The 144,179-nt window shown below is 36.7% G+C and overlaps 2 protein-coding genes across 2 annotated transcripts; both read left to right on the forward strand.

Annotated features, from left to right (window-relative positions):
• Positions 1 to 11,310: 11,310 nt before the first annotated feature.
• LOC131855865 (AT-rich interactive domain-containing protein 1-like) lies at positions 11,311 to 110,826 on the forward strand. The gene is made up of 2 exons (XM_059220009.1): positions 11,311 to 12,018; positions 110,595 to 110,826. Exons 1-2 carry the CDS (start codon positions 11,464 to 11,466, stop codon positions 110,748 to 110,750), a joined length of 711 nt encoding a protein of 236 aa, XP_059075992.1. The 5' UTR covers positions 11,311 to 11,463; the 3' UTR covers positions 110,751 to 110,826.
• A 2,014-nt stretch (positions 110,827 to 112,840) lies between these two features.
• Positions 112,841 to 114,962, forward strand: LOC131079048 (uncharacterized). The gene is made up of 2 exons (XM_059220008.1): positions 112,841 to 114,445; positions 114,683 to 114,962. The coding sequence occupies exon 1, from the start codon at positions 112,856 to 112,858 to the stop codon at positions 114,047 to 114,049; it is 1,194 nt and encodes a 397-aa protein (XP_059075991.1). The 5' UTR covers positions 112,841 to 112,855; the 3' UTR covers positions 114,050 to 114,445; positions 114,683 to 114,962.
• Positions 114,963 to 144,179: the final 29,217 nt, after the last annotated feature.

Below are 144,179 nucleotides of genomic sequence, written 5' to 3' on the forward strand. Positions count from 1 at the left end.
TTGATCCACAGTGATCTTATGTCATTTTTGATTCCCTCCTTTTCAGGGTCCAAGTATGTGCTCACTTTCATTGATGAATTCTCAGATGCACATGGGTGTGCTTTCTTAAGTACAAGTCTGATGTCTTTGATTCATTTCGAATCTTTAAGACATTTGTAGGGAAGCAGTCTAGTCTTTTTATAAAGAGGACACACACAGATAATGGGAGAGAATATGTGAATTAGGCTTTTACAGATTTCTGCACAAAGCATGGTTTGTAGCATCAGTTATCAGTTCCTCACAGCCCTCAGCAGAATGGTGTTGCTGAGAGAAAGAACATAACACTAAGGGAGATGGCCAATTGTATGCTTCAGTCACGTTCTATGCAGCCCGCTTTTGGGGATGAGGCAGTTAATTGTGCCACCTATATTCAGAATTAGATGTCTCATAAGGCATTGCACCAGTTGACTCCTGAGGAGGTTTGGTCCCATGTCAAGCCTGATGTTTCTTCATTCCGAGTTTTTGGTAGTGAGGCTTGGGCGTTTATTCCAGATGCTCAAAGGAAAGCCATGGAGATGAAGAGTTGACCACTCATTTTTGTTGGCTGTTGTGAGGATGTTAAGGCATACAGGTTGTTTGATCCTGATTCTAGAGAGGTCTTGTTTAAGCAGGATGTCTAGTTTGATGAGCGCCTTCCTCAGATGCATCCTCCATTAGCATCTTATCCCTCACTGCCTCCTCCTCCTCCCTCTCCATCTTTTGAGGATTCCTTCTTCCTTGAGGATGATGCAGATGATGGTCCACCTTCACCACCATCATCACCACCACCACCACCACCACCCGCTGCTCAGCCTTTGCCCAAGTGGGCCCAATTTATAGTTGATGCTATTGGTTGTATGGCAGGTGATCCTACTGACACTCATCATACTCATGCATAGACGTCTGGTTCTAGTCTTTTGAGTCATGCCATTTCGGATGATCCTCATAAATTTTTAGAGGCGATAGGTCACCTAGAGTGGGATAGGGCCATGGATGAGGAGTATTCTTCTTTGCTGAATAATCATACTTGGGATCTTTGTTCTCTTCCGAAAGGAAGAAAGTTGGTTCAGTGCAAGTGGGTGTATCGTACCAAGTATGCTGCAAATGGTTCTATTAATAAGTATAAGGCTCGTCTTGTTGCAAAGAGGTTTTCTCAGGTGGAGGGTATTGATTATTTTGAGACCTTTTCTCTTGTCGCTAAGATGAATCCTATTCGCTTTGTACTTTCTCTGCCAGCTTCACAGGGATGGACAGTTTTTCAGATGGATGTGAAGAGTGCTTTCTTGCATAGAGACCTTCGTGAGGAGATCTATATGGAGCAACCTTAAGGATTTGTGCAGGATTCCTCTTTGGTTTGCAGACTTCAACGTTCATTATATGGTCTCAAATAGGCTCCTCGGGCCTAGTATGAGAAGATGGACTCTTTCTTGCTTTCCACACTCTTTACACGTTGTCATTCTGATCCTACAATTTACATTCAACGTCAGGGGTTGATATAGTTATTCTTGTGCTCTATGTTCATGATCTTATCATTATTTGTAGCTCATCGTCCTAGATTCAAGATATCCAGGGAGCCTTGATGGAGCAGTTTGAGATGACAAATTTTGGCCTTCTGCACTATTTTTTGGGTCTCCTAGTTGTTCAGTCTTCCGATGGAATTTCCCTACTTTAGTAGAAGTATGCTCTTGATATGCTTCACAGATTTGATATGCTTACTTGCAAGCCTGCACCCACACCATTTTAGTCAGGTGTTGTTTTGTGTACCACTTGTTCTACACCTTATGTGGATTCTATCTTATATAGGCAGTTGGTTGGCAGTTTGTTGTACCTGACCCTTACCCGCCCGATTCTTTCTTTTGCGGTTGGTCTTGTCTCTCGATTTTCTCATGATCTTCATGAGAGCCATTGGCAAGCAACCAAACATATTTTGAGGTACATTCGGGGTACTACACAGTTTGGCATTCACTATACTTCAGGATCCCCTCACATTGTTGGCTTCACTAACTCAAATTGGGCTGGTGATGCTCAAGATCAGAAGTCTACTTATGGATTTGTTTTTTGCCTTGGTTCTGGTCCTATCACATGGTCTTGCAAGAAGCAGTATGCTATTGCATTATCATCTATAGAGGCTGAGTACCGAGCAACGGTGTTAGCTAGTCAGGAGGTTTTATGGCTTCGACAGTTGATGATTGAGTTTGGGTTCCCTTCCGATAGTCCCACTATTATTTGGTGTGACAATCAGAGTGCCATTCACCTTTCCTGCAATCCAGTGGAGCACCAGAGGTCTAAACACATTGAGCTTCTCTTGCACTTCATCAGACAGTTGATTCAGGATGGCTTTCTCATCTTGGAGTACATTCCTACAGAGGAGCAGGTTGCTGACATCTTCACTAAACCTTGTGCATCTCCGCGCTATCTTCAGTTGCGCTCTATGCTTGGGGTGAAGGAAGTTGTCCTTGGGGGATCTCATTGAGCCTTTCTTCCTTCATGTTCTTTTTTGCATGCTTTTCCTATCTCTTTTTGGAGTAGATTTTTTTCCCATGTGGTTTTCTCTATTTCTCCATTTCATAGATATTTGGTTGTGATTGGGTACCTCATCAAGCCTTGTTGCCCGGACCCAAATTTGCCTTCTTCTTGTAGTTGCATTTTGCTTTCCTGCATTTAGTGTTTTTAGCTACTCCCTAAGTTCATCTTAAGGTGGGGTGTTAGACTTATCTTGTATTAGCTAATAATTATTTATTTAATTACTAGTCTATTAGACTCTACTCTTAAGCTAAACTTAGGCATTTAATAATATTGTAGGTATTTAATAATTATTAAATACTCTTTATCCCTTTAGGGTTTCTTTAGGGTTGCACATCTTTAGGGTTTCTATTCTCCTGTCATAAGGATTGTATTGTAATTTTTCTTTTTCAATTCCCTCTCTAAAATGATAATCTTTTCTTCAGATCCTTTTTTGTGTTATGTCTCCACTCTTCTCCCGTGACAGGTATTTTGCTTGCAGATGCTCTTGGGATCTCTGAAGTTGTACTTTCTCAACTTCTTCAGAAACAAGAGAGAAAAATTGAACTCAGTAAGCCTGATATGTTGATATATGCAAAGGAAATTCTGGAAACCAAAAAGGAAGCAAAAAATAAATCTGGTGGATGTGATGGACTTGAAAAGCACTGAGAGGGGGGGTGAATCGGTGACACCAAAAATAAAACTACTTCAAATACTAACCGATAGATGAACTTAACAAAACTTTTAAACACAATGCATGAAATCCAAAAATGATCTAACAACACCCACAATAAGTAAACACATCCACCATAACACAAGTATTTATACGTGGAAAACCCAAATAGGTAAAAACCATGGTGAGATGGAACTCACAAGTTAACTATCTGTCGTAATAGATAACTGACCGGTTAAGGTCTACAAAGTTCTCTGCTAAGAGCGAATCTTGTTAGATATCCCAAAGCTTGGTTAAAAGCTTATACCCTGTGAAAGGTAGTACCCTGTTAGGAGTAACCTCGGTGGAGGATTTCTGAATCTAAACTAATGGATCACCCTGTTAGAGGATTTCAACAATGAAGCTTGTTAGAGCTTACCCAATTAGGGGATTTTAATTCTATTGTAATTGGTAGAAGACAACATGATTGGTTTGATCTGTCTGAGTAGCACAATACTTGCTTGATCAGATCCTTTTAAGCATAATCAACACTGCTCTTCAACATACTCTACATCTTAACACTTTTGCCTTTCACACACAACATATCACTTTCACTCATATGAAATAATTTATTGTGATGTCAATATATAGACATTTCGATTTCATGTTGGCCTCTAGAAATCATAGCACAATTACCTAGGTGCAGTGTATATGGTCAAGTGATCATAACTCATCACAAAAATACTGCCAAAAATTGTCGGTGGGATAACTCATCACACAATCAACGAAAACCAGTTGGAACAACCAATACCGGTTGGAGTTAAATATATGAACCATTATCCTTGAATCTCCTGATATAATCTCCGCTTGATATTCATGTTGATGTCGATTAAAGTGTATCCACTAGTTCTCTTCTATGCATATACCGGTTGTCACAAAGTATCGGTTAGAGATAAACCTCTTAGTATACCGGTTGGAGTATAAACAACTCGAAGTCATACCGGTAGACAATATAAACATATGTGTGTGTATGTGTTTCATCAATGACAACATATGATGAATATATTACAATCATCATCAAGCCAACAGGATGTTCACAACCCAACGCTAACCACAAAGAACATTCACCTCTAGTAAAAGAAGCAACCACCAAGGAAGAAAAAGGTAAGTCTTTGGTCGAGCAACAGGTAAGTATGAAAAACACCTCTTTTAATGGTTCTTGTTATAAATGCAATAGAGTAGGACATAAGGTGGTAGAGTGTAGAAGTAGCATGAATCAAACCTCTAACTCGTTCTTCGATAGATGTTACACATGCAATAAATATGACCATAAAACTAATCAATGTAGAAATCTGGTTATAGATCATAATATAAATAATTACTTTAGAGGAATATGTTATACATGCAATATTTTTGGACACAAAGCTAACCAGTGTAGGTTAAGACAAAATCCGACGAACATTAGGTGCTACAACTGCAACAAATCCGGACATATGGAAAGACAATGTAGATAAAATACGATTCAAAATCCAATCAAACTAGCAAAAAGGATCAATGTGAAAGATGTAAAAGCTGATATGAAAAGGATTTGGAGAGAGAAAGATATTGTAGATGCATCAACACCTAGTTCCGGTGTAGTCACCTCATCTGGAAATTAGTATGTGGCTTTGGCTCAGGGGGAATAATCTGGAAGCATATCCTTATTCATTGCCAAAGTAGTATGAGACCGTAATACCGACAGAGTAGAGTATGAAGAAGTTCGGTCATCAAACTCATAACTCATCACACGATCTGACTAGTTATTGAGAAAATCAAAAAGTGGAAGTTAACTCATGCGCATTTAATGCAAAGCATTACATGAAGGAATATAAGGAAAATAATTTGATAAATTTCACTTCACCTTGAATTAAAGAAGTGATTAAGAGCATTTAAGGAAGTTGAGGCGATCAGAGTGCTTAGGATTTCTCTAGCAAGTTTGATTAGGGCTAACAGTTTGCTAAGTTAGAGATCATGGATACTCCTATGGTAGTTGATGTAACATCTGAGCCCTAACCTGTATTTGTAAAGACACCATACAAAGCAATATAGATTGATCCAGCTGGAGCTTCTTCGAACATACCCATTGGGGTTGTTTTGGCTGAGAAGGTTCGATCCTATGTTCATGTCAAGCTGGAAGAATTCATCCATCATGGAAAGATGCTGGACTTGTGGACCAAGAAAATGATTAACGAGCACTGCCAGGTACACCTTGAATTTGCTAACCTAGCTGAGAAGAAATTGGACACATGGAACAATTTTTCCAATTTCTATTATGACGAAAAATGGGTTAAGTTATCCATGAGCAGGTTTCATGATGAATTCCTTTGGTTGGATCAAACTCACCTCATAACCAAGGATGTAATGAAAGCCATTGTAGGTCTGAGTGACTTTGATGAGATTCCTAGTCCGAAATCTGCCAAGAACAAGGTTGTTATGGACTTAATTGTTGTGACATTTGATAAGCGCTCTTTGACAATTGATAATTTCAAGAAGTCGATGGTCAAGTATCTGTCAATGATGGTCGAAAATAAGATTTATTTCACAAACATTGAAAACTCTATTTTAGCCACGACAATTCACATGGCAGAGCTAAACAAGGATTTCAACCTCTGTGAAATCACGCCTCAACAATTTTTAGAAAATTTTGCCCAATGTCAGAAGAAGAAACATTCCTTCAAATTTGGAACCCTAGCCCTATGCAATTTATTCTATTTCTTGCAAGAATTACTTGGTCGAGGTAGGGTTTTCTGGTCTCTGAATACCTTGGTAGTCCATCAGATTGCATATAAGCTACAAGGGTTCTTCAATGAAAAGACAAGAGATGAAGCATTTGCAACCTTCTTCGCCATCTTTTAGATGAATATGCAAAGCAGAGATAGAATCATGAAGAAGATTATGGTCAAGTACAAAAATGACGTTAAATTTGTAATCACAACTGGAAAATGCTATATGGAGGCCATTGTGCCAAGAAAAGTTTGGGTCCCTTCGTTCGGCTATGAAGCATCCCCTAAAATGCTTGAAGGTGCAACCAAAGTTCTATCGAAGAGTCCAGTTGATGAGTCTTGATAACGTTTTGGGACTGCAAGTGAAAAGTCTTTGCAAGTCCGCATGGAGCACTCCAAGAAGGATTGTGAAAAGAATGTGAAAAAAGTGATTTGGGAACCAATGGATAAGGCCAAACTGACCGAGGAGGATATCTCTAAAATTAGACGTTCTGGAAGGCTTGTAGGTGCATCTGAAGCATCTCAAGTTGCTCAGAAGGATCTTCCCTCGTCAAGTTTCCCGAAGAAGAAAGTAGAAGTAAAAAGGAAGACCATAGTCCTTGAATCTGAGGAAGAGAAGGATACAAAACAATACCAAATTCATGTCCAGAAATCCAAAGGAAAGAACATCAAGAAGCCTCTTGATGCAAAAAGTCTATGCGAATCCCCTGCACAAGGTACAAGCCCGAAAGAGGTAGGTGATCTTTACTTTGAGGTTAGCGTTGAAGATCAAAACAATATTATCAAAGCTTTTCTGCTTTATTGTGTTAAGTATGATGTTGCGGGTGATCAGTTTAGAAATATTATTCCAAAATAACTGTACGATGAGTTAATTAGGATCAAGCAAATTGCTAGAGAAGAGGAACAATCCATTAAGGATCATGTCTTTGAGATAGTGGGTTCCACACTCTCTCATGATAAGAAGGCTACTTTTATTGAAGCATGCAAAACTGAATTGAGAACCAAAAGGACTCTAGGTAGTCTCATTCTAGGAGAAGCCAATGCTAAAGAAAAACTTAAGAAGAGATCATGGAAATTGTTATGATAGTTGCTAAGAACCTTAGTGTATTCCCTCCTGTTGATTCCAATACTTCTACCGATATGCTTGAGAATGTGTCAGTCAATCCTGTTGATAACATAGTTGATGATTTATCTGCCATGGACAATGCTATGGATAATGTTGTGGATATTCTCAGAACCTCTGAGGTTCCTCCGATCAATTCAGAGTTCGATGAGGGTTCTATTGATATAGGTGAAAATGATCAAGTCTCCGATGAACCTAAAAAGGATGAATATGAATCCAAATTTCCTTTGGAAGACAAAGTAGATGATCCGACAAAGGAATCTAATTTGCAGCTAGATAAGTAACAGTGGTCGGTACCAGTTCCGAAATCTGAAGATGTTTGGAAGAATTTATTTTCTGCTCTTTTAATTATTCCACCTATCACCTCATCTATGCAATCAGTTGATTTCTCTAATGTTGATCCAGTTCAAAAGCTTGAGATTGGAGAAGCATTTATTTCGTCTGCAAGACAAGATTTTCAAAAAAAGGACAAGATTGTTGAAGATTTGCTGACAACACTCCATGCTGCAATCCTTGAGTGTCAAGTAGATCCAGACACTCCCAATGCAGAGAAATGCAAAATGCTAATTAGTTCCTTGAGTAGTCACTTAGAGAAAATAAAAGAAAAGTATGAGAAGGATATGGTAGCTGATCAAGAAAATCTTTTGCATGAATTCAAAGCTAAGTGCGAATCTACCCATCACCAACTTGCACAACTTATTTCTCAAGGTCAGTCTTATCTGGAAAACGATGACATACTATTTGCCTTTAGTCTTTAGCGGTCAGATGCCACCAAAAGCATCAAAGATGAAATGAATATCATTGAGGATAAGGTCCGACAAGGAAATGCAAATTATAAACTGTCTAAGAATTTATTTGGCTCTGGAAGATCCAAGATTGAGGAACTCCATGAGAAGTATTATGAACTACAACAACAAAGCGATAACATTATTCTTCCCTTAGGTACATTGAGATATTTGAGCAATGTAAGAATTTCCATCATGAACAAAGCCCTCTCCCGAGCCACTCAATTCACATTCTCTATTCTCGACTCCATTCAAGAGGCAGAGCAGTTGCATGCATCCCTAATGGTACAAATTAAGTTCCTATCCAAGGCTATTTCTCACTGGGACAAGCACAAGGACGCTTGGACCGCACATGCTCATAATCTTAAGTAGTGCTCTGGATGATAGTGGTTGTCCCCTCTTGGTGGAGTTTCATTTTTATTTATACACTATTTCTAACCTTTCTTTTTGGCCCGTTGTCATTATTGTCAAAGGGGGAGTAGTGTTAGGTGTTGTTATCTTTATGTTATTTCATGCAAACTCTCAAATAGTTGGTATTTCAGTATTATTTCAGCAAAATTATTATGTATAACTTTATATTGCCATCAATGACAGAGGGGGAGATTGTTGGCCCATTGTCATAGTTTTCATTGATGTCATTAATGTGTATTTTGGTTCAGCATGTATGAATGTGATTCAGTCCGGAAGTTTGCTTCAAATATGCGATGTTTTCTTATTATGCTATGAATGTATTTCTGCTTTGTAATATCTTTGTGTTCCGAAATTTACTCTTACCAGAAGATGTTTTAGGTCTGGTCCCATCTAGAAGTAATGAGAACAATTTTTTCAAGATGTTTTTAGGTCCTGTCCTATCTGGATATGCTAGAAGCGTGTTCTACAAGATGTTTAATGATTTAAAGTTGGAAGCTGACATCACATGGAGATATTTTGGTCGCTATAACGTATGGATAGTTCGGTCTCACCCTTCCGATTGAGCCGACTTGTCAGTCAAATCAATGAGGATGTATATTGCCATATGTGTTGCTTATTAGAGGTAATGGTTGTTGAAGAACAACTATTTTGTGTACTATGTGTATATGTGAAAAATCCTGTGAATGTAAACATTGTTGTACATATTAACTACAGTGAATGTATGAGACAGATTGTGCGCTTCAAAGGAACTGTAACCTATGCATATGCCAGATGCAACTCTAATAGTTCAAATCTTGTATATTACATTATCTAGTAGTGAGCCTTTTTGTATCCGGATAATGAGCCCAAATCAACAGTGAGCCACACCTTGTATTGTGTAACCGGTTACATATTGCATCATTCTTGAGAGAACACTCTCTTCGTGGTTTTTCCCATTTTGGATTTTCCACGTACAAATCCGATGTTATGTGTTAATTCAATTTGCTGCATTTAAATTATGTTATGTGATTGGTTAGTTAGAAGTTTTAATAAGTTCAAGGGAATACTGATTTACCCCTCCCCTCTTAGTATTCCAGATATTCAACGAAAGGAACCCTAACAACTCGACTGATTATCTAGGGTTAACCAAATCAGGTACCCAGTTAACAACTCCTCATTTGTAGGCTCTATCATCAAAACATGACATGACCAGTGCTTATAGGTTTTAGAGACTCATATGACAACTTGACCCTTCACCTGCTTACCTCCCATACCCGTTGATACTTTCCCTCCCTTCTTAGAGGACGATGCATTTCCTATAACCACTAAGTCATAACAATGCAGTTAGTTCAAAATCTCATTGTTAGTTCTAACATATATAAACATGATGAAATAGCTCATTCAAACTTACTAATTTTCCAAATGAAACCATTCACATATGTATTTCGAACCACTGTTCAAAGATATTAAATAACATCACATATAGTGTATTAAAAACATAACAAAGTATCCGTGGACAAGAGGGATGTAACATCCCAAATTTGGCATGCTTTCAGGATGGAAATCCTCTTTACAATATATAAAGATAGAAATGTTGTTTTGTTTTCTCATAACTCAATTGATGTTCATGTTTTGCTTTTCACTAAAGCGTGTATATGTAATAATGTGATGCTTCAAATTCAAGTGCAAGCTAACAAGGTTGTGTTAGTGGTGGCCTATCTTTAGACCCTTTTAGAGCATTGGGGAAATGATCCTTGTATGGTTGCCATAGTGCCTCCATATCTTTTAGCTGACACCTCTGTCGGTCCTTTTGCCTCTCATGATCGGTCTCTACCTTGTGGTCGTCGACGTGGACACAACTCTTTCGCTGACCACTCGCAAACCTTGCGATGTAAGGCTCCCTACCACTAATTTGGGGTGGTAATGATTTCAATAGGTGGTGCTTTGCCTCCCTGCCACATAGGGATTTCACCTTTGGGTGGTGCTCGAGGGGTGTGGACCCGACTGTTGGTGGTGCTAGTGGGTTGCTGACTTTTGGTGGTGATAGCGGTTAGTTGCCTTTTGGTGGTGATAGTGGATGGCCTGGTTCCTCAAAAGGTTTCCTGTATCTAGCTCTAGCAATCTTACCCTCTTGCACTGCTTAGGACAAGGAGAAAGAAGAGGCTGCTACTAAAGAAGGATGGTCCTTCCTGAACGACAACCCTGACCCTGCTCATGTATGGGGTCCTAAAGATGACAAAGATCCACCTCCCTCAACCACTACGTGTTTAATGTGTTTTTTTGTTATACGAGCTTTGCTCGTTTGACTCTTGAGGGGTTATTTCATACCCCCCTACTCTTTTTTTGTGAATAGTGTACTCTATCTTTGTTAATGGAAATGGCTACTATTCATAAAAAAAAGAATCCTATTGCGATGGAAATTTTGACAATATGTTTTAGTCTCCCCTTTCAAAACATATTAGAATAAAAATATCTAAATATAAACTATCAAATGATTTTTTTTATTTTGAATTAAACTCGACATTATTTAGATGCTTACAAAGATGACATTTGCCGTTAGACATAACACCAAACTTCTTTTAATGAAGATCTAAAATAAGATATTTACATCCAAACAAAATAATTTTTTTCCAAAACTAATCTAACAAATATATTGAAATAATACATTCTTACAACTCTTGATCCCATAGGCCTAGATATCTTATGACAACCTTTTACCCATTTTAGCCTTTTTTTAACCCATGATAAACTTTTAAAGAAAATCTAGGCTGTGTTTAGAAAATCTTGAATTACACGGCACAAAATGAAACCCGCAAAAATAGCGGAATCCATCCCCCCTCACATGCGACTTCTACGCTAACCAACCAAAACATGCAAAGGTACAACTTCTCCGATTGAACACATGGCACATCAATTACTCTAAATTTAAAAAATAAATAACTGTAATCCAACTAAATCAATTTGTATAAACGAAAAATAAAACCCTCCCGCAAAAAGCACCACCATAATAACTAAACGTGGAATATATGTACGTAGTACAATTCAATCTGCGCAATTTTTTCTGTCGTAAGCGACGGCGCTGCGATTTAAAACCAAATTATTAAAAAAATGGGGTAAAATGAGAAATTTTTTCAGAAAAAGTGCCTGACAGAGACAGGCGTAGCAGGAAATACTAAAATAATATAGTTAAAATAAAATAAAATTCTGAAAATCCTCTGGTTCAGGGCGGCCATGGAAAATTACGAGAATGACGAGGCAATCGAAAAGCAAAAAGAGATATTTTACCAGATTGTATGGTCGTGCTTGCGAGATTACCCTCAGACACGCCTGAGGCCTTTACCGGTGATGATCGCGCAAGGGAAGCACGTCGACCTTTTCGAGGTATCGACGCGGGTTCGAGATCTGGGAGGCTTCGACGCCGTTACTCAGAAGAAGTTATGGCCGTCAATTGCGTCTGAAAGTCTGGGGCTAGACCCTTCCTGTGGCGCGGCTTTGAAGCTGGTGTTTCTCAAGTATTTAAAGCAGCCGCAGAAGTGGCTGCAGAGGGGCTGCACCAGCAGGGCCCGCGGTTCCATCGTGGACGGGCCTGTACAGGATTCTAGGGCGGAGAGGAAGAAGGCGTCGAAGAGGCGGAGGGATTCTCTTGCGGAAATGTTGGAGTCTTTAAGATTTGTTGCGAAGAATGCTGGGAGCGAGCTTAAGGGCGCGTGGCTTGAGGAATGCGTGCCTAGGGCTTTGAAGGCCAGGGCGCTTTTGTTTGGCTCTAGTGGCAATTTTGCTCTAAAGGTGTGTAACGGTTTTGCCTCGATTTTATTCTATTCGTCGTGCGCAAGAATGGATTGTGCTTTTGTTTTTCCCTTTTTGCAATGTGTTATGTAATTGTTGAGAGCTTTTCTTTCGTTGATTTTCGTCACTTTAGGTGGTGGATTTGTTTTGCGTGCTCCAGATGTCCGGTTAAATTTTGGATGAGACGTTTGAATATTTTTATAATTTATAGAAATCAACTTTTTATTTGGATTCGTGTGTCTACTGTACCTGCAAATCTTTTTATCTAGTTGAATACTTCAAGTTCCCATAATTACGGTCCTAGCCCCATCCTTTAATTCTTGCATTCAACGCCACGGTACCATCTTTTTACTTGTAGAAGATTTCAATTTCCATATTTCTTGCATTCAATGCCATGGCACCGTGAAGATTTTCTATTTGCACCATCTTTTAACTTGCACCATCTTTTGACTTGTAAAAGATTTTCAATTTCCATATTTCTTGCATTCAATGCCCCATGGCACCATCTTTTAACTTGTAGAAGATTTTCAATTTCCAAATTTAAAATTAAGGTCTCATCTCTTAATTCATGCACCTTGGCTTCATCCCTTAATTCGTGCACCCTATTTCTTGCCTCATTCCTTAATTCATAAACTTGAATTTTCCATATTTATGATTCTGACCTTATCCCTTAATTCATGCACCCTATTTCATGGTCTCATCTTAATTCATAAACTTTCAGTTTTAATATTTATGATCCTGACCTCATCCCTTAACTCATAAAACACTTTCAACTTTCATATTTATGAATGGGACCTCAGCCTTTCATACATGCAATGCCATGGTTGTGAAGTTGTCATTGCAAGATGTTTCAATCCTTCAATTTCCATACTTGTAGAATCTGCCTAAGATGCTCTAGTGTCTTTGATGTTCTAGTTTTCTTTCTCCTTTGCCTATGTGTTGACGCTGCAAGTTTTTTTCCCTATGTAAGTTATATAGCTTTCGATTAGCTGAATGTGTACGTTTTTCCATATTGATGACCATTGGTGTAATGAATTTGGGTTATAAATTCGAAATTTATTGAAATATTTATTTTTCCTCTGCTTGGTCATAATATCCTGCAAATTTCAGGCCCCCAAGACAAGGATTTCTACCGGTGAAATGTCAATACTTTTGAATCGTTGCCTTTTGATGATTCGGGGTTAGAGGGTTTGGTCTATAGATTATTGGTTATTCATTGAAACTAACGAATGTTCAATTAATTTGCTTTGCGTGTGGAACGCTAGAGCTTTTTATTTTCCTTTTTTCTTAATACGAAGGGAAAATTATCTAGGTGGGTCGAACCTTTTGTTTTTTTGTTTATTAATTTCTTTTTTTAACGTGTGGGGGTACCTCAAATGATGTAGCGGGTTTACGTTAATACAAGAAGGGAATCGTGTGTTTATTCGTTTTTTAGTCAGGAATGTAGGGATTTTTTTGTTTTGTTTGGTAATTTAAAATTTGTGAACTTGGTTCTGGATTTGAAGGGCTAGTGGATTTGTATTGTAAATTGGTTGTTATAGAAATCAAGGCAAACGTTATGTGAATTCGCATGTATGGAGGGTCTTTCAAGTTAATTTCCATAACACATTCCCTTTAATTAGGAGTTGTCCATTAGGTTAAGGCTTTTTCTTTTCTTTTTTTCGTTTTATTTGTTTGCAGTCCTTGTACTATAATGAAGGTGGAGAACTTGTCCAATATAGTGAGTACACTTCATGAAGTAGTATTTAATGGCAATCAACGGCATATCATCTGGTTTTACTTATGTAGAAGCTATAAATCTGTTTTCCTTCGTACAGTTCCTTCAATATTTTTAAATAGATACAATCGGTTTACAAGATATTGGCATCTCTACCGAGTAAGAAGTGACAAAACTTAGTAAATTTTAACAAATTGAAAAACTATGAAAACTAAAAAAATGTTTTTAAATAACATGTAAATTCTGTTACAAAGCCTAAGAAGTGACTTTATTGAATGCATGGCTACTAAATTGTTGACAACTTATTTAAATCCATAGCAAGAATAAAATTTGAAACAAGATATTTGTGTTTTTTCTAATGTTTGGAGAGTTTTTTGGTACAGACTTGCTATTGCTCACTAGAAATTCCGTAAATAGCTTGGAAAACTAGGTGAATATTTGCTAGTCACTTCTGGCTCATGAGTTGTGCGAATTTTAAAACTGAAATCTCTTATTGCAGATGTATTTGGCTTGGCCCTTTTTGTTTGCCTTAATTTTCTCTTTTGTTGTTTATGTGACACTGATGGTGTAGAGCATGTAGGTATTTGATTTGTATTAAAAAGTTATTAAGAACTTTGGCATTTTTGTAATCAAGTGCTCAAGGTACCTGAATCAAGTAACAAAGGGAGAAATTTGAAAGCAAGTTGTTGTTTATGGTAAGGTGCAGATCTATTCTTTGGATAACATCTTGTCTTTTGCAAAAACAATCTTCATCATTTGATACAAATTGTATAAGAGATACTAATCCTTAAAAGTCAGCTTGAAACTAGAATTTAGATTTTAATGGGAACATAATTCAGACAGATGCTTTGATAATTTGGTCAACTATGGAATGATCTTTAACCTCCCATTATACATCTCCAAATCCTTAACCCAGTAACTCAAATGTTAAGTAGAGCATGATAATTACCAATGCTAGTACACACAAGCAATATACAATATTAAAAACGTTGAACTCCTAGGGATATATAGACGCCATACAGGATATATAGACCCCATCAGTGATGGCAGAAAAATAGAGTAAATGGTCATGCCTAAGTATGATCCTCATTTGCTACTTAATCAATGGGGAGTGATGTGTATGATTGCTTTTGGTTTTGACTGTATATATTTTTTAGATTAAAAAACATTCACAGTCAAAACCAGAAGCAATCATACATGCTACCTCATAGACTGTGGAAAACTCTTGCCAACCAATGGTGAGTAAGTTAACCCCGTTGAAAGTAGCAGGAAGAAAGAAGTCAAGCCTCCATTAGCTTACCCCTATAGTATGAGATAGTAGTCAAATCCACCAAGATAAAGAATATGGAGAATCATCAGGATTTAGTGGAAAGAAAATTACGAATTTATGTTGGTGTACGAGTGCATAATGATTAGTGTAATTGGTGCAGAGAAGTTGATGGAATGTCCTCAAGCTTAGATCAATCCTTGAGTAAATAGAAAGGTTCAATGCGTTATTTTTCTCTTTCAAACAAATTGTTGGTTCAAAGATCAAGCATTCATCTTTTACCATCACCAAGGACTACTAGTAATAATTGTATACAATCTGTGTGCAACTCCATGTGGAAAGCAACAACAACCATGCCACACTTATTGCATACTAAGATATTAAGCATCTCTTACGCATAGATAAGGGCAGATGGTGATATCCTCATGTTTCGTTACTATGCATTCTGGCAACAATTGTGCTAGATGTAAAGCCCATACCTGATTTGCATACCAGAGGTTAGCGTCCAAGGAAACATATGGCTAAGTAGATCAGGTTGTCATATTCAAATACAGCCAAAGAGAACTAGATTAGGACTATCCTTCTTTCAAAATTTCTACCAATGGGAAATTGATACACACTTTGTTGAGCCGTCTCCCATTTAGGAGTTTCATCATAATCATAGCAGAAAAAGAAGCTAGCAAAGGGGTAAAGCCAGGAGATAGAGAGCTGTGAACATGTTGTAGGAAAATGACAAGAAAATTGGCCAGATGGACAAGGAAAAATCCAGAGACAAGCAAGGCAATGCGAAAGTGGGAGCATGAAAGGAAAGAGACCACATAGTAAGGGATCCCTAAGAGAAGGATAGAGGTTAAAATACCTCTTTTTAAAATCGTAAGGCGAAATGTTGGCAGAAAAGACCACAAAGGGAAAGCAGAGTTAAGTGGGAATAGAATGAGATTTGTGTAAATTAAAATTAATGATAAGGGAAAAAAATTTGTTTATTTTTTAGAATCCTTTACTAACATGAGAAGAAGAATGGAAATTCTTCTTCAGACTAAGATTTGCCAACCAATCGACAGTTCTATTTTGTTCTCATCTAGCATGCAAAAATTTGAAATTATCAAATGTGTATTAAAAACTTATCTTTCCTTTATTTGTTAGTTGAACATGTTCTCGCTTTGCATCCCATTGATGATGATGATGCTAGAATCTTCTTCAACAATTAGATTACAAACCTGAAATTAGGCTCCTAATTTGAGGCCTAATGGTGCAGGAGCACCTTGTGCATTTTATGCCTCCAGTAGGCAATATTGTAAAATTTGAATTTTCATCATGAAATGCATGAAAAAAGGTCATGATTAGACCATTTCAAATGTAATTGAGTCACTTTTAGGTTTCTAGGAGGTCAATTAAGTCAATTTGCAAAAAATGTCATTTTGTTACACAAAGGCAAAAGTTGCAAAATTACAACAAGAAGTTGAAGAGTCATTTGTAAAAGGAGGAAGCCTAACGGTCATGGGAATTTGAAATTTAGTTGTAACTGTCATAGAGGGTTGTAAGAAGCTTATAAAGCAATGTAAGGTCGAATCTAAATATGGGGAGTCAGTTTTGTATGGTTTTGTGAAGAAAGATTTAATACATTTCTGACTGTTCCATGTTTTGAGCATTCCTGTGACTGTAGTAGCGAATTATAGGACTTTGTATGATGCTATTTCGACCTGCACTTGATTGTGGATGATAGAGCATTGTATTATCTTTCATTTGCATTTTGTTTCATTTATTTTTATTAAGTATTATGAAAGTTATGGCCATTTTAATGATTGCAATTTCCAGATTTTCTGGTAACAGTTGTGTTGCAGCAAATTGTACGTGCATGTACGGCCCCAAAATGAACTAAATCTTATATGGTTAGATAGAGGAGAGAGTTACCTTTCATTTGGCATTGGTTTGAGGGAATTTCACCAAGTATTGAGCATTTTATGAGGTTTTTACTAAAAACTGTCAAAATCCCGTATAAGGGTAAACAGAAAGCATAAAAATTGTTTAACTTTCATTTCCCGTGGTGGGCAAGGCCTAAATGGAGTGAAATGTTTGTTTTGAGGTATACTCTCAGATTCTAAAGCCTTAGTTTTCAATCTTAAAGTTTGGATGGGTTTTTGTGATGCCCTAGGTCGGAATTTAGTGTCTCTGACTGGTAAAATCAGTCAAAAGTCTGACTTTTTGAAATATTAATTGATGCATTCATGGATGGAATGGTGTGGGGACTGTTTGGTGAGGTTGTGCAGACATATTGTAATGTATTTGAAGTGTTGTTAAGGTGAAGTTAAGGTCGGGAGCATTGTGCTTCAATAAACCCTCCTTGAGCATGCCTAAAATGACTTAAAACAAGGGTTTTGTAAAATATTGAAAGAGTTGTCTTGTGGAACCATGGAATTGGTTGATTTAATTCATTTAAGACCTACCACAAACTTTGGATTGCATCACCTAAAATCACATGTTTAGCTTCAAATATATTGTTTGAATTATTACCCATAAAGCATGTCCCAAAAATTAGAACATTTCCATGTTGTGATTCCTGAGAAGAGCTCCTATATTGGAGGATTCAAGCTTTTTCATGATTGTGCCATTAAAATTCAGTTCAGTCCATCCAATGGAGGGGGGAATTAGTGCCCAAGTTCCTTAGTAACCCATTTTTTAGGAAGAATACTATTGTAGTATTTCTTATTTTTTTGCTAGTTTCTTCAATACAAGAACTTCTTTGAGACTTGCTAAATTGGGTTTTGCCATTTTGAAGGTTATAGGTACTTTGAGAGCTAGCAATGGAAATTTCTCCCACATAATTGATCTTAGCTTTTATCATTGTCATTAAAAATTCTACTATTCTTCCCTAGCCATATCTTGTAGGCTATCATACTTGGGGCAGAGTTCCATAGTTCTTGTAAGGTATTAAGAGTAACAAGTAACAACAAAGATTCAAAGAGATCTTACACATCTTCTGATCACCCATTTAAAATTGAAATTCTTAGAAAAAACAATCTCATATACTTTTGGTATAGTCATAAATTCATAATAGATTAAATAGTTGTGATTCTCTTCTTGGATATGCCACAAAGGACACCTATTAGGTCCCAAGAATCCCCTCTTATTAAGTTGATACCAATTGAGGATCTTAGCTTTGACAAACCAGCCAAAGGAAGAACTTTGCCTCAAGTTAGGTCTTTAAGCTCCAAATTTTACATCATGAGAATGGGGGTAGGATACCTTTTGTAGTCACTAATTGTCTATGTCATGCACTTAGTGATAAGATCCACATATAATAATGGCAACAAGATAATGTAGAAGATATATCTCACACAACACAAAATTTCTGGTGGGTTAAGATGACCTAATATATTTAGAAATAGAATAAGCCCTTGAGGGTAGGGTAATGCCATACAATCAACAATACTTACTATGGAAGAAGCCACTCCATGCTATATCTCCAAGTGACCCCAAACACAATATCATACTTGTTAATTATAGTCTCAGTCGTAACACTCAAGAAAATAAATTTGTCTCCTTATTTTATCAACACACAGAAACTAAGTCTGTTATTTGCGATTTAATTGTGATTAAATTTAGTTAGTATTAACTAACAAATTTGCTATGCTATGTTTCGTTGAGTTTATGTAAGGAAGTAATCGCTGGTGTAGAAGGATCGTGGCTCCACACAGGATCGTGGAGCCACGTGGATCGTGGAGCCACGTGGTTCGTGGAGCCACGTGGTTCCACATAGGATCGTGACCCCCTGTGGAGGCACGATCCAATGGAAACAAAAGATATATATGCGCTACCCTCTTTGTTTATAAGACATTCGATAGAAGAAAATAATACAGTGATCAGTAGTAAATATAATCGTTTGTTTTCATCTGCAGAGGCAAATCGATAAGACTAATAAAATCAGTTTTACATTCCTTATATCCAACGCTAAAACTTCTAAACTAGTTGTCTCAGAATTCTGATTGCTCAGAAAGTAATAACAGTCTATCTAACTACTTAAAGATCCGAATAGACTGAAAGTGAAGTTTACAAAATTGAAGAGTTCTAAAATGGCGAACACAATCAAATTCGAGGATAGACTCGAAGGAGCAGCAAATTTTTTGGCTTGGAAAGTCAGAATTATGATAGTGTTAAAAGAGAACAAAGTAATCAAATTCATAAAAGAAGACAAGCCCAAACCTGTAGACGAACTTGAGAAAACTGTATGGAATGAAGGAAATGATAAAGCTGTAAAAATCGTGATAGATGCAGTAAGGGATCACATAATACCACTTATATTAAAATATGACAACTCATATGAAATGTTCAAAACCCTTGAAAGGACGTATGAAATAAACAATCCGAGCAAAACCCTAGCTCTAAAAAGACAGTTGAACCACATAAGTATAAATAAAGGTGAAACAATAAACTCATACTTCATGAGGATAGGTTCACTCAGAGATCAACTGCAAAAACTTGATTATCATGTCGAGAAGCAAGAACTATCAATGATTACCCTAGACGGATTACCTGAATCCTGGGAATCATTCAAACAAGGCATAAATGCAAGGGATAAATTCACAGAATTTGATCGACTAAGGGATGACTGTCTCCTTGAAGAATCAAGGCAAATGAAAGGGGGAAATCACAAAACTAAAGATGAAGACCTCCACATTCTGAATACCTACTCCCGTAAGAAAGGCAAGAAGAGAAACTTCAAGAAGAGAAAATCCCATCATGGGAAAAGCTTTCATAAGAAAGACATGTCAAAAATCCAATGTCATAGATGTGATCAGTACGGACATATGTCCTTTAACTGTCCTGACAAAGTAAAACAGCAGGCATCATTCGCCAAAGTAGAGAGGAACACAAAACTTGAATCTGAGAAGTTTGTATTATATTCAGCACTATCAAGTCAAGCTTCAAACAAGTCTAACACTTGGGTGATAGACAGTGGATCGTCAAGACATGTCATTGGATTCAGAGAATTACCAGACTCAATGGAAAAGGGATCAAATGAAGAGGTAACAATAGGGGATGACTCTGCACATCCTGTAAAGGGTGTCGGGACATGTACAATCAAACTGAAGTCTGGAATCTCAATCCAACTCACCGGGGTACTATTTGTACCAGGCATCAAAAGGAACGTAGTCTCTATCTCTGCACTTGAGGACGACAGATATAGAGTCTCATTCATAGAAGGAAAGGTAATGGCATGGCCAAAAACAGCCACCTTCAAAAGAGCACAAGTGATTGGTTACAGACAAGGGCACCTATATGAATTGTGTAATGAGCCAAATCAAACCTTACTTCATGAAGTCATAGATCAAGCAGAAATTTGGCATAGAAGACTAGGGCACTTACATTTTCGTGCTCTATCCTCTATGGAGAAATTAGTCACAGGACTACCTAAACTAAAGCCAATTCATTCAGATGTTTGTAAAGGATGTGCACTAGGGAAAAACACTAAAAGCTCTTTTCGTTGCAGTTCTAGAAAAACTAAAGGGGTACTATAACTAGTTCACTCTGACTTATGTGGGCCTATGTCTGAACCATCACTAGGGAACGCATTATACTATGTAATCTTTGTAGACGATTTTTCTAGGAAAACTTGGATTTATTTCCTTAAAAGTAAAGAATCTGAAGATATTCTTAGGAAATTTAAAGAGTTCAAATCTATTACAGAAAATCACTCTGGTAGGAAAATCAAAACTCTTAGGTCTGACAATGGTAGGGAATACACATCAGAAGTGTTTAAAGAGTTTTGTAAAGATGCTGGGATTAAGAGGGAGTTCATTGTACCTTACAATCCTCAACAAAACGGGGTTGCTAAAAGAAAAAATAGAACAATAGTAGAAGCGGCAAGAGCTATGTTGTTAGATCAAAACCTAGAAACTGCACTTTGGGAAGAAGCCACTAATACCGCTGTATACATTCAAAACAGATGTCCTCACTCTCATATTGGTGACAAAACTCCTGAATTTACTGAATTAAACCTGATATTAGCCATCTCAAAATATTTGGATGTCTTGTTTATATTCATGTACCTAAGGAGAAAAGAACTAAATTAGAACCTATTGGACAGAAAGGGATTTTTGTAGGATATAGTGAAACATCTAAAGCCTACCGAATATTCATCCCTGGTCAAAGACAAATAGAATTAAGCAGAGATGTCATATTTGAGGAAGATATAGCTATTAACAAAACAAGGAGTTCCATCACACCTGAAATCCCAACTAATTCCATTAATTTGGAAGAAGATTCTCTTTTTGAAACTCAGAGGGAGCATCCTGAGGATAACACCTTGGAACTTGAGAACACTACAACAGAGAATCCTAGGAAGAGACCACTATGGGCCACTAAAACAGTACAGGAAGCAGAATCCTTTGCAGCACCTAGAGGAATAGTTAGAGAAAGCAAAAGACCTTCAAAGTTTTCTAGCTATGTTACTCTAATGACAAACTTCATAAATGCTGAACCTTCAAGTGCCGGAGAGGCTCTTAAACAACAAGTATGGAAGGATGCCATGATAGAGGAATATCAATCTATCTTAAAGAATGATGTGTGGAAAATTGTGCCTAGACCTAAAGGAAAATCAATTGTATCTTCTAAATGGCTCTTTAAAATTAAGCATGCTGTTGATGGCAGTATAGAAAAACATAAGGCAAGATTTGTTGCTCGAGGTTTCTCACAGAAGGAAGGAATTGACTATGAAGAAACATTTGCACCTGTTGCACGATACACTTCTGTCAGAACAATCCTGGCTATAGCGGCATCTAAAGGATGGAAAGTTCATCAAATGGATGTAAAAACTGCATTTTTGAATGGAACAATTGAAGAAGAAGTATATCTAGAGCAACCTGAGAGATTTGAGGTAAATAATGCTAAAACACATGTATGCAAGTTAGAGAAAGCACTATATGGATTAAAACAAGCTCCCAGAGCATGGTACGAAAGAATTGACAGTTACTTATTAGAGATAGGTTTCTCTAAGAACATTGCTGATCCAAATCTGTATTTCAAAATAATCAAAGGTGAAATGTTGATACTCATATTATATGTAGATGACTTATTAATTACAGGCGAAGATCATCTCATTGCAAAATGCAAACAAGAACTAGCTTCAGAGTTTGAGATGAAGGATTTAAGTCTACTCCATTATTTCCTTGGCTTAGAAGTATGGCAAAAACCATATGGTATTTATCTAAATCAAGGACATTCTGAAGAGATTTGGAATGATGAATTGTAAGCCAATGTCATCTCCTATGGAAACAAACCTACATAAACTAAAAGAAGCTATAGCAGATTCCAAATTTGCAGATCCAACATTATACAGACAGATTATTGGATTAGTCAATACCAGACCTGATATATGTTATGCAGTAAATGCACTCAGTCAACACATGGTTGAACCCAAAGAAATACATTTGGTTGCAGTAAAGCATATATTGAGATATCTACAAGGTACCTTGGACTATGGACTGCATTATGAACACACTGCATTGAACCTACATGGATACTCTGATTTAGACTAGGCTGGAAGCGTGATAGACAGGAAGAGCACTTCAGGATGCTGTTTCAGCTTAGGATCAGCCATGGTATCTTGGATCTGCAGAAAACAATCATCCGTAGCTCAAAGCTCCACAGAAGCTGAATATATAGCTACATCCATGGCAGCTAAGGAAGCCGTATGGTTGAGGAAATTGATAGTAGGACTGTTTGGTGAAAGTCTGAAGCCTACTATCATTCATTGTGACAATCAAAGCTGCATTAAACTTTCAGTGAATCCAGTTTTTCATGATAGATCCAAGCACATTGAGATCCCATATCACTATGTAAGAGACATGATAGAGAGAAAGGTAATAAGACTGGAATATGTCAATACAGGAGATTAGATAGCTGACATTCTCACCAAACCCCTAGCAAGAGTGAAAATAGATCACTTCAGGAGGTATCTTGGTATGGTTAAACTGTAATTGATGTCTAAAATTTATGTAAACTTCTTGGTCATATATTTGAGTATATGAAGTATGTAACCTTTCCCTGTGTTCATTCCTAAAGGATGACGATTCTTTAGTTAATGAACACTTGTATTTTAACATTGTTGTTAATGCATTAGTAGCCTCTGCAAGATAAGACTCTCCTAACTCAATAATCTCCTATATTCTGTTTACTCATTTCATGCTTATCAGACTATAACATTGGTCACAATTATGATATTGATATTGGATTAGATTGACGACATGCTTAACTATGTTAAGCGTCAATCTATAAAGCTATCCGGGCTATTAACCCGATAGCATATAATGCTAACAATTATTGTTTATGTTAATCCATATGCTTTGATACCGATTCATAATCGGGTATGTTTTATATATCTGCAACAGTTAACAAAAGACATATGATATCGATCGGATATGTTTAAGCACTATTATCATATTGATCGATATGATTAAGCACTATTATCATCAGCGATGATACCGATTCATTATCGGGCATGTTATAAATGCTGTTATCATTAAAGATATTGATGCATTATCGGGTATGATTGAAGCACCAATTAGTTATGAATTGGGTGTTGTTAGTAGGGGTCACGACCAAGTGACATCTTGGTCAGACATGTCTAAAAGACATGTCCGATCAAGGTGCCACTTGATCGTGGCCACCCTACTATTTATACATCATTCCAATCAAAGGAGATGACATTGAAATTGATACATGTTCATTCTCCTTACCTGTAGTAAAAGGAAAGATAACAATATTAGTGTCATTGACCTAATATCAAATTGAAATACACCATCTTGCATATAACTTGTCCATTAAATTGGAAATTACAATACATTTACATGGTATCAGAGCCAGGTTGATCGAACTTGAGGCTATTTAATTTTGTGAAACAAATTTAAAGAACAAGGTTATATGCTACATCACATTTCTTCAACTGGCTAGTGCTATCAGATTCGAAGACAGACTCGGAGGTGGCGATGATTTTTCAGCCTGGAAATTCAGAATTCAAATGATCTTAAAGGAGAACAAAGTGGATTCGTTTGTTCAAACTAAAAATGATCAACCCGAAAATGAACCTGACAAAACAACATGGATTGAGCGAAATGAAAAGGCAATAAAAATAATAGTTGATGGGGTGAGAAACAACATAATGCCCATCATAAGAAAACATCAGACAACCTATAAAATGTTCAAAGCTCTTGAAAGCACATTTGAGATATCAAATGCAAGTCGAACTCTAGCACTAAAACGAGAAATAAATCATATCACCATGAACAAAGGGGAGACAATCAACGCCTACTTTATGCGGATATCAGTTCTAAAAGATGAACTTGCAACTCTGGACTACGAGATCCAAAGCAAAGAGCTAACACTCATTGCTTTAGATGGGTTGCCTAGTGGATGGAGCACATTCGTCCAAGGCATCAGTGCAAGGTCTAAATACCCCAAATTTGAAAGATTAAGGGATGACTGTCTCCAAGAGGAATCAAGATTGAACAAAATAGGAATGAAACACAAGAATATAGATGAAGACCTGCAGGTTCTAAACACCAACTCCACCAAGCAAAACAAGAAAAGGCAGTTTAGAAAGAGGAAAGGTCGTCAAGGCAAGAACACTTCAAAGAAGGACTTATCTCACATTCAATGTTACAGATGTGATCAGTTCGGACACTTCGTTGCAAAATGCCCAGAAAGAACCAAGAAACATGCTACATTTGTCAAAGCAGGGAAGAGTAAAGGGGAAGATGACTCCGGGAAATACATATTCTACTCAGCACTCACAAGTCAAGCTTCTAACAAAATCAACTCATGGGTGATTGACAGTGGTTCATCCAGGCACATCACTGGGTTTAGAGAAGCACTTGATTCCATGACAGAGGAGAGTGATGAGGACGTAACCATCGGAGATGACTCCACATATCCAGTCAGAGGAGTAGGAACCTGCACCATCAAATTGAAGACAGGCATAACCTTACAGCTTGAAGGAGTACTATATGTCCCCGGCATCAAAAGAAACCTAGTTTCTATATCAGCATTGGAAGATAAAGGATACAGAGTGACGTTCATGGACAACAAAGTATTGGCCTGGCCAAATAACTCCTCCATCAAGAAGGCAAAGACCATTGGACAGAGACATGGCTATTTGTATGAGTTGTGCACGGAAACCAATCTAGCTCTAATCCATGAAGCCACTAATGCAAATGAAGTTTGGCATAGAAGATTAGGCCATCTAAATTTTAGGGCTTTATCTTCAATGGGAAACCTTGTCACAGGTCTACCCAAATTAAAGCAAGATCATTCAGGGGCATGCAAAGGATGTGCCCTAGGTAAGAATACCAAAGGTGCATTCCAAAATAGTACTAGGAAAACTAGCAAAATTCTAGAATTAGTTCATTCTGATGTATGTGGACCTATGTCCGTATCCTCTCTAGGGGGATTCTTGTATTATGTAATATTTGTTGATGACTACTCTAGGAAGACTTGGATCTACTTTCTGAAAAGTAAAGAATCAGAAGAGATCCTCTCTAGGTTTAAAGAATTTAAATCACTAACTGAAAACCACTCAGGAAACAAAATTAAAACCCTAAGAACCGACAATGGGGGGGAATACACATCAGATTCATTCAAAGAATTTTGTAGAGATAATGGGATTAAGAGGGAGCTTACTATACCTTATAACCCCCAACAAAATGGGGTAGCGGAAAGAAAAAATAGGACTATAGTTGAAGCTGCCAAAGCCATGATTCTAGATCAAAACCTTAACACTAATCTCTGGGCTGAAGCTTCCAGCACCGCTGTGTATATACAGAACAAGTGCTGCCCTCACTCCCATCTTGAGGACAAAACTCTTGAGGAAGTATTCACTAAGATTAAGCCTGATATTAGTCACCTTAGGATATTTGGATGTCCTGTCTATATCCATATACCTAAAGAAAAGAGATTAAAACTAGAACCTTCTGGAAAAAGAGGATTGCTTGTAGGATATAGTGAAACCTCCAAAGCTACAGAATCTATGTACCTGGTCAAAGAAATATTGAACTAAGTAGGGATGTAATATTTGAAGAAGACTTGGCTTTCAAAAGAGCCCAGAACTTCATAGAACCTGAAATCTATGTACCTACCTCTAACTTAGATGAAAATCCCGCCCCTGAGTTTCAGAGGGAGAATCTAGATGAAAATGAAAATGAAAATGAAAACACACCTAGAAATCTCAAGAAAAGACCACTATGGGCCACCAAAATTGTAGAAGAAGCTCAGAGGTTTGCTGCTCCTTCTGGAACCTTCAGAGAAAGCAAAAGACCTAATAAATTTACTAGCTATGTTGCTCTTATGAATGACCTATCTAAAAACGAACCTGACAATGTAATAGATGCCCTTAAACATAAAGTATGGAAGGATGCTATGTTTGAAGAGTATCGATCCATAATGAAAAATGATGTATGGGAAATTGTCCCTAGACCAACTAAGAAGTCTGTTGTTTCTTCTAAATGGCTCTTCAAGATCAAACATGCAGCAGATGGCAGCATTGAAAAATATAAGGCAAGATTTGTAGCTAGAGGTTTTTCTCAAAAAGAAGGGATAGACTATGAAGAAACATTTGCTCCTGTAGCCAGATATACCTCAGTAAGAGTTGTACTAGCCATTGCAGCAGCAAAGGGATGGAAGGTACATCAAATGGATGTAAAGACAACTTTTCTTAATGGAGAGATATCTGAAAAAGTATACCTAGAGCAACCTGAAGGGTTTGAGATCCACCATGCAGAATCTCATGTGTGTAGACTCAAGAAAGCTCTATATGGGCTCAAACAGGCTCCCAGGGCCTGGTATGAAAGAATTGACACATATCTATCAACACTAGGCTTCTCTAAAAATGAAGCAGATCCTAATCTCTACTACAAACAGAATAAAGGTGATATGCTAATAATGATTTTATATGTTGATGATTTATTAATCACAGGAGAGGATCATCTTATAGATCAATGCAAGAAAGAGCTATCCAAAGAATTTGATATGAAGGACTTGGGATTCCTTCATTATTTCCTAGGGTTGGAAGTATGGCAGAATCCTGACAATATTGTGCTAAACCAAGGCAAGTATACATTAGATATCCTGAAGAGATTTGGAATGCTCAACTGTGGACCTATGACTGCTCCAATGGAAACCAATCTTCAGAAACTTAAAGAAGCAACAGCAGAATCACCTTCTACTGACCCCACTCTATACAGGCAAATGATTGGGTCTCTTATGTATCTAGTAAACACAAGACCAGATATCTGCTATGCAGTAAATGCCTTGAGTCAGTTTATGTGTGAGCCAAAAGAGATACACCTAGTAGCAGTAAAACACATTATGAGATATTTACAAGGCACCTTAAACCTTGGTCTCAAGTATAAGAAAATTGATCTTAATCTACATGGATTCTCAGATTCGGATTGGGCTGGAAGTGTGACTGATCGGAAAAGCACCTCTAGGTGCTGCTTCAGTTTAGGATCAGCCATGATATCCTGGATCAGCAGAAAGCAGTCTTCTGTAGCACAAAGTTCCACCAACGCTGAATACATTGCAGCCTCCATGGCTGCCCGAGAAGCAGTGTGGCTTAGAAAGTTGCTTGTGGGATTGTTTGGCAATCCGATGAAACCTACTATCATCCATTGCGACAATCAAAGTTGCATAAAACTTTTAGTGAATCCAGTGTTCCATGATAGATCCAAACATATTGAGATCCCATACCATTATGTACGAGACATGGTAGACAAAAATGTGATCAAATTAGAATATGTTAGTACAGGAGATCAGACTGCAGATATTCTGACCAAACCACTTTCCAGAGTGAAGGTTGATCACTTCAGAAAGGGTTTAGGTATGATAGAAAGGAAATCTGCTTTGTAAATAAGATGTTGAAAATGTAAACTTCTTTTGTCATGTTAGGACATTCTGGGTTTTACCCCCTGTGCTCATATCTAAGAGGTGACGATCTCTCAGATTATGAACACTTGTATGCAGACATCATAAGGTGACGATCTTATGATTCTCAAACCAGTTATCATGTTGGATCTCTGGTATGTTCATTCTCCTTACCTGTAGTAAAAAGAAAGATAACAATATTAGTGTCATTGACCTAATATCAAATTGAAATACACCATCCTGCATATAACTTGTCCATTAAATTGGAAATTACAATACATTTACAATTGTAAGGTGACGATCTTATAAATGTTTGGAAGATCATATAAATTGAAAATCAGACAATTTGAATATCAGTAATATGATAAGTTATAGTAGACATTATGTAAGCGGATTAATGTCAGTGCACATACTATAACAAGGATATCAAAGTGAGTATATCCTTAGTATCACAGGCTGATACTTAAAACTGGATATCAAAGTGAGTATATCCAGAGTATCACACGATGATACTTCACATCTAGGTGATGTAATTCTCATGAGATTAGTGGTGAGCTCAATTAAGTTTTAGGTCTATACTCCTAAGACTAAGAGGGAGTGTTAATTATAGTCTCAGTCGTAACACTCAGGAAAACAAATCTGTCTCCTTATTTTATCAACGCACAGAAACTAAGTCTATTATTTGCGATTTAATTGTGATTAAATTTAGTTAGTATTAACTAACAAATTTGCTATGCTATGTATTGTTGAGTTTATGTAAGGAAGTAATCACCGGTGTAGAAGGATCGTGGCTCCACATAGGGGTCACGACCCTATGTGGAACCACGTGGTTCCACATAGGATCGTGACCCCCTGTGGAGGCACGATCCAATGGAAACAAAAGATATATATGCGCTACCCTCTCTGTTTATAAGACATTCGATAGAAGAAAATAATACAGTGATCGGTAGTAAATATAATCTTTTGTTTTCATCTGTAGAGGCAAATCGATAAGACTAATAAAATCGGTTTTACATTCCTTATATCCAACGCTAAAACTTCTAAACTAGTTGTCTCAGAATTCTGATTGCTTAGAAGTCTATTTAAATTTACAATACTCAATACATATCCTTACAATGATATTCACCTTCTATACATAGACCCCCTCCTAATAATAGAATAGATGGGTATTGCAATCCCAATGAAAGCCTACCCGTCACCTAATATAATTAATCACACAAGTTGTCCACGTGACCCAATATAAGAACTTAAGGGATGTGTGCTACATGGCATCTCCATCAACTTAAATACATTATAATGTCACATCCCTAGGTACGTAACATTATTTGTAGGTACTTGTAACACTTCAAAGCCAACCAAATCAGCAACCTTTATTGCTTCAGATTGGCTTGAAGCTATGTAGAAGAGAAGAGCTCTGCAATCATACTTCGTTAGTAACATTAGGAAATTTTGGAAGAGATTTCTACTTTTTGTAGATTCTATATTCCTCCTCTTTTTTAACTTAATATTGTTTAACCCATAGACCTCCCCTACTCCTAAGATGAGTAGCCAAACTATTGAGATGGAGGTCTTCATTGATTGGATGATTCATGAGTCAACAATCATCTGAAAAGGTTTTCTTCTACCATTCCAATTTTTCTAGGAGCCATATTGAGCTATAACATGTTTAACCTCCTTCATTCATTCCTAAATTACTAAGCCCTTAGGAAGATCTTTACGTGAGAGTGTACATATCAAAATGTTGCCAAGGATATAATTATCTTTGTTAATAATACTACTTTGGTTACTAGGTCTTGGCTTGCTTGGGCCAAATGCTTCCACTAATAGTACTAGTATAAAACTTGTCCTAAGAAACCAAAGGATTACTTGAAATGTTCTTTTGTGCCTCACCACAATTTTTTTTTGCATGGTCATAATAATTATGGAAGTAATACTACTTGTAGCAACTTTTTGAGAAAACATGTAAAGAGGAATAACTTGAAAAACTTTCTTTACGAGCACTAGCAGCCTAGTTTTAGAAAGTCATCTACCCTTACACCTTTTCAAAAGCTTACCGAACCTTTCTATAACACCTTTACTAAAGGAGAGGCATCCACACAAGAAATCTTGTTCTTGGCTTTTAATATTTTTGAGGAATAAAACTTTTGATTTTTCTCTATTTGCTTTTTTAATCTTCAAGGAGATGCTTGATTATTTTATCTTATTTGACATATGCAGCAGCAAAAAACATGGTATCATTGACAAATTGTTGATGGGTAAAAACTTTGCCTATTGGGGAAGCTTGTAGACCCTTGTGCGATGCCATGATTTAACAAAGGCATTCATTGCAAAAACAAGCTAACAATGTTTTTCGTATTGCATAAGTGTTAATGAGCAATGAATGTTGACACACCAAGTAAGTAGTTGCAAGTGACCATAAATACACACAATGATCCACATGGGTAGAAGAACATGTAGATGTTCTAATATTTATTGAAAATAAATGCAAAAACAAAATAAACTAGCATACCTATATTTTATAAATAAAATTTATGTAAATGATGCTGAGAAATATCAAATTTAAAAAATATTTACCTTTATCATAGATTAATTAATTTCATATGGTTAATATTTATTAGAATTTAGTCTTATTTTAGAATATGAAATGATTTGCATGAAAAAAATAGAAGTTTAAAACATAATTGTTTAAATTAGAAGTTTCTTTTAAATCTAGATTTAAAAATCTCTTCCTTATTTATGGGGATAACTATATTAGGACGCACCCCTTCATTCTAGTTAGGAGAGGTTAAGGTAGAAACTAAAACTAATGTTAAGGTTAAGCTTGCCAAAGGTCCTTATCCTTATTATACTTAGGAATATGTACTTAGGAATATATGATATTAAGATCATAACATTCCCACCCCCTTCAGAAAAGCACTGCCCTCAATGCTTAACACCTCTATAATATTTTGTATGATTTTTTCATCATTCCATGTTGTGTCTTCAATTGGAAAATTATTCCACTGGATTTGGAATTCTGATATGGCTATATTTCGCAGCTATTTAACATATTATCTGATTGAGCTCATTGTAATGTGGGCACATCCTCCACAATTCGTCCTTCTTGTTAAGCATAAGCATAGGGGATAAATAGACACTTATGTTGGGATGAACAATGCTTTTTGGTCTTAATTCAATGTCATGATTATGGTCTCTGATTAGAGGTAGAAACCTTGAGTTCTTGAAATGCTTATTGACAATGTTGAGTGATCTCTTAAGCTTTGGTTGATCTTGAGTTTTCACATCTTGTGTTTCTATAAAATGTAATTGTGCCTCTATACCACTAGAACCTTTCTTGGGCTATTTCTTGGGAGCTAATAAGTTCACTTGGCGGTGATTGTATCCCAAAAGTTTATACATCTTTTCATGTGTACTAAAAGTCATGGATAAGTCTTGAAAATTGAAAGACATTGTGCTTAATTGTGTGAGACATTGCACTTCTAAAACTACATCTGCTCTCCCAATTGGGAGAGCAAACATTTCCGAATCTAGTTAATTTCCCTTTAGAATTTTATGTGATGGCATTTACCACAAGAGAGTTGTTTCCCATTAGCTATCACCACTTGAAAATTAGAATTTAGATAAACAAAACAATTGAGCTCATTACCTAATCTTCTATTAGTAAAGTTGTGTTTACTATCCGTACCAATCAACACTTTCACATCTTGCTTTTTGATATAGCCTTTTACTTTGAGTGCTTGTGGTACATTCTTTCTATTCAAATCATGTCGGGAGATAGTAGTGCTTTTTTCCCTTTGGAATTCTTATTGATAAGTTCTACATTTGGTTATTTTATAGGCACTTCTCCCTCTTCTTCAACCTGATTCTTAATAATCATTAGTATTTTCTCACTACTAGAACACTTATGAACCCTTGAGAGTTTTCTATTTCAATTTTTAAATTTTAACATAGACCTTTTTCTCTTTAATTTGTTTTAGGTTAAATGATTTGTCCATGTTTTTGTGAATAGGATTAATCACATTTTTGTCATTTAATTCTATTGTTTCACCTTGTATGAAACTTTTGGTGGTGTTTTGTTTCTCAATATGCAATGCTTGTTGCATAGCTTTCCTAGTTGTACAAGGTTCCAACAAGCAAATATCATGTTTAATTTGGCCATTTAGTCCATTGATGTACAACTGTTGCTTTTGATAAGGTCTCACCTCATGAGCTCAAATTTCCAACCTAATATGCTCAACAATATATTTAATTATAGACTTTAATTGTTTTAAATTTGTTAGTTGGGTAAAATGGCTTCCATTGCATGGTTGCTCATCAAAGGTTGCTAACTCATTACTAAATTCTTTCCAACTAAGCATTTTCCCTTGCTTGTCATGCATCCTCCATTAATACCATCGATAAGGTTTTGATTTAAATGTAGTGAGGCTATGTCAACCATTGCACTAGCTGGAATATTATGAAGTTTAAAGTATTGTTCCATGAGATTTATCCATGAAACTGCATTTGTACTATCAAACCTATGGATGTCTATTCTTGGTAGGTTCAATTTTAGATCTTGAAAAGGTTCTATCCCATGATTTTGTTTGTTAGGGTTGTACTTACCTTTGGTTTTGTTGGGGCTTTAATTCTGATATTAAGAATTCCTTCTAAAATCTAAGCTTTCATTTAAAGATCTTACAAATGGGTCAAATAATTTATCCTTAATAAAATGTATCACTATTTCATGTCCTCTAGAATCTTTACTTGGATTTTGGGTGGTGGACAAAAACGAGTCATTAGATTTAATATCTATAGAACAGTCCTCTAGTCCTAAAGTTGATATGGCTTCAAATGTGTTTTTACTTTGAACTCTAGATTCTTTTTTATTAATTGATGGAGTATGGTATCTAGTGGGAGTTGAAACCTTAAAGTTTTAGAACACGGTCTATGACAAAATTTGATGTTTGTGTTTTGATTAAAATTTGACCACTATAGTAAGGAATGCATTTTTTGTAGAAGCTTTTCAAAAATGTAAACGTTTTTAATTTTTAAAAAAATTTGTGGCCTATAGAGTGAATTAATGGGAAAAAAATGGAACTCCAATAACTTAGTGTAAAACTCTTAATGTTTACTTGAACCTTATTTTGATGTATACTTATAAACCTCAATAAAATCAGGTCCAAATTCGCAATGGTGTGTAAGTTATGATAGTTCTTGGAAATAAATACAAAAGTCAGCAAAATAGCATACCATTTTGAAGGGGTGACCTCCAATAATCACAAAATAATATATGGATTCAGCATTTGAAGCTATGATGATATGGGAGAGAGTTCTCTTTATTTATGTATAAGGATAATTATATAGGGACATACCCTTCATCTTAATTAAGAGGGGTTAAGGTTTAATATGATACAAGTGCTTATCGTTATCATATTTAGGAATATATAATATTAAATATATGCTCAGGAATATATGATATTTGGATCATAATAGTAGATAACTTCTAGTAGAGGGATTCTTCATCTCAATCCACATAGATAATTCACATTACCATGAAGTGCAACTAAACAATGAACTTAATTACTATGAAGGCTAAATGTAGAATTATCCATGAAGTGCAACTAAACAATGAACTGAATTACTATGAAGACTAAATGTAATTATATGGGTTGATTCCTTAGATAGAAATGCATAATTGTAAATGTCATCAAACTAGATTCATTACCCATCGTTGAATTTTTTAAAAGTAAGCAAGTTAGATTCAAGTCCTAAACATTCCATCAAAAGCGTTTCACTAAGCATTAGAATATCCCTAGAACATGAATTAGACTTAAACATTCCTTCTACTTTTTAATCAAGGGTACAAGAAGATGATAAACTGAATGATTTATTTCCATACAGTAAACTTAGGTTTAAATTTACAAAGCTTAATATCTATGAGGATAATTATTACATTCCTCTTAATTATCCCATATAACCTATTCATTTATATCAAGTAAGATAAATCAATATGAATAACCTTTAACCCATGATAACACTTGCATATTTCACAACTTAAAAGTAAAATAGAATATTGGAAAAGTCATTAAGAAACCATATAAACAAATTTAATTTTGAAAGCATTAATATTAACATTAATTTGTAATTCTTACTTTGTGGGAGTGTTCGCCCCTTTAGACAAAGGAAGCCCTTGGAAAACTTTTGTTGGTTCTAGTGGATACTTTGTTTGCCTTAGCAGATGAATTATTGTCCAAACTAGCAAAACAATTTACTACATGAAATTTTGACCTAGTTAACAAAATTTGACCTTGAATGAACATCGAAAATGAATGTTTTTGTTGACTAAACTAACTTAATATGATATTGTTCCATTCTCATTTCTAACACCATAAACTTAGTATGGATACAAAAAAATATGCACTAGTGAGTATAGAGAATTTAAAATATATTTGTTACTTGATACTTGATACTAAAAATAAGTTAAATAATAAAACTCAAAATACATTTCAATGGTATTAGATATATCATATATCTACTTTTCAAATCAAATAGCATACATATACATATCATTATGTGAATTGAAAAGAAAATTGATAATTTAGTGTCATAATCTAATATATACCTATATGTCAAATCATTACAAACTTGAAAAAAGTGAATGCAATAAAAAATTTGTATCTTGCTTTCCACTGAAAGGATTTAGATCTGAATCATCACTTGGTTCAGCTTCATTTGAATCACAAGCGTATTGCCACTCCTGCTAGCTACATGAACACCATGTGTACGGGTCTCATTGTCATTTATATTGGCTTTGGCAAGCTTTAAAATAGATGCATCCAAATTTGCACCTTTAAGGGCTATATCTCAATTTTTCGTCACCCCTTCCTTGTGGTCGACTTCTTTATGTGATAGGAGATGCATGTTGGAATCAATGTAGACTAAATCATCTAATTTTATTTTATTTTATTGGTTATGCTCTCTTGGGGTCTTGGTCCCATAATAAAGTGATTTGGGTATTACGCTTCTGACGGGAGTGGCTCATGACCTTGAGTGAACCTTGTGGGATCCAAGGGCTCCTCAAACAAAAAACAACAAAAAAAATCATTTAAAAAATAAATTATAAACAAAAAGTGATTGATACTTAATTTCACCCATAAGTGATAAAATTGTGTGCACCATGAAGGTTTGTGTGGTTTCAAAGGCCTTAATTTGAGCTTGGTGGCAAGGGCTCTACCAATTGACCTTTCCCTATGGCATTGCCTTTGGACCCCATGAGGGGGCATTGCCCCTCAACCCTATTGGGGGTGTTGCCTCTAGACTCCAATGAGGGGCGTTGCCCTTCAATGCCATTAGGGTCTCCACTCCAAGATCTTCACTAGTTTTTGGGATCTCTTGTCACATAAGAAACTTGATTACAACGAAGGGGTGATGAGGAATAGCAATATAACTTTTGAATGTGTTCAATTAGATGATATTATTACATAGCTTGGTAAAAATTTCTTTAGATGAGGCAACTTCTACATGTGACATGGCTAGTGGAAATGGCATTGTAACCTAATATGGTTCAAATAAAATTGAACCAAATGTTGACTTTGATACTTTGATGCTTTTGATGAAGAGTAATACGAAAATTATTGAATATTGGTTGTAATTTTCATCGTGTATTAACATTTGACAATTCATGAGTTATGAATTAATGAGTCTTTTCTCTTTTGCAAATTATGAATATCATTGTTTTTTATATTTTAAATTTTTTAATATATATAGATATATATAAGAAAGTTGTAACATACCCAAGGAAAAAAATTGCTGTATTGGCATACTTTATACTTGTACCCAACCTTGTACTAGAACCAAAAACTTAGCTTTTTTTTGTAGCTAACTAGTTGTGCTTAATTAAGTGGATAAAGGAGTATGTACTCCAATTCTGCTTAGTGTAAGAAAGTAAATGCAACTTAAAAATTGAAAAGAATGGTAAGAATGTTAAAAAATAATAATTAAAAATGCTTAACTATGATAGAATTTCGATTGCAAGAGGTTGGATGAACATATAACTTTGCTCATGAAGGTACAACCATGTATAAGTGTCCATCTTTACTTGTCTCAAAGATTGCAAATACTATGATATCTTTTGATCATCTTTACATATTTAGTCCTAACCTTATACGCCATTTTTGGATTCGAGAAGATTCTTCTTAATGCATTCTTGTACCCATCAACAACTTCATTGTTTCTATATGGTGTTGTTTTGCTCGGTAGTTTTTTTCTTTCCATGTTGTAATATTTGCGAGATAATGCATATGTGAGGGTGTGGTTTTATTGTTCCAATGGTCAAGAATGTTTTTTTTCACCCAAAGGAAAAATGGCTTTTTGGGGTCATTCTCCTTATCTACTTTTATGGCCTTTATTTTTTCAATCATGGAATCCATGCTATTATAGTTTTCTTCCAAAAATGGCCAATTTGTATTAGCAAACTTGATCATACTCATGATGGGTTTCGTGAAACTTAAGATGTAGTCCACACGAGCCCATCAATCATCAACTAGGATCAATAATTTGACCTTTTGGGTACTCTACGAATTTGTTTTCCTCCACACACTCAATTGGTTGCTAATGATTATGCCACTGAATTCCTCTTGCATCTTCACAAGTCATCTCAAAATGATTGTGGGCAATGTGAAACGAGTCATAGCAACCTAGAATAGTGTAAAAAATAAGCTAGTACAAATTACAAATTAAATTTAAAACAAATATTGACATTTCATAAACTTACCTTCAACAATTTCAAATTGGATAAAGTCTTGATGCCTTTTTACGTTAATGGTTTGTCATGAACATCTAAAGCTCTTCACTTCCAATGCATATTATTTTCACCCACTTTTAAGTGTTTAAATCTTTTGCATCACTAAATCAAGGAAGTGGATAGTATATGGTGTCTAAAAATGTGCTTGTACCTTTTCTCAACCAAAGCACTTGCCGCCTTGCAATTTTTTTCATTGTTTGTTATGTTTTGGACAATGCTTGCAGCATACATCTTGATGGGCTCAATGAGGGTTTTGGAAATGGAGTTTACATCCTTCATTTACCCCCAACAACCAACCACCTTTAGAAACATTCCTCCTTTAGGGGACATGGCAATGACCTTGAGGGAGTGGATGTTACATGGTGTCTAAAAAATGTGTTTGTACTAGTTCTAAACCAAAGCACTTGCTGCCTTGCAATTTTTCATTGTCCATTATGATTTGGGCAATGTTTGCAACATCCACCATCTCTATGGGCTCAATAAGGATTTTGGAAATGGAGTTTGCATCTTTTATTTGCCCCTAACAATCAATTGCCTTCAAAAACGTTGTCCTCCAAGGGATAATGCAATATTTCCATATGCTATAAATGTTGGACGCTTTTGTTTCAACCTATATCCGTGATTTGTTTTAGTGATGTCTTTACATTTTTCTTTTTCATTTGCTAATAAGATTGTGTGCACCTTCTCATACCTAGGACATGTGTAAGTAGAGCATGTTTTACTAATTGTCATCTCGCCAATATGGTGATCTAACTCGATTGAAAGTAAACCATTGGTGTAAATGCAGTGTGCAATTTGTTCATCTACATTGGTCCTTTCCTCATTCTGAAATGCCTACTACAATGGGCCTCTTTTTTGAGGAAAAATGGAGGGGTCTTCTTCTTGGGTAGATGGTGTCTCCAAGAAAGGATGTAGGGCAGCCACCATAGTTCATAGATTCGGACTTGGAGAGTACTGGGAAAGCCAAATTTTTTTTGACTTGGCAAAAATTCGGCAGAACTCAACAACTTAGAAAGTACTTAAAAATAAAATTTCTATAAAACATATATTTTTTGCAAAACTCAATTACAAAATGTATTAAATTTTTAATTGAAATCTCAAAAGAGAAATGGCATGGTTTTATAGGAAAAAAACATGTAAAAACCATGTTGTAAGCAGCATTTTACTCGTGTTGGAGAGAGTACTCGACAACTCAGAGAGTTTGCAAATTATGGCAGCCACTATTAAAGGATACCTTTTAGGTGGCTTCCCTAATTTATCCCTTGCTAAAGGATATGTAGAGTAGGAAAATTGAACCATTGCGAAGGGCCCCCTCGAGGACTCAATAATCTTCTCTCCACTCCGAGCAAACCTTCGGTGTTCTTTGACCTCTAAGTTTGCTCACTAGGGATGAAAAAGTGTATGAAACTTTGTGATGTTGAAAGATTAAAATATTTTGACTACAAGAATCGAAAGTGCAGGTTATCAGGACCACTTGGTTAAATATGTACACTCTTTGTCTAGGACGTACATGTGCGTCAATTATGACAATGCAGCCTGCAAGTGTCCCGTACGAACAAAGTATAGAACTTCGTATTGGTTCTTGATATTGAATACAATAGAAATGAAAGTAGAAAGACAACAACTAAGTGAAATAAATCAATAGAAAGACAAAGAAGGGAGAAAGAAATTCAGAAGAGGTCCAGTGAGTGAAGCCTCCAGTCAACGCTACACCTTCCTTTGCCAAACTTGCACTCAAACAAACGAGGACCAAAATGTTTGGGTTGTGATAAGAGATTTGCCACAGTCAAACCCCCGTTTCGGTGTTTCCACCTCCATGAACAATCAATATTGATTGATTTGGATAAATGATAATGGAAATGTAATAAAGAAAATACAATAAATGATATGCTAGAACAGAGATGGTCAAATGGACCATGCAATAAACCAAAGAGGAGAACTTCCCTTCAACACCAAGAAATTGAGAACTTGTTGGGATGAAAGAAGAGCATGGACCCCCTGGATTGATGGGACCTTGTTGCAAATGATAATGAAGATAATGCAAGACCAGCGAGTGTGAGATCAAGAACACAAAATGTAACCAAAAAGCTTCAAGTTTCAAGAGGAGCGAGTCTAGAGAATGAAATGGGATGAAAGTGACAAGTTAAAGAGGGTGGAAGACGACCCTACGTCGGTGGGCGCCGAAGGAGGTGTTACACTAATAGAACTAGTAGGTTTAACGTCTTGTTGGTGCGTGTTTTATGACACACCGAACACAGAATAAAGATGTCCAAAAGACACTATTCTCTCTTGAATATAATCACCGCGTATGCTAAGATTGCAAAGATCATATGGCGATTCCAATGTTTATACTGTGAACTAGTGACTTTAATGTTGTATATAGTTCGATTGGTTATGTATGTTGGTAATCCAAGGGGGACTTGTGAATTTCAATCACAATGAACACTTTCTGCTTTTTTTTTTTTTGGATTTTCTCAATTTCGAATTTAAAAAAAAAGGAAAAGGGAAAGGGTTTCAGGAATTCTATACTCCTAAGAATTTAAAAGACGACAATGATTGGGTGAAACTAATAACCACTCTTTGCTTCACCACACTAGGACAACTACACAAAGTAGGTGCAATCTTCAAGGGTTGTGCTTAATTTTTTCATACTATGAACAATACCATCAAAATGAACAATATTTATCCAAAGCAGAAGTTAAACATCCACGAAATACGCTCAGGCTAACTTTGCACAATGAACAAAAATCATCTGTTCATCAAAAGTATGAGCAACAATTTCACCAATCAATACTATCAAATCTTGCATTCATTTAACAACTTTGTAAAGCAAATTCTACTCTAAGTTGAAGAAAATATGAAACCATGCAACCATGTGATAACAATAGGGATTCAAAGCAATGTGAACGAATTTTATTATCGAAGTTGTTCTTAGCAACAATTTCACAAATCTCTCTCATACAAATGAGAGAAGAGGGGCTTATATAGATTTTCAAAAACAAATGAAAGGCCTGGATCAAACAAAGATCAATGGCCGAGATTAAAGCATAGATACCCTAATTAGGGTTTCCAATAGTTATCCGATAAGAACAAATGAAGTAAAGACAAGTGGCATGGGGAGCCTTATTCTAGAAAGGTGCATCCTTATCCTCTTTCTACAGCAGCATGTTCGATGAATCTAGACACAAGAGGATTGACATCTTCCATAGCGACATGTGGCAGCATGTTTATCTTCAATTCCATTACGTCCAAGTCATTAGCATATGATGTGGCAAAAGCATTCTCCCATTCTAATTCCTGTTTCTAAAAGGCATCCTTGATGGAAAAGAAAGTTGATGCCTTAGTCAAATTTTCCTTAAGGATTGGTTTGGTGATGGTGAAGAAATTCTCTTGAGGTTTGATCCTCAGATTTTCTATGTGCATTTCATTGTACCGAATTGTTTCTTTTCCAAGTATATCAGCAACCACAAGGAAAATCCTGTTTTGAATCTCTTTGATCAGCTCCTCAATTTGATACCATCAACTTTTACCTTCTCCAAAATTTCGTTTCTTGCAATTAATGCCCAATAACATGTGTTGAAATCATATACAGCTCTAGTTACAATCACCTGTGCATCTATTAATTCCTACTTGGGAATTCCTTTCAACACCTTTAAGCATGGGATTATTCTATCTTGAATATCATGAAAGATCTTTCCACTTTTGACATGTTCTGAATTCTAGAGAGCAATGAAGAAGTTTGTCTATATTTCAACATCAATTTTTTCATAAATGAGACAACTTCTTTACTATTGCTTGCCATCCATTCTTTAGTCTCTCTAGCTGTCACTTTCCCTTCTTCGAAGTCCCTAATTGTTTCCTATGGAAGGGTCAAGAGTGGAGGAGCTGATGCATCTCCTTGATTAATGGGTTTGGTCAAGTGTTGGATATATTTCTTCAACTGCTCAACTTCTTTTTTGTACTCCCTTTTCTTTCCTATTTCCTTTTCCAACCTTGCCTTGATGGAAGTGATTGAGTTATCCAAGTCCTCAATTTCCTGCCCCTTGGCGGTTGGACCTAAGTTGATAGTTGTTATTTCATACTCAGGAGTAATATCCTCTTTTGCCTTATCAACTTTTGGCATAGCTCTTTGAACTGAACGACGGCTTGCTTCATCCCTTTGAATTGAAGAAAACCTCTTGGCTGTCTTCTATACTGCAACCTTTTCCAACTTGGCTAGGAAATCCGTTGTATCATCTTCTTGTTGAACTTCCACAAGTGCCTTTACTTTCATCCTCTCTTTTAAACAATTAGGAATTGTGAGCTGCTCAACATCTTCCTCTTCTTGATTACTCTCTTCACCTGGATTATCCTCAACTCCCTAAAGAGCTGAAATCATTCCCTCTTGGAATTCCCCATCTAAGATATCCATCTCCTCATTTTCTGATTCAATTATTTCTATATTTGAAGGAGATGGTGGCTCTTGATCCTTTTGCTGAATTGATTCCACATTTCTTTCTTCTTGCATTGCAGAAGGGATCTTCATCTCAGTTAGTGGTTCATCCTCAAGAATAAATATATTGTTCACATTTTTGGATGCATCACTAATGGAGGAATGAGATGGTCCTGATTTTTGTTTCTTTCCAGCAGCTCCCTCATTTACAATTTTCTTTCCTTTTAACTTCGTAGATGTTGATGGTGTTTTGATGCACTATCGAACACAAAATAAAATACCAAAGGTACTTTAACCTCTCTTGATAAAAAGACTCTCAAATGCTGAAGATCTGCGAAGGATCACTTGAGATGACTCCAAGGTTCTTTTATGTTAGGTCTTAACGTGTTGGATAGATTCAATGGTATTGATGTGATTTGTACTTGCGAGGGGACTTATGCTGAATGTTTGATTGCTCGAATGATGCTGGAATGTTGAATTTCACTTGATTTGGAAAAATAAAGGAAAAAAGACAAGGGTTTGAGAGAGATCTAGTCTAACTCTAAGAATGTAGGAGCAATGAATGATCTTTGATGAAACTCTAACTAAGTCTTGCTTCGACATGCAGCGAACATCTCCACAAGGCTAGTGCGATCTTCTAAGGATAGCTTTATGATGTTCAAATCCCCACTACAAGCATAGACACCATCATGTTGATGCATATCAATGAAGAAGCAATAATTAAAGTTAAGCTTAAGCTGAATGATTCCAGTTGACTACACAAGTCACTTTACCATCGGCAAAGTGTTAGTAGTATAGATATGCGAATTTCACCATTGATCACACAAGAGTTCTTCCATTCATCTAAATAACATGAAATCAAATTGAGAAGTATAGAGACCATGCAAATTGTTGAATTAACATATAGAATTCACCATATCTTCAATGAAGTTTACATGTCTTTTGCAACAATGTCTTGGCAACTATCCTTGCCTTCTCTTTCTACTCTACTCTAAAATACTATCTAGTGTTAGTAGTATAGATATGCGAATTTCACCATTGATCACACGAGTTCTTCCATTCATCTAAATAACATGAAATCAAATTGAGAAGTATAGAGACCATGCAAATTGTTGAATTAACATATAGAATTCACCATATCTTCAATGAAGTTTACATGTCTTTTGCAACAATGTCTTGGCAATAATCTTTGCCTTCTCTTTCTACTCTACTCTAAAATACTATCTATCTAATGCCTATTGACTACTAACTATTGGCTCTTGACTATTTTCTAACTATTAACACTATCTATCTTTGCCTATTGACTACTAACTATTGGCTTTTGACTATTTTCTGACTATTAACCTTACAAATGAACAAGTGATGTGTGAAAACGTCACAACAGTAGAACTTTCAGCTGTTTCTTTTCCTCGAATTTGCACTTTCTAGTGGCTCAACACTTTGAGATGCTTCTTCATGATTAGAAGAATATGACCCAATGATGCCCATCAAATTGTAAGTAAGAGACATTTCTTCGTTCCTGCACTTGGATTTGTTGATCAACCCACCATTGTGAATATTTGACAACTAGCCTCATCAAGATGGCCAAATCTATAAGTTCCAGATCAGACCATCTTACTGGAGAAAGAGGTCTATTCTCATCATAATGTGGCTATGCATATTCTCCATCATCCTCTAGTTGGTCAGGCACACGAAAAAGCTTAGTTGTTCTGATCAAATTTATAGGTAATCTTGACCATAGCCTTTTCCTAATATCAAATTCATGTGCAGCATTTGCCCAAAAGTCTTCAAGTTCCATCTTGTGCTTTTATTTTTCTCCATTTACCAATCCAATGTGATAATGGGGATCGAAGTTTGCTCTGGATCGGTAGAAGATAAATGGATACCATTGCATTGCCAGCCTTGCACCTTTAGCTGCTTGTGTTGTTGAACAGGATTCTACCATTTTTCCAATAAAAAATTGAAAAGAAATTGCAGTCTTGTGCTTTGCTCTCTGGAAGCTTTCATACGTTTCCAATTGCCTCAAAAACTCAAGCAGTGTCATTTTGTTGGTGGGATAAATTGGAAGTTGGTAAGGACATTTGGTAAATCCCCAAACCCTCAAATATGTGAATCTTGGATATTGAATGAACCGGGATCCAAATATGCCTATCAAGTTCTTGGCTTCTTGAGTTAGTCTTTGGTGAGTTACCCCCTGCAGTATTCTAGTGATATACATTGAAAATGCATCATATACTCGTTTGAAATGAGACTTCTCATGAAGCTGCAGCTGTGGGTAACAATCATATGCCTTGAATTCATTTTCACCATTACCCACTACACCCTTGCAAATTAATCCAGTGTACCTATAGTTTCTGGCCAGTAGGTAAATAATGTAAGAACTCATGTAGAAAGATTTAGTTTTGTTCAAGTTTTTCAATTGTTCATCTTGATTATTGCTGATTATCTTAGCACAATTGAACATCTTCACTCCAGAGGTAATTTCATCAATAAAATAATACATCTAGGTCTCAAATGGCGCGCCCTGAGGGCTGCCCATTACTCTATTAAGAAGCAAGACAATATCCCCATAATCTTCTTTGAAATTTGTGCAAAGAAGGTTCTTTGGCATCCTCTAATAGGTAGGCCTGGGCTTCTCCAGCCACAATTTGTTGATATTTGTTGCATAAGGTGCAAGCTTTCGTCATAGATCTTGGTGGTTTCCTCCTTGGTTTTGAATGAGGTTCTATTGTAGTTTGAAATCCCGAATGCCTCTTGGATAGCCAGTTCTCCAAGATATGCTAATACTCTCTCGTCAGGTGTAATAATCTGCCTTTCTCGGGCATTGTAGTGCATTGCACATTCTACAATTAGCTCACTGCACTCCACTGCTGGTGGAAACCCGGTTGCCTGGACTATACCATTCATCATCATTCTTCGAGCAATTGGTGTGGGTAAATACCCTTCATGTTCGTATATTCTTCTTTTGAGTTCCTTGAAATTGTAATGTCCCCTTCTCGATGATGTGCTTTTAGTGGTCCATTGGCCTATTCTTGAGACCCGTAGGCTATGTGGAATGAAGAATTAGGGTTTCAAACGTTGGTGAAGCGAGAACTTACTATTTTTTGTAAGTTAGGGGTTGGCTGTTTGGATGATGTTGTCTTACTGAGCTTTCCATGCTTTGTCACTGGGTGCGAAGATCATACTTTTCGGAGTAGTAATTCATGACTTACTATTTTTAGTAAGTGGCAGTATGGAGTATTTCTATTTTTGGCAGTGGACAGGGTCCTGATCTTGCAACAGTTTTATGGTCTTCTTTAAACTGCTTCATCCTGGTTTTGGTTAATGATCAGTATGGGAGTCATAAGTAATTTAATTAAATATTATTTCCTTGTCAAAGGTTTAATATTTAAATATTTGCATTTACTGATAAAATGTTAAGAGGATGACTTAGGGAAAAATAATTAATTGATATCCATGTGTTATTTCCTAAGTCAAAATGCGTATTTTTTGGTGGCAAATGGGGAGGATAAAACATCTCTTGTTTTATGTTTTTTATATTGCAAAAAACGCCACCATAAGGCAAAGTTCGAACTTGCCTAGGAAGAGGAAAGTGGGCGCCATGTTGGTGGAGACATGAAACGAAATGAAAAGGAATTTGAGTGGAGTTTGGGCACCATTTGCATTTGCATTTGGGGAGGGATGAAGTTATAAATATGAGCCTTGGGCTCTCATTTTGGCATCTTGAAAATTTGCTTCGTTATGCTACCGGATTGGCGTATGAACTTTGAAGCTTCGGAGTGCGGCTCCCTAGTGTTTCTAGTTTTGTACTTGAGATATAGTACCTAGTTGTGTGTTGTAATCTATGATATTTTCATTGCATATTTCAGTGTTTTTGGAGTTTGGAGTGATTTATGGAGTTGCTGGTTTCCCTGTGGCTGAAGCAAGTTTTTGATCATACCTCTTTGCCTAAGCGACCTTGTAAGTTTGTGGCACCTTTCTTTGAGTTTTGAATTTAATAATGCAAATCGAAATATCCTAGTTAGGCATGGGTTTTAGAGAGTGCGTTGGGATGCGTGCAAGGTATTTTGAAGTGTTTTTGTAGCTCCCTTTTGGTTTATCTTAGTTGTTGCTTGTCTAGTATTGGTTTGGGAGTGATTTGGAGTGATTTGAGTGAGATATGAGTAATTTAGTGAGTTTATGGGTTGTTGGTTATGCATTTCCAGCCTGTTGTTTTTGATGTTGAATGAGTTTCATGATCATTATTTCTTATGTTCAGCAATATTCTTCTACTCTCACTTTCCTCTTTATTGTAAGGTTAAGTAGTAGTACTACTAACCCATTAGGTTAAGTAGTAGTACTACTAACCCATTTTGGATTGTAATCTCATATCCCACTAAAAAGTGGAAGAGGCTGGCTTGCCGCCTATATCTGATAATTTGTAATTCAGTCCTCCCGCTACATAAGCGGTCGAGTGATGTTGGTTGTAATGATCCTCCCGTTGCATAAGCGGTTGAGTTGAGTAATTTGTAATTCAGTCCTCCCGCTGAAATATTGCAGTGGAGTGATTGTGTCTACAGTATTGTTCTCTTGGCTGGTTCACCGCCAAGTTCCTTCCTTTCCTGTTGGATAAGTGAAAGGGGCTGGCTTGCCACCCAGTATTGTATTTGCTTTATAATTTCCAGCAGATTAGTGAGTTAACGAACCCCTTATCACCGTATGCTCTCACCTTCCCACATTGGGCACTTGGTGATCAGAAAGTGGAAGGGTTGCAATTTCAGCAAGCTTTGAGATTATATTTTCTAACCTTAACGGGTTATGTGTTTGTTTGTAATTCTTATTGCACTTAAAAACCAAATTTTTTTTATCTGGGATATTACAACCTTTCTCCATTTTGAAGTGATTTTGGACTTGGGTTGTGGTCCTTTGTTGGCAAACTTCATTTGAAACTTTTTCGAAAGTCCTCCTTGAGTGGTCATCTACTTTCTTGCAAGTGACATGGAAATGAAATGAATATTACTTTCAATAAACTAAGATTTTAATCTTGAATTCGAACTCTTTTGTCTGAAAATTTCACCTTCAGCCTGTCATAAATATCAAAATGGCAACTTTATACCTCTAGAAGATTTCCAAAAGAAAGTTTCTATTCTTGCTCCTTGGCGCCACTTCACACTTAGCCAAATTTATCCTCATCTTTTCCATGTAAGCGAATGTGTTGGACAATAATCTTTTAGATTCTCCTTGTGTTTAAGAAATTTTTTCTGAGTGTTGGGCAAATTTGACACGTGTTGTAAAATATTTCTAAGCTTTGGGCGAATTTTGCTCTTGGCCTTCAAAATGGGTCAAACTTTCATCGATGGCGAACTTCACCATGTGTTATGATCTTTTCCCCTTGATCTTGGTGGGCTTTGGCATAGTTGAGACACTTCCTCTTAACCTTTTCTAGGCGGACTTCATATGCCATCATGCCATTATTACCATTTTTGGGCAGACTTCATGTGATATTATGTCATTTCCAACCTCTTCCTTGGGCGGACTTCGCATCTTGGCAAGCCATTTTGCTAACTTTGTGTTGACGTACTCGGTCTCATGCCATTTTTACCATGCCTTGGTGGGCTTTGGCATATGTTGTGCCATTTCAAACCTTTTCAAGGTGAACCTCATCATGTGTTGGGTCATTTCTTTATCATGGTTGGGCATAGTTGAAGTGTCGTCAAGACATTTTTTATGCTGGGCAAACTTTGCATGTCCTAAAACATTTCCTTTCTAGCCATGGCGGAGTTGATGCATTAGCAAGTCATGTCTTACTTTGTGTTAGGCTGAGTTTGCACATGGTTAGACATTTTCCATCATGCCTTGGGCAGAGTTGACCATGTGTCATGCCAATCTTGCTTCATGCTTGGGTGGACTTGAAGTGTTTGCAATTCATTTGAACCTTCTCTAGGTGGACTTCACATATTGGCAAGTCATTCTCTTGCTTTTCCAAAGCGGACTTTGCTCATTGTCAAGTCCTTTCCCTCTTAGACATGGCAGACTTGAGCATTGCACAAGACATTGCCTTCTCCATATAGAAATTTTTCTTTTTGCCAGACACTTACTTACTCTGGAACTTCTGGATCAATGCTCTTTCTTGAGATTTTTCCTTGCTTTTCATACTTGGAGATACAAACTTTTCATTTCGAAGACAAGAACTGTTGGTTTTGTAGCTAGGTCGGATCCCTTCTGGGGGCCAACCTACTACACAAACATCAAGTGGCCTATCGGCCTTGATGTTTGAATATCTCAGTGGCAGGATTCAATATAGGGCAGACCCTATTTGGGCGTATGGCACTTTACGTAACTTGTAAAGGCAAGACCTAACTTGTAACTTGTAATTTGAATTTATGTTTTGGTGGCAAATATGTAAAAGGGCCGACAGAATTCATTCTAGAGGTGGCAAACTCTTCTACAGCAGTGAATCTGATCTAATCCTAGCAGCAAATCTGCTTACTTCATTGAGCAAAATCAAATCTGCAGTTAACCTACCTTGAGCTAACATTCAATTGGCAAGGCGAATCATCCCCTATGCCTGCCGAATCTGCTATCATCTGCCAGCAAACTACACCTATGATCAGCACATAACATTCTGGGTGATTTGTTCATATTCAGATCAGATCAGAATAACAGATAAGTGTGTTATTTGGCTATCAAAGGTTGTGCCCTAGCTGGGCTAAGTTGTAATTGGTTTTGTGCCCTTAATCAATATTGAATCTGAGATATTCTTGCTGGGTTTTTCACCTTCAAGAGGGAGGTTTTCCCAGGGTAACACTGTGTTATATGTGCATTTCTTGTTTTTTTTGTCCTTACTGTCGATCTGATTGCTAAATTAACATGGTATCAGAGCTTGGTTCGAATTAGGAGTAATCAGATTGATTGTAGTTGTTCCTCCTCTTCCTATTTGCTCTTAGCACTTCATTCAAAATGTTGAACAGTCTCAGGGTTGAAGATAGATTGGATGGTGCATCCAACTTCACGTCATGGAGATTCCGAATCATGCTTGCATTGAATGGAAGTGATCTTGCAGACTTTGTGGAGAGATCATCCATTGAACCTGAGGCAAAAGAGGAAAAGACTTCATGGAGGAAGAAAGATTTTCAAGCTCAAAGAATGATAGTTGATTCCGTAAAGGATCAGATTAAGGGATGACTGCATTCAAGAAGAAGCAAGACTGGCTGCAAGAGGAGTCATCAAGAATACTCATGAAGACAATTATGTTCTTACTGCCCAGTCCGTCAAGAAGAAAGGAGGCTATTGGAAGAAGAACAACTTCAAGAGGATTAAAGATCAATGGCCCGCTGCTGCCCCTGATTCAAAGAAGAAGAAGAAGGATCTTTCCCACATCCGGTGCTTCAGGTGTGACAAGTTTGGTCTCTACACAAATGATTGCTTATCTCAGCCAAAGCAACCTGGAGCAAACATAAATGAAGTTTCAGATCAGAAGAATGCTGAAGATTTCCTCTTCATTTCTGCCTTGTCAACCAATGTTCCTACAGATAGTGATACATGGCTGATTGATAGTGGTGCATCTAGGCACATCACTGGCTATTGGGAGCACCTCTCAGATTTGGTGGAGAAGGAGTCTAACCTTCATGTGGTTATTGGTGATGATGCACGATATTCTGTAAGAGGTTTTGGTACTACTTCTTTTAATTTAGATTCTGGAATTTCTCTTTACATCACTGATATTTTGTTTGTGCCGGGACTCAAAAGAAACCTTATCTCCATATCTGAACTAGAAGATAAAGGTTATCAAATTGCTTTCTCCGAGGGAAGAGTGCTTGCATGGCCTAAGAAGTCCAACATCAAATCAGCTCGTGTCATTGGGAATAGGTATGAGAGTCTATATAAGCTTTCAGAACGTCCAGTTCAAGCTCTCATTTATGAAGCACCCAAGTCAAGCGAGCTATGGCATAGAAGGTTTGGACATCTTCATTTCTGAGCCCTCCCTGCACTTGAGAAGATGGTTAAAGGTATGCCTAAACTTAGTCATGTTCATGACGATACATGTAAAGGTTGTGCTATGGGTAAAAACACTAAGACCATTTCGTAAAAGTGAAAGTAGGTCTAAGGAAAAATTAGTCCTTGTTCATTCTGATTTATGTGGACCTATGACAATTGCTTCTCCAAGTGGATTATTGTATTATGTAATCTTTATAGATGACTACTCTAGGAAAACTTGGATTTACTTTCTAAAGTCAAAAGAATCTGATGAAGTCTTAGGTAGATTCAAAGAATTTAAGGCCTTAGTTGAAAATCTATCTGGGAAAAGAATTAAAGTTTTAAGGTCTGACAATGGAGGTGAATACACTTCGAGTAGTTTTCATGATTTTTGTATTGAAGCAGGGATCAAGAGGGAGTTTTGTGTTCCTTACAATCCTCACCAAAATGGGGTTGCAGAAAGGAAGAACAGATCCATAGTTGGGGCAGCGAAAGCAATGATTCATGATCAGGATCTGTAGACTTTCCTATGGGCTGAGGCATCTAGGACTGTTGTATACATTCATAATAGATGCCCTCACCGTGTATTGAAGGATATGACTCCAGAAGAAGCATTTTTAGGGATCAAACTTGATATCAGCCACTTGAGGATCTTTGGGAGTCCAGTACATGTCCATGTTCCTAAAGAGAAGAGAACCAAGTTGGAACCTTCTGGCAAGAAAGGGATTCTTGTGGGCTACAACGAAACCTCAAAAGCTTTCAGAATTTACATTCCAGGTCAAAAGTACATTGAGGTTAGTAGAGATGTTACTTTTGAAGAAAATATTGCATTCAAAAGATCTAAAGGTTTCATTATAGAGATTGCTAATGAAGTTAATGATAATCAGGACATGGATATTGATCATGATACTGAGATTTAGAGGGAGTCTACAGAACCTATAGAACATAATGATACAATTGAGCCTATGGATCCTACCGATGGGCCAAGAGACATTATCGTGAGTAAGAAGAGACCCCTTAGGGTAAGGAAAACCATTCAGGAGGCAGAAAAGTTTGTAGCTCCTAGAGGCACTTTCAGAGAAAGTAGGAGACCTCAGAAGTTCTCCAACTATGTTGTATTAATGTGAAATATCATTGAGACAGAACCATCCAACGTTGAAGAAGCATGGAAGAATGCTATGGATGAAGAATATCAGTCTATCATCAAGAATGATGTTTGGGATATTGTGCCTAGACCCAAAGGTAAGTCAGTTGTATCTTCCAAATGGTTATTTAAAATTAAACATGATGCTGATGGAAGTATTGAAAAATACAAAGCTAGATTTGTAGCTCGTGGATTTTCTCAAAAAGAAGGCATAGATTATGAAGAAACCTTTGCCCCTATTGCTCGATACACTTCTATTAGAACTATCATAGCTATTGCTGCAGCTAAAGGATGGAAATTACATCAGATGGGTGTAAAGACAACTTTTCTAAATGGTGTCATTGAAGAAGAGGTTTATATCGAGCAGCCATAAGGTTTTGTGATTCATGAGAAAGAATCTCATGTATACAGATTAAAGAAAGTACTATATGGTCTTAAACATGCTACTCGTGCTTGGTATGAAAGAATTGACAAGTATTTGGTAAGCTTTAGTTTCTATAAAAATGATGCTGATCCTAACCTTTACTTCAAAATATTTGATGGTGAAATGCTAATTCTGGTTTTATATGTGGATGATTTATTTCTAACTGGTGAAGATCATCTCATTCTTAGATGTAAGAAATAATTGACTTCAGAATTTGAAATGAAAGATTTAGGTCTCATGCATTTCTTCCTAGGGTTAGAAGTATGGCAAAGACCTAATGAGATTATTCTAAGTCAAGGAAAATATACTATTGATATTTTGAAGAGATTTGGAATGTTAGATTGTAAACCTATGCTTACTCCTATGGAGACTAACCTGAATAAATTAAGTGCATTTGCAACTGATTTAGATTTTGTAGATCCTACTGAGTATAGGCAATTGATTGGATCCTTGATGTATTTAGTTAAAATTGCTATGCAGTGAGTGCTCTCAGCCAGTTTATGCATGAACCAAGGCAGGTTCATCTTGTTGCAGCCAAGCATATCTTGAGATATTTGCATGGCACAATTGGCTATGGCTTGAAGTACTTTGCCAATACAGTCATTACCTTGGAAGGCTATTCTAACTTTGATTGGGCAGGAAGTGTCATTGATAAGAAGAGCACTTCTGGAGTTTGTTTCAGCACTCCGCCAATACAGTCATTACCTTGGAAGGCTATTTTGACTCCGATTGGGCAGGAAGTGTCATTGATATGAAGAGCACTTCTGGAGTTTGTTTCAGCTTGGGATCCGCCATGATTTCCTGGTGCAGCAGGAAACAGTCTTCAGTAGCATTGAGTACTACGGAAGTAGAATATATTGCAGCTTGTGTGGCATCTAGAGAAGCAGTATGGCTTCGTAAGCTCCTTGCAGGATTGTTTGGACAACCTTGGGAGCCTACAGTTATCCACAGTGATAACCAGAGCTGTGTAAAGCTTTCTGTCAACCCTGTGTTTCATGACAGATCAAAGCATGTGGAAACTCAGTATCACTATATTCAGGATATGGTGCAAAGGAATGCCATTCAGCTGAAGTACATTGGCACTGATGAGTAGATAGCAGATGTTCTCACCAAGCCCCTTGCTCGAGTAAAGTTTGAATACTTCTGTAACAAGCTTGGAGTTGTGGAGAACGAAGCTCTAGCTGAGAGAGAGTCTTAGCATCAGTGATACATTAAGTTATATCTTCCATCCTCTGCAAGTAGGCATGGTGGTAATGCACTCTTCTCTAGGAGAAGTTTGAGGTGAAAGCCCTCTTCCACCCTCTGCGAGTAGGCATGGTGGATCCACCCTCTGCGAGTAGGTATGGTGGATATTATTGGAGAAATTCCATGATGTGCTTGTTCACCCTCTGGGAGTAGCTATGGTGAACATCATATTGAGATGACATTAAGCACTTATGTTCCACCCTCTGGGAGTAGCCATGGTGGTAGTCACTATGTGACTTGCTCAGAAGGAATCCTCCCTAGCTAAGAGAGGGAGTGTTGGTTTTTGTAGTTAGGTCGGATCCCTTCTGGGGGCCGACCTACTACACAAACATCAAGTGGCCTGTCGGTCTTGATGTTTGAATATCTCAACGACAGGATTCAATATAGGGCAGGCCCTATTTGGGTGTATGTCACCCTATGTAACTTGTAAGGGTAAGACCTAACTTGTAACTTGTAATTTGAATTTATGTTTTGGCGGCAAATATGTAAAAGGGCTGACCTAGATAATTAAGGGCATAAGGCATATAAAAGCAAGGTGACTTGGAGTCACAATCATCATTCATTCATCGAGCAATTATACTTCTGCTACATAGCGAATTTATTCTTTAGATTAGCGAATTGATTCTAGAGGTGGCGAACTCTTCTACAACAGTGAATTTGATCTAATCCTAGCAGCAAATCTGCTTACTTCATTGAGTGAAATTGAATCTGTAATTAACCTACCTTGAGCGAACATTGTCTAGGCAAGGCAAATCATCCCCTATGCCTGTCGAATCTGCTATTATCTGCCAGTGAACTACACCTATGATTAACACATAACATTTTGGGTGATTCGTTCATATTCAAATCAGATCAGAATAACAAATAAGTGTGTTATTTGGCTATAAAGGTTGTGCCCTAGCTGGGCTAAGTTGTAATTGGTTTTGTGTCCTTAATCAATATTGAATCTGAGATATTCTTGCTGGGTTTTTCACCTCTTAGAGGGAGGTTTTCCTAGGGTAACACTGTGTTATATGTGCATTTCTTGTTTTTTTTGTCCTTACTGTTGATCTGATTGCTAAAATTAACTCAACTTTGTTGCCATGACCTGAATGACCCAATCCTAACTCAACTTTCAAAAAAGATGTAAAAGCAAAAAGCAGGGGAAAAATCTACTTCCCAAATTGGTCCCAAAGTGCTAAAAATGAAAAAGCAAAAAGCAAAAAAACAGAATTCCACAAAAATAGTAAGTTGTCAGAATTAACCCTAAGCAGTTGCGTTTTTCGTCCTTCTGCTTGCCTTAGCACTTCTGAGATGTCAAAATGTCCCTTTGATCATAACTGGTCCAATTGACCTGAGGAATACTGGGAAACTCTCTGAAAAACTCCTTACTCTAGACTTGTGAAGATTGGTGGCTTAAAACCCTAAAAACAAAAAACAAACTGGGGGTCCTGTTGTGACGTTTTCACACATCGCCCCATTGCAAATGGAGACCCCCTACTTTTTAGGCCCTTCCAGTGTTTTGGCTTTGTTTTTTTGGATCTTTTCGCAACAGTCTCGTCAGTCTCTCTGCTTTGCAAGTGTTTGGGGGTCATATTGATTAAGTTTGCTTTTCATTTGAGCAAATTTGGTTAAGTCTAGGACTCGTTTTGTTAATTTTAGGGTTTCTGCCTTCAATCCTAGATTTTAGGGGTTTCTTTTAGGGTTTTGGAAAAACTGAACTTAGAACTGGAATCGGGACCTTTCAAGGAACCTCCTAGTAAAATTTGAGCGAATTCTGAGCACTTACTATTTTTAGTAAGTCTATTTTTAGTAAGTTTCATTGCCTCTCGGATTGGTCTAGTTTTGCCAAAAATCAAACTTACTATTTTTAGTAATTTCTATTTTTAGTAAGTTTCTATTTCTAGTAAGTGATTTTCTGACCTATTTTGCCCAAACCTTGACATTTTGAAACACTTTCTATTTGGGAAAATCTATTTTTGCAGGATATTCACAGGAAAACACTGAAAGCTGAATATCTCTGAAGACGCTCAAGACTGAACGTTCCTGAAGACCATTTCTAAATCTGAAAGAGTTAGAAGGTAGACAAGTTGGATCAAAAAAATGTTTAAGTTTGGAACTCCTATTCTAGAAGAGGAAAGCATGCAAAATCATCCGAGTCTGGAAGTTCACATCAATCCACCAATGTCATCCTGATCCGAAAATGGCTTGAAATTTGACTAAGTCTGAAAATTTGAGAGATCTTCCAAAATCCAGAATTTGCATTATGATTCCTAGGGACTTGAAACCACTCTCAAACATCTTGACAATATATATAAAATATAACTTAAAGTATCACTTATACTTAAATGTTATATTTCATATATATACATGTCCTGAATTGGTAGAAAACATCAAATTCCTCCTTCATGGCCAAAATCTGCCCAAGCACTCAGCAGGGCACCAAAACAAAGGTCTCATGGAGGATTCACAAATTGATGAATTCCTCCTCCACAGGAAAATTCCGCCCCAGGCCAAGGACAAGCGCCAAAATGGATGTCTCATGGAGGATTCACAAATTGACAAAATTCCTCCTCCAGTGCAAAATTCCACCCAACACTTAGGCAGGGCGTTGAAGTAAAGAGGTCAAGGAGGGAAGGAAAAGTTGTGAATTCCTTCCTCAGGTGAAATAGCGCCCAAGCCATGATCAAGGCGCCAAACAAGAGAGATGAAGGAAAATGAAAGAACAATGAAAATCCATGACCCAAGCAAATTAGCGCCCAAGCATAGGATGGGGTGCCAAATCCATGAAGGCATGGAAGAATGCTCAAACTCATGAATTCCTCCTCCATGGAGAATTTGTGCCCAAGGGTTCATTAAGGCACCAAAACACACAAGGCATGGAAGATGGAGAAAATTCAAGATTCCAGGGAATGGAGGGATCAACGCCTTGGCCAAGGAAAGGATGTTGAAATGACTAAGGAAAGGAAAAAAAAAATCAAGGATGAAATGATGAATTCCACCATGAAGAGTGAATTCCATGCCTAAGTTGGAAAACTGAAAATTTGTTTGAGACACGCGAAAATCTAGGTATCAAGGAAGGACATGGGAAGGATGAATTTCCTCTATCAAAGTCAAAATTCTAGGCCTAGTTAGGAAGTTGAAAATTTTTTAAGGCATGGAAATAATGAAATTCCTTCACCAAGCTGAATTCCACGTTCCATGCCTAAGTTTGAAAGTCCGGGATGGAAATTTCCAAGGCAAAGGAGAATTTCGAGGGTCAAGGAGGAATGGAAATGCAAGAAATCCCCTCAGGAATAATTTCGAAAAATCCTATTTTTAGACACCAAATCACATCCAAATTTCAAAAGTTTTACAAATTTGGAATCATGAGAGAATTCTCTCTCTCCTGAATTTGAAACCCTAATTTGTGGAAAATTCCTAAAAATTAGGAGATGGTGGAAAATCATTAAAAATCTCCTCCAAAGCAAGGAAAGTTCGAGAAACTTCAAGAAAATTCTTCATGGATCAAATTCTTCTCTCCTGAAGTTTTCTCTCTCCAAGGTTTTCTCGCCAAGTGGCAGTCGAGTCAACGCACGTTGAATTAAGGAAGCATCTCTTTGCATGCAGCCATCACATTTATGGCATTATGGCAGATTTCTTTTGCATGCAACCGTCACGTTCAAGAGATGATGGAGCATTTATGACATAATGGGGTGATTTTTGCATGGATGAATATTCAATGCATGTTGGGCGAATTTGAAGGAGGTGGTGCATTTAATGCACAATGGATGCTATTTTGGGTACTTTTGAATTAATTGTATATGGGCTTTATGGGGTATTTACTGCTGATTCCCATCTTGTTGCATCTTGAGTGGGGAATCTTCTAGGGTGAAACCCTAATTAGGGTTTTGCATGTAATCATGGCTTGAGGCCTATATAAAGGGGTGACCCCCCTCATTTGTAAAAGAGGGAGCCTTGTATGAAATTGTTGCGATAAGTTTTGAGATAATAACAATGAAACATTGTTCTTTGATGGTGTTCACTTAACCCCCCTCATTTGTAAAAGAGGGAGCCTTGTATGAAATTGTTGCGATAAGTTTTGAGATAATAACAATGAAACATTGTTCTTTGATGGTGTTCACTTAAATTATTTTTTCAAAGCTTGCATGGTTTCACCTTCCTCACTTAGATTAGAAATAGTAAAGTGCTTTGATTTCAATGGAGAATGTAATGGTGTCTGATGAATTTCCATGGTTCATACTTTTTTCATCTTGCTGATTGTAAGTTGCAGTGTAAAGTTAGTTTGAGCCCCCTAAATTTGTGCTAAGTTAGATTGTGGATAGTTGTTTGGATTGTGTCGTTTTTGGGTATTCAAATGTACTTTCTCGATTTGAAAATCCTCTAGCATCCCCAGAAGATTGCACCGGTTCTGGTGGAGTTGTAGTTGATCTTGGCGAAGCAGAGTTTGGTTTATTTGGAATTTGTCCACTAAAACACTATTCATTGTTATCACTGCCCTTAGGAGTAGATTTAGATCCTTCTAAACCCTTTCCCTTTTACTTTCAGTTCATTTTAGTCCGTTCGAAGCAGCAGCATCGCAGAATTGCCATATTCGATGATGGAGTTCCAGTCACAACAAAGAAGTGAAAGAATGATGCAAACGTAAGGCCCCTTGGATTATCAGCAATCACATTAGCCAATTGAGTCACGTCTGTAGCATAAAGGAACCTTGGAGTCGACTGTTTGAACTTCTTGCAATCTTAGCATGCAATCGCACTTTGATCAAGAGAGAGTGAAGTGACCGTTAGGCAACTTTATTCTGTGTTCGACGCTGTCATAAAAAACACGTCAACAGGTCCCCATTTGCAATGGGGTGATGTGTGAAAAAAAGGTCACAACACGTCTCAATAGCCACCTTCGGTTTGAATATTCGTGGGACAAATGCACGGTGTGTGGACGCCTTCGTGACACGCATGTGTTGACGAATAATTCAGTCCACATGGTCAGGAAGTCGGACAAAATTGGTGGAAAGGCAAGTTGAGCAAGCAAATGAGGTGGAAGGTCAATCATCATCTTTGATTTAACTAAAGCAAAGGTGCCATGTGATGTGGAATTGCACGGGGTACGATTTATGACATTACAGGATGAGACTTTAATTTGCTCTTTTATTCACAGCATCAGCTTCTTCTTGTTCTTTAAGATATATCATATTTTGGTCGTTTGGCAACTTTTTCTTTTTTGCCCCTTCACAAATTCTAATTCCAAGACCGGTCATAGCATAGAGGTGAGTTTTTACTCAATCATACGAGCTTTTAAAATCAATCCCACAATGACTATAATGCCAAAAACAAACCGCAATTCTTGGAGTTGTTCAATCACTGCAACATATTTCTATAGAGGTTATGCTTCATCTTATTTGAAGTGTTTGCGCGTCTCTAGGGCCGCCATTGAATTTTAACTATTAGCTATTTTGAATAGATTGTTGTTATAAAGAAACTTTTAAAAATTTGAAATTGTAACTTTTACAATAGACATAAACATGATGAAAATAAAAAACAATTACAAAATGTTTAAATTTCTCTTCAAAAGTCTTCGATTAAATTTTAAATCTCAAAACCTTGAAAACAATTTGTCAAAAATGAAAGTCTCACAAAATACTTACCTTTGATCAATAAATCTTATTTTTGTAAAATAGTTCCTTCACATAGCTCCTAGCAAATTTCTTTGGCACCTTTACAATCCTTAACCTTTCAAAAAACCAGCTAGCTTCAAAAATGCAAAAATGGTAAAGGGGAATGATATTGGTAATTTTTAGGGTTCTCATTCACATTTCATTGTTTTATAGGCTTTTAAATGCAATTTTAAAAGAAAAAATGTTCTTTAAAATTTTGGTAAAGAACACTGGCAAGGTTGGGAGTGCTTAGGCATCTCATGGGACAGCTAGGGTACACCCTTGAGGCTTAGGTACCTTCTAGGTACATCTTAGACTAACTTTGATTCTTGCTATTTTTGATAACATAGGTAAAAATCAATTTGCTGAATAACTACAATTTACAAACATCCAAGATGTGGCCATAGGCTTATTCAATCCAAACCTCACCCAACTACAAGCTCATGAAGTAAATCATACTTTAACATAATATGATAATAAAAAAAAATCATTTACTACTTCAGATCTTACAAAATGGCTACAAAGAGCATTGCAATCTTCATTCCTTTTCATATAACATCCTAAAGTATATCTTGTATTAATTTGTTTACATAATGATAGAAATATCCATGACATTACATCTTACTTTCATTCCAATTTAACATAAAAAATTACCTTAAAAGTTTCATAGATTTCCATGGCTTCAAGATCCAATGCTCCAAAGGCAACTAGGATAAAGCTACCATTAAACCAATATAACCTTGCTTGAGAGAGGGCAAGTATGAAGTACACATACAAAATTAAATTGACTACAAATAAGAACACACCAAACATAAAAAAGAAAATGGAATTCACAAGAAATCCATAAAAAGGGAGAATCATTGTTAGCAAAACAAGATATTATTCTTGCATTTATAATGGTATTTTTGAAGGCCTAAGCATGGACATCTACACCTTGGCAAACACTAATGGGGTTTCAAGAATGGACAACTCCATGATGACAACACCTAGCGTCATAACATCACCCCCTTATTTCTCCTCAAAACAATTAACAAATTTGCATTCTTATTGGGTGGGAATCCATACTCTCTCATCCTCCACATAAATGGCAATCCTAACATGTTAAGTAGAGCAAGATCTTCAACAAGAGCTTACATACGTTTTCCACGTAGAAAACTTTAATTTTTCCAACAAAATAGGTACCAAACAAATTAAACCTGTTGTCATTTTATGACACCCTTGGTCCATAAGTGAGAACCGATCAGAGATATGTTCCATGGACCAATGCTGCCCCAGTTGGATCAAGGAGAAAGCAATGGAATTATGAGGTGTGAAGTGTTGTCTTGCCGGAACTCCGGAACCCCCAGGTTCCCAAGTTCCTAAGTCTTCTCTTCTCTTCCCTAGAACTCTAGAACCCCGAGGTTCCGACGTTCCTTCCTTAGCCTCTTCTTCTCTTCCTCAGAACTTTAGAACCCCAAGGTTCCGAAGTTTTTTCCTTAGCCTCTTCTGCTCTTCCTCAGAATTTCAGAACCCCAAGGTTCTGAAACTTTTTCCTTACTTCTTCTCTTCCCTGGAACTTCGGAACCTCGAGGTTCCGAAGTTCTTTCCTTAGCCTCTTCTTCTCTTCCCTAGAACTCCGGAACCTCGAGGTTCCGAAGTTCCTTCCTTAGCCTCTTCTTCTCTTCCCCGAAACTTTGGAACCCCGAGGTTTCGAAGTTCCTTCCTTAGCCTCTTCTTCTCTTCCTCGGAACTCCGAAACCTTGAGGTTCTGAAGTTCCTTTCCTTAGTCTCCTCTTCTCTTCCTCGGAACTCCGGAACCCTGAGGTTCCGAGATCAACACTTCTAGATGGCGTGATCAACACCCAAGGCTTTTAATGCTCCAACAACTCTTGCGACCAGTTTTCTATATAAGGTTGTTATGCCTCATTGTAAAGGGTTCTCTCCCTACTGGCTTGAGCTATTCTATGCTCTTTCACTTCTCTTAAAGACTTGTATTTATCTTGCATTTCTGCAACTGTAAGTTTGGCCATTGGCCTTCTAATGAATTGAAATCATCATTCTTGCCTTACTTTAACTTATGCATGTTGTGTATGTGTTCTTACCTTCATTGTAAGTGTATGTTGTGGCTTTCTTTCACATATATGCCGTGTTAACCTGCTTCTGGGTGTGACTTGTGGCAAGCCTTCTCCCCTCTTGACATCCAACAAGTCCTAACCTCCATACGTGCATGAAGGTCATTCATGCAACTGAAGTTTGTACATCTCTTGGGTATTTCAGTTGATTCTTTGTGCCATTCGGGTGGGGAGAGAAACATCTCTTATCTTGGTGCATCACCTCCTTTCATTTTAAGCATTTCTCTCTTCCCTTTTCCTCTGCAAGCTGTTAGGATAGGTTTAGAAGTAAGATTTGGAGTGTTGAGTTGGTTCAACACCTACACTTAGATTGAGAAGGAAGCCAGCCTTCTTCGAAGATTCAACCCCCTCGTGCAAGGTCCCACATTTCGTGGTTGTTTCCATGTTTCACAAGGTTGCTGAGTTGATAGCTCGGCAAGGGTGCAAGCTTTTGTGATAACAAAAACCATCAATGGAGCTTGACAAATACTGTATTGGGGATTCGAACCTTTGACGGTTGTGGTGAAATGACGAAAAAGACTTTAGAGACTCGCATGCATTTGCTTTCAGTTTAAGGATAAGGCCCCAGGGGATCTACAAATCATTTATTGAATACGCATGATATGAATCTAACAATAAGGATTTAGAAACTTGACACTAAAATATGAAAAGGAGATATTATTATAGGCATTGTGCTTTAGATCTCTAAAAAAAAGATATCGTGCCATCATATTAGCTCATGCACTAGCAGACAAAGGTAAATCTCATATTTACGATAGGTAGACTTTGTAGAAAGTGTAATGTACCCAACCATATGGTACCCACATTTCCACCGCACGTCATGTACCACTGTGATGTACTAGTGCTCTCTTACAACAAGGTACTCGAGGGCAAATACCTGAGGGCAAAGAACTCGAGGGCAAAGTACCCAAGGGCAATTATCGAGGGAAGTACCCGAGGGAAATTCTTGAGGGTAAAGTACCTGAGGGAAGTACCCGCAAGCAATTACCAAGGGAAGTACCCGAGGGAAGCACTCGAGGGCAAGACATCTTCAGCCCTCAATCAACGACACTCGACACCCTTCCGCTCCGCATGTGAAGTTCCACTCATACGGAAAGTAGGTTGCACACTTCCAAATACTCTTCACAACAATGTTACTTCCACTGAAGGATCCAATCGTAGATAATTTCTCTATCGATAAGATTATTGTAGATACAGGAATGAATTATCAACACAAAGTATACACCAACAACATTGAATGGCCAAGAACCAAATATTTGCAATTATATTTCCACACGGTAGACATAGATCTGACAATGAAGTACAAAGTGAAATATTAGAAATGATATCTCCAACGACAGACTAGGGTGGCTGCTAACCACCGAAACTGCGATTACAAAATAGGGGGCTGCTAACCACCGAAACTACGATTACAAAATAGGGAGGATCTTGCACCTCCGAAACTGCAATAGTGCCAAAATCCAACTGGAATTCACAGATACAAAGAAAATATAAAAGTCACCTTACCTACAACTATGCCAAACTTGGCCTTATAAAGAGCTCTGAGAAGTTTCCTGATGGGTTACAAGTAGGCCGACAATAGTTTATTATTTTATTAATTTGGGCCCCTTTATTTAATAATTAAATTAATTAATTAATTATCTCCTTATGATATCATTTAAAATTTAGGACCACTTAATTAACTAACTTAATTAAGTCACTATTAAAATTGGGGACATTACAGTCCTCTCAGCCCAAAGATTGCTTGCCCTCAAGCAATCCATAACTATCTGCCATTTGACAAGCTCCGGGATCCCAGACCATGCACGGATGCTGGTAGCTGTACCCGCTGAAAGTATGATGCCGCACTATGACTGCAAGCACCACCTGCAAATCCCCAATCAGCTTGCATTGCTCCACTCTGATATAAACATTGCCCTGCTCGGAGTTGAGGAATAACCCATCAAAATCCAACTTGCTTTCTTCATATAGATGCCACTCACAAGGAGAGATGACAATCATGCACACCTCATGCCCAACCAAAGGGTAAACTTCGTATTCAACCAACTGTAGAGATTGCTCCTGTAAGGGATCATTGCTAGAGAGAGCATCTCCATGAAGTTGATAAACCATTGTTGGCTTGACAAAATTCATACAAACATCTTCATCCTTGCAGTTGTCATGAAAGTTTCAGTGTTCTCCACTTGAAGGGACAATTGTTGTCTTTGGCTTGTCCATATCCTCCTATCATTGGGGTGAACATGTGAACTTGTCTTCATCTTTCTTTGATTCTGATTGAGTTCCTAATTTAGGATCCAACTCCTCTTTTCTTTTCCTTACATAGTACGTATCAAAGGATTCGATAGCCTTGATCTCCTCAGGTTCACTTGAGTGTTCATCAAAGATTCTGATAACCTCCTCATGCAGAGGTATACTTTTTCCTATCGGAACTAGATATTATTGAAATGTCAAAAGATTCTTCCTTTTTGATATTTGTTATACCACTTAGTGATTTTATTGGCAGCAATTTCATTATCCCTTTCTTCCATTTTTGTAGTCATCCCAAGCATTCCACAGGTTGGCAGGATTTTGGCTCTGATACCACTATAATGTACCCAACCGTACGGTAGCCAAATTTCCATCGCATGTCATGTACCACTGTGATGTATTGGCGCTCTCTTACGACACAGTACCCGAGGGCAAAGTACCCGAGGGAAATTCTTGAGGGTAAAGTACCAGAGGGAAGTATATCCGAGGGCAATTACCAAGGGAAGTACTCGAGGGCAAGACACCTTCGGCCCTCAATCAACAACTCTTGACACCCTTCGGCTCCGGATGTGAAGTTCCACTCGTACGGAAAGTAGGTCGCACACTTCCAAATACTCCGTACGACAATGTTACTTCCACTGAAGGATCCGATCGTAGATAATTCTTCTGGCGATAAGATTATTGTAGATACAAGAATGAATTATCAACACAGAGTATACACCAACAACATTGAATGGCCAAGAACCAGATCTTTGTAATTATATTTCCTATAATGTCCCTACTAGTTAGAGATCATTATCCTGCAAAACAGATTGTTAGAATACAACATATAAATATATAAATAAACCATTTTAAAATTTGCATTCTATTTTTAGTAGTTAATTAACATAATCATAATTTTTATCTAATAAAAAGGATACGGACGCCATATGGTGATATATTCTTAGGCTGCCCTGAAGCTTGCCTTCTTGGAACCCATCTTGGTTCCAAGCCCTCCAGGAAGTCGAAGGTGAACTTCGACTCCTGTCTTGGATGTAATTTCTTACATCCAAGCCATCCAGGAACCAAGGTTTTAATTTGATTCCTGTCTTGAGTGTAATTTCTTACACCCAAGCCATCTAGGAAATCGAAGGTTAATTCGATTCTTGTCTTGGATGTAATTTCTTACATCCAAGCCATCCAGGAACCAAGGTTTTAATTTGATTCCTGTCTTGAGTGTAATTTCTTACACCCAAGCCATCCAAGGCAGACCATCTACATCACCCAAGTCCATTAGAGGGGACCGGCCAGATCCGACTCTTCTTGGATGAACATGTCAACCAAGCCATTCATATATGCATATAGATCATCAGTATATATATATATATATATATATATATATATATATATATATATATATATATATATATATATATATATATATATATACTGCCAACCAGGGATTCGCGTATCCCTCTATTAGGCATCAAGGAGTTTCCCCCCCCCCTATGGCCTTCATTATTTAATCCTATTTATATTGTATTTGCCAATTTATTATTATTTCCATTTCGTATTTCACATTATTAATATATATTCTTAACAATGTATTTGTTAACATATATTTTAAATATACCTAACTATCAACATATTGTTATTAATCTCCTTAATTAAATCTATATTAACATGTTCATTCCCTAACGTGTTAATCTGTATCTTGTATTCATTAAATAAGTAAATAACATTACATGCTAATTACCTACATTCCTTGTTATTAACACATTACTTATGTTCATTAATTAAATACTGCAAATTGTCATAGCTTACTAACCCTATATTCTATTTACATATATTAACATATTAATAACCTTACGTGAAAAGCATACCACACATACCTGTTCATACGCAGCCACTCTCTCTTCTTCCTTTCTTCCTTTCCCACCCGCTTGCTACCCCTTCCTTTTCCTTTCCCCTGTATTTATTAGTCTCCCGTGAGGGGTTATACCCCTTCACGGTGCCCTTCCGTATGGAGGGGTGCGGTGGTGGTCGGGTGTGGGGGGAATTAAATATGTAATTGTTTATTATTTGTTTTGTTTATTATGTATTATTTTATTATTATTTTTATTATTATTATTTTTTTATTATTTTTTATTTATTTTTATTTATTACAAAGATCTATTCAAATAATTCTCTTTTGCCCTATTAAATATTTGATTGATATTTACTATATGTTTAAATATATTTTATTAGTTTAATCATTAATTTATTTATTTAATTAATCTATAAATATATTTATGCAAATACTTTTACATTATGTGATACCTTTAGGGGTTATCACATTTCCACACGGTAGAGATAGATCCGACAATGAAGTATAAAGTGAAATATCAAAAATGATATCTCCAACGACAGACTAGGGTGGCTGCTAACCACCGAAACTGCGATTACAGATTAAGGAGGATCTTGCACCTCCGAAACTGCAACGGTGCCAAACTCCAACTGGAATTCGTAGATACAAAGACAATATAAAATTCACCATACCTACAACTATGCCAAACTTGGCCTTTTAAAGAGCTCCGAGAAGTTTCCCGAAGGGTTACAAGCAGGCCGACAATAGTTTATTATTTTATTAATTTGGGCCCCTCTATTTAATAATTTAATTAATTAATTAAATAAGTCCTTATGATATCATTTAAAATTTAGGACCACTTAATTAATCAACTTAATTAAGTCACTTTATTAAAATTGGGGACATTGCAGAAAGGTCTGCTACACCGAATAAAAATGCTTAAGGATAAAACTATTGGAAGATGATATATATCACAGAATAAATGAAGCTCCCACATGAGTCTAAGCTGCAGGCATGCAGGGTTGAAATGATACTATATACATTGCATGCAGATTGATGAAATTGACATTTAGTTTTCAATGGTGAAACTACAGTTTGGTATAAGTTCCATGGAGAAAGTTGCAAGAAAAGAGAAAATAATAACGATACATAGATCATAAGCAAATATCATGATAACTAACTATTGTAGACCATGAACTAAAACTGAAATGCCCTGTGTACCATTCAAACATTCTACACGATGGCACCAGTTTTCAACCTGCAACCTGCAGTGTAAGTATTCTCCCCTCCAATTTTCTCTTTCATGCTGCACTGAATCCTATTTTCCAATCCTTCCACTCTCTATCTAACTTCCACTCTACTAAATTTTGCACTCTTTTTCAACTACTGCAAGAGAACAATTATTAACCATTATTAGTGGAATAATCATTTCGCTAACTCCACTCCGCCTTTAGCTATTTTTAGCCTCTTAATATAATTGCGCTTTAAAGACTTATTCTTGCAACTATTATACTAACAAAAGCAAATCATTTTGGAAATAAAAGGTAGATGAATATTTGATCACGATTTGCTATATATATATAAACATAATTTATAAATAAAAAAATAATTAAAAAGGTAATTATTTTAAAGTCTTTTTAATTCCAAAAATCATACATTGTCTTCACACAATAAATTAAATATAAATTCAAAATCATTTAATTTGTCAAATAACAAAATGAGGAAAAATAAGAGTTGTGACATTTGCTGGTGTTGATGATGGGAGTTATCCTGTTGTTTCTGCGTGTCTTGTGGAGGTGATTTGGATTCCTCTGTTTGCTGTGGAGGTGTAACATTGGCTAGTTCTTGTACCTGTTCCTGTTTTTCTTCTCTGGGAACTAGACCAATTGCAGCTGTCACTGGTATGACTTCAGCCATGGGCATTCCACTGAGGCCTGTAGTGATTCTAGCTTCTGCAGCCTTATACAAAATTGAAGCTTTCCTAAATGCTTGGCTCACCTCCTTCACAATTTTATTCGGATTGTCAAGCTTCTTTTCCTTGGACTCCTCTCTCATCCTTTACCTTTTATATGCTCAAGGAATGGATGAAGAAGATCTTTTAGTGGCTAATTGTTTCTTCCTTTTCACTTTTGCCTTGGGAATTCTTCATCCTAAGTTCTATCCAAGAATCGCTTTTGTCCAGTACCTTCTTAGAAACATCAATTGACACTTTTTTTCAGACCAATTGATGGGGTCTAAGGACTTAGTAGCTATCTTGTTAATTTCATACATTGGATCCAAATCTCTTATCACAAACTCTTTCAATTGATAAGAAGTTAATCTATAATATTGCCTCTTCTTTACTTCAAAGTCATCTTGCAAGTTGGCCCAAAAGTCTTCCAATGAGGGCTCATGATTAGCAAAAACTGTGGGAAGCATCTTCTTCAACTTTTTAGCAAGGTCATAAGGGTTGTGCGCTTCTAACTTCTTTGTTGCTGTTTTTGCTACCTGAATGGAAGGACACTTATAAAATCCTACCTGGAATGGGTATTTTACTTCACCCTTATGCCTTGCTGAGACTTTAAGGTGTACTATAGTGATCTGTCTTGCAAATTTAATCAAAATCACCCTATTGTTGCAACACTTGGGGAGAAGGATGGGTGCCTTCTGAAAGCCAAAAATTCTGAAATATATAGATTCGGGGAACTGTATGAACCAAAATCCCCATCCTTTGATTAGTGCCATGGCCTCTTAAGACATCTTGAATCCTGTATTTCCTATAAATGGGTAATTTATGGCATATGTAAAGGCATCATTCATCCTTTTGAGGTACCTTTCTGCTTCCTTGAGCTCTGATGAGATAGAATTCCAAAATCTTGCTTTGTCTTGGAGCTTCTCCCCTAATTCCAAAAGTTGTCAATCTTGGCAAGTTCCCAACTCTAGCGGTTAAGTATATCAAGTAAGATGGCATACAAAACCTCTTGGTGTTGACCAATGTGGTCAACTTGGCATGAATTTGGTCTGATACAATTTGTCCCCAGTCCAAGTAAGCTTCTCCTTTCAGAATGATATTGATAAACTGGAACGTCCATGTTGCATAAGACCTTGACTTCTCTTTACCTAGTGCTCTGGTCAAGAGCGTAATGAGGTTTGCAGCCTCTAGTACAAAGTCATCTCTAGTTAGCTTCATTGGGATCTTGGCCACTGTCTTTGTCTCTATTTTGAGTCATTGCTTATTTAAGCGTCTTAGGTGACTAGCTTCATTTGCCTCATAAGTGGCTTTAGCTTACTCCTCAATCATTGGGCTAAGTTCTTTGTGAGGAGGCAAGTCAAAAGTCGTTTTGATCATGGCAATGGTCAAGTCAAGAATTTAAACACCATTGGGCTCATAACACTTCTTGCCCCTTGGGTTGTAGTGTCGTGCAATGGTTAGGATTAGCTCTAGGGACTGCATTGCTAGTGGAAAAGAGGCTACATGAGCCAATCTAGAAGCAAGTATCTTGTGTTTGGGGGTAGCATTCTCTCCAAAAGTATCTTCTTTAAAAGCATCTAGATTTAATGTGTCCGATTGTAATGTCCCTTATTAGGTGGCTGTCAATTCCCAAAGAGCAACATATATTACTACCTAGTATATTACAATAATACAGAGTATATAATTATTAAAGTTGTCCATAATTCAACTTAATATTGTCATTACTCTAGTCCTAACCCCTAATCCCAGAAGAGGGCATTGGCTTGTCTAGGGTGCTATGACACCACCTCCCTAATTGAGCCCAGACGTCAGGAACATCAGTCCTTTCATCCTTGGGGCTCTTTCACCTTGGGAGTGGATTTACTCTGCCTCTCCCTAACAGCACCTGTCTCCCTGGGGAATAGAAGAGTTGGAATTGTTTAAAACTTAGGACAAAGTTATGGCCATATCACTTTGTATTATGGACATTTTAAGTAGTTTGTCATTCTGAATTATATCACTGATTACCTTATTATCCTATTATTACTATATAAATCTATAAAATATAAGATATAAGATCAAATGAAACACATTGTTTTATAGGGTATGTATATGCCTTAATTTCTAACTGAATTTCTATTATATTATGACTGTACAAGTAAGCATCAATAGACAAAGCATACTGATCTGTTGTCTCAGAAATAATCACAATAATTTGACCGTAATGAATATGATCTGCTGAGGATCCGATCTTTTTCCAGTTTTTTATATTTCTTATCCTTCCCTTAATATCTCTCAATGTGAGGGAGAGGTCACACCTCTTCATCATGTATGCCCTCTGGCAAGAGACACACCCTTTGAAATAGTGCAACTCATCATTATTTCTGCCCTTTGAAAGGAACACAACCTTTTACAATCAGATCTGCACATTTTATTTAAATCAGATCTACACTTCTGATTCCCAAATTATCCCCCCTTCAAATGAGTTCTCTTCTCCCTTTGGAGGAATCACAACTTTACACTTCATGCCTTTTGATCATTAATTAACTGTAATCAAATTGTAATTTAATTTTTTTATTTTTATTCTTTTGTATTTTAATTTAATTATTATTATTTATTATTAAATTATATTTCAAAGTTGGGACATTACACCTATCTTGGTATCAATTATATTCATGACTTTAGATACCCTAGGTACTCCTGGGAATATATACTTCATGGTTAAAGGAGTCTTATCAACCTTAATTCTCTTTCCTTTCTTTTCCGATCTTTCCTTTATTGAAACATCCTCTTTCCTCTCCTCTACTGCTTTTGACATTTAGAACACCTATAACACTATAAACATTCCTTTAGAAACCATTGAGACTAGTTTTTTTTTAATTTTTTCAATTTTAAGTATTTTGGCTTTTGGAAGGAGTTTGGATTGTTGGAGGAAATGAAGATCACAGAACAGGAAAGGGAGCAGATAGAGGATTTAAGGACTTAAGAAAAAAGTCTCTACACTCCCTTAGTAGGAGTTGGAGCTTAGGTCAAACATCGAGACATTGGGACAAATGATCAAAGTGCTATTCGGGCCTATAGTCTTGCAAGGATGTAACCCTAGGAAATAACTCATGTTGGAAGCGGGGATCAGAATTTTGGGAGGTCCAAGGATACGCAAAATGGGATCAAAATCCCATTGGGACCCAAAGTCTTTAAGGAATATTCCTTTTGCTAGAATTTTGATATCAATGAGCGGAGTTAGGGTTTGAGGAAGGATTGGGATGTAAAGATTTCTTCCTAATATCTTATCGTGACTAGAGGTCTTGAAGGAGTATTCCTTTAATACAAAAATTCAACTTTGAACCATGAGATTAGAGACTTGGGAAAAATAGAATATCAGGCTCAAAACTTAAGTCCCTTTGGGTATGAGATCTTGAAGGGAATTGGGTTTACAAGTCTCAATTTTTAATTTAAACCAACTCCATTGACAAAAGGGAAATCTTGTACTCGCGATGAATGAGAATTCTGAAGATTCAAGCAATCATCCACTAAACCTAAATGATGCGTGAGATCCAGAAAGAACTAAATGACTACATGCTCAAATTTTAGGGCACATTTGAATTTGAGGGCCAACCACACTAAGTGTCTAGGCAAAAATCCATTTTTTGACTAAACCCTAAACCTAAACCTAGCTAAACACTAAACTAAGCTAGAACGTGACAAAGAGAACAAAAAGGATTAAGGAGCAAAAGAAAACAAGAAAGGGAAAAAGAACAACAAAATGGGGGCAAATCATGAGATCGACTTGGAAAACATAGGAAAGCTAGAGAAGGAGGAAAGCACAAACCCCATGAACTTCACCCCTTTGTGTAGTGAGATAAATCTTCCAATTCAAATTTGCACACTCGTTCCTCAATTTGTTAGGTTTCAAGAAGTTTAATAGCTCAATTTGCAACAAAACCACGACCTTGGGATGAAATTATTACTTAAGTCCAAATTGATTAAATACATTTACTTATAAATTGAAGGTATGATCCAAATCCCTTTGGAACTCTAACGTTTGAGCAAGAGGAAGAAAGGCGGGAGTGAAACATGAACATTTGGATAACATCCATTCATCACTTCAGGACTTGAAACCTTGCTCGAGAGAGCAAAAAGACAAAGGGATCAAATGGGTAGAGACAACAACGAAACCCAAGATCTCGAGGAAAAAGGAAATCTTGGGACCAACACCAAAAAGGGGGAAAACACCAAGGAGGACACAAATAGAGAAACAAAAAGGAAAGAAAAGGACAAAAGGAAGAAGGTCAAGGGAAAGCAGGCAAAAACATGACAAATGAGAAAGGAACAACAACATTTTGGTAGGGATGGCCCCAAGGATGTTTCCTATCCATCTCTGCATCCTTGAAACTTTTGTGGTGTAGGGATAGATGGAAATTTTAAGGGGATGCATCCTTTTCAAACATAGCTAAAAATCCAATATTCTTAAATCCACTTAGTAAAAAGATTGAACTTTTTAATTCCAAATTTACAAAATATCTTCTCTCAATTCTTATGAGATTTGAACTCCACATTCACTACATGTAACTTCATTTACCTTCCACATGTCTTGTATAAATATTAATAAATATTAAAAATGAGTGTCTCACAACTTTTCTTGGGCCACCTTAGGCTTCTAATTCCTTCTAGAAGATTCCTTTTGGGATTGTTAAGCACCCATGAGGTTATTTTTCACTTATAACTTGGAAAGCACTTTTTATGACCCTTTAAAAATGTTATCTTTCACAGATCCGATCCCAAACTTCTTGGAACTCTTTTGGACTTAAAATTAAAAGCATGAGTAATAATCATTCCAAATATATTTAATTACTAAAATGTCCTAATGAAGAAACTGGTTATTATAATACAAGACTAGACATCATAAATATAAAACTAAATGCTAGGAACATGGATAACCCAATGTCTCATATGACTTGGTAAATGTCTAACTAGTTTGCACAAAGGTACATTCTATTTAGTCAATGCGTAGATTAAAATAATCGAAAGACATTCATACTGCTGTCTCTAAATTAACTTGGTTGACTTATTCTTGTTTTCTGTACACTCATTGTACACGTCAAACATGTCAAGAACAATAACTAGAACAGCAAAAGCCAATGGATAACTCATACACATACAGTAGAATTTATATCCTCAATGTACTAATGAGTGCAAACAAAATTGTTTTAATCACATTAATAAATAATATGCATCATAACATCGATTCCTAATATACTAATTATTATATTAATTATATGCATCCAAACAACTCATTTAATCATAAAACTTTTAAAAGTGCATAATGGAATTTCATAGATCAAATGATACATCGCATCTTTATGTCTAAACATCTGATAACATCATATGGAAATAATTAACTCAAATTAACTAAAACCATAAAATTATGTATATATTTCAAAAAATCATGTGATCCTAGATAAATACAATTTCATCAAAATGGATCAATATATCATCATAAGCAAAATCCTTGATGTAATGATGCAACCAAGGTATAGTAAGATGGGCCTTATATTCTCACCCCAAAAATGGGCGTACTCTTGGAAGCCATCAAACCAGCTTTGGTTCTTGGCATTGAAAACCCAGCCTCTAACAGTTTAAGATGTGTATGGTCTCAATGTGCAATAGACCTGGTAGAAAAGCTAATTGATAGGCAATTGGTCCTATCCTCTCCAAAATTTTGAATGGTCCAACAGCCCTCTACTTGCATAGCATCCCAAACAAGAACATAAACTGTTTAGAATGTTTTGTCTCGAAAGGAAAACATGAAACACATGTGGATGTGCAATAAATTGGGTGGCAAAGCTAATTGATAGGCAATTGTTGTGTCAAAAATTTCAAATGGTTTAACAAATCAAGGTGCAAGCTTTGAAACATTTTCATAAAAAATAGAACTCTTATGTGATTGCACTCATAAGAACACTTCTCAGGGAGAAGTGTCAATCTAATCTCTTGGCATAAGCTTAATTTTCTCAAGACCAATAATGCCTTTGTCCTTGATCTTGTACCAACCCAAAGGAGTCCTACTTGGCTGATATTTTGAAGCTTGGAATGTTGCCATACCTTGGGAATTGTGATGTTTGTTTCCATACACAAACTCCCAAGGTGGAGGCAATCCTCCTATTTTGACCCATTGCTCTATCACATACATGTGAAGCACGTCCTCCAAAACTTGATTCACTATTAGTTTAACTATTGGTATTAGGAGAATGGATAATTAAAATTCAATTGAGTTTCCAATGATTGCTACAAGGATGCCCAAAATAAAGAAGCAAACATTGGATCATGATCTGATATAGTCATGTGGGACTGTATGCAACCAAACTGTTAAGTTCTTTCAAAATTCTGTGATCAAAATAGAAGAGATGGAGATCAAAATAGAAGAGATGGAGATATGATCTAAAAGTTGTATTTTATCTGCTATAGCGTGTTTTAAAGATGCACCACACTTATCAATTTTGGTGTGTACATCCTCCTCAATGTAAGCATGCTATATAAGTGGATGAGGGGTTACATAGTGAAGAGATATGTCTTCCCACATGGGAAGACACATCTCTTCCCTACGTACCTCTCACCATAGTATATAAACTAGTCACCGTTTTCTTACCCGATCGGAAGGAGTGTGACGGTGTAACTGTTGGTCAAACACGATAAGTTAACTTTGGTTTTATTTATCATTAGTTAACGTTAACATATTAGTATATGTAATCAAATTAATATATATATATATCGGAAGCATGAAATAGTATGACCGACGTTACAAAATTAACACTCCCTCTTAACTAGGGAGGACACATTTCATGTTAGAGAAAACATCACAATTCATCCATTGATTGTGAAGAGAGGAGATATCACACCATAGTGATATTCAAAGATATGTATATTTTGTAGGCTTTAGAGGTTTCACTGTACTGTAATGTCCCCTTCTCATTGATGACCTTCCAGTGGTCCATTAGCCTATTCCTGAGACCCGTAGGCTAGGTGGAAGGAAGAATGAGGGTCTAGCATTGATGAAGCGAGGACTTACTATTTTTAGTAAGTCAGGGAATGGCTATTTTGGTAATACTGTCCTACTGAGCTCTCCATGCTCTGTCACTGGGTGCGAAGATCATGCTTTTCGGAGCATTAGTTCTTGACTTGCTATTTTTAGTAACTGGCAGTATGGCATAATTCTATTTCTGGCACTGGACAGGGTCCTGATCTTGTAGCAGTTCAGTGGTCTTCCTGGCTCAGTTTCATCCTAGTTCTGACAATAATCAGAACGGGAGTCATATGTGATGCAATTAAATATTATTTAATTAATCTGATTAATTGCTGATTTATGGAATTTGGGATTAATGTCTATTATCTCCCAATTTTGGCGAAATTCATGTGTATTAAGGGATGCCAAAATTATTTAGAGGAGTATTAATTTTTATATTGCATGTCTAATATTCACCAAAGTGGTTAACGTGGGTCCATACTTTTGGCGTGAAGTTTGATTCTTGAAAATGGCGCTACACTTGGGTCCACATGAAGGTGAAATGAAATGCAAATGAAGGAAGTGGAGTTTGGAGGAATTTGCATTTGAATTTTGATGGTGAGAAGTTATAAATAAGAGCCTTGGGCTCCCTTTTCAGGCATCTTGAAAATTTGTAATGTTATGATGCCGGTTTGGCGACAGAACTTGAGGCTTCAGAGTGCGTCTCCCTAGTGCTTCCCAGTTTCGTACTTGAAACATAGTACCTAGTTGCGTGTTGTATTCTACTACATTCTCAGAGCTTGCCTTAGACATTTTTGGTGTTGAAGTGATTCTGGAGACTTGCTGGTTTGCCTGTGGCTGAAGTACCTTTTCGATCATACCTCTCTGTTGAAGCGACTGACGGTTATGGGTATCATCTCTTTCTTCCTTCCCAGCACTGGCGATATACTTTGTGAGTTTATATCATGTTTGTTTGAGTTTTGAATTTTCTAAGCTAAATCGAAATTCCCAGGCTTAGCATGGTTTTCTGTTTGAATTGGGATGCATGCCAAATTAATGGGGGGTTTTTGGTAACATGGTTTTGGTTAGTTGTTGTTGCACGGGATATATTGTGGGATTGGGACTGGTTTGAAGTGATTTGGATGTATATTGAGGGAGTTATGAGCTTTTTAGCATTTTCATAGGCTGTTGATTTGTAATTCCAGCCTGCAGATTGGTTTTACCAGGAATTCATGTTCTCATTGTTATAATATGCATTACTCTCCTTCTCTTATCTCTATTTTTGTAAGGTTAAGTAGTAGTACTATTAACCAGTTCTGCTTTGTAATTCTCATCCCACTGAAAAAAGTGGAAGAGGCTGGCTTGCCGCCTACTATGAAGCAAGTTTGTAATTTCAGTCCTCCCACTGCATAAGTGGTCGAGTGATAGTTATGTGTAATGGTCCTCCCGTTGCATAAGTGGTCGAGTGGAGGTTGATATGTAATTGCAGTCCTCCCGTTGAAATATTGCGGTTGAGTGATTCTTATTTTGTGTATCTTACTTGGCTGGTTCACCGCCAAGTTTCCTTGTTTTCCCGCTGGATAAGCGGAAGGGGCTGGCTTGCCGCCCAAGCATTGCATTGCATTTCAGTTTCTTAAGCTAATGATCCCCTTAGCACCGTATGCTCCCACCTTCCCACTTTGGGCACTTGGTGATCAGAAAGTGAAAGGGTTACTTTCCCCGCATGTTTCAGTTTATGATTTCTAACCTTAACGGGTTAATTTCTTGTTGATGTTCATTGTTGGCCTTAAAAATAAAAAAAAATAACTAGGATATTACATGCACCCAACAAATACTCCTTTCTTTCCAGAAGGTTCTAACTTGACCTCTTTTCTTTGGGGACATGAATATAGATTGGACACCCAAAGATCTGGAAATGACTAATGTAAGGTTTGTTGCCAGTAAAGGCTTCTTCGGGGGTTTTATTGTCAAGAATAGAATGAGGATATCTATTTTGAATGTGCACAGCTGTCCTAGATGCTTGCCCAAAATGAGGTTTCTATATTTTGGTCAAACAACATAGCCCTAGCAGCTTCTACTATAGTCCTATTCTTTCTTTCAGCTACCCCATTTTGTTGTGGGTTATAAGGTACAGTTAACTCCCTCTTAATCCCAACATTTATACAATAATCTTTAAACATATCAGAAGTGTATTCCCCCCCATTGTCTGTTCTTAATTGTACCTCAGAAAATATATCCAGGTCTTCCTAGAATAATCATCTATAAATATTACATAATATAAAAATCCCCCTAATGAGGGTACAGACATGGGTCCACATAAATCAGAATGAACTAATTCTAATACATTTTTGGATTTACTGTTGCTAGAATTAAAAGACCCTTTAGTATTCTTTCCCAAGGCACACCCTTTGTAGGCTCCTTCCGATTTTTGACTTAGCTTGGGTAAGCCGATCACCATCTTCTCTATCTTAGGTAGGGCATGGAAATGAAGGTGCCCTAATCTTCTGTGCCAAAGTTCATTCGATTCTGTAGTCTCATGAATCAAGGCTAGAGGTGGAGTGGTGCAAAGTCTGTAGAGGCTCCCTTGTCTTACTCCAATGGTGTGGGCTTTCTTGATGGTGGAGTTCTTTGGCCAAGCAAGTAGCTTTCCTTCCATAAAGGTTAATCTGTAACCCTTATCTTCAAGTGCAGAAACTGAGACAAGGTTTCTCTTTATACTAGGTACAAATAGAACTCCAGTTAGCTGTAGGGATATGCCTGACTTTAGGTTGATATTGCAGGTTCCTATTCCCATAACTGGATAATTTGAGTCATCACCAATTGTCACTTCTTCATTTGAACTTTCCACAAGTGTATCTAGGTGCTCACAAAATCCAGTGATGTGTCGAGATGCTTTGCTGTCAATCACCCATGTGTTGAAACTCGAGGTGACTTGACTAGAGAGGGCTGAGTAGAAGACTAGCTTCTCGGAATTACTCCCTTTCTTAATTTCTGCCATTGAAACTTGTTGTTTGATCCTTTCTGGACACTTCATTGCATAGTGCCCATATTGGTCACATCTGAAGCATTGTACTTCAGAAATGTCTCTCTTCTTCTTTGAAGACCTCTTCCCATTTGAGTTGTTGTCCCTCTTTCTCTTAAAGTTCTTCTTCTTTCCTTTCTTGTGGGAATTAGAGTTTAGAACTTGAATGTCTTCATTACCATTGTTTTGTTTTATTCCTCTTGTGACAAGCCGAGATTCCTCTTGAATGCAATCGGTTTTCAATCTATCAAACTTAGGAAATTTAGAACGAGCACTGATTCCTTGAATGAACGATTCCCATGAGGTAGGAAGTCCATTCAGGGCCATCATAGCATGTTCTTTGTTGTCTACTAGATGTCCAATAGTGGATAGTTGATCCCTAAGCTCAGTAATCCTCAATAAATAGGATGTAACTGTTTCTCCTTTATTCATCTTTATATGGTGTAGTTGATTCTTTAGGGTGAGAGCCCTGCTAGTGTTGTTGATTTGCAGCTAGTGCTTTGAACATCTGAAAGGCCGTCTCATATTTAGAAATAACTGGTACAATGTGGTCTCTTACTGAATCCACAATTATCTTAAGGGCCTTCTCACTATCCTCGCTCCATTGAATTTTCTTTGTATCATCATGTTGTGACCTTTTTCCACACATTGCCCCATTGCAAATGGGGACCCTCTCTTTTCTTGCTTTCTCGGGTTTTGTTAGTGTCCTATGACCTTTTGCTGTAGTTTCACCAAGCCTTGTCCAGTTCAGAGTATTTCAGGCCCTGACGATTGAAAGTTAGTTTTTGAAAGTTATGTGATTCCGAAATGCGAACACCACCAGAGTGCTTAGAGAGGCCAAAGGACGAAGATCACAATTGATTTGGACGAATTTGGACAACTTTCTAGAAAGTTTTTTTTTTTTTGCTTTTCCTATTTTTTAGGAAGTTTCGTTTTTGGCATTTTTAGCCCAATCCCCGATATGGCTATTTTTAGAAAGTTTTCCCTATTTTTTAGGGATGTCTACTTTTTGCTTTTCGGGATGCGAACCTAGGGTTTATACTTGCACCACTGACCAGCTTTGACCGGAACTTGAAAATTCCAAGTTTTGACCTAAAAAAGCTAAATCCCTAGATTTTAGGCTTTTTACTTTTTCGGTATGCGGACCTAGGGTTTACACTTGCACCACTGACCAGCATCAACCGGAACTCAAAAATTCCAAGTTTTCACCTAAAAAGCCAAATCCCTAGATTTTAGGGATCATACTGCTTTTTGCTTTTTTAGGATGCAAATCTAGGGTTTGCACTTACACCACTAACCGACTTTGATCGGAACTAAAAAATTCCAAGTTTTGACCTAAAAGGCCAAATCCCTAGATTTTAGGGGGCGTGATGCCTCAGATGATCCACCTAGGCATGGATTTCAAATTTCAAGTTAATCCAGTTAAATTTGATTAAGCTGTGAAATTTTGAATTTTTTCTAAGAAATTTGGCTAAGTTTGGAATGTCATCCTGATCCTAAAATTTGACTAAGTCTGGAAAATTGGAGAATCCTCAAAAAACTAGATTTTGCATTATTAGTCCTAGAGGTCCGAAACCACTCTCAAACATCCTGACAATATATATGAAATATAACTTAAATGTTATATTTCATATATAGTCCACCTTCTTGAGAGCCTCCAAAAGTCCGCCTTGAGGAGAGAGCTCTAAACTTTGCCCCATGATGGAGAGGTGCTCAAAGTCCGCCATGTTGAGAGGGAACACCAAAGTCTGCCATGCATGAAGAAGACCTTCAAAGTCCGCCTTGGTTGAGGTCACCCAAAACTCTGCCCAAGGAGGACACCTTCCAAAACTCCGCCCATGGTGCTGGTCATCCAAAACTCCGCCCAAGGTGTTGCTCAGTGAATGGTGGCCAACACTTGAAACTCCGCCCTATCCTACCATGTTGGTGGTCAACCCTCCAAAGTCCGCCATAGGTTAGGAAGACTAAGGGGAGGGAAGTCTAAACTCCGCCATATCTTTGGTGCCACCTCTAAAATCCGCCCTACCCTAGCAAAATGATGGAGAGGTCTAGAAGTCCGCCCATGAGGAGAATCCTTAGAAGTCCGCCCTACCCTAGCACCAAGCTAGAGGACTCACCAAACTCCACTCTAGGAAAAGGTAACACCAAAGTCCGCCCTATGACTTGTGGAGTGGGGAAAGAAAGTGTGGAAGCCTCATCAAAAGTCCGCCTTAGAAGGAAGGCATGTGAAGTTGAAGACCCTCTAAACTCCGCCTTGAAGAGGAAAGGTCTAGAAGCCCACCCATGTTGGAGATGTCTTAGAAGTCCGCCTAGGGGGTGTGTTCCAAAGTCCACCCTATGCCTTAGCCAAAAATTCGCCTTGATTGAGCTTTGTTCCAAAGTCCGCCCTCCATGTTGAAGGGACCCTTCAAAAACTCCGCCCAAGGAAGTAGATGCTAAGTATGATGATGAAGAGCCTTATGAAAACTCCGCCCTAGGCCTTCAAATGTTGAAGAGGTAACACCAAAGTCCGCCTTGGTGGAGGTAGCATCAAAACTCCGCCCTATCCAAAAGGATGATGGAAAGCTTCTAGGAGTCCGCCATGCTGGTTGAAGACTAGCAAAAGTCCACCATGTCTTGGGAAGATGCCCTCAAACTCCGCCTTGACTTAACCATGACTAAGCTAGAGGAATGTCCAAAGTCCGCTATGCTTGAAGGAGAAGTCTTCAAACTTCGCCCAAGATGCTAAGTATGATGTTGAAGAGCCTTCTCAAACTCCGCATGCCTTGGAGAGGTAAGGAAAGTCTGCCCAACTTTGAGGAAGATGAAGGTAAGCCTCCAAAAGTCTGCCTACACATAAAAGTCAAACAAAATCAACGAAAATACAAGTGATGTCATGAAAATCCTTCAAGATTTCGAACTTAAATCCAAAACAGAAAGTTTTCAAAAAGAGAATATTGGAAGATTAATAAATATTTCGAACTTATAGCCAAATTGGAAACTTTTGGAAGATATTTTCTTTGAATTTGGAAACATGACAACACTTTCCAAAAGAATGAAGTTAAAATTGGAAACATGATTTGGAAGATTTTAAGGGTTTCTGATTAAGGATTTAACTTTATTTACAAATACTTCGTTGTAAACTTCATTTCTACACCAAGAAGTTCGAAAATATTAAGGAGAGCATAGTAAAATACTTTCAGTTTGGAGTTCATCTGGAGAAAGTTTTGGATATTGCTGGAAGTTGGATAAACTTTTTTGACAAAAGTTTCACAGATTTTTGGAGAAAGACAACTAGTATAAGGACGAATTATTGAATCTCTCCTGAATTTTTGAGTATTTTTGAAGGTGAAATTAAATTCATGATGCAGATTTATTTATTTTCTGAGTTTTTCCAGAGTTTGAGAAATGAGTTTTAGTGAATTTGTTCGAATTTCTAAGGGAGGAAAATCATTTTTTTGGCTAAGTATAAGAAATTTTCGGAGTTATAACACTTGGTGTTGATTTACGATCACAACCACCCTTGAAGACTGAAGGGTTTTGAGGATGAAATTTCGGTATCTCCAAACACTTAGCCGTTCACAACCTCGATTTTCTTTAATCCAAGATAGATTTCTAACTTGATTTCCTTTGGTTTTACAGGTCGCAGGAGGAAATAGAAGCGGGATCATCATAGAGATCGTAGCTGGAGTTTCAAGCCAAACGAAAGATTGAGGACAAGTTCATAGGCAAGGTTCATTCGGGCGTGAAGATAGCCAAAATTTGGCTGAGTATGGGAATCGTTTCACAGAGAAAATTCCAATTTCCTCAATTATGATGAAGGCAGGGAGAAATCCTTCTCCAAATTTCAGGGTATTGAGAAGGAGGGCACGATCACATCTAATGTCTGAACAACTTGATCCTATCATTTCATATTTGCAAGGGGTTATCCAGAGCTTTTACCCTCCTCCCACGCAACATAAATTGGCAGCTGAAGGCAGGATCGTCACAAAAACGCAAATGGAGTTTCAAGCCAAATCCTGAATTGAAGATAGGACCACGAGCAAGGTTCGTCCAAGCATAGAGATGGCCAAAATTTGGCTAAGTATGAGAAAAACTTCACGAGGGGATTTCTTCTCCAAATTCGAGGCACTTGAAACAATCTCAAGGTATTAAGAAAGAAAAGTTCTCAGACTTGGTGAAAATATGGAAAAGTTAAATAAACTTCCAACTTCTTGAGGGATTTCATCTCCTGAAGGAATTAAAAAGGACAAGCTCTCAAGCAGAATCAAATGGCGACAAGAAGGAATCAAATTTCCATACTTAGACGATTTCTTGACACAAATTGGAGAATTCAAGGAAGACATCCAACACGTTGAGGTGGCACCTCATCATTTTCCAACCAATCAGATCACTCCAAGTCAGCATGTCCAGGTTCAATGAACCTGACTTATCCAGAAGCTTCTAGAAGGGCACACTTCACAATGCAACAACCTTCTATTTTCATTGATGATCCATATTTAGCAAGAAGGACAAGTGTCCCAAATGTAATTTTCTCATTGGTTGAGGGTAGTTAGTTTTGGGAAACCCTAATTAGGGTTTGTAGCTTTCAATCTGGGCCCTTGATCACTGTTTGATCTCGGTCGTTCGTTGATTTCCGAAAAACTATATAAGGTTGCCTCCTCTCATTTGGAGGGGATATGAGGTTTTTTGATGTATTGTTGCTTAAGGTCATTTCCAGATAATATATTGCATGTGCGCTGCTTTGTAATCACTATTATTTGAATGATTTGCATGGTTTCAATTGCCTCAACACTTAGAATTAATTTAGATTTGCTTTCATTGTTGTTAATTTGAATGAAGGATTTGATAAGTGTCAATTGATGGCGTATCTCCGCTCATACTTTTGGTAAATGAATGATTTCCATTCTACCGTGCAAAGTTAGTCTAAGCCCATCCCCTGTGCATCCCAACATTTCGATCATAAGCACAACCCATTGAAGATTGCACTGGCTTTTTGTAGTTGTCCCTAGTGTGGCGAAGCAAGGTTTGATTTCTCGAGAGCACCCAGTTGATACCGTCTCCAGAATTCATAGGATTAGATTAGCCTTCCTAAACCCTATCCTTTTTCCCTTTCTTTTGAAAGTCTAAATCCCAGAAAATTCCCCCCAAAAAAGAAGAGCCTAAAATTGCTAAATCCATCTAAGTCCAGTAGTTCAAGATACTTGTTAAACATAAGTCCCCCTCGAAATTTCAGCATACACTACCCAAGAAGCTATTCCACCAAAGTCGCTTGTTCGCACATATAGACCTTGGAATCAGTAGTGATTTTTCAGGAGAGGATAGAATGCCTTCGGGCATCCTATTCTAATGTTTGGTAGGTGATAAAACAGACACCAACACATTAGAGGGTTCAAGAATTTCACTTTTGACATGGGAGTCAATTTTATTTTCTTTCAAAACAAGCATGATCCTGAATTTCCAAGATACAAAATTTGATGCTCCATCTAATCTATCTTCAAACCTAACTCTGGTTGCCATTAGGATTATGGGAATGTGATCTTAGTAAGAGCCTGGTGAAAGTTTATGAGATCGTTACAGAATTTTAATATGATCTTCCTTAACTTCGCTCTGATACCATGTTGAGTTCTTTCAAAATTCTGTGATCAAAATAGAAGAGATGGAGATATGATCTGTAAGTTGTATTTTATCTGCTATAGCGTGTTTTAAAGATGCACCACACTTATCAATTTCGGTGTGTACATCCTCCTCAATGTAAGCGTGCTATATAAGTGGATGAGGGGTTACATAGTGAAGAGATGTGTCTTCCCATGTGGGAAGACACATCTCTTCCCTACGTACCTCACCATAGTATATAAACTAGTCACCGTTTACTTAACCGATCGAAAGGAGTGCGACTTGTTTGAGAATCACTTTACCACCCGATACCATGAACGGTGTAACCATTGGTCAAATGTGATAAGTTAACTTTGGTTTTATTTATCATTAGTTAACATTAACATATTAGTATATGTAATTAAATTAATATATATATATCGGAAGCATGAAATAGTACGACCGACGTTACAAAATTAACACAAACAACATCCTCCATGAAGATTTGTGCTACATAAGTGGCACTGCATTGGGCGAGAAATGGGCATTTTTAGTTAGCTTGTTGATTGTCACTTTGTGGGTGAGAAATGAGTGACTTTGGTTAGCTTTGTTAACTATCACCATGATATCAGTATGATGATTAGGTCCTACAAGCAATATTAATTAATAATCATTAAGTAAGAATATGTGGTAACATCCAAATTTACAAAGTATCAACATTAAATATCAAGATTTCATGATAATATATAAATCCATATGAGCATCACTCTTTTTTAAATCAAAGTACCTTAATAGCATTAATAATTATTGCAAGATATTCTTATAGTTAATAGAATTCATTGGACATGTTTGCACACCACAATCTCAAGGACGGTTGTCCTTGTATTGCAAGAGCATAGGTGAATTCTTTGTCCATCCATCTCGGGGTGGCGTACTCGAGAAGAACCTTAAACCCAGGAGCACTCATTTGCCTCTTAGTCTACAAACATGGTATGATTTAGGGTCCACTCCATCCCTTAATCCACCTTGGAGGCTAGCTGTCCTTGATCAAGCCTAGGAGCACTACTTCGCCTCCTAGCTCATGAGCATGGCAGGTTTCTGATCCATCCATCTCGGGTGGCATGCTTGATAAGATCCTCAAGCCCAGGGGCATGATTGGATTTGTGGTCCTCAACACCCCTGGCCTACAAGCATGGTAGAATTTTTGGTCCATCTGTCTTGGGGTGGTGTGCTTGGTATCTCGTGATCTCGGAAGGTTGGTCATTCTTCCTATTTGCAAGCCATTTCAAATAAATTCAAAACTGATTTCTTGTAGGAATTTTACCAGTAAATAATCATAGATGAGATGCAATAAATTTCTTACAAATAGTAATTACTTGACTTCTGTAATGTAAATCTATATATCAATTTTTTCATAATATAACATTATATTTAAACTTATCTCAATATAACATGATTGTTGAAGACAATATTATTTTTGGTTTATATTTTAATTTCCCTTTTGTTTTTCCAATTCACACTTCATTCTCCTCCCTTTTATATCTTCAATCATGGAGGAAAACTCACATCTTTTCATTAACATCACAACCTTGGTAAGGGATAATCTCCTCATAATCAGGCCTGCCCTTAATTGTTATTTTCCTTACATGTTGGTCCACTCCTTGAATAAATTGTTGTTTTTTTAATTTTTTCATCTTGGTTGGCCCTGTTGTGTCTATTCCTAGGTCAGCCCTGCTAATATTTTTAAAACAATTTTTTTTTTAAACGTTTTTAAATATATAATATACTAAAATAGTAGTATATTTTTAATATATTAGAAATGATATTATTAATTATGGGGGATTGAAAGTGTCCCTACATAAAATCCAATTTTCTCTTATGGATAAGTATAAGAATGAATATCTCAGAAAAATTAAGCAAATCAGATATTTATTAGATGTCACTTTTTGAAGGGGGGAAAATGGAGAGCGAAAATGCAGAAGATATAGCGAATTCGCACATGCAAAGATCAGAAATGAGGAGTGTGAAAACAATGAAGCCAATAGAGGAAAAGAGTGTAGGTGGATAGAACATGAAGGACACCAAACAATTGATTTGACGGACGAAACTTCCGCAGACTTAGAATTTCTAGAGTTGGCAATTATTTGCAGATTTATTGGACCGAAAACAAATCGTGCAAGAATTAGGGCTTGGATTGAAAAAGAATGGAAGACTGAAGTTATAACCAGATTCATGCCAAAAAGATTTTTTATTGTCATTTTTGTGACTACGGAGGAAAGGGAGAAGGTGTTGCAAGGTGGTTTATGGTCAATGGAGAGCCATCCTTAATACATGTAGAAATGGTCCCAAAATTTCAACCCGCTTGATTTGGTCCCGTATGAATCTTTGATGTGGATTTGGTTATACAACTTGTCCTTAGAGTATTGGTTAGAAGAATGTTTAGAAAAGATTGGCAGATCTTTGGGGACCTTAATCGACATTGATGCTGATCTAGCAAACAAGGACTCCTATCTCTACACAAGGATTAGGGTGGTGGCGGTTTGGCGAATACCGAGGGAAGTTAGATTGTGTCAATGGGAAGCATTGGATTTAGAAGTTGGAAATTGAAGAGAAGTTCTTTTGTCTTCGTTTCCGACAAAGAGATCATAGGGAGGATTCCTGTAAAATTACCCCTAAGACTATGGTGAAATGGGTCCCAAAGAATAGAAACCCTAAGGGCAGTTTTGAAGGTAACACAAATAAGAAAAAGGAAGTTTAGAAGGATAGGGTATGTCTAACAGAGGGGAAAGGAAAGGAAGTTTCTGTAGAAAAGAATGGGAAAAAGTAGGAAATATGTGACTCTCCTAAGGGATCAATGGAGAAAATGGATAACTAGGAGAAGTTTTATATAGATTTTTAGGAGGAAAAGGAAAATATAAGCGAGGAAGAATGGGAAACGGATGAGGATAGTACAAATTGTGATGAATTGGCAATTGTGGATCCTAGCGACAACACAATTATTGGGGAAAAATATGAAAAGTAGGGGCGAAAAATCAAATAAACAGAAGAGAGAGGAGGAAGCTAAGGTTGCAGTAGATGTGGTATTTTACAAAAAACTAAAATTTGTTAGGAGGAAGGGCTAAAATTTGCTAAGTATCACTGTAGATGGGAAGGTTCAACTTTTGTAGATGCGTGAGGCAATTCGGGAGGACTTGGGATTATGTGGAATCTAGATACAATGGAGGTCAATTTGGTGGGGTTGGAAGAAAATTGGATGATGTGTATGGTCAGATGACGAACATTTAATGTGGATTTCTCACTGATCAATGTCTATGGGCCCATTCGAACAGAAGAAAAAGCGAAGCTATGGGAATCCATCCTACACGGTTTGGAAAATTAGGATAAAGAAAAATTAATCCTTGGTGGGGATTTCAACGCCATATTGGAATTAAGCAAGAAAAGCGAAGGGCTAAAAAGAATAAACCAAACGGTGATGGATTTTAGAACATTTATTGAGAAGGCAAAAGTGATTGACTACATTCCCAAGAACGACTGCTATATGTGGACAAACAAAAGAGCTAGATTCACCAACATTTTAGAAAGGTTGGATAGGTTTTTTATTGGGATCAGGTGGGTAAGAAATGATATTACTTGGATTGCTTCTATTCTATCATTATCCATATCGGATCATTTCTCGGTGCAGATAGATATAAAAGATAGTAGGAAACCAAAGAATGGGTTCTTCAAATTTGAAAACATGTGGTGGCGGGAACCATCCTTAAGGGACAAAATTGCGGGCTGGTGGAAGGAGAGATATTTGTCAAGGTATTGTTAGTTTTTGCTTCCAAAAACGTTTATGGATCATTAAAAACAATTTGAAACACAATGGAATCGAGAATGCTACAAGAACATTTTCCAAGGGAGAGAATTTGTAGAACAGGAATTGGAGTTCAATGAGAGTAATTAAAAATGGAATGTACTTGGATGATTTTGTTAAAGAAAAGGAATTGAAGGAAAGACATTCGGAGTTGATAGCAAGAGAAGAAGTATATTGGAGAGATAAAGCTCGGGAAAGTTGGCTTTTTGCGGGTGATAAGAATACAATTTTTTTTCACGGATCAGTAATAGCAAGGAGGGAAAGGAACAAAACTGATAAGATCACACTGCCTAATGAGGACTGTAGTTTTGATCCATTAGAGATTGAAGGCGAGGCGGTCAAATATTTCCAAGCATTATTAGATAACAAATGTAGTGGGATCTTGGATCAGAATGACGATTTAATATCAGTTATACCAAAATTTGTCAATGAGGCAAATAATAAAATTTAGATTGATGAATTCACAATGGAGGAGGTAAAAAGAATGATGTTTCAATTGCACCCAGACAAATCGCTTGGGCTTGACAGTATGCTTGCTAAATTCTACCAAAAATGTTGGGAGTTCATTGGAAAGAATGTGTGGGAGGTTGTTGAGGTTTTCAGAAAACATGGAAAATTTGTACGGGATTTCAACAATACAGCTATTGTCCTCATCCCAAAGAAAAAAATGCGTGTCTATGGCAAATTATCTCCCAATCTCACTTTGCAATATGATTTACAAAATTATATCCAAGGCTATGGCTAATCATCTTAAATTGGTGTTGGGGAAATTGGTTGCTAAAAAATAGAATGGCTTCACTCTGGGCAGGGAGATTATGGATAGCATCTTAGTGGCGGCCAAGACAATCCACACCACATTTGCATAGAAAACCAGAGGTATGTTGATAAAATTAGATGTTAGCAAAGCTTCCGATAGGGTTCAATGGGAATTTTAATTTAAAGTTTTTGAACAGTTTGGATTCTATTCAAATGGATTGAATTAATAAAGACGTGCATTACAACTTCCCAATTTTCTATATTGGTGAATGGATCAATGTGTGGCTTTTCTAATCCCTTGAATGGACTGAGACAAGCGGACCCAATCTCCCCATTCCTGTTCGTTATTATGGCTAAGGTGATGGGGCGGTTGATTGGAAAATTGCGGGATAATAGAATTTGGAAAGGGATTTTGGTGGTTAATGATTTAGATCCAATTACTCATGCTCATTTTGCAGACGATACCATGTTATTTGGTGAGGCGTCATTCCGTGAAGCGGAGGTGATCAAGGACACCCTAGATATCTATACCAAGGCTTTTGGTCAGATCTTGAATAAGGACAATAGAGGTGTACTTCTTTAATACAAAAAAGGCTCTGCAGAATAGGATCTATTGTATTTTAGGCTGCTGCAAGGTTGCTACTGTTCTTGTTAAACATCTGGGTGCGCCTCTTTTTATTGGTATGGGTAGGATAGTATACTAGGAGGAACTCATCAGTAACTATCAGAACAAAATTTGCAATTGGAAAAATAAATGGCTTAAATGGCTTTCATTAGTAGGCAGGATTGTGATGATCAAAGTAGTTTTGTTAGCAATTGCTATATATATAATGTTATGCTTCAGACTAACAAACAAAACGATAATGGGCATAGAGGGCTTATTGAAGAAATTCTTGTGGTAAGGAGCAAACGAGATAAAGAAGATTCCATTAATCAAATGGGATACAACTTGTTAGTCCAAATCGGATGGAGGGGCTGGACTTCGACAATTTTAGTGGCAAAACATTGCTTTGGGGGCCAAGTTGGCATGGAAAATGTACAGAGAACCACAAAAACTATGGTGTCAGATCATGTAGAGGAAGTACCTAGATTGTGAAGACCCGAGCTGAATCCTTACCATTGCTAACAATGAAGGTGGCTCTACAGTTTGTAGGTTCATTTGGGAGAGCAAGAAGCTTATTCTAGATCATTTGACTTGGAAAGTGGGCAGGGGGGAACAAGGCTAAATTTTGGTATGACTCATGGAATGTAGAGATTTCTCTTGATCGAGCACTAAACAAGCCAGTTTGGATAGAAGAGGTGACAAGGGCAAGTGGCGCCTATGTATCCTAGAAGCAAGAGGGATCTGGAGAGAATTGGGATTGTAAAATTCCTAACTAGAAGGTGTTGACAATCAGTTTATAAGCAGAATATAATAGGAATTTGTTGGTGTAGAAAGACCAAAGATGGAAACGATATCGTACACAGCTTTCATTTATTGGTTTTAGAAATCACCGTTACCATTAATAACTAGAATAGTCACAGTAAATATAGATACCAATTCACTCTTTAAGAAACAGAGGTAAGATTTGTATTATATTGCACCTGGCTGGCGGTTGATTATACATCCACATTGACCAGAATGAATGTTGCTTGTATATTCTATGGAATTCTACATGTCACGAGCCCAATGCCTTCGTAAAATATCCTGGTACCGGTCACTATGTTTTGGTTATGCCGCAGGTGATGCCGTGCCTTCTACACGCGCCATGACCACTTGGAGTTGGAGTTGTTGTATTCAACGATGGGACTCATTCACGATGGGACCATGTCGGGTTAACTTCACCCCCAGATGCTGTTTAGAAATACAACGCTCTTGTACTGTACTCCTCCCACGACTGTTGGAATCATTATAGTCGCCGTTGTCAAGTAAGCGGTTTCACGCGGGGTGGAAAGAAAGGAATGTAATATATATTGCACCCGATATCTGGTCTCCTGCCTTGGCCGTTGGCCCAGATATATTGCGTGATTTCTGTGTTCACGATCACGGTAATCCTCAGTCGCCACACCCAATATTGGGTCGCAGGTTGCGGAACGAAAAGTGTAGCTTGTGTGTCTGTAATGTTAATCTTCCTTCCGTCTGTTGCTCACGCCTCTACAATCTTCTACAAAATCTCTCACCATGAAATTATCCTGTGACTCATTACTGTGGTTCCAATAGGCCAGTAGTGTCTGGCGAAAGGAATCAATTTCCCGTCAAATATCTTACGAACTATCAGACTTCACTTCCAATATTTTCTGTATATAAAATCCACGCCTCTCCTTATGTGCCAGACCTTATTTAAAGAATAAAGGTGGTAGGATTCCCGTAGGAAAAAACCGTAGGAAACCAACTTCCCGCAATATCAAATAATAGTTAAACAAAACAATTAATATTTAGCTTTTAATTAAGCTTTATTTGAAAAACACTTAACTATTATTATAATATATTAGTCAATATGAGAACTAATATAAAATAAGAAAAGTTAAATTTATTTCATAATTAATACTAATTAGTATTGATTTGATGGGACATCACAGTCTCCCCTGCCTCGTGTTGCTTGCCCTCAAGCAACTCCAGAACTCTTTCATTCTCCCAGGCGGCATCATCCTGAGGCAGGTTTTTCCATTTGATGAGATATTCCCTGATAGTTCTGTTTCGTAGTTGCCTGTCTTGTGTGTCTAGGATGACTTCTGGAATCATTTCAAGCTTTCCTTCATCGTTTAACGGAGGTAAATCTTCAGAGACGGACACCTGCGGCCCCAAAGCTTTTTTGAGACAAGATACATGAAATACGTTGTGTATCTTGCTATCCACTGGTAAATCAAGTTCATAGGCTACTGCACCAACTTTCCGAACTATCTGATAAGGACCATAAAATCGAGGTTTTAACTTTTCAGATCCACTACGTTTGAGAGAAGATTGCCGATAAGGTTGTAACCTGAGAAATACCAAATCACCCACTTCGAAATAGCGTTCAATGCGTTTTTTATCTGCATAGAGTTTTTGTTGATTCTGAGCACATTGCAAATTCTCTATAAGTGTCAACAAAATTTCTTGGTTGTCTTGAAGCCAATCACGAGATTTTGGTACATTACTCTGCTCAAAAACAAGGTCCAGGAAAGAGGAAACATCATAGCCATATAATTTGAAAGGAGACATACCAATTGACATATGGAAGGTAGTATTATAGCAATATTCACCCAAATATAACCACCAAACCCAAGCCTTCTGATGACCAGCTACATAGTTACGAAGGTAACCTTCGGTTTATTTGTTCACTATTTCTGTCTGTCCATCGGTTTGCGGATGATAGTTGGTGCTATGATTCAACTCTGTACCTGTCAACCTGAAAAGCTCCCCCCAAAATATGCTCAAAAATCCACTATCTCTATCACTGATTATAGTCTTTGGTAAACCATGTAATCGGAAAACCTCTTTGAAGAACAACTCTGCAATTTGAACTGCTGTAAATTCTGTAGTGATAGAAAAAATGTGTGCAAATTTAGTTAATCTATCAACCACAACAAATATACAATCTTTACCTTGGGATTTCGGTAACCCTGTGATGAAATCCATGGATATGCTTTCCCATTTCTGATCTGGTATAGGTAGTGGCTGTAATAAACTAATAGGATACATTTGTTCTGCTTTATTTTGCTGGCAGGTGGTGCATTCCTTGACATAGCGTAGGACATTGTTTTTTAAGCCTTTCCAAGTGAACCTTTCTCTTACCTGACGATACGTTTTGAAGTACCTAGGATGCCTTGCTAGAGGAATATCATGCATAGATTGAAGGATTTTTTCTTTTAACTTCGATCCTGGAGTTAAATCCTGTCCTTGTAATAGATAACATCATTAACAGTTTTATATTTATCATCCTGTATGTTACCATCTAGCAAATCACATGCAAAAGAATCCTTTGAATACTCGACCAGCAAAAAAGATTTCCAATCAGCTGTTACAACAGATAAAGCATTGATTTCATGCCTTCTAGATAAAGCATCGACAACCACATTATTTTTACCTTTTACATATTTAATCTCAAAGTCATAAGCTTGAATTTTACTGATCCACTTCTGTTGCCTGTCATTTAAATCTTTTTGACCCAAGAAATATCTCAGACTATTATGGTCAGTTTTCACCACAAATTTGCTACCAACCAAATACTGTCTAAATTTTGTCAATGCATGCATGATTGCCAACATTTCTTTATCATAGATGGAATATAATTTCTCAAGTTTATTAAGTTTCCTCCTTTCATAAACTATAGGATGTTTGTTTTGCATTAAAACTGCCCCTATTCCATCACCAGAAGAATCACATTCCAACACAAAAGGCTGATTAAAATCCGGAAGAGCAAGTACTGAACAAGAACTCATTAGCTCTTTAAGCTTCTCAAATACCTGTTGAGCTTCCTCAGTCCATCTGAATGCCCCCTTTTTGGTAAGATCTGTCAAGGGTGCCTGTTGACGTGTATTTTGTACACTATCAAACACAGAATAAAATACCTAAGGGTACCTTATCCTCTCTTGAATAAAGCCTCTGATTGCTGAAGATATCGCGAAAAAGGATCAATCAGGATGACTCCAAGGTTCTTGTATGTAGGGTCTCTACGTGTGGATAAGTTCTCTGTGGTATGATGTGATTTGCTGGAATCACAAGGGGACTTACATTTGATGATTGAACTTCTGATTTGCTTTGAATATTGCTGGACACAGGATTTTACTAACTTTGACTTGAAAAAAGGAAAAAAGATGAGGGCGAAGAGAGGATCTAATCCTAATACTAAGAATGTAGGAGCAATGATTGATCTTTGATGAAACTCTAACTAGGTCTTGTTTTGACATCGCAGGACCATCTCCACAAGGCTAGTGCGATCTTCGAAGGGAAGCTTTATGATGTTCAAATCATCACTGCAGGCATAGACACCATCAGGTTGATGCATATCAATGAAGAAGCGACAATTGAAGTTAGGCTTAAGCTGAATGATTCCAGTTGACTACGCAAGGCAAGTCTGCAATCAACAAACTGCTAGTAGTATGGATGTACGAATTCCACCATCAATCAAGCACATTTCTTCCACTCATCTAATAAACATGAAATCAAATACGAGAAGTATAAAGACCATGCAAATTGTCGAATCGACCCATAAATTTCACCATTTCTTTAATGAAGTTACAAGTCTTTTACAACATCTTGGCAACAATCTTTGCCTTCTCTCTCTACTCTACTCTAGTTACTATTCTATTTCTATCTTCTAACTATTTTCAACTCTCTAACTATTATCTAACTATTGCTAATTGCCTTTACAAAATGAAATGCCAGGGCTTATATAGTGCCCTCAATACAATTCGATGGCTTAGATCAATTCGAGATCAATGGCCAAGATTTTACAATGAAAACCCTAATTAGGGTTTGTTACAACCATTACATAACATTTAATGCTTGACCAATGAAATAATTGTATTGCTTGGACACATGTCCTCTCTAGAAAATTCCACCAATGGATAGCTAGGGTAGGTACATCGGAGTTTGTGCCACCTTCCATGAGTTAGGTACATTGAATCTGGACATGTTGAGGTGGACCACACTGACTGGAGAAGTGATGACTAGGATGCCACCTCGTCTGACACTTGTAACTTGGTAAATATTCAACTTGATGTTGTTGAGAAGCTAGCTTTAATTAATTCATCTGGAACTATCTGCTTCTTCAACGAACCCTTGTTCTAACTTCTTGTGTCCTTGATGTGCAGGATGATTGATGTACCTCGCCTTGGAATACTGGATTGGAGAAGTCGCCCTTGATGATGTTAGTCCAAAGAAGGTCGTCCTTGTCGATGCTAGGCTGGAGGAGGTCGCCCTTGTCCTTGCTTGATCGTCCTTGATCTGGCTTGATTTTCCTTGAGGAGAGTCTTCCGATTTGTAGATCTTTCGAGCTTGGGAGTCGCCATCTTGACACCTACACAACATTTCACAATTAATAATATATCTTGAAGTGTAGAAAGGAAGATTCAAGATTCTAATTTTAGGAAACTTCATGATAAATCTTGAGTTGTCATTTCCTAATTTAGGATTTTCAAAGCAAAATTTAAATCTTCAAAAAAATGGTGCCAAGGTGATTATGCCATACCTCCACTTGGGAATTAATTCTAAAAAATGATGCAAAAATAGGAGAATTCGCTAGGCAAAATGTAGATCAAGACTCCCTTTAGCAGAATGCGCCCCCTTTAGCTTGGAAAAGAACTCCACCTTCCTCTTCAAAAATCTGGAAATTCGCCTTCAAATGTCTTCAAAAATCTGGAAATTATCCTCCAAACTAGCAAGAAATACGCCTCTCCAATAGCCTTCAAGATGAATTTCGCCCTTCTTAGTCTCCACTCCTGGTAGAATCTACTCCTCAAATTGCTCTTCCAAATCGCACTTGAAATGATGAGTGAATGATTTGAATAATGAAAAACATGCCTCAAATATATAGAGCGCTCACCATTTTAATTACCTCTAGGCCGACTTGAAAATAAGGCAAATAATAACAAAAATTTAAAATAAAAGGAGGCCGACTCTTGTATAAATATAAAAATAAAACCCAAGCGCTCTCCCTCTTATTTAATTAAATTAATAATTAATTAATTAAATGCCTTCGTAATTAATGATTTTTAAAAGGCTAAATTAATCAATTAAATGCCTTGTGCGCACCCATTAAATGCCAATTTTAATTAAAAATATCAAGGTTCATTGAAATTTAGCATTTAATGCAATTTGAAAATGATGTTGGCGCCTAGACATGGGAAGAATAATGAATATTAACCTCATCGCTCTGGTCCCTGGCAGAGTGACAGGAGCGCTTTAGCATTTTGTTCTTGAATTTCTCGCCTTTTACGTTCAAAGTCACTTCCCTTACGTCCAAATTGGCATTTCAATTGGGAACCTTGAGCTTGATCTTATTCAATCTTTTGAATGAATGTCTCTTAGACCATTTTCGCCCTGGTCCCTTGGTGAGGGACAGGAGCGAACTTTGTTTTTCTCCTTGATCCTTGATCATTTTAATTGCCAACTTACGTCACAAGGCAAGAAATAACTTCAGCCATTCATTCTACGCATACTTAACTTTTCCCTTGCAAGGCAAATTTGATATTTGAGTGATTTTCGCCCTGGTCCCTTGGTGAGGGACAGGAGCGAACTTTGTATTTTAGCTCAAAATTGTCAACTTTTAATATTAACTCCTTGTTCATCACCTTTCTAATGACATTTCGGACCTTGCATGACTTCGCCTTGATATGGTTTTTTGAAGGAAATGATTGTTTCAATGAATATCGCCCTGGTCCTTGTCTGAAGGACAGGAGCGAACTTTTGCTCCTTGTGCTAATCCTTGATCATATCGACCTCCAATTGTCTTCAAAGTGTAAAATAGTGTCCCTTACTCCTTCTTGAACGTTTGAAAAGGAAGTGGCATTCAAAATTTAAGCATACTTGACTATTTCGCTCTGGTCCCTGGGAGAGTGACAGGAGCGAACTTGGGTAATTTCATCACTTTTCATGGTCCTTGCAACTTTGTCCTTCTTCGAAGCGTTCCAAACATCATCGCCCCCTTGTACCTTGGCCTTGATTCATCAAAAATCGGAAGGGAAGGCTAAATAACCAAGATTTCGCCCTGGTCCCTGGGAGAGGGACAGGAGCGATTTTGCATTTATAGGCTCAATCATTCTTTGCCAACGTTTAAAACTATCTTCAATGGATCCGCTATGCTCCCCTTCACTCATCTTTGACATGGAATTTGCTTCAACTTGGTGAGAGATTTGTCTTAGGAAGAAATCGCTTTGGTCCCTTGGAGAGGGACAGGAGCGCCTAAGACAAAATAGGCTTCACTGGCATCTTGCACTCTTCAAAATTATATTCAATAGATTCGTTACGCCTCCCTTTTACTTGCCTCAAACTTAAAAACTCATTTCACTTCACCAAAAACTTGTCTTATAAGGAAATCGCTCTGGTCCCTTGGAGAGGGACAGGAGCTACCTTTTAAAATTCGCCCTGGTCCCTGGCAGAGGGACAGGAGCGATTTTGCTTCTAGGGCCAATTTTCTTCTTCGAGGTACAATCAAATTATATTCAACGAGTAAAATGTACCTCCCTTGTTCTTCTCAAATCGCGAAATCGCTCAAATCTTTCAAGGACAATGCGAAATTGGAATTCAAGCTCCGGTCCTTCAGTGAGGGACAGGAGCGATTTTTGCTCTCTAGGCCAAATCGTTACAATTTTCATCAAAAAATGTCTTGGCTAAGGAAGATATCATCTTACTTCATGCTATGAATAAAAGTTAATGTCCAAAAAAGGTCTAAAATTGTGCATATAAAGAAAAGCGCTCTGGTCCTTCAGTGAGGGACAGGAGCGAATTTGACCTTCTAGGCAAAAACTTCATCATTTCATTGTTTTTGATCAAGTCTGGATGCTCTATCATGCTCATTTCGTCCTTCACCATGCTTTTGATGTCTCAATTTAACCAAACAAGGCCAGGAATGGCTCAAATAAGTATTTTCGCCCTGGTCCCTTGGTGAGGGACAGGAGCGCTTTGCCTTGGTCCCTTGGAGAAGGACAGGAGCGAAATTCGCTCTGGGTCCTCAGTGAAGGACAGGAGCGAAATTTGACTTTTTGAACTCTCTATCAGGATAATTTTTATGGAATATAAGTGACATTTCCTTCTATGTTTCTTCTTTCTTATACTTTAAGTTATATTCCATATATACTTTCAGGATGTTTGAGAGTGGTTTCAGACCTCCAGGAGTTATATTGCAAAATCTAGTTTTTTGAAGTTTTTCAGTTTCCAGACTCAGTCAAATTCAGGATCAGGACATTCCAGACTTAGCCAAATTTCAGGATCAGGACTTTCAGACTTAGCCAAATTTCAAGATCAGGACATCACTCAAGCCGGACTTGCTATCCTATTGATCTCCCCGACAACACTCAAAATGCAAAGGCTAACTAACAAAACCCTAAAAGACCCAAAAACGAACCCTAAAAAGCAAAAAAAAGCAAGGGTCCCCATTTGCAATGGGGCGATGTGTGAAAATGTCACAACAGTGCCCCAAGCTGTGAAATACCTTTGACAAACCTCCTGTAATAACTGCATAAACCAAAGAATCCCCTTAGTTCCGTAAGGTTCCGAGGTGGTGGCCAATCCAAAATGGCTCTTATCTTTTCTTGATGATCCTGTTACCCCTGTTGCACTAATCATATGCCCTAAATACAAAATTTCAGTCATTCTGAATTCACATTTAGACGCCTTTGCATACAATGATTGTGATTCCATAATACCCAGGACTATATCAATATGTTTCAAATGCTCTTCCCAAGTTTTGCTATAAATCAATATATCATCAAAAAATACTAGCAAAAATTTTCTTAACTGTTTGTTAAAAATATGATTCATATAGGACTGAAATGTTGCCGGAGCATTTGTTAGACCAAACGGCATAACCAAGAATTCATAATGACCAATTTTGACAACGGAAAGCAGTTTTATGAATGTCTTGTTCTCTTAACTTAATCTGATGATACCTTGATCTCAAATCAATTTTAGAAAAATAAATGGCACCATGCAATTCATCTAACAATTCATTGATTCGAGGAATTGGATACCTGTTTTTGATTGTTTTCTTGTTAAGAGCTCTGTAATCAATACACATTCAAAGAGTTCCATCCTTCTTTTTGACCAATACTACAGATGAAGCAAAAGGACTAGAACTAGGTCTGATATGTCCCATATCCAATAACTCTTTAATTGCCTTTTCTATTTCATCCTTGAATGTTTTAAGGTGTCTATAAGGAGTAGTAATCACAGGTTTAGCACCTTCTTCTAATTCAATAGTATGTTCAAAACCTCTATCAGGTGGGACTCCTAGGGGAATATCATTAAAAACCAAATAATGTGAATCTAATACTGTTAACAAATCAGTTTGATAAGATTTAGATTCAAAACCTGATACCTTGTTGGAGATTAAACATTGTGCTGACCATGCCACATCTCCATGTCTGAAAATAGCTTCCATTCTTTTCGCACTGACAATCTTGGGACCACTGTTAGACATACCCCAAAGGACTACCTTCTTATCATCAATTTTAAAAGAGAATTCCATTCTTTTAAAGCTCTGTGTATATTCATCTAATGTTTCCATCCACTGTATGCCCAAGACAACATTAGTGTCAGCTAGATCAATCACATAAAAATCATCAGTAACTGTGTAATTGCCAAGAGTAATATTCAATTTAGGAACTTTATGGGTGCTAGATAAATTAGTTCCTCCTGCTACTCTAACATCAAATCCCTCATGGTTTTCAGTCTGCAAACCACGTCTTTCCACAAGTGTTGCATCAATAAAATTATGAGTGGAACCACTATCAAGCATAACAATTACCCGCTGTCCATTCAAAACTCCTCTAACTCTGAAAATATTATAATGTGGAGTTCTTGTCATGGATGCTATTACTCCTCCCTGTTTAGTACCGGTTTCCGACTCAGTATTCTGAGGTATTCGTTCTATGTTAGGATCAACATTCTCTTCATCCTCATTGTCAGACATAACCTCAATATAATGAATTTTCCCCTTCCCTAAACATCTGTGTCCAAGCTGCCATGCTTCCCTACAACTGAAACATAGTTTTTTCCTTTTGAGCTCTTCTCTTTCCTCTTTATCTAGCCTGTTTTTAGGGAAATTATCTTTGGTGAAAGGTTGTTTGTCCTTTTACGGTTTAGGAGGTGGTCCTTTGTTAAAAAATTTTCCTTTTGAAGATGGTTCTAATTCTCTTGCTCTTTTGACAGATGTTTGTAGAGTAAGGGGGTTTAAGGATTTAACCCACCCTTTGAGGGAATCAGACAATCCATCTATAAATATCACAATCTTGTGTCTTTCAGAAATTTCAGTAACTAAGACTGCCAATTTTTCAAATTCAGAGATATATTGTTCAATAGTTCCAGTTTGCTTAAGTTGAGTCAGATCCTTAAGGTGTAATTCAGGGTCTTTAGAATCAAACCTATCAATAAGTTTCTTAGTAAACTCAACATAAGTGCCTATCAAATTATGGCCTAAGGTTATTTGTCCATGATGCCACCATTCATGTGCGACACCGTCAAGATGTAATGCAACATATTTAATTGCTTGTTCTTCCATCATAGGGTTTAATTGGAAGTATGTATCTAGTTTTTGCACCCAAGCCCGAGCAGTTGTCTTACCTGAACCATCAAAATAAGGAATGGACATCTTTCCAATTTTTCTTTGTAATTCACTGTTGTTTCCTGGTTGTCCTCTTGGCCTATGTTTCATTTTGACATCTAAATATTCTCTAAATGTCATTGATGATCTGAATTCTTTACGGAACCTAACCAGTCTTGATGTATTTCTTCCCGAATTTCTCTTATTGTAGGTTCATTTTCCAGTGGCTGGTTTCTAGCAGTAAATGTAGGCATAATGGTCTTGCTGTTCCTGTTCTTTCTGGCTGATTATTAACTGACTGTTCATCTCTACCCCCATTGTTTCCCCATTATTTTGATGTTGATTATTTTGTCTTCCATTATTTTGGTGCTGATTAATATTATTAGCCATAAACTGGGTCATCAAGTTGGTCATTCTATTAACATTATCCTGCATATCTTGCTGACTTCTGATCAATGCATCCAATAAATCTCTATTGTTATCCGGGTCTCCCATGTTGGTTTCAAAAATAAATTCCTTGTCTGTTTCTGTGTGGCTATCCTCAATTTCAAATGGAATTGATGAACTATTCTATGCTAAAGGAGAGTTTGGAAACCTGTTTTGACAGGCCCTAGTATTTCGGAAATTATAATTTCCTTGGTGCATAATCAACCGTGCATTAAGTTTTCTTGAAAATACCCTACAGGCTGGCAGGATTCAAAGCTCTGATACCACTGTAAAATTCCTAACTAGAAGGTGCTGACAATCAGTTTATAAGCAGAATATAATAGGAATTTGTTGGTGCAGAAAGACCAGATGGAAACGATATCGTACACAGCTTTCATTTATTGGTTTTAGAAATCACCATTACCATTAATAACTAGAATAGTCACAGTAAATATAGATACCAATTCACTCTTTAAGAAACAAAGGTAAGATTTGTATTATATTGCACCTGGTTGGTTGTTGATTATACATCCACATTGACCAGAAGGAATGTTGCTTGTATATTCTATGGAATTCTGCATGTCACGAGCCCAATGCCTTTGTAAAATATCCTGGCACCGGTCACTATGTTTTGCTTATGCCGAAGGTGATGTCGTGCCTTCTACATGCGCCATGACCACTTGGAGTTGGAGTTGTTGTATTCAACGATGGGACTCATTCACGATGGGACCACGTCGGGTTAACTTCACCCCCAGATGCTGTTTAGAAATACATCGCTTTCGTACTGTACTCCTCCCGCGGCTGTTGGAATCAATATAGTCGCCGTTGTCAGGTAAGCGGTTTCACGCGGGGTGGAAAGAAAGGAATATAATATATATTGCGCTCGATATTTGGTCTCCTGCCTTGGCCGTTGGCCCAGATATATTGTGTGATTGTTGTGCTCACGATCACGATAATCCTTAGTTGCCACACCCAATATTGGGTCGCAGGTTGTGGAACATAAAGTGTAGCTTGTGTGTTTGCAATGTTAATCTTCCTTCCGTTTGTTGCTCACGCCTCTACAATCTTCTACAGAATCTCGCACCATGAAATTATCCTGTGACTCATTACTATGGTTCCAATAGGCCAGTAGTGTCTGGCGAAAGGAATCAATTTCCCATCAAATATCTTACGAACTATCAGACTTCACTTCCAATATTTTTTGTATATAAAATCCATGCCTCTCCTTATGTGCTTGACCTTATTTAAAGAATAAAGGTGGTAGGACTCCCGTAGGAAAAAACCATAGGAAACCAACTTCCCGCAATATCAAATAATAGCTAAACAAAACAATTAATATTTAGCTTTTAATTAAGCTTTATTGGAAAAACACTTTACTATTATTATAATATATTAGTCAATATGAGAACTAATATAAAATAAGAAAAGTTAAATTTATTTCATAATTAATACTAATTAGTATTAATTTGATGGGACATCACAGGGATTGGGATTTACTAGACAGGCTTTCTATTTTGGAGAATGAAAAAATAACATTGAAAGAGATTTTGAGGCAGTGGAAAATTAGGTTCAGTTTAGAGGAAGATGAGATTACATGGAGTACCTCAAAGTCTGGAGATTATTTCGTTTGTTTGGGTTATACACTTCAGTCAACACTGAGAGAGAATACGGATTGCCCGACAATTTTATGGTGGCATAAAAGTGTTTTGCCCAAAGTGGGGGCTTTTCTTCGAATGGCTCTACATGGAAGAATCCTAACTAGAGATAGATTAAGGGTGGTAGGTATTGTGGGTCCCAGTTGATGTCTGTTGTGTTACATGGATGAAGAGGGTATGGATCATCTCCTATTTAGGTGCCCCTTTTAAGAGAATTGTTGGCTCTGGTTGTTCTCTGCTTCAAAATAGAAATCAACTTGACAGTCAACCATTCAAAACTTTCTTTTAAACTGGTCCATCTTGAGTAAAAATTCAATGTGGGGGGATATCTGGATCGTGGCCCCATCCATGGTGGTATGGCAGATTTGGAAAGAGAGGAACAAAAGAATATTTAGTGATAAGGCCATGGGGGTGGAAGAGGTAATTAAGAAAATATTGATGGCATTTGTGATGATGTGAACACTTCAGTGAAAAACAAGAAGATAAAGTTTTATACAGAATGGGACAATAACATTCAAAAAATATGGGATAGATTAAGGGCACCTAGGAATAATATATCTAGTAAGCCAAAGGCAAGGGAAAATGCCAGGTGGTCAAAACCCGAGCCAAGAAGGTTTAAACTAAACTTTGGCGGTGCTCTACCAAAAAGAATCTAGGGAAAGCAAGGATCGGTTGCATTATAAGGAATGATAACGAATGATGTATAAAGGCATTGGTGATGAAAATCGAGCCTGCAACAAATAATGAGGCAGAACTAGAGGCCTTCTTAAGGGGCCTTAGACTCTGCATGAAGCTTGATATTAATGAGCTCGATGTGGAAGGAGATTCCCAATTAAGCATCAATGTTGTTTGTAAAGGACACATCCACAATTGGGAATTGAAGGCTCGAGTACTGCAGATAAAAGAATATATTGATAAATTGGGAAATACTCGAATATCTCATAGTTACCGTGAATCAAATAAAGTAGCAGATTTTTTGGCTAATAGGGGAGTCAAATTGGCAGATGGAGAGTGTGTTATTGGAGATTAGGAGCATTGGCTGGGGCTTGGGGAGATTCTAGATGAGGATTCAGGGATAATGACCACCTCACTTCAGGTTGGGGTGGGGTAAGAAGACAATTTGACAAAACAAGCGATGTCAGGCAAAAGTTTCTCCCTCACATGTTTTCATTTTGAAACTAGGGAAATTCTATTGGGCTAGAATGTAACAGAAGATAAACATGTTGGTGCTTGGTTGGTTTGATTCAAAGGAAGTGGCAGTGTACCTCAAAGATATGACCCAAGATGGCATACGAAGGTATCCTCCTAGGTTAGATGAAATGATAGGAAATCTTTCAGGCCTTTCTCGAATAGAGGAATATGAGGTTTTGGCGGTCAAAATTGAAAATGGAAAGAGAAAAAAAAATGGAACAAGTCTTGGGTAAGGATGCTAGAATCTTACTTGCAAGACTGACTGGATTTCGTTGATAACTGTGACACTGCCAGGAATGGTTTGTAGCTATTTATAGAAGGCCAATTCCATGAACCATTCACTCTATGAGATAATCGATGGTTGAAATATTTGGTGTGAAGTGTCAATGTGAGGGTTCTAATATGGTCGTTGAAACTCTAGAAGAATAGGTGAACCACTTGTTTCAGCAGGGGAATAAGGAAGAGAAAATATCTGTCATCAAAATTTTGGGACCAATTTTTTGGATTGGAGGCCATGTACACGACGGGGTTATATATGAGAACTTGTTTGCCCTCGTCTTGCAAATTCTGGGTTATGCACTCAATGTTTGTTGGATAGTGAAGTGCACGGTCAGGGAGGAGAATATCTTGGTGGTCATGACTGCTTTGGATCAGTTGGAGACGGTGCTGATGTCACAGGTGATGATGGGCTTCTTCGATTTGAACGCCGAAGGGAAGAAGACCAAGATGGTAAAGGCATGGAAGTTGTATAAGAAGGGTGTTGGACAGTTGTATTCCTTGGACAAGTTTATAGCCTTCATGGAGGAGAATAAAGATCTACTTCCAGATGTAATGGTTGATAGGCTGAAAGTGATTGGGAATAGCATTGGTTATCTTTACCATTGATATACCTACTGGTTGCGTAATCTTTTCGTTGAGTTAATATAAATGGGAAGTGCCCCCTTATGGGCAGACTTATATAAACAAAAAGGATAAGAACGAAAATATAAAATAAAAACATAATGATATGATAATATAATAATAATGCAGTCTTAATAGATTGTTTGCTTTTGTCAAAAGCTTAATAGAAATATAATAATATAATAATATAATAATAATGATTTGGTACTAAAAGCTTTTTTTTTAAGAGTTTAATGGAAATATAAAAATATAATAACAAGAATATATTAAAACATAACAATATAATCATATCTTAATAATAATTTAATATTAATTACAATATCATAATATAATAATGATTTAATTTTTTTTTGATATGTAATAATGATTTAATATTAATTACAATATCATAATATAATAATGATTTAATATTTTTTTGATATGTAATACTAATAATGATCTTGAATATTAAAAATATATTACAATCATTATTAGTATCACAATATATTAATATGCCTAGGTAATTACAATATATTAAAAATATCATCAAATTGGATCAATTTAACATCATAAAAAGGGTTTGGGCCCTTTCAAAATCCTTGCGTACCTCAATCAAAAACATCATAAAGAAAAGTCCTTTGCATAATGGTGCAGCCAAGGTAAAATAAGGTGGGCCTTACACCTCGCTCTTGAGCAAATCAATATTTTTCACCATAATAATAAAGAGCCAACGGGATAGAAGAAACCTTTTGAGGAGCCATTCACCAACATTGAAAATCTAATTTCTCCAATTTGTGCTTAAAGCAGATTTCTTCAATACCCTATTCAAGAATCTCCAATTGACTTTTTTGTAAGCATTAGAAATGTCAATTCTAATGAACATATCTTTTTCTCTTACTATCTTGTAAAGAATGGATGGAATCATGAACAAGGACAATTCCATCGATGACTGCCTTTAATGAATCCTACTTGATCCTTCGATATAAGGATGGAAGAAGAATTTTTAACTTCCTAGCAATCGTTTTGGAGATAAGTTAATATATAGTTTTGCATAAAGAATGGGTTTGAAGTTTTCCAAATTTAAAGCTTTCTTCTTCTTTGGGATGAGAGCAAGGAAGGTAGCATTTAAAGATTTTAAGAATGATTTATTCCTTCAATTCTTGGACAATTCCCCATACATCATTCTCCAACTTTTGACAAAAGAAGGCCAAAAAAAAGTTATGAACCAAGGATTGATATATTGCCATGTCAAAGAGGGCTTCCTTGACATAAGATCCCCACATATAATAATTGCAATAATATAAAAGAGACATCATAGACAACATGAAATGTTTGTGGGCCAAGGTGCTCTAATATTCAATATATGCAAAAATAGAATTAACCAAGTTTACATGGAGACACAAAAAGTTAAAACACATTTAAAAAAAAATTATGCCAATGTGGCATGGGGGTCCCACTTGCAGATTTTCTGAAAGTGCTTTTGACATTGTTCTGGCAAAGTGAAACTTTATTGATTGTGGCATATGTTCTGCCATTGTACTGTACCTGTGTGATAGTCGACTACTGTGCAATGTTGGTATGAGAATTTGAAAACTGACCTGTTGATGGTGTTTTGATGCACTATCGGACATAGAATAAAGTATTGATTACTCTATCCTCTCGAGTAAAGACTCAAATGCTGAAGATTCGCATAAGGATCACTTGAGATGACTTCAAGGTTCCTTTATGTCAGGTCTTGACTTGTTGGATAGCTTCAATGGTGTATGATGTGATTTTGCTGGTATCACAAGGTGGACTTATGTTGAATGCCTGAATGCTCGAATGATGCCGAAATGTGAGATTAACTTGATTTGAAAAAAAAAAAGGAAAAAATCTAGGTTGCCGGTTCAGGTTTGGGCACCGGTTCGGGTTTGAAGAACCGGTACGACAAAAAATTGAAAAGGGGTTTCGGTTCGTTTGGGTTCGTTAGTACAAAAACATCTAAATTTAATATATATATATATATATATATATATATATATATATATATATATATATATTATAATATTTATGCAGCCTATAAGCATGAATTAAGATTAGCATGTCACATAGCATCATATATGATATAAACAACAAAACAAACATAAAATTGTAATCATAGTATCATGATCATACTATAGTTGATACTAGCATCATATACATCAAGTTTAATATCAAAATGACAAAATATTCAAGTATCATTGTGTTAAGAAATTAAATTTATATCAGACTGATGCATTTCGTTCAGTGTGCAGATTTCCCTTTAAATTCGGAATATTAATTCTTCCAAAATATGAATGTCAACAATGATAATGTATCAAGGGCAGTGCAGGGGTTTTCTTCAAGTCTGAAATTCGTCAATCAAGGGAGAGAGAGCATTTATTGATTTCTATATCCTTCTCTCTTGAAATCGGCGAATATATATATATATATATGTTTAGTGGGACATGTTATGAGGGTGGAGACATGTCCACTCATAACGTGTCCCTTACATGCCAAGGGATGCGAACTTTATTCATGCTATTTAACTTAACTCTTAACCAATTAAAGTCGTTGATCTGTGCAAAACACATTATCAAGTTCGATTTATCAAATACGAACATATAAGTTCGATCTAATGAATACGATCATGTAGAATTTGATCTTGTTATATACAATGATGACTTAATGATCATTACACGATACAAGGCAAGAGAAGAATAGAATTTGATCACACACAGATTAATGTAGAGTTTCAATCAGACATAAGGATGACGGCTTGCAAAGTATTCAAAGTGATTATTCTTATAAACACAAGGAAGGAGTATGTGTGTATGTATGTCAGTCCACATAGTGGATTGACATACATACATACATGCTTATATATGTATAATTAATATTAATGGTCATAAGATCCCACCATTTCTCATCCAATATTCGGTCCCCCTAATTTTTGCTGCCCTCTCATTGCTACTCTGCTTCCATATAGCCCAATTGGTGCTAATCACCATATTGCCTAGTGCCACTCAAACTTTCACAAGTTGTCTCAAGATGATTGTGTTTGATGCAAAACAGGTCTCAGCAACCTATAACACAAATTAATGCCAAAATGATTAAAAAATAAAACCATACTTTAAAGAAGAATACACAATATAGCTTACACGATATTATGAACATTGAAAATTAAAAAAATCAGAAATTGTTAAATTTTATTTTATTTCACTTACCTTCAATAGCTCCAAATTCGAAAAGGATCTAAAAATCCCTTGAGAGATGTCCTAGGCCTCTGCATACACATCTCTGATCCATTTTATTTTATTCCCAATCCTTTGTAGCATAAGATTGAGTGAATGGACCGCACAAGGTGTCCAAAAGATGTGATCATAGTGTTCCTCAACCAACAAACCAAATACTCTACAATTTTTTGCATTGTCCGTTATGACTTGGACAACATTGCGGGGTCCCACTGACTCAATGGTGGAGATGAGAATGTCTGCAATAAATTGGCCATTTTTTACTTGGCCCTCACAATCCACAACTTTCAAAAACATTGCCCCTTTAGGGGACACCGCTAGGACATTGATCAAGGGACGATTTTTAGAATCTTTCCACCCATCTAAAACAATTGATACACCTGTCTCAACCCATGAAGCCCTTATGGGTTTCAATGCATCTTCAACCCCCTTCACCTCCTTTTCCAATATGGTTCCACGTACCTTCTCATAACCTGGGCCCTTATACCCTCTTGGAGCTTCATTAACACTTTTCAACATTTGCTTCCAATATGGGGAGCAAACAACATTGAAAGCCAACCCATTTGCATATATGCACCTTGCTACATCTTGGTCAGCAATGCCTTGACTCTCATTTTGAAATGTGGTTTCTAAAGGCCCCTTTGTTCTTTTGCAGGTCAAGGGTACTTCACTTTGAGGTCCAGTCGTGGAAAAGAAGGGGTGTTTTTCTACTACAACATCGGGATTAGATGGGGCTTGCATTCCCTTTGTTTTCTTTGGTGCGGTTTGATTCGATCTGTGGACTTCTCTCTCTTCTGCTGCCTCATGCTACCTAATATATTTCATCACCGTCTCATCTGGTATAGGTATACCAGCTTTTCCAGGGCATTTTTTGATGCCTCTTCCTGGTATTCCACACAAATGGCCTACCACCCGATAATATGAACTATTACGTTCTATACCACATCCTTGGCATCTCCAACGGAATCCCCTACCTCTTGGAAGTGGGCTTATAATGTCTACATACTTCCATAGGGGAGAATTTGGATCATTTATTTGTTTTGATTGTTCATTTGTGCCAATGGAGGAAGAGGTAGATGCCATTCTAGTTCCTATGGCAAGAAATAATATGAACATATTCAAAATAAAAAACAAAAACAAAATAATGAAAAACAATTAATGTTTCATGTTTGACAATTTGTGAATGTGAAACAAAAATAGTTGAAAAAATGTTCAAAAACCTACCTCTTGCTGCCAATGGGAGCTTGCAAATGTGTAGAAATGATGCTGCAACACTTGTTGAAGCTTCAAAAATCAGTCTTCAACTCCTATTTGATTTTGGAAGCCAAACTTTGTTCACCCTTTCTTCAACCTGCTAGCAAAAAATTTTTGTTTGCAACACAAATGAGGAGAAATGAGCCAAGTTTATGTTTTAGAAGTCACTTTAAGGGTTTATTTTTCACTTTTTAATTGGCGGATTTCAAAAAAATATTAAATTTTGCATTAAAACCATATTTTGGGTCGGTCAACCGCTCGGGTTCGACCTGGGTCCGCCCGGGTCTGTTCTGGCTCGAACCCAACTTGTGGAAGACGGACCCTATTTGAACCATAGCCGGACTAGACTAGAACCACGGACCCGGATTGGATTGGACCAGGACCAGGGGGCTAGGGGGCCGAACCCGGTAACCTAGGAAAAAAGGATAAGGTTTAGGAGGCTATTCTAATTCTAGGAATGTAAGAGCAATGGACGATCTTTGATGGAACTCTACTAAGTCTTGCTTCAACATGTGGCGAACATCTCCACAAGGCTAGTGCAATCTTCTAAGAATAGCTTTATGATTTTCAAATCATCACCACAAGCATAGACACCATCAAGTTGATGCATATCAATGAAGGAATGATAATTGAAGTTAAGCTTTAGCTGAATGATTTCAGTTGACCATGCAAGGCACTTTACCATCTACAAAGTGTTAGTAGTATGGATATACGAATTTCACCATTGATCATACATAAGTTCGTCCATTCATCTAACTAACTTGAAAATCAAATGGAGAAGTAGAGACCATGCAAATCGATGAATCAACATATCAATTTCACCAAATTTTCAATGAAGTTTACATGCCTTTTGCAACAATGTCTTGGCAACAATCTTTGCCTTCTCTTTCTACTCTACTCTAACTATTTTCTACTCCATTCACTATTCACTAATAAGTTTTACAAATGAAGTGGAGCCTTTTATAGTGCTCTCATTACAATTCAGTGGCTCAGATTGATTCACAATCAAAGGCCAAGATCGAAAGATAGAAACCCTAATTAGGGTTTTTTGAACCCATTACAAAGCATTTAATTCTTGACCAATGACAAAATTACAATTAATGGGACACATGTCCTCCTTAGAAAATTCGACCAATAGATGACGAGGGTAGGTGCATTGAACTTTGTGCCCATGTGGTAGTTATCTCCGTAGGATGATTTAGGTTCATTGAATCTAGATGCCTTATCATGAAATGATATGATTGGATAAATGATGACTAGGCACCACCTCATCTCGCTCTTTGTAACTCATTGCAAGTGTGTGAATGAATGAGGCATATTTCTTGATACTCAACATTTCAAGTTCCTGATGTGATGATGACTTTGCTCAAGCTGTTCTTCTAACTTTGATTAACCCTGCTGAAACTATCTCTTTTCTTGATCACTCGCATTCTGGAGCTTCCATCTGGCTATATTGGCAATGATTATTGGATTTCCGAAGGAAATGCAAGATTGTGAAAATTTTCATCCTTGAATGCTTGATGTTGATTGCTGTTCCTCAATTGAAGTGTGCTTTGTGAAATCCTTTCCTTTTGAGCAACTTCCGGGTATTCTTCGAAGACTTGAATTGTTGCAATGAATTCATCATGCTGATCACGTTCTTGGTTCTTGTCTTTGCCTAGGATGGATGGTGTTCTTGCCTTGGGCGCCTTGTGTGATCTTGAGACTCGAAGCATTGAGGTGTACCAACACGTTCCCTACATTCGTTGCCATCCTTCACCTGCGGGAGTTGGCTAAGTTAGTTTCATGTAATATCATTAATATGAATGAGAAGTTCTAATTAATAACCGTGAAAGCCTCGGCTACCTCTCTAACCCTTGATCAAATGCATTTTCTTTCAAAGCTCTCTAAGACAATAAAATATGGTAAAACCCTTCAATGGATAAAGGAAGATCAACTTTGAACACATTATTCGATATAGATTGCCAATTAGACTCCACTTCAAACCTGTGAAGATGTTTAATGATAAACTGGAATTCACTTGCAGATCTGAATTGGATCAAAATTGCTTGTAAGATGTTTGATTTATCTCCCTTAAATCAAAATTCACTGTGTCAATGCCAATTCGAAAGCAACTTTGATTGAATTTGGAATTAGTGATGCCTGCTGAGTGTTCAAATCCAATCGGTCTCAGTCATACCACTTGAATATTAGCACACCACCTAAATCGCTCACCAATATCACAGCCAGTAAGTAATGATGGACTGATCACTGTTCCAAAGTCACAGTTGTACTCTTGTAATCAGACCTCAAGTTGCCAATTTTAATGTCACAGCACCATTATTGAATAAGTACAAATTACTGATCAGATGTTGAAGCACTACCTCATAATGTAATAGCCAAATATGAAGACACATTCGTTGAAACAGTGGTTTGATATCACTGGAATATGAAGGCCAATCACAGCATATAAAAGAAGTGGCTGTGCGTAAAATGCAATCGTTGTTCACTCTTGGGAGATCGCATCGATCACTAATTGCTCCACACAAACCAATCATAACCAAATTGATAACAAAATAAAAATCGCCGATCCAGGAGGCAGAGATGAGGTGGCTGTTTGCTTTTGATGTGAAATCACCAGCTTGTGAAGATAACAAAAACTGCATCAAGGTGAATACCGCCCAAATCTGAGGTTGTAATTGATTGACTTGCTGGTGATTAAAGGATGAATATTGCAGATATAAAGCAAATCGATCACAATTTGATCAAACGAAATGATCTAATTGAACTCATAATCATTCAAAGCTGTCAGTACCTCATCATGGCTGTTAAGCACATTTCATTAAATGAGTTGATGCCAACACATAGTAGGTTGAAAAAGTCGATCTTAAATGTAAGGCAACAATCATTAAATTTATTATGTCAAAAATCGAATTCTGCACCCTTTGAAGTTGAACGATTACATGCCCATTATTAAAGGTGATCCAATGACAATTTCATGTAAGGCTTCGATCTCACAAATCGAACCATTTAGTGTAATATCGGTGAATGCAATCATTTATCTTCATCGAAAAATCAAGTGCCTGCACTTCATCCTATACAAATCGCCATTGCATCCATCGCATTGTGTAAACAGCTCACTTTGTGCATAGCTTAAGTGTTGGGATGCATTTACTTAGCATGGATCGCCCTCCAATTGATTGCATCCATTGAGTGATATATATCGTTCAAAGCACAATTCCCTCTTCTCTCATAATCGATGGAAGTAATAACATGAGGCATCGATAGCAATGACAAAATCATTTAAAAGCAAAGGCAAGGTGATTGCTGGCAATGACTGAGGTCATTAAGAGCATTGACAAAGTAATTGCTAGCATAGACAAAGGTGATTGCTAGCAATCACAGTGGGTGTACTAGGCAATGATAAGGTGATTGCTAGCAATGACAAAGTGATCGAAAGCAATGACACAGTTGTTGAGAGCAATGACAGGAGGTGTTTAAGGCAATGATAGGGTGATTGCTAGCAATGACAAGAGTATTTCCATGCCTTAGTCAATTTTTCTTGAATTTCAATTTTGCACCTCTTCCAAATAAAAAGCTAATAGCTAAACAACTCCACAACTATCCTAGAAAGAAGAAAAAAGTGGGGGTCTCCATTTGCAATGGGGCGATGTGTGATTTGGTCACAACATAACCATGAGTTGCTGCCAAATTATCAGGAAACTTGAAAACTTGCGCTCTGCCACACTTTAAGCAATCAGTACAATCCATCCACAATAAAGGATGCTTGAAATAGGCAGTTATCCTAGAAAGAAGAAAAAAGTGGGGGTCTCCATTTGCAATGGGGCGATGTGTGATTTGGTCACAACATGACCATGAGTTGCTGCCAAATTATCAGGAAACTTGAAAACTTGCGCTCTGCCACACTTTAAGCAATCAGTACAATCCATCCACAATAAAGGATGCTTGAAATAGGCAGCTTAATGATCAATCTTTTCTTTGTTGCAATTATGCTAGTGCAATTATTTTACTTACAAATAACAACAGAAAAAGCACATATGAATACTCAGACCAACAAACCTAAAGCCATGATTTGAAGTGAAGGCAAGAACTCTGAAAGATCTGGATCTGGATTGAAGCAGAAATTTATTGAAAGGCTTTATTGAAATTTATTTTGCTGCTATACTACTGCTCTCATGATTTATTTACATATTGATATTGTTGTATATTTCCGTCCTCTGCTGTCCCAAAAAATGGCCCTCAAGGGTATGCTAAGTCACAGAATACGGCGATTTTCATGGATGAGGTTCGAATTTAATTGAATTTCAAACTTTTATGAAAAAATCGTTCAAATTCGTCCATAAGTTCGGCAACTGCTGGGTCGTGGGTGTCTGCAACCTCTGGGTTGCCGTCGGATTTTCTCCAACAAGGGTCAATATGCGACGGAAGTTTAAGTACGTGTGATGGTAAATGTCTCCTTAAACTTGAAGTTGAGGGAATCCTTAAACTTCCATCGGATTTTCTGAAGGCAAATTTAAGTATGTGCGACGGTAAATGTCTCGTATATTGTCGGCACTGAATATTCAGTGACGGAAGTTTGTTATTATCCATTGTTGGGGATTTCATATTTGCGCTTGGTAAAATTATTGGCGAAGGTCTGGAAATATTATTCAGTGCAGGGATTAATTAAGGAAGTTTGTCATCATATATATATTTGTCTCGTATACATATAGTTAAGGATGCTTGAGGCGTGGATTAACTAAGGAAGTTTGTTATTATATATATGCTGTCACATAAATGTCTCGTATACATAATACATATATTTAAAAATAAACAAAATTATATAAGGCGAATTTTATCCGAAATTTTTTTCCGAATTTTTTCCAGGTCGAATTTCATCCGAATTTCATGGCCGTCGAATTCGAATTCGAATCCGAACCTTGTGACTTAGAAGGTATGTACCAGAAACATGTTCCCTGCTGTCCCCCATCCCCGAGCTCTAAATGCCATGGAGCGTACGAACAAACCCTTGAGGTAAGGTAATACAATATGGTACTCCTCATGGAAGATGTCATTCCACACTATATCTCCAAGAGGGTAACAAACACGTCATATTCTTCACATATCCTTACAATTATAGTTACCTCCTTTAAGATAGAAGATATTTATTTAATTTTGTTACAAAGATAGTGATTACATGTGGACTTCTTTGTTAGCTAATTATGGTGGGTCCCTTGGTTTATTAAGTAATGCTTAGGTCAGAATATCATGGATGAAATGACTACACATGGAAGTTGGGTGCAAAGAGAATTTAGTTCATGTTGTTGAGAATCCCACAAAATTGATCGCCATTTAAGCTGAGGCTGGATTGGAAACTGTCATAAAATAATTTTCTGATGAGTGGAAATCCCTTTGGTGCCATCAATGCAACCTGACAATAGTTCCCATTAAGAGTGTGGTGTTTTGACGCTGATGCCATAATGGTCAATCTGTGGAAGAGAGACCCTGCCATGTTGGCATGAAGAGCTCCATTACAGTTATGGCTTTTCGATTCCAACTATTCTTCTAAGTGTGACATGTGTGAAGATGATTTTGTAGCATGGAAGGAGATGTACCAACTTTCATGTAAGCACTCTTATCATCATATTAGAAGAATTCTATGGTACAAATGGAGACAAGAAAATGTATTTTAACTAATATGCATATTGTAAGGATGGGGTCCCTTACCAAAGCCAAAAACAATTTTCCTATATTTTGATATAGAAGCGTAAATGAGGCAAGGATGAATATCTTACCTAAAGACAAAACTGAATATCTTACTGACATCCCTCCGTCATCAAACAAGTACAAATACAATTTTTATAAGAAGAAATAAACCGTATGACACAAAAATATGTGATACACGGAAAAAATTGTGAGGCATAATGTGAGGCATAAGGTAACGTGTTTGAATGGTGGAAAAGTAGAGAAAATATTAGATTATATGGGGAAGCATGTGCAATCGATGGTGACAAATAAGAATCGCAGGCAGTTGGGAGAAAATCACTTAACACTGTCAGTTGGAATAACAGCAAGTACTTAACAAGAGGAAGAAGTTCTAGAAGGCAGCCATAGACAATTTCGACCCTACTTAAATCTTTTTTTTTAAAATTCCCATCGTAAATGATAATGGCGTATAGAAAACATTAGTAAATCTCAATCTTATTCATATTTTATTCCTTGTTTTCTGTAAAATAGAAAAGTTTCATCTGGATAAAAAAATCTCAACTGGACACAGCAGAAAACTACTTACTGAAGTTTTTGAGTGAAGGGACTAATCCTATAATACGAAGTAAATTTTTCAGAAAATTACCTATTACCAAATTCACAGAGTGGAAATAAAAGTACCACAACAGGTGAGAAAAATGTAAAAGAAGAACGGTCAGTAGAAAATCTAAAACTGTGCAAGGCACTTTAAGTATGCTCTCAAAAGGCTTTTTTGTTCGGTGCATCTTTAATACTTTTCAAAAAATATTGAGAATAATGTAATATGCTTATATAAGCCTCTCTAGGGTCTTATTATTGGAGTCGTCGTAATGGCAAGAACTCCAAACAACTTCCAGAACCATAAAAATCTCAGTCTCTATCCAAACAAATGTATAGAATAAGAGGCAAATGGTGTATCCACAATAAAATGCATGAAAAGATAAACAGTGGGTTTCCCTTGAAAAGTTGTGATCTAATAATTTTAGAAAACTGACAGTTCATCAGAAAATCGTTGAACATATTAAACATCCTGCTTTATTATGTATTTAGTTGTACTTTTTTACGAGTTGTGAATTTTTCATGTAGATTAGGTAACCGTAAAGAACATTCAAGATTTATAAAGCAGATGATTGGTAGAAGTAGTTTAATTCCCCAAGCAAAACATAATTGTTTCTTTCTGACAAATGTTTTTATCATCTTTTTTGCTTTGGGTTCAACAAAGATCTTTTTGTGTGATGAAAACCAAAATACATTTTCAAAATATATCTGCAAAGATGATCACTTATTTTGTTCAACCTGTTTGGAGAGCCCATACGAAGGAGAATGGAATGCATTTTCATAATCATAAATCATTGTCGTCTTGTATTTTTTGTCTACTAATTTTTAACTATCTTGTCCTCTCTATGTCTATTTTTGTCTTTGCTATTCAGAAGATCAAGAAACATAAGATTCATCGTGTACGTTATGAGGAGCGTACGAAAGCGAAGACTGAGGATCTTGCAGGGCAGTTGGCTATCCAAACTTCTGTGCCAGTATATGATTTCCCTCTGCAGCCATTTACTCCTCCTTTTGCTTCATTTTTGCCTGGGGTTCATCCAATATGTGACATGGTTACTTCTATTAAAACAGGCGAGGCCATTACACAAAATTCTGATAGTCTACCGAGCATTTGCAATGATACAAGTTGTAAAGTTGATATCAAAGTGCACATCCCAAGGAAGAGAGTTCGTATAGGACCAGAATTTCAGGCCAAAGTACCTGTTTGGGATGGCCCACTAAAGAAGTCACCACAATTGATAGGGAATGGAGATTCTAGTTTTGAGCACTACATGGATGATTCTAGGTGGCTCCTTCCACCAATTTGGCCCATGGAATACAGTGATGTGGTGGTTAACAAGGAGAGAATTGGAAAAGGGAGGTCTGATGGCTGCTTTTGTGCTTTGCAAGGCTCTATAGAATGTGTAAAGTTGCATATTAAAGATGAAAGAGAGAAACTCAAGAAAGAACTTGGTGTTTCTTTTTCGGACTGGAGATTTGAGGATATGGGTGATACTGTTTCAGAAAAGTGGAGTGAAGAAGAGAAGCAAAAGTTTTCGGCTTTGGTGAGATTAAATCCTGCCTCTCTGGAAAAGAATTTCTGGAACTACCTTCCAACATGCTTACCTGCGAAAAAGATTGAAGACCTGGTTAGCTATTATTTTAATGTTTTTGTTTTAACACGTAGAGGCACACAGAACAGAGTTGAACCTTATAATATAGACAGTGATGATGACGAATCTGAGGTAGCCACTGCTGAAAATGGAAATGTAAAAACACTGAAACATATAGGAAGCATAAATAAGGTTGGCATGTTTAATTTTGATAATTCAGAAAAAAAATCTGGTAGTCAGGCTTGTTGTATGAGTAGTACCAGTTTTAGTTGGAAAAGATTGTCAACATGTGGGGAAGGTACCATAATGCTACCTCATTTAGAAGATGACAATTCCATTCATGTTCAGAAGCAGCACGGAATGGTTCCTCTGAACTACAATATGGAATACCTACAGACATTGCAGGAAAACGATTTTCAGGGTGTTGTTACTGTAGAGAAACTTTAACTAGATTGCCATATAAGGTTATCATAATCAGCATAAATGGCTTAATAGGGAAAATCAGGAACTACAGAGGAGATAGTGACACTAAAGTTCATGGGTCTACCCCTGGGTTTTTGCCATTTGAAAGCTTAAAAAGGATCTTGTATACATTATTTGGGAATATGCAGAAGATTGATGGTTTGATAGTAATGGGCTGACTAAGTTCTGCTTTGGTTGAAGGAATTCTTGATTTCTAAATGCTTTCAGCCAGCTCATTTTGGAAATTTCCTTGAGATGACAAGTGATATCTCAAAGCCACTCGCCAAAAGAAATTACTTACTGGTGTCTTCACATTTGATGGGGAAGATAATTGGAATGGGTCATATTTTTATAGCTTCTGGAATTTCTCATGATTCTCAGGTCAGAAACTGTTTTTTATCAAGATATTTAAGTTATATCTGCAAAAAAATTTGACCATGGGATCTATAATTTGAAAACATCCAAATATTTTAGTTTCTTTGAGAAGCATAGAGAATTGCTCTCTCTTCTATTCAAGAAAATATTGTGTATTTATATGGATAAAATGATGCTTCCAGAAGTGCAATTGAAATCAATTCCTAATGTATATCTAAAGTTCTCATCTTTCATTTCCTGCAGCGGGGTTACTTGCATCGAGCAGAATTGATGAGATGTGAGATGTTAACGGACAGTGATGACAGCCATATGATGAGTTGTTTCATTCCATGCGTTTGGATACTATTCCTGCATTATATATGTTTCATTACAACCAAAGTTCTGGTGCATGTCCATATTTATTTTGTTACCGTTGTGCTTTTGTCAGCATCAGTGTTGCAGCATACATTGGATTCTTTTTAAAAGGTTGTACCTCTTGAAAGGTCAACTGCTATTTTATATTTATCCATTGACTTTTTGTCTTTGTTGTAGTCCATGGCTGTCCTTAGTGAGGAACAGGTTCCCTCCCAAATCATTATATTTGTTCCAAGATGAATAGCTAATCAATCAACTATTTTAAACATATCAATGTGGTGACATGCTCCAGTACATTATGTTACTTCCCATTATTCGCGAATTTCTTAAATCTTTTAAATAGTGTCAAGAGTTGATTAGATGGATTTGCAAAGATTGCAGTCAATGGCTGTCCTTAGGCTGGGGTCCCATGGAGGGGGCTTCCTAAAAAAAGAGCAGGAGTTGTTAGAGAGTTTTTAGGAATATGTTAAAGCTGGTGGTCTCATGAATTATATATTGTAAAACAGCTTAAAAATTTACAAGGTTAAAAAGTAGGGTCTCTATTTTTTTTTTAAGAAAAGATTCCAAATAACCCCTGCCTTAGTGAGGAACAGATTCCCTCCCAAATTATATGTGTTCCAAGATGAATAGCTAATCAATCAACTCTTTAAAACATATCTAAAATCAATGGACCGGTTTATCACTAAAAAGCAACGTCTCTCTCATCGTTGCGAATAATGGGAAGCAACATAATGTACTGGAGCATGTCACCACATTGATGATGCAAACAGGGGTAAAAAATTCGACATCCTCGTACAATTTAAAAAAAAATATAAGTAATAATTTTTTTTTTAATATATAAATAATAAATTTAAAAATAAATAATATTATATTAAATTTGAATAAATTATAATAAATTTTAAAATATTATAATATAAATATGTTTGAAATGTTAACTTAAATAATATTAAAATTAAATAATAAATATGTTATTATTTAAAAATCTAATTTAAATTTATTATAAATAAAATAAATTAACGAATGACATGGTTAAAATCATAAAATATTAAGTTACTAAATTTTATTTGAAAAAACAAAAGGTTAAAATAAAAACAAAACTTAAAAAATTAAAGGCCTGTTTGCAAAAAGCTCTAACGAGACGAGGTCAACTCGATAGGAGGAGGAGCACGCCAGCACAACCTATAGGAAAAACCGCGACGCGAAGGAAAGAATGGAAATAATCGAATCGTTACGCGTCAATGTTCCTCTGTACGCAATATTTCAAAGCTCAACCCGCTCCACATTTAGGGTTTTTTATTGACGGGCAGAAATGAAAAAACTTCGACCTTTAGTCGTACGAATGTAAGGTGAATTTGAACGAACTTTTAATCACGTTTTGGAGTTGAAATTCAGTGAACTCTGTGACTTAGGCTTGCGTTACCTCCAGCTTGATGCTCTATGATTAAATTGTGTAATTAGCGCAATTGTTACTATTTGGTTTGAAGTAAAGTCATTTATAATGCATATGATGTAGGAGTGTCTCTGGTCCAAAGACAATATTGTATCAATCAAAAATAGTTTTTTTTTAAAGGTTCGAGTGTCCCTGGTCCAAAGACAATCTTGTATCAACAAAAAATAGTTATGTTTGTTTGTTTTTTTTTTTTTTTTTTTAAGGGTTTGTTTGTGTATTTAAAGTTCATGTTTGTCCTTTTTAATGTATGTTCATAAAGGCTTGGAGATGCTATTATATTAATGTGAAGGGGTTTGGTTATGGTAGTAGTACTTGGTAGCTCAAAATTTTGATTCAGACTTGGGACTCGACATGGACTCGCAAAAAAACTCTTGTTTTTGTCTCCTATCAATTGCAGGCTAAAGAAAAGAGTCTCCCCTTTGCACCTTTGTAGGCCTTGAACAGATAGATCAAACATAGAAAATTAATTATTATGTATCTAAAATGGATGTTTCTAAAGAGTCAACATTGCTAGATTCATAAATAAGATATAGCAAATTTCAGCTCTAACTCATTAAGAACCGTCTCTCAACTCAACTCACTATCTGGCACTGTCTTATCCATCCATGCAATAACCCCTGTCATGATCTTATCAACCTTAAATGTATCAAAGAAGTAGAATTTTGGGTTCAAGTAGTAGGCCAAGGCATGTATCAATTGGTGGAGTTGGTTTGTCCATCTACGACCAATGATGCACCAAATGGTTTCATATATATATATATATATATTTTGTTTCTGTCATAGCAATGCAATATGGCTTCTTAGACCCTATCTGTGACCTCGTAAAATAAATCCATTGGCATGCCCTCTCCATCCACCAAGCAAAGAACCTTGACCAAATGTTCGGTTAGTTAAAAATTGAAAACTAATTTTAAATTATTACAAAATTAATGCCTAAAAACACAACAAATAGATTATTTTGTATGAAGTTTATTTTTGTATTTGTTACTTACACTAATCAACTCTTCTATTTTTTATGATTGTGTCATCAAACAATGTTCTTGTAGTCTTCTCACCTTAAACACTTTTGAAAAATGGAGACTCTAAACAAGCATTAGACACAAACATTTGCTTGAGATAAGGAATTGCAGCAAGAATGCTTTGTAAAGTGAGGGAATGGCTAACAAACTATGTCACTCCTGGTTGCACAAGGTCCTTGTTATTTGTACGTTTTCGCATCAAAGAAAGAACCCAAATATGGTTGTAGATAAATTTGGTAATCTGTTGAGCATCTTCAATCACACTTTTGACCTATCAAATCTTACCAATGTCCTCTAACAACAAACCCAAGCAATGTGCATCATAAGAAGTCCATGAAATAGTAAGATGCCTCTCCATAGGTAGTTTGGTTGTGGCTACATATGTAGTTGCATTGTTCATGATGATTTAGACAACATTCTCAACTCGAACCTTATAGATCACCCCATCTAATAGATTGCACAAAGTTTCAACATTTTTTACTTTGTGTGACATTTATAGACTTCAAGAACATTGACGTGCCATTAAAAACTGCTAAATAGTGAAGGAGGGTCCTATTTTGTCCATTTGTCCATCCATCAGATAAGATACTACAACCTTTTCTTTGTCATACTTTCTTTTGATCATCAACAAGTCGTAGATTTTTTATGGCTTCCTCTAACAATGACCCACTCAATTCTCTACTTGTTGGAGTCTTAAACCCCTTATTGACAATTGTTAATGCATTCACCAAACTTTTCCAATATAGGTTGTTTGCCACATTGAAGTATATATTATTATGGTACTAAAAATTTGTTGTTGACATCCTAGCCTCATGGTATTTTTCTTTATCCCAAGTGTCACCTTCAAGTGAAGGTTGTGCTCTTGTAAAATTGTGTAGAACAAAGAAACTTAGTGATGATGAAATTTGGCTATAAATAGAAAAAGAACCCTCAGGACTTTCACCAATAGATGAATGTGGATGACAAAAGCTAGGACTTGGGCCACCAAAGGTACCCATAGGCATAGAAATAGATACATTATGACTCATCACTACTGCTAGTGTTTATTTTGCCTTTTGCTTTCTTGCTTTTTCAAATCATACCTAGTAAGTAGGACATTCATCTCACTAACAATCTCTCAAAACAATGTAGGGCATATCTTCACATTTTGTCCAGGTATTTTAATCTATTAATTCAACATGTTATGCATTATTTGCATTAAGTACAAGTAACGTGACACTTGACATCTCTCGGTATCCCATACTTCCATGTAGGATCTTTTTCTACCACTTGTTTTTGTTGACCTTGAACCTAACATTGTTGTTTTCATATGAAAAAAATTGAAAAGGTTTTGCAAAAAATCAACAACAAGAAAAATGATAAGTATTCATTAAAAAAAAAAAAAATCCAAAAAATAAGCTAAAAATATTAGGAAACAAGGGATTAAAGGAAATGGATTTTTTTGAGAACGACATTTCCTTTAGTTTTCTATTTTATTTTATTTTAATTTTCAAATCAAGAAAAAAAAAAAAAAGAGAATAATAATTACTTGTGAGTATTTCAATCTTGAATGCTTGTCTTGCTTGCTCCTTCCCTTGCTATTTCAATGTTCAAACCTGAAGTGGACAGGTTTGAGCAAAAAAATGAAAAAAAGTGATTAGAATCGTAAATCAATCAGTTGTGATCTACTTATTTCTAATTAGGAATGACTTTTCTAGTAATATCACTAACTTGGGTAAAAGTGCTAACTTGGGTAAAAGTGCTAACTTTTACTACAATGGATGGAGTCAGGATCCTACAAGGGTAGAGGTAGAGGCCATATACCTCTAATATGTAGACTACTCTCCATTAGAGGTAATCACCAATGGATAGATCCCAAAGGCAAGCTTATTGACGCTCAAGATTAACAATAGTCAAGGAGTGTACTATATCAACAAACTATTAGCCATACCACATAGATAGCGAGATGCATTCTTGCAATAACATGTGGGCCTTAGAGCCAATGACATTTAGGTGATGGATACCCTATGTTACTCTAGAGGCCTAGATGGATTCTATTAGGAGCATGTGGGCCTTGGGGCCAACAACATGCTAGTGATGGATGTGCAATGTATGCTAGATGGTTGGATGGTTTTTTGATATTGGCATGTGGGCCTTAAGGCAAACATCATGTAATTGATGAACAAATTTGTTGCTTAGCAATCTATGTGATACACCAAATCCTCTTCCCTGTGGCTAATCGATGCACAAGACTAGAGAAAAGAATGTGACTTGCAATGTAGTGCATAATATACCAACTTTCCTTTTCTAACTGCATGTACCATGGGTAGGTGATAGTTATCCATTGCGTATGTATTAGTCTCTCACTATGTGAATGTTATTCATTGTATATATGTGACATATGTTGGAGCTAGTCATTCTGTATATGTGTGTTTTCTAGACTTGTCACTGTGTACTTATGATGTATGTTGAGATAATCATTGTGTATATGTGATGTATACTAAAGCTAGTCATTATGTATATGCTAGTCATTGTGTATATGTGACATGTTGGAGCTAGTCAATGTGTATTTATGATGTATGTTGGAGCTAGTCAGCTTGTATATATGTGATGTGTGCTTGAGTCACACTCTATGGAATCGAGGGATTATAGAAGGATATGAACCCTACATAATTGTGTATATTTGTACACTACTAAATGGCAAAGGGTTATCTTCTATTGTAATAGGACTAAGTTAATAGACTAATTTAATTAATTGTTAGGCTTTAAAGAGAGACAAGAGATCTCAAGCAATAGGACAAAATGAAGTCCCTCTAACACTTGAGTGTGAATTATAAATCCTTTGATTTCCCATGAGAGGATACGTGGGCAGGGACATCAAGAATCAATCCTTGATGCTTAGGTCTAGGCCTAGGAATGACCTTCACATCAAGAGTTTACCACTTTCGAGTGTAAGTATAAGTGGTGGCATAGAGTTGAGTTGTCACTAATATTTGATTGAAAAACTTATGGAGTTTTTAACTCTAAGCTATAACAAGATGCTTTGTTGATTAAGTTGGTACTTGTGAATTACAAAAAATTAGTAGCAATCGAAGGTGATTGTTACAATCCACATTTCCATAAAGAGGTTTGCAAATGTCCATGTCCACCAAAATGCAAATAAAAGTAGAGTGCCCCATGTAGGAAATTGTCAACTTTCAAGAAGCATCCAATAGAGTTGCCTATGACCTCATAACATGATACCTCCCAAAAATATAGAGGGAGGTTTATAAGTTCACCCCATATTGGATGCACATTTAATAGCTTAGTAAGAGGGTTAAAAGAGGTTGAACAAGGCTCGATGGAGAGAGTGTTTGCCCCAAGCCCACTTGATGCCCAACACCAAATTTTTGTCCTTAGAAGAGGCAAAGTTTTAGTTATTCTATTTATTTGTATGATATTTTTGGTATCATGATTGATTATATGTGATTTAATTGGAACATTCAGATTTAAAATCCTAAGAATATAGCGTGACATGAAAGTATCTTAAAGGTAACTATATTCTTATTTCTAGAGGTTTTGATAAATACATATGATACTTAAGTGTTTGCATCACTTCATTTTGATTAGGGTTAATGAATTATATTGTATAATATTTTCTTCTTTTAAAAAAAAGTAAATCCAACTTAGTTTGATGTTGTTTTATCTCATTGGAGAGCTAATTTTATTGATTTGTGATATCTTTTTGTCATGATTGATATATGTTGATTTGTGACATCTTTTGTGTTGGTTGATTTATGTTGACTTTTTGCATCTTCTATGTCATGGTTGATTAGTGATATCTTTTATGTCAGGGTTGATTGTATTTATATATGGCATCATTTTTGACATGGTTCTACTTGTGAGGTTAGGATTCCATCTAAAATGATAAGAGTATATGAGAGGTTTATCTCATGAGTTTCATTTGGAAAAAACAAAATGTGGTTTTATCCTATAATTTAGGACAGTTAACATATTGTTTTCTTTATTTGAGTTCCATTGTCTTGAAACATTGTTCCTTATATGAAATTTGTTTGAGATTTGAGCTTGCTCATCATGTTATAAATAGGACATCCCATAGGTTTTAGTTCTCTCATTAACAAAAGGTCCACATGCAATTCATGTTTTGATCGCTTTGTACCACTAGATCTACGAGACCGTTAAGTCATGTGATCCATTTTATTGGCAAATGTGTTGTTTTTATTTTGCGGTAAGTGTGCTTTGTGGTTGTTACATATAGTTAACATTATTGCCTTATGTGAGGTACTACTACTTGGGTATGTTGCATAGTTGGGAGATGGCCTCTCAATGCATTTTAGAGATTAGGTGTTTTTGTCACATTTATGGAGTTCTTTTGTGGTTTACTTATGTGTGTGCCATTTTTATTATGTTATAATTTGTGAAGTGGTTGTATTTTATTTTTATTTTTGTACTAGCTTTGTATGTTTTCTTTTGTGTGTGCTTGCACATTTGAATTATTGATATTGGTATGTTTGGATACTTGTGTAAGATGGATGTAATATGGGATGCATGTAGTCATACATTGAGCATGTGCTCCTAGAAGGGCATATAGAATCACATGAAGATAGTTTTCATAGTAAGGGATGTGAATAACTATTCTTTTTGATGTTATATGTGGTCAAATTTTATAAGAATGAAAATGCTTGTGGTTTTTGTTGATCTTCATATTTTAGCTTGTTCATGTACTTGCATTCACGTGTTTATTAGATGCTAGAAACTGTGATACGAAAATTAGCTGTTTTGAAATGACTATTTGAGATTTGTCTATTATTTTGAATGTGCACTATGAAACATAATTCATGTAATTAAATGTTTTTCATATATGATTTCATGTGTATGATATGTGTTAATAAAGGGATGGACTATAAAAGATAATAATTAATATTTTAATGTACATCTTTGGATTGTGGATGTTGTTTCTTCACCTTGGGTGATGGATGGGGAGGGAAGGGGCAACTTCATGGTGGGTTTAATTTTTTATTTGATTAGCAACAAGAGCATGGGATCTTGGAGGATTAGCTTAGAGTTGACCTTAAACTATTTTGTATACTATTTATAGTGCACATTATTTATTTATTTATTTTATCATGAATGAGGTTTGTAGTTTTTACCCCTTGCCTTGGTTATAAAATTATGTTACCTTTATTATTAAGTACTAAACATGTACCTATGAGACTTTCATATTATTGCAATGTGTTTAAGATGCACTTCCTTATTGTACTAGTGGGAGTTATATACTGTGTGGACTCATTGGGTATTACTTGCATGCCTTGCACATTGTTGTGATATTATAAAATATATATTAATGGAAGAACTTAAAATTTTATCATTTACCATTTTGTTAGCATTGGGATATTTATTTTGGTTAATGCTTAAAAAAATTGAGGTCACAATTTTTAGACTATTATAATTGCCCATAGTATAATTTGGCATTATGTGATAGTAGATTGTAATGAATCATTTAAGGAGTCACATTGAGAAGAAAAGACATGAAGGCACAAACAATTTTGTATTGCAAAAGAACATTGAAGGAGGAAGGAGATGTGTTTCAAAGTTCAATATATGTTGGGTAGGAAGTAGTAAAAGTAGAAGTGATAGATATAGAGTGGCAAATAGAATTAAAGTGAATTATTGAAGTTGGGAAAGGTAAATGTGAATAAAATGTTGAAGTAGATTGGTTGTAATATGTTAAAGCATTTTTAGCTATGAGTTGTTATTTATAACTAGTTATGATTTTTTGTTTAATTTGCCTAAGTTCACTTAGGAGTGCTTGCTTCTAGTTGCTTTAGTTGTGCACCTAGTTCAACTTTGATGTATAATGAATTTTAAAATAAGATGTGTCCTTGATGTAATTCAAGATACGTTTGGAAGTCTTCCAATGACTCTAGGATTGTTGGCTTCACTAACTCAGATTGGGGTGGTGATTTTAATGATTGAAAGTCTACTTCTGGCTTTGTTTTTTTGTCTTGGTTTCAACCCCATTGCATGGTCTTGCAAGAAGCAGTTTTCAATTGCATTATTATCTTCATTTTTTGCTAGCCAAGAGGTTATGTGGCTTTGTTAGTTGTTGATAGAGTTTGGTTTTCCTCTTGATGGTCCCACTACTCTTTGATGTGACAATCAAAGTGCTATTCACATTTCTTGCAACAAAGTGGAGCATCAGTGGACTAAGCACATTGAGATCCACATGCACTTGATTTGACAGTTGATTAAGGACAGTATTTTCAACTTGGATTACATACCTATAGAGGAATAGGTTGTAGACATCTACACTAAGCCCTTGGCATCCCCATGTTATCTTTAGTTATGTTGATGCTTGGGGTGAAGGAAATTGTCCTTGCAAGATATATCTAAGGCCTTCCTTCCTTTTATTTCCATTTCATGTTTTTTTTCATGTATTGCATCTCTTGCTTTTGGAGGGGTTTTTTCCCACATGGTTTTTCTCCGCTTAGAGAGACTTCAATGGTTTGTACACGAGTACCTGACAAGCCTTTTGTTACTAAGATCCATTTCTGCATTTACTATTTTTTTAATTCACCCTAAGTTTCACTAAGGGGGGGTGTTAGAACATTTTTAGCTATTAGTTTCTTTTTTACAACTAGTTATGCTTTTGTTCTTATGTTCACTTAGGAGTTATTTCTTCTAGTTGCTTTATTTGAGCACCTAGTTTATCTTTTGTGCATATAGTTCAGCTAGAGTTGAGCTTTTTTTAGCTCCTCATGCTTGCACTTTAGTTCTCCTAAATTTAGCTTACAACATTTTTGTGCTTTCTTTATAAGGACCTCATTATACAATTGTAATTCATTATGTATTATTTTCTAATGATTAATATAGCATTCATTTGTGCAACTCTCGTTTGTGGAAGGTGTTTTTTGTTTCATCTTGCAGGTGCTTGCGTTGCAAAATTCAACATAATATAGAATGTAAGGGCCTTCGCTACTAGATAATATGAAGAAATAGTTGGAGGAGGTGGTTGGACTATGATTGATAAAGATCTACTTAGGAAATGATGGTGTTGGCCAAAAGTAAATGGAGGACATCTTATTTAGATAAGCATTAGAAGATGTGAAGAAGAGACACATTCATTTGACGCTATAGGAAATCTTATGTCACCCAAATATACTTTTTCTTTACCTTATTATGTTTGTTTTGTAGTTTTTTTTAGTGCATTTAGAGTATGTGTTTTTGTTTTCTCTTATATTTTCCTTGAGGCTTGGAGATCATAATACATTAATGTGAAGTGGTTTGGATATGGCAATTTTGTTGCAGCATTCATTAAAGGGTCTTATCAGACATCTCTCACCATGTTGACTATCTGAGTTGTGTGGTTGCAAATCAATCATGTTTCGATCTCAACCTTTGTATGAGACTTGGCTTGGATATATTTGTTTTATCATTCAATTGTCACTTTCAATAAAGTTTATTTTTAGATATTCAAATTTCTATTTTAAGGATGGATACTTAATTGTGCCTAGTCTTTTAATTCACTTTTCAAATCTTTCTATTTTTGTATTCATGCCATGTTAAGAGATCATTGAACAATTTGATTCTTGCATTTTTGTTTCAGTTTGGTTCTAGAATCTTTGTGAGCAAGTTGGATCAATCAAAAAGAAGAAAAAATAGTCAATTTATCCCAAACTTTTTGTTCCTATTTTGATCCACCTCGAGTGGACAGGCTTAGATATCTAATGGTGAGCCAAATTTAAAGGGCATCCTGACTCATAAGACACTATAATGAATTTTGTTTAGACTAAGATCTGTATAAATACACATATGAAAATGCATGTAAATAATCTTTTGAACCTTAAAACATCTACAAGTAAATTATAAGAGATCATTATGATCTATACTTTTTATTTTTTAACCAAAAGTGGCAAGCCACTGATATATATATATATATATATATATAAGAAAACCGATTCAAGAGCTCAATAGGGAAATAACCAGGAAGAAAACCCTATATCCTTGCTCATATACAGTGACGAAGAAAGAAGGAGGCTATGAGAAGAAGCCACCCAATCTGGAGAGATAAATAGGGACTTCCCATAGCATAAGTCTCTTAGGGGCCAAAAAGAGGGTAACCGGTTGGAACGAGACCAAAGGAAACTAAAAATAAACAAACCCCTTAATCGGTTACCGTGGCGACCGAGGAACGTGAATCGGATTGTCTGAGCACTGAAGATTTGCGCCAACCAGTTTCCCATTATGTTGTACTGATGCTTTGATACCGGTATGATGTTCTTATGACCGGTTCATAAAAAAGAGAAGCCTCTAATATCGGTGCTAGTCGACAAGAAAAGAAGATGACTCCTCTACCGGTTCGGTTGCCATTAGATCTGACAAAAAAGAGCATTTTTTGGGTAACAAAAAACAAAACCGGAATAACTTTACTCATTCATGACGGTGTCTTCCTGGGGCTGAATTGCAGGGGCATCGAAAACGGGCAGAAAGGAAGTAGTCCATCCCGTGACTTCATCTTGTGCCGGTACGTTCAGGTCTGGAACCCTATTTGTAGTCCGACCCCTTTCCATGGGTTGTGATGTTTGCAAAAAGGGGTCAACATTTTCTAATTCCAGGATTTCCATTAGAGCCCCAACTTTAATTTTGACTCTATGTATAGTGTGGTCATCCAATTGTTTGCCAAATTGATGCAAGCCGTTCTTCACATGGCGAAATTTTTTCCTTTCTAGGGAATGCTTTATTCGGTCATAGAGTACCATGTAAGCATGGCTAGATTGAATAAAATGACGTGGAAAGAGGCCCCCAAGGAGATCCGACCCTTGCCATAGATTGTATTTTCCAGGGCTTCATGGAACGGGGTCTGGGGAAGAACATCTTGTCTTACCAACTCGAAGAAAACTAAATCCAGTAGAGGAATAGATTGCAAGAGATCTAGAGCATTTGACAGAAAGGAACTAAGAAGTTGATGAGGATACAAAATCCTTTTGGCTTGCGGGGATAACATCTCCTCACTGATGAAGTCTTTGACAACTCTTCTCAATTGTGGATTGTGTAACAAAAAAAGTTGGTCAAGGTCCCTATCATTGATATGTCCATGAAAAGCCGCCGAAGGTTTTGGAATTTTCACTGAAATCCGATCGTTCCATGGCATATACTCCCAGTGAATTTGCCTGGATCCTCCACAAGAACCATTTTCCATATTGTAGAGCACTGTGATACTTCAAAAATTTGAATTTTTGAAAATTTTGACTAAGAATTGTGTGTGTAATTTTCAAAAATTTCGGCTGAGAACTGTGTGTGCGCGAGTAGGTTGGTTCCATTTATAAACAAAAATACCATCTCAAAGTGCAATAAATGATCAAATTTTAGGATCATGTTTGCGATCCTTGCATTAATTTTGTGACCGTAATATAGTTGAGGGGATGTGTGAGGCTTAAGTATGTTTTACCCCGTGTGAAGTGACGAATTGAGAATCCTCGGGTACTTCGCACTAAAGTTCCATACATGTCATCTACAAAATGCATTAAAAGCATAAATGCAAGTGTCCTGTCAACCTTCTTGTTCACCGGCACCAGTTATGTGCTTGCATGCAAGTATGTAATAGGAAGTAGTTGGTGATAAGAGTGTTGTACTTTCCTTTTGTACTAATTCGAGCAATTTGGGAAAAGAAGACAATTTAGAAGGAATTGCAATCGACTCCATGGAAATGTCATCGCAACCCATGTTTGCTAACAAGTCAGCAACAAAGTTTCCCTCTCTTAGTGTGTGACTGACAGAGTAATCTGAAAAAGTGTTGAGAGGATCCAAGGTATGCTTTAGGACATAAGATAGCTGCCAGGTCTTAGATCTTTTCAAGGTAATTGAGTTCATAATGACTAAAGAATCCCCTTCTATGTGTATGTTGGAGAGGCCACACTTCCTTGCTAGTACCAGACTGGTTAGTAAAGCATTTGTTTCTGCCAAGTCATTCGTACCCGGAGGGATGGGTGAAGCTTGGAAAGCACACATTTTGCCAAAATGATCTTGTATGCAAAGTCCAATTCCCGATTTCCCTAGATTTCCACGAGAAGAGTCGTCAAAGTTGATCTTAAAAAAATTTGGAGTTGGGGGTGTCCATTTTATGGACGACCTATCTTTCACATGGATTGAAGACCAGTACGGGGGAATCCTTATTGGCAAAATAATACCGTGCTAGGATTTTGCAATTTCCTTGTCCCACCGGGTAAATGACTGGATGTCCTTGGAATTTGTGAGATAAGAGTTAATGATTTCCGCAATCGAGTTTTCCAATTTGATCAAAACTTGATCCAGAGAAGAGGATGTCTTTCTAAAGATTCTTTTGTTCCTCTCCCACCAAATTGCCCAAATAATGTGAGTAGGAGCACATTTCCAAATACCTGAAAAGGTTGATGTAGAGAATAAAAGAGGCTAGGAGTTAAACATATCCCATAGTGATTTCAGAAAGGGCAACATGAGTTGGAGTTTACTCATGATGAAGGACCAACATTGGAAGGCAAAAGAGCAGTGTAAAAATAAATGATCAACTGATTCTTCCTCTAAGTCACAAAATACACAATTAAAATCTTGTGTTATGCCTAGTTTTACTAATATCTCTGTTGTTAAGATTCTTTTATTTAGTGTTAGCCACACAAAACAACCTTTTGGTAAGATAGTGTCATTCCAACAGAAGGAGTATGCTTGACTGCTTGCCTTACTGCTCCAACCCTGCTGCAAGGCATTGTAAGCTTCTTTGATTGAATATTGTCCTAATTTTGCAGCTGCCCAAATTAACACATCATCTCTGTTAGACATGATAACTGTTCTATTCAATAAAATGTTGGCCAATGAGGAAGCTTGTTGGAGGGGTATTGGGAGAAGAGTAGGATCTTTCCAGATTATTTTCCCTGAAAATATTTCTACAATAGACACATAGTCACTCAATTTTATACCCCAATGGGCTATGGTTGTATCCATAATGTTTACCATGTTATCTAATTGAGCAATAGGAGGATGCCCACACCATGAGTCTGTCCAGAAGTTAGCATTGAGACCATTATTGATTTCCCATGAAACATACTTGGATATTAGATTCCTTGAATCCATCATGAAGTTCCAAATAACAGATCCCTTTGGAGGGTCTAAAAGTGTCAATACTCTTGATGGTTGAGTGTTGTCCAAATATTTAGCTTGCATAATCTGACACCATTTGGAGACCGGGTTAGTGTACATTTTCCAAATCAATTTCCCTCCAAAGGCCCTGTTGCAGTGCTTCAAATTGTGAAGTCCCACTCCCCCTTGGGATTTTTGGCATGACATATTTTCCAGAGAGGTTAAGGGGATTTTCCTTTCATTTGTCATATTACTATTCCATAGAAAATCTCTAATGAGTTTCTGCAGTTGTTGGATGACAGATGAGGGAGCCTTGAGGACATACATGTAATAGTTCGGTATTGCTATTAGCACTGACTTGATAAGAAGGATTCTACTTGATAGTGAAAGCCACCTTACTTTCCAAGCTGAGATTCATGCTTGAATTCTACCAATGACAACAGACCAATAGGATGGTTTGTTTGATCCCATAAAAAAGGGAATGCCAAGGTAGGAGGATGGCAATTGGTCCGTTGAGAAGCCCAAAGTCTTGCATATTCTTAGTGATAAGATTGAAGGTGTGTTGAAAATGAAAATCTTAGACTTGGCAGCATTAATTTTCTGACCCGAAGCAGAAGAATAGATATCCAGTGTTTTCTTGATGAGCTTGGCTTCTTTAAGAGAAGACTTACCAAATAACAATCTGTCATCAGTGAAGAGAAAATGAGTTATTGTTGTTGAAGTATCTGGAAGGGTGACCCCAAGCCAAATCCCATTTGAGGATTGAAAATTGATGTATCTGCTCAAAGCATCTGCCATGAGAATGAAGAGAAAGGGTGACATAGGGTTGCCTTGTCTTATCCCCTGTGTACCCTGAAAAAACCCTGAAGGATGACCATTTATTAGAATAGAGAAATGTGTGCCCGAGATACAATTTTTGATCCATTTGCACCATTTGTTTGAGAAACCAAATTTTGATAATACTTTGAAGAGGAACTCCCACTTGACCAGGTCGTATGCTTTCATCATATCAAGTTTGATAACAAAATTTTCTTGTTGGCTCTCATGGACAGAGTGTAAAACCTCATGCACGACTAGGGCTCCTTCCATAGTCTCCCTACCCGAGACAAAACCCCCTTGTTCTTGTGAGATGATCCTTGGTATGAGGAAGTGCATTCTAAGGTAAATGGCCTTAGTTACAATCTTATATATTGTGTTACAAAGAGAAATGGGTCTGAACTCTGCGAATGAAGAAGGGGAAGGGGTTTTTGGGATAAGAACAATATTTGTTGCATTAAAAGCTTTCAACATAGCTCCCCTTTTCCTGGATTCTTCCATTACCTCTAAGAGGTTAAAACCAATCACATCCCAACACTTTTGAAAGAAGAGGGCGGTGAACCCATCCGGACTCGGGGCTTTATCTGGGGAAAGGGAAAATACCACTTTGTGGACTTCCTCCAAAGTGAAGGGGGCCAGAAGGGCTCTGTTAGTCTAGTCAGAAATTAGAGGTGGAATAGATTGTAGTAGAAGCTCAGCATTGTCCTTCCAAGAAGGATCTAAATTAGACTGTGGTGGGGCTAGGAGATTCTTAAAGAACTTTACACCTTGATCTTGGATATCTGCTAAATTTTTTATCAGTTCCCCTGAGTCCTCATGTTTGATTGAGAATATAAAGTTAGATGCTTTCCTTTGTTTTGTGGAGGCATGAAAGAATTTTGTGTTCTTATCTCCTTGTTGCAGCCAGAGCTCTCTTGATTTTTGTCTCCAGTACTCTTCTTCTCTCTTACAGAACTCTTCCCATTCATTTTGAAGGCCCTTTTGTGTAGAGTGGAGGAGTTGATCCAAACCATTGGAAATTATGTTTTGATTAACTTCTTCTAGTTGTTGAGCAATGATTTTTTTTGGGGCAAAAACTTTCTTAAAAATCTTTTTGTTCCATTCCTTAGCCTGGATCTTAATAAACTGAAGTTTCTTAAAAAATTGGAACATCTTCGTTCCTCTACATGTAGGGGCAGATACCCACCATTGTCTTAATAAAGCTTGAAAAATGTGGGTGTCTAAACCACATGCGCTCAAACTTGAAGGAGGAGCCATAAACCGGCATGGGGTTCTATTTTTGCCATTCCAGGATAATTTGGACTGGGAAGTGATCTGATTCAGAAATGGGGAGAATGTCTGGATGATAACTGACCTGATTGAGGTGCCATTCCAAAGGAATAAAAAACCTCTCGAGTCTCTTTGCAATCTGAAGGAATCCTAATCTCCCGTTAGTCCAAGTAAAGAGACCATTATTGGTAAAAACATCGAATAAGTTGTTTTTAATGGTGAAGCTAAGAAAATCTTGCATAGATCATGGGGATGGGCAGATTCCTCCTTGCTTTTCCTTATGAGACAAGATTGCATTAAAGTCTCCTCCAATGATGAAGTTATGTGCTTCCTCTTGTTGGAGTAGAAGAGTTAGCTTGCCCCATAGGTCTTTCTTTTCCGGAGTGGGGATGGGGCCATAAATATTAAATACCGTGAAGGTCATGTCATAGCATATTGCTTTCAACATTTGTCAATTAGGATCTTGATCTAATAAGTGAACTTGGACATTTTTTAAGGATTCCATAGTGTAAGCAATCCGCCCGAGACCCCGACACCTTGCATGTGGGCCGATCCAAATTGTGTCCATTTAGCCACTGTTTTGTGATACATTTCCTGTGATAGCTTCGTTTCTTGGATTAAAAAGATGTTCACCTTTGAAGAATCAAGGTGAGATTTTATTCTCCCTCTTTTGTCAGGGGCATTAATGCCCCTAACATTCCAGGAAATCATTTTCATTGTGAAGAGGGAGTGCCTTTTGCACTCCTTGTAATTCTTTTTTATACTTTAAATTTCCCGTCTAAGGTGCTCTGTACACCTGCCTCTATTTCTTCTTGAATTTTCACAGAGTTTGGTTTTCTACCTCTCTTTTTGGGGGTGGTGAAGCCATCTGATTTCAAACTAGGGCTCTGTTCAATCGATAAGGATTGTGCATAGTCAAAAGTAATTTTTTTTCCCTCACCATCTTGTGAAGGGGTTTCCACTCCTTCCTGCCTAATTTCTGAGGGGAGTTCCCCTTTATCTGAGATGTCAGGAGATGAAGCACCTTACCTTGTTTCTCGTAAGGGACACATTACATTTGTCATACTAACACCTTCCTCTTTTGCAATTTCCTCAATCATAGTGGCAGCTAGAGTGGACATGATATCATTTGCTATTTCTTGGATATGAACCTCCTTACTTGAGATAGCTATCCCTGAAACTAATAAGCTCTGAATTAAATTCTGGATATCGATCTGGGATTCATTGAACATTTGGTCCCAAACTATAGCTTCTCTGTCATCAGATGTTTTGTCACATAATTGGAGAACAGATGTAGCTATGGAGGCAAATTTATAGCTAGAAAGGATCCAATTATACGTGATAAAAAAAGGGTCAGCTGATTAATCCATTGAACATAGGATGGTTCAAAGGCATTCTGAGGTTCAGGGGGATCATTACGAGGTTGTACATGATCGGAAACCAGAACTACCTCATGCTGGAGGGCAGGACATAGAAGAGGATCTGAGCAATGATATTTACAGACTGAAAGCTCTGGGCGCTCATGACCACTACAGGAATTCGTGAAGTGGCCTAATTGTTGCTGATATTTACAGATGACCTCATCATTATCCAATGCGATGTCTTGATGCCACAAACCCCATTTTGATGAAATGGTTAAATGCTTTGGCAGGGTCTGTTTTGAGGTAAGGAGAAGACAGACCCTAACATCTCTCTAAACTATTTCAAAGGGTATAAGATTGTGAGCGACAAAGATGTCTAGTTGATTAGCCATGGTCTCCACAATATCTGGGTCTCTGTATTCCAAAGGCAAACCTGGAAGGGAATTCCAGTGGGGATAAAAACTGCAAAGATTAGCATCTGGTTTAAAGTTTGGAATCCAAGATAAGGTAAAAAGACTGGCCCCTTGACAAAACCAGCCTTTGTTTTTGTGTACTGCATCTCTATCTTTTGCTGAAGAGAATAGGGCTATAAAAAATTCTGTGTGACTATCGATGAAGAAAATATCACAAAGACCCGACCAGTGACTATTTGCCCATGAAAGCAGAGATTGAAGCAGGATTGAAGAACTAAACTTACCGATGAGAGCCAATTTCTAGAGAAGAGAGACCGATTGGGAGAGAACATGGTTCGAAAAGGATATCTTGACAGCGGAGGTGCCCTCAATCAGAGCCTGAGCGGGAGAGGAGTCTGTCTCTTTAATCTTTGCCAATTTTCTTTTCCACACAAAGTGCATTGGTATAGACTTTCCATGATCTCCTTGTTGATCTGCTCCAGTTTTCCCGTCAACAAAGCCATCTTTGAGAGGGCGCTAGTGAGGGACAGAAGGGGATGTTTCACAAATGTCAAAAATCAGTTGTTTCTTTTGGAGTTTGTTCGGAATGGAGGCTTTCTAACAGGATTTTGAAAAAAATTTCCCGCCCAAATGAATTTTGAATTTTTTTTCCCTCCCAAAAGAATTTTAAATTTTTTTTCCCACCTGAATGAAGGTGGACGGTGGCCTGGGTGTCCCCTGAGGATCATACGTGCCCCATGGTTGAGAGAAGCTCCCTGGACGTAGGTGTTGGAGTTCAAACGATTCTGAAGATTACCAACTGCTTTATAGGGATGGGAGTGAGAAGAGTGGGTCGGATGAGCAAGAGGATTATTGAAAAAAGTGTCGGGGCTATCTAGCTGATCTTGAAGACATGCGAAACGATTTAACCATCAATTTCCTAAAGGTAAATCTGAAACTGGTTTGATGTAAAGTTTGTCCCAGAAGATTTTGACAAAAGGGTTAATGTCAAATTTTGAATATTGGCCAGAACGAGGGACATCCTTTGATTGTCCTTGGCGAGGCTGATGGGGGACATTGAAACCTTGCCACCATCTACTGTTCTCTACGACCCTTCTTTGAGGCCTTGCCCCGCCTTGCCATGGGACACTGCCATCTTGCCGCCATCTTCCATTCCTTGGGACCCTATTATGAGCCCTAATAAAAATTGGGTCTCCTCCCACCTTGTTCTGAAAACCCAAAAAATTTGAACCTCTGCCCATTTCCTCATTATGATCTATACTTATTTGACCATACATCATTTTATATAAGTTAAATTTTAATCATCAATTGAGAATCTTGTGTTTCCATTTAAATTTGTGTCTATTATTTTGTTATTATGTCGCCTAATTTAATAATTCTCAGACCTTTACATTAGTCCATTATACCTTTACTTAACCTTTAAGGCTTGGTTGAGTCGACAAGTATTGGACTTGTGGATGGGTGGAAATAATTTGATTGATTTGACTACTCTCCTCCCCTCATTGTTCGGTGGCATCACTACATGTGCTAAGGAAGATGGATAGTTGTTGATAAAATATCAACATAAACTTTGACGAGAAATTTTAATGTTCTTTTTCTTTTTTTGTGTTGGAACAACTAGTTGTAGATTATGAGAGATTTTGAATATGGCTGTGGTGAAGTCAAATTAAAAATTTAACTATTTTTTATTCTAGCCAAATCAAAATAAATGTTATTTATTGATAACCTCAACTTCTCCAACTTGATCAACTTTAACTATTGTTGCAAACCAATTTAACATTAGATCCACTTTCAAAAGATTTTTTCTTGTCACTTTTTGGTTTGGCTACTGATGGTGTGGGCGTTTTCCTTGGTTGTGGATTCATTCTCTTGTGTTCTTGTAGATGTTGATTTATGCATTTATTTTTTGGGCTTTGGGGGTCTATTGGTTATGGTGCAAGCCTTTTCTTCATGGTGTGATTGGCTTATGAACATTTTTACATATGATGACAATTATTTTATCTCTCCCTAATAATGGAAATTATTTTGGTTGTTAGATGGTTGATCTATGGATGTCATTAAAATTTCTTCATTCATTCATTTTGACATAGGGTATAGCATTCTTGATTTGTTTGACATTTGTGAATCTTGTGGTGGTCATAATGGTGTTAGGCCTTGCATAAATGTGTACAAGCAATTATGGCTCTCATAGTTGCAATTTTTCTACTCAAATTGGTGTTTCAAGATTGAGTTAGAGTTCCCCATGTTCTAGGGCAGCCATAACTAATTTAAGGCTTCTTCCCTGATCTATATATGAAAAAAATTGGCTCTTTACCTGTTCATAATCCTCCCCTATTATGGTTTGTAGATATGACATCATTGAAAGTGAACTTTTATTTTTGTAATGTCTTGGTCTAGAAATTAAATAATTTATGATATTTTCTTCTTAACTTAACAACTTGGTTCTAAATTCTCATGGAAACCTCTAATAGATGGCAAGATTGAGTTGTTTCCCTATGCTAGTGGGTTCTTCATAGTGATTTTGTCCCTTTAAAGGACAAGGACTTGGTGATTTGCAACAAGTTATAGATGTGGGAAGAGCACTCCCTCATGGCCAATCCTTAGTCCATCTCCTTCATAACCTCTCAATATTGGATCAATTGGATTAGGTTGCTAAATCTTCCTCTCTAGTTATGGGAAGGCTCCTGTTATGAGGTCATTGGCAATGAAATTGGTCAATCCTAAATGTTGATTCTATTACCTTCATGGGTCACTCTACATATGCTTATATTCTAGTGGACATATATGTCTTTGAGACTCTTCATTAAGATATTATTTTGATATTGGAGGCCTTGAACTCAACTACTTGATTATGAGGGTCTTCCTGTTAGATGTAGATGATGTTTTTACATTAACCACCTAGCTTCAAGTTCTTCATTCTACTAGTGCAAGGGTGTGATAATGTGGAGGCAAAATACCCACAATGATCACTTGACTTTTAACACTCGATTATGTGGTTGCAAGAGATGACTTTAAGGATTAGATTCCTCTTTCATCATAGTGGCATGAATGACCACCTTCTTTGAAACATAATTGAACTATGCCTTGATGAGGCTATGTATTTATTAATTAATTATTAATATAATGGGAGCTACCCACTAGAAAACAACTTACCAAAAAAGGGAAAGAGAAGGGATGAAGTCGTTTCTATTTAAAATTACATTTATTTTTTATATAAAATATTGGCTTTAAATTTAAATTCAAGTTAAAAAATTTATCATCTAATTTAGGTTTAAAACATTTTTGAAAATGAATTTTAGGAAAATGGGTTTTTACACTTTGCGCAAAGATAATTATTTTAATTATGTAAAATAATTTTTTTTTTGTGGCGCATCTTAGGAGACATGTTAAGCCAAATTGCATATTTATTTGGGTCCACTTATAAAGTTGTATCTAACATTAGTTAGATATTTTATTTGTAGGTTGCACATGAGAAAAATATTTAACCAGGAGAACTTAGTACCAAAAATTAAATGTTGACGTCAATGGTTTTGTGTATTCATAGTTTTATCTTACCATTTTGTTGTTTTGTCTGATTTTGAATCTGTAATTTAGCAAACAATTGTTTAGTGGTTGAAAACAGTTGGTTGACTTGTTAGGTAGTTTGGAATTAGCTGTCATTTGCATTGAGCTCTCTTATCGAGTGCATATCTGAAACATGTCATGGGATATGTGGTTGCATAGTTATCCATTATACTTGGACACATCAGAGGAGCTTGATGTTTTAGAAATATTCATGGGTATTAAGTGTAGTTGATATAAATTAGTGATGTAATGGATATGAGCTAATTCTTTTTATGTGATGCTTGGATGAATAGAAATGAATTAGGGCATGTCCTTTTATACAACACCCTAGTGTGCATTTTGAAATGTCTTGTGCTCAAGTCAGACAATGATGAATTGGGAAGGGGTCGCGTTGGGCTAAATTTAAACAAGAATGAACCAATTTTTTTTTTGTATCACATGAATAAATCAAATTCATCTTTGTGCTTGTAGATATGACTTGGGATAAGGAATTGATAATATGAAGATCAAGACCAGTCATTGGAGATGTGTGCAAATATAATTAATTTAGATTTATATTTGTCATTTTTTTATGTAGAAGCACAACACATTTGTGCACAAGGCAATGCATTAAAGACAACCTTACCAAAATGAGTCCAAAATAAACGAGAAAAATACAAGATATACTTTTTTCACCTTTAAAATAAACAAAAATCTACCAAAATATTAATAAATTAGGGAGTCATTCAAATTGTTCATTCAAATCATTATATCAACCTATAAACAATACATAATTAATTCAAACAATAATAAATTATTTTTCATAATATAAAACTTATATATTAATTAAAAGAATAATTCTGATAATATAGCTGCTTACAATAAATCTAAATGATAAATAAAACAAATAAAAAAAAAAACTTGCAAAAGACATTTTAAACCTAAGAGATGAGAATCCGAATAAAAAATTAAAATAACCCATGAGGGAGGACTAGATGAGTAAAGAGAACAAGTCGTCTCAAACATAAAAGAAAAAACAAATAGTTTAAAATTAAATAAATACCAACCAATCTATGTAAAGTAGATAATAAATTTTATTATTAAATGAGATGACAACCATGTAAAAAATGATGAAATTATCTCATTTGAAATAAAAATAAATGAATAAATACTTTTAATAATATCTGTGAAATTTAAAAACAATAAAGTTGAGATGAATAAAACATTTTAGCCATTGAAACATTAGCATGTAGTAGTACTATAATCCAAAAGCTTCAATTTTAGAAGCCTTTGAAATAATGTTATGAATGAATGAATGAAAGATTTTAATGACTTCCACAAGAGAATAATAAATTTATTTTATTGAAGTCTCTTTTACGATTAGATAATTTTGTTTTATTCTCTTCATGTGTGAACAATTTGTTTCATGTTTGCACGGGTTAACATCATGTTCTAGAAATGTCTTGGAATAATTTGTCTAAAGTATTTAATACATTTTTAAATGAACAAAAGATAATGATATTAATGGTTTATTTGGTTATCTTTAGTTTGGAATAATTAAATAATATATTGGTAAGTGATATATTAGAGAGAAGATTTCCACAATCCATGCTAAATTCATATATGTTTTTGGATTCAACTGTGTAGAAGTTTTTGCATCAACTTTTCGAATCACATTTTGTGATTCACATCAGTATAAGAGAATTGTAGGAGAAAAGATGTATAAAATTGCAAGATAAATGATATATTTTTATATTTAATTCAATGTCTATTTATTATTTTTTTATATTTAATTGAATTAATTTTTATATTATTGTGAAAATTTGCATGTGCCCTTTTGGAAGGTTTTTTGACCTTCAAAGATATTATTTCATCTTACAAAGGAGGTTTTCTATTCAACTGGGGATGATTTTGTATTTAAGGTCCTAACAATAATTTTTCAAGGGAATCTCATGCAAAAGTTGTTTTGTAGCATCCATGAAGTGGATTTGTGATTGTAATAGCAGTTTTCCATACATCAATAGATATTGACCCCCCTAGCCAATTCCCTCCACCTTTATGATTATGATTTTGGCAACTTAACTTTGAAAGTTCCTTTCTTAGTCATCAAGACTCAAATTTTAGAGCATTTTTTATTTGGGATAGAATTTCGGTGGATTCCTAGGAATATAGTTGATTGTTGATTTTGGTATTTGATTTATTTTAGAAATAATAAATAAATTAAAATATTTACAAGTGTTGTCAATTTGTCCTTGTTTTGGGACATTTTAGGACTCTGTTTGAGCTCATACATAAGCATTTTTAAGTGACTTTTTTGGACGTATATGATTTTTTGTATATTTGTAAATGATATAGTGATTGTTCCCGTTTTATCTCAAAATTACAATTTCAACAATTTGGTCTTTCTGGCTTCTATAACGCACTACGATCAAGATGACTTGGTTATTTGACAAGTGAAAATTACACTTGCACGATTCATAATTGTCATCTTCTCTTTGGTTGGAGGGATCTCATTTTGAATGTTATGGTGGATTATTTTATTAGGTATTCTTTAATCATGAACTTAGCTAAAAAAAAAATCCTTAGTTGATTTAGTTGGTTTCATCTTATGCTCTAAAAGTTTTACATGTTAATTTGTGTCTTTGGATCATGCAAATTATTTTTCCTAGAAGGAAGGGCACAATAATCATTGCATCGTACATGATGCAAATCAAACTATCTAAAAAGATTTGTTTGTGTACCTATGATGTCAAAAATTGCATATCCTATAAGTATCAAATTATATTTTAGTTTCATGTTGGTGTTTGGTCTCATAGCATGTTCTAGGGTTTTTTAGACCAACCTTAGCCTTTCACACACTCCTAGTGTTAGTGGTGTTATTTCATTTGGTTTAATCTCATTTCATGTGTTGGCATGTGTTCCCTTATGTTTGTGCTATTTTGCTCCCATCCTATGAATTCTTTGAGCATGTTCTACTTGAACTTAGTGTGGTGTCCAAATCTATGTGTAATGTGCTTCCATCCTCTATCTATGCAAACATACAAAATATATTTCCTTTCCAAAGGGCGGCCTTTTAGCTTCTAAATATTCCCTAACAATAATGTTTTCTTTTTGAATGTTTATTGGATCTTCCCTGTCCTTCTTCCAATATTGAATTCTTATTCCTCACGCAATATGGATCTCTCCAATGGAAACCTAAAACATTCTAAAATACCTTTCAATGTTCAAACATTATACCTATAGTGTCATAAATTTCACCCCATGTGATTTCACCCTACATAAGCGCCTTCGCTTTATGTTGATTGGAGAACTCCTTTATCTCTTTCTCTTTTTATTCTCTTGGCTTGCCTTGTTAGCTTTGGCTTTGGAATTTTTAAATTGTTTGACTCGTGGACACTAGTGCATCGTGCTAGTGTCCCACGAATCTACAATCCGCAAGTGGCCATTTGGATGTTACACTTGTGACTAGAAAAGTTTGTAATGCCCCTCTCAGCAACCATCGACGTTGGTTTCACTCCCAACATGCATATCTTCCCTCTATCACTTCATTTTGGATCTCTATTAACTTATTCAAACCTTTCTAGCTTCAAGATCATTCTCAATACTCTCTGTTCATGTCATTGAAGCTCTCTAGTCATAATTTCCAGCACTCTTGACTCTTTGATGCAGCCATAACTAGTAAAAACCCTCAAAAGAGTCAACTGGCTTATGCAACAAGAGAGATACAACGAAACAAAAAGAAAACATAACAATTTCACATAAACAGATCATATTAAAGCCTTAGAACTTCCAAAAATTATCTGGCGATCATCAAAGAACATCTGGTAGTTAATCGATTACATGCAGGCTTCAAGCCAGATACAATCCAACCGGGACTCTAAGAATCAACCGGATCACAACATGCTAATCTCAATCCTTACTCTAAGTTCCATTTTCTTTGCCCCCACAAATGAATACATAATAACATATTTATACCCAGCGGAACACATCTGAGTCAGCCTCATAAGATTACATTCACCAATTTAGGAGAATGAAATGTGTAATTAGGTTGGACCTAAGAATTAAATAAATATTTTTAGAAAATAACAACCAAGTGATGCGGTTCAGCAGGAAGGTCGACCACACACCAAATAACATCAGACAAGACTCAAGATAGATCCACATGCCAATAATTGTGCCAATAATGAAGGAAAAACAATTAGTAAGCACAAGAATCATCCCAGAACCCAAAAACAGTTAACCGAAAGCGATAATTGACCAGAAAAGAACTCAAATGAAGTGAAAATATGGAATCAAGCATATGAAACCATTTGGAAACCAAAAATAAGATCTTCCATGACGAACAAGTAACTACTGGTTGATGAATAATGATGAACAGTAACTACTTCAACAAATACTAGGAGGGGGGGGGGGGGTGAATCAGTATAGACACAAACTTCATTAAACCACTTTGACTGTAAAGACTGCACTAACCGGTAAACAGTATCACTGATCTAAAACAAGGCACTACCTTTAAAACACAGTGAGACTGTTAAACACATAAATCAGTAACACTTAGATCTTCACAAAACCTAATAACTCATTTCCACTTCACCCATATGCATAAGTAAGTAATACATTAGAAATATATAGTCCACTAGATCATCATGCTTTACCACTTGACAAAAAACACTAAGACATCACATGAAAAAGCATCACACATAACACACTAATTTTTCACATGGAAACCCAACTGGGAAAAACCACGGTGGGGATGAATACCCACAAGTTGTTCTTTGAACTCTTCTGAAGTTCGCTCTGTTAGGAGCCTAGTCTGGTTAAGGACTTTACAATAGAATCTGCTAGGAACTGATCCTGCTAGGGATCACCCTATTAAGGGATGGCTAAATACTCGGTTAAAGGTTAGAACCCCGTTAAAGGTTACCTCGCAAGAGGATTTGAAGAACTGAATGATTTTGAGTCACCCTGTTAAAGGATTTACACAAAGCCTATTAAAGCTACCCAGTTAAGGGATTTTCTAACTGCTGAAATGGTTAGAAATCAATAGGTAATACATTGATCTGATAATAGCACTCAATGCGAATGCAGATCCACTTTAGTTCCTTTGCTTCTGCAATCACACTCTGCAGGTATCAACACACTTCTCTGGTCTAGCAAGAATTAAGTATCTCTTCACTTGGATACACACATAACATTTGCCAACAACTTCACAATGAAAATCATCATTGACCTTATAGACAATAGATAGGTCAGTGGCATAAACCCTAAACCCTAAACATTTAGGTTATCAATATAGTCAATCCAATCCTGACCATTCAATCACTTTGCATAGTGTAAACCCATCTTGAACAAATCTCAAGATGTTCTCCATCATTCGTTCTTTGTCATTTCTGGAAGCTGATAACCCATCACGCGCTCTCCACCATTTACTGAGACTTCACACATTCCCGAAGTAGATAGGATCAATCTTCTTCATGCAAGATCCTCAAGGAAATCCTTCATGCGCACAAGGTTGATGTGGCAACACGATCTGATCTTCATTTCAATGCTAAGCCATCATAGGATGTCGTTGGTCGAATCACACAGACTTGAAATGCATCAACTAGAAACCCTGAGGCTAAGACTACCAACTGGTAGTCATATCAAATGAAACCCCGATACCGGTTCACATTCCAACATACCGGTTCACCATTTCACATATATCGATTCACATCATCATACTTGTTCACTTGCCAGTTTACTTCCTTCAATATACCAGTTCATACTTTAGCATATTGACATCAATTACAACATACAATATCATCATGTAATCAAACTCTGCACATATGCCAACAATCTCCCCCTTTGGCATTGATAGCAATATACAAAGATATCTCTCTGCTTCACATCTTCTCCCCAATCCTGTAGATATCTTCTCCGCTTCACATCTTCTCCCCCTTTGACAACAATGCCAAAGTGGAGGCACATACATCCATGTTCCACTATGCTGCTCCCCTTGAGGAGTAGCATCCTTCAACACATCAATCCTGAAAAGATTTGACAATGCAATACTTGACTGATATGGAGCACATACCTTTAGTTCACCTCTTGAAGGGGCAACACCCCTAATTTACCTCTTAAATAGGTAAATGTAGCCTTCAGTAGAGGCTTGGTGAATATGTTTGCTAACTGCTCCTTACTGGAAACATGTTCCAATAACCTCTTTGTTCTGAACTTTCTCCCTCAAGAAATGATACTTGAGCTCGGAGTGCTTGGTTCTAGCATGCAATACCGGATTCTTGGAAATATTAATTGCACTTGTGTTCTCACAAAATATACTCACTGGTTCAGATATAGGGACTTTGAAACCACTTAGTACATGATTCATCCAAATTGTCTAAATGCTAATCATAAATGTTGCTACATATTCTGCTTCTGCTGTAGACTGAGAGATACAACTCTGCTTCTTACTCATCCATGAGACTAGTCTACCACCGAGAAAGAATGCACCACTGGTTGTGCTCTTCCGATCATCCACATTACCAGCCCAATCAACATCTATAAACACTTTGAGATTGAAACCATTACTGTAAGGATACCACAATCCATAATCTATAGTTCCCTTCAAATATCTAAGAATCTGCTTGACTGCTACCAAGTGGGATTCTCTTGGACTTTTCTGGAAACATGCAACAATGCCCACTGCATGTGCAATGTCCGACCTGTTGTGTACTACATAGTGCAACTTACCAATCATTGATCGGTATTCCTTCTGATTCACCAACGCTGAGTCATCTTCTTTTGACAATTTACAATCGGTCACCATCAGTGTACCAATCAGTTTGTTGTCTTCTATACCAAAGGTCTTCAACACCTCTTTGACATACTTGGACTGAGTGATAAAGATATCATCTTTCATTTGTTGAATCTGTAGTCCAATGAAGAACTTAATCTCTCTGATTAGTGACATCTCAAATTCCTTCTTCATCTCATCTGCAAATGCATGACTCATCTTGTCATCCCCACCAAAAATTATGTCATCAACAAATACTTCACAGACAAATAGATATTGCTATCTTCACTTGTTCTTTCAAATCCAATCTTCACAAGATGGGAGTGTAAATGTTCATACCATGCTCTAGGTGCCTGTTTCAATCCATACAAGGCTTTATGTAGCCTACACACCATATCACTGTCTTCTGATAGGGAAAACCCATCTAGTTGCTCTATATACACTTCCTCTTCAAGTATTCCATTCAGGAATGCATATTTTACATCCATCTGATACACTTTGAATCCCTTGAAGGCTGCATATGCAAGAAGCATTCAAACTCCTTCCAATCTGGCTACTGGAGAAAAGTTTTCTCCATATTCTTCTCCTTCTTCTTGAGCATATCCCTTACATACCAGTCTGGCTTTGTTTCTTACCACTGTGCCATCTTCATTCAGCTTGTTTATAGAAACCCATTTGGTGCCAATAACATTTTTATGCTCAGGTCTGGGTACCAAAGACCATGTACCATTCTTTTCTATCTAGTCAAGTTCCTCTTCCATAGCCTTGATCCAAACTTCATCTTTATGTGCCTCTTTAAATGTTGTAGGCTCAAATTCAAAGTTCATGCAAGAATTTTCTCTGACCTTTCTTCTTGTAAGAATTCTCGCATCCTTATCTCCTATGATCTGCTTTGGATCATGATTCAGCTTTACATACCTAGGAATGATCTTAACTGTTTCCTCTTGCTTTTCCTCTTCATCCTCATCTTCATCAGCATCAGCATCTACCGGTGTAGGAGCACTGTTACTGGTACTAAGCTATTTTGCAACCGGTTCCTAGAAGGTTACAACCGGTTCATCTACCACTTGCTCACTGTCGGTTTCCTTAGGTTTCTCAGAGTTTTCATCAAGTCTAACATTGATACTTTCAATAATTCTCCGAGTCCTATTGTTAAAACACTTGAGAGCTTTGCTCTTGGTGGAATATCCTAGGAATATTCCCTCATCACATTTTGCATCAAACTTGCTCTGGTGTTCACTCCTCTTGATATAACATTTGCTACCAAACACTGTAAAGTAGCTTACTACAAGAGTCTTACCAGTCCAATACTCATAAGGAGTTTTATCCTTACCTTTCTTGATGAGTACCCGGTTCATAGTGTAGACTGCAGTGCTCACCGCTTCTCTCCAAAAAGTGTGAGCAACCTTCCCTTGAATCAACATTGTTCTAGCTGCTTCAACTACAGTCTGGTTGTTCCTCTTTGCTAGGCCATTCTATTGTGGAGTCTGGGGGGCAGACAGTTGCCTCTTGATGCCATTCTTTTCATAGTACTTATTGAATTCTCTAGAGGTGAACTCACCTCCTTGATCGGTTCTAAGGCATTTGATCCTCTTACCACTTTCCTTTTCAACTAGTGCTCTGAAGGCTTTAAACTTTCCAAAAGCTTCAGACTT

The sequence above is a fragment of the Cryptomeria japonica genome, chromosome 4, assembly GCF_030272615.1.
Source record: "Cryptomeria japonica chromosome 4, Sugi_1.0, whole genome shotgun sequence".
In the NCBI taxonomy this organism is placed as follows: Eukaryota; Viridiplantae; Streptophyta; class Pinopsida; order Cupressales; family Cupressaceae; genus Cryptomeria; species Cryptomeria japonica.

Coding starts and splice junctions, on each gene's coding strand:
- LOC131855865 (XM_059220009.1), top strand. CDS start 11,464: ATGGAAAATTACGAGAATGACGAGGCAATCGAAAAGCAAAAAGAGATA. Junction 12,019..110,594: donor GTGGCAATTTTGCTCTAAAG/GTGTGTAACGGT, acceptor AATTTTTTCCAG/GTCGAATTTCATCCGAATTT.
- LOC131079048 (XM_059220008.1), top strand. CDS start 112,856: ATGTCTATTTTTGTCTTTGCTATTCAGAAGATCAAGAAACATAAGATT.